At 35.8% G+C, this 123,108-nt stretch overlaps 2 protein-coding genes and 1 long non-coding RNA gene across 5 annotated transcripts; all 3 read right to left on the bottom strand.

Moving 5' to 3' along the window:
* Nucleotides 1-2,137: 2,137 nt before the first annotated feature.
* LOC139840467 (uncharacterized) lies at nt 2,138-53,438 on the bottom strand. Its single transcript, XM_071830732.1, has 7 exons — nt 53,120-53,438; nt 52,439-52,495; nt 52,272-52,353; nt 21,054-21,686; nt 3,997-4,137; nt 3,833-3,895; nt 2,138-2,278 (listed from the first exon to the last, which is right to left on the bottom strand). The coding sequence occupies exons 3-7, from the start codon at nt 52,320-52,322 to the stop codon at nt 2,138-2,140; spliced, it is 1,029 nt and encodes a 342-aa protein (XP_071686833.1). The 5' UTR covers nt 52,323-52,353; nt 52,439-52,495; nt 53,120-53,438.
* Nucleotides 53,439-58,663: 5,225 nt separating this feature from the next.
* LOC139904437 (uncharacterized) lies at nt 58,664-76,623 on the bottom strand. Of its 3 annotated transcripts, none has more exons than XR_011778798.1 (4): nt 76,307-76,623; nt 75,626-75,682; nt 75,459-75,540; nt 58,664-58,789 (listed from the first exon to the last, which is right to left on the bottom strand). It is a non-coding gene; the product is annotated as an uncharacterized lncRNA (long non-coding RNA). The 3 variants fall into 3 exon arrangements; XR_011778797.1 differs by lacking the exon at nt 58,664-58,789 and adding an exon at nt 72,431-72,568; XR_011778799.1 differs by lacking the exon at nt 58,664-58,789 and adding an exon at nt 75,195-75,284.
* A 9,494-nt stretch (nt 76,624-86,117) lies between these two features.
* On the bottom strand, nt 86,118-87,741 carry LOC139840466 (uncharacterized). The gene is made up of 3 exons (XM_071830731.1): nt 87,336-87,741; nt 86,557-87,029; nt 86,118-86,258 (listed from the first exon to the last, which is right to left on the bottom strand). The coding sequence occupies exons 1-3, from the start codon at nt 87,739-87,741 to the stop codon at nt 86,118-86,120; spliced, it is 1,020 nt and encodes a 339-aa protein (XP_071686832.1).
* Nucleotides 87,742-123,108: the final 35,367 nt, after the last annotated feature.

Below are 123,108 nucleotides of genomic sequence, written 5' to 3'. Positions count from 1 at the left end.
TAGGATTTAGAAATTTAGGGTTTAGGGTTTAGATATATGATTTAGATTGAGTTTTTAACACGAACAAGGTTGGAGAATTCGGATCTCGGGGAGATCTCGTTTGGACTTTTTTAGGGAGATCTCGACATCTCAGAATAATCTCGGGGAGGTCTCGGACGTTGACTTGCGTTGACTTTATAGTTTTTTTAATAAAAATTTACATAAAAACATAAATATATGTATATTTATATACGTTTTTACGAGATTTTAGAAAAATATCCAAGAAATAAGCGAGAAAATTTTAGAAATTACGAATTTTACAAGAAAATCTTACAAATTAGCAAGAAAATCCGAGAAATCGTGGCTTTGACTAAGTTTGACCCCGTTGACCAAGAAATCTCGGAAGATGAACATCTCGTCTCGTTTGCCTTTTAAAAACGAGATCTCGGGGGAGATCTCGGAGAGATCTCGGGGGAGATCTCGGAGAGATCTCGGGAGATTTACAACACTGAACACGAACGGTATAGAGTCCCTAAACCCAAAACACTAAACCCTAAACTCTAAATCGGGCTAAATTTTGACAAAAAGTACTTCACAAAACATGAAGAAAAAAAACGTTAACATTCTTCACGATCAATATTATCTTGAGTTTTAATTATTTTTTTCGATCGTTTTCCCGCCTAAATAATAACATTTATCACGAAGTGTCTTTTTTAAATGTTCATAATTTCGTGTGATTTTAATGCCTGGAAAAAAAATTCTAAAAAACAAAAAAAAAATTGCTTCCCCCGATTGGTTACTTCCCCATTGATCCTACCCCTATATATAATAATAACTAGTTAAAGACCCGCGAATTCGCGGGGTTTTTTGATGGTGAAATAATTATCCTAATTATCTTTCCTAAATCATTTATGCTTAACAAAAGCATCATCCAAAAAACAGCTGTTTTTTATAGTTGTTTGTTATTGTTAGTCTGAATGAATATAACAATGGTTAACAACTGAAACCAGTTTTGAAGTTTATTGATTTCGTTACGGCTATGCTTGATTGAATTCATTAAAAAAAAAAAATCGACCGTTCGAACAAAAAAGAAGTTATGGTTTTCCATTTGTATGAAGTTGATTTTCCATAACAATACTATTTGTAATATGTTTATATGTTTATTCAAACATAAGATCATACATTTTATTTTTTACACGACTATCATCAATCTAATAGTAGTTATGCACAAAATGAGTAAGCATATACAACAACAGCAGCAACAGCAGCAACAGCAGCAGCAGCAGCAGCAGCAGCAGCAGCAGCAACAACAACAACAACAACAACAACAACAACAACAACAACAACAACAACAACAACAGTAGATTTTAATAAACTTACACTACTAACATCAATCTAATATTAGTTATGCACAAAATGAGTAAGCATATACAAATAATAATAATAATAACAACAACAACAACAACAACAACAAATTATTCAATACATATATAAATAAATTTAAACAACAACAACTATTGAATACATACATAAATAGCCCTACTGTTTTTCACAAAATGTAAGCATATGTAGTTATAACACCAAATAATTAGGAACATATTATGAATATATTGAAAGAAAAATAAAGTAGAAGCAATCATACTAACATGCATTTTCGGGTTGAAGACCAAGGTGTGAAATAAGCAGCTACATAAACGAAATCCTATACATAAAAAAGCTTTGCAATAGGACTTGAAAACTTACATTTTTAAAACTAAGGATCATCACCCCTACAATCATCATGGACCGTATTTGTTACTCGTTTATACTCATAAGATCTTTAGAATATCAAAATTACCATCATTAATCAATTGGCGTATCATAAATTTCAATAACATGCCAAATTAGTCATTGGTTACAAGATTCTGTAAGTTATATGCAAAAGTTTCTAATAATTACATACTTAATTATCATAATAAGTAGAAACTAAATCCATATTCATAAACACTTATGGACAAACTAATGGACAACCTGCAGAATCAAAAGATTTTGATACCAAAACAAACTTTTACTCTGGGTGAGTTCCATCTAGGACAATGATGAATCTGCGTTCATCACACACGAACGCAATCAAAAACTTGTCGTCCGAAACATAACTATTTATAGTTAAGAACTTTAATCACCCTTTAGAAACAATCTTTTTCTTTGATCTTTTATCTTGCCTCACACCCCATATATGAGTTTTGTTGTTTAGATCCAAACACTCATAGTCACAATTAATTTGCAGCTCAGGTAGTTTTTGAAGCTCTTCCGGTAGCCGCTAAATCACATACATATTTTAATCATTAAACAGTCTATAAATATTTATGAACAACATGTTAAGAAAATAAAGATTGTCAAATGTACTTATGAATGTAGCCTTTAACTGGTTATATCATATTGGGTAAATTATTTTTAGTATGAAAATAAAATTAACTCACCCAAAGATTTGTTTTTCAGATCCTGCAGTAAACGTACGTTGTTTGACCGTTGGTCCAGGATTGGAGTCTTTCAGCTTCAGCGAGTTATTCTTTAATATTTAGACTTGTATGATTGGATGCATCGGGATTTGTGGTGACATTTAGAAATTCTGTTTTACTAATTTCAACCACATCCGAACTATGATCAGATAGTTCATTGTCTTCAAAACGTCTTTTGCATGAAACCAATGGACCATGAGAAGTTGATCATGTTTCTCATTTATTTTGATGAGAAGTTTCTACAGTAGATTTTGTACTTAAGGAAACAATGGTTACACGTGCAATATATGAAGTAATTATTGAAGTGAAATGAAATGTATAAAAATAATATTGTATGATACTAAATTGGACATTTATTGTTCAACATTAAATAGAATAAAAACTATCCTAACCTAACCCCTAAAAACTCTAAACCCTAACCCCAAACTCTAAGCCCTAAAATATAAACCCTAAGCCCTAGAATCTAAACCCTAAATCTAAACCCAAAACCCTACACCCTAGAATCTAAACCCTAAACCCTAACCTAAACCCTAAACCCTAAATTTAAACCCAAAATCCTAAACCTAAACTCTAAACCCTAAATCTAAACTCCAAACCATGAACCCTACACCCAAAATCTAAAACCTAAACCCTAAATCCTAAGCTAAACCCTAAAAACTCTAAACCCTAAGCCCTAAATATAAACCTTGAACCCTAAATCTAAACTTTTAACGTAAACCTTAACCTAAACCTTATACCCGAAATCTAAACCCAAAACCCTAAACCTAAACTCAAAACCTTATACCCTAAATCTAAACCCTAAACCCTAATCTAACCCCTAAAAAATCTAAATCCAAACCTTAAACCCAAACCCTAAGCCCTAAAATATAAACCCTAAACCCTAAATCTAAACACAAAACCCTACACCATAGAATCTAAACCATAAACCCTTACTTAAACCCTAAACCGTAAATGTAAACCCAAAACCTTAAACCTAACCTCTAAACCCTAAAATCTAAACCCTGAACCCTAAATCTAAACCCTAAGCTAACCCTAAATGCTAAATCTAAACCCTAAACCCTAAGCTAACTCTAAATGCTAAATCTAAACCCTAAACTTAAACTCTAAAACCGACACCCTAAATCTAAACCCTAAACCGTGAACTCTAACCTAAACCCTAAAGACTCTAAACCCTAATCCTAAACCCTAAGCCCTAAAATATAAATCCTAAACCCTAGAATCTGAACCCTAAACCTAAACCCTAACCCCCAAATTTAAACCCAAAACCCCACATATTGTATTAAAATACTTTCAATGATAACACAAATAAATAATATAACATTTCAAATGTTTAAAAATAGAAATAAAAAACCAACATTAGACATTGTAATAGCCTCGTCAATCAACATTTCCTTTTCACAAACAGATGATGCGGTGTCCTGATTATCAGATTCTTCAGTAGATTCGTATGATAGTTCATTGTCAACTTTTTTTTCTTTGGTGCAGGCGAAGGATCATACAACATCATGTAAGAGATAACCAGAGTTATTAACTCAGCCTTGTTTGACTTTCTAAAGTCAAACCTCTTATACACTAGTAAGTCGTATTCTTCTGCAAGGTCAACAACTGATGGTTTAAGTTTTGGTTTCATGGGCATCAGCATCACGATCTTCCATAAAGTCTACATGAATCCATTTCTGGAGTAGAATAAAAGATACTCAAGATTACATACGTTACATCAACTTAAAATACCCTGTATTAGCCGGGATTGCACATTTGTTATTTAAACGGCATAAAGTCATTCAAAAAAGATGGCTTTCTATAATAAGAAACAAAATCGAACCTAACCATCTTGAACAATAGATAACGACCCAATACCGGTTATTAATGTGCAACGAACTTTCAACAGTACCATTATAAAATTATGGAAGACTGACTCGTATATTAATATCTACTCTTTTATTTCCTTTTTCACCATCGGTATAATTTGTATTTGTCCAAATCATATGCAATACATATAAAACTATATAAGTAGGAATAGTTAGTGTTATTAAGGAAATTTTATACTTAGAAACCTGTTGTAACATTTAGTAGATACATGATCCAATACACATCAACAAAATATTTGTTACATCAGCATTCGGTTACATTCTGTCTAATTATTTGATGCATAAACGCATGTAGTTAGATATCCTAATAAACATACAAAAGTAGGATATCATATGTGATACATCATATGTGATATCATATGTGATACATGTTATCAACAAACTAATATTATACATGTATAATATAATCTGCTATTAGAGGGAAAATTGCATATTACCAATTTCAAGAGACCTAATAGTAATCAACGATTAATAGGTATCAATATTTAAATCAACTCAAAAGGTATCAATCGGAATAACTAATTACATTACTGTGAGCATCAAATACATTAAACATAGCCAACAATATCGAAAATTCAATTATGAAACTTGTATATGAAAATGTATTACATTTTGAAGAATGACAATAGTTGTAACCAAATGTACAAAAAGAGCATGAAAATCAAAATAAAATAAGAATGTTGCTATCAATCAATAGAAAGCATATAAGGATGCTTTCTTAGGGACAAATCAGTATAATCTAAAATCGAATTCGAAGAAGTTGTATAAATCTCTTTTTGGATCTTAGGTATTTGTTCCAATACCTACACAAACTGATTTTCTTCTAACGGGTTTCTGCTTCTACATTTATTCCAGTTCAGCATCAAGACTTCCACGGTTTTGAGCAGACTAAAAAGTAAATATTTTTGAATCAATCGCAAATAGATAGTCACCAATCCACAATTTCCTGAACATAAATAGTTCATCAATATCATTAATCAATTTGAAATTGCCTTTTCCCCCTATTTATCATCTTCCAACAATATAAATTAGTTAAGAGCATTAAAAATATGATACAATCAAACACTTTATTTGTACTTATATGATCCTAAAACATTTATAATTTGGGTTTTAGGAGATCGAATTTTTTTCATAACTAAACAGTACCGATATTACATTAACACGTTTTGAATACCCTATAAACCTACAAATTTTCAAACCCGTGTTGTTACACAACTAAACCTGTTGAATAATGAAATGTGTAATAAGTCAATAAACACATGGGAACTCAAGTATGGTTGGTGCCTACAATTTGAGATAGAAAAATTAGACTTTGCAATAAGTCACCAACCATCACCTACCATTTACCTTGACCTTTTCTTGTTGTGGGCTATTTACATTCATACGTATGAATGAATGGGTAGATGGCAGTTTACTTCAACTATAAAAGGAGAGCATGGGAGCTTCATTTCAAGCATCTCAAAATACATACATTCTCCATTGTACTAAAAGAGTTAATAGAGAGTTTGAGTATTTAGTCTCCTAATTACAAGAGATATAAAGATTAGTGTTTATCCTTGTAATTAGAGAGAAGTGTAATTCCTATTATTCTTATTAGTGAAACGTTTCTTTCCTTGCCCGTGGTTTTTACCCTTTTGGGGTTTTCCACGTTAAATCTCGGTGTCCTATTATTATCGTTATTTCAATTATTACTAGCGGTTTGCTATAATTCGGTGTCACTTTTCACAACAAGTGGTATCAGAGCTAAGGTTCTAATATCTAGTGTGTATTAATCTACTTATCGTATGCTCTGTGGTTGCCACGGGAGTGGATCGTCCACATCAGAAAATAAGTAAGATTAATTTCACTCGATAAGTTCTCGGGTACTATTTCTCAGAAAAAATAGTATTGTCGAAAAGAAGATTGTGATTATAGCAATGTCTACGAAATTCGAAATTGAAAAATTTAACGGGAGTAATTTCTCGTTATGGAAACTAAAGATGAAAGCTATCCTGAGAAAGGATAAGTGTTTGGCGGCCATCAGTGGACGTTCCGCCGAAGTCACTGATGAAAAATGGGAAGAGATGGACGGCCAGGCTATCGCAAATCTTCATCTGGCACTAGCAGATGGCGTTTTGTCTAGCATTGAAGAAAAGAAGACGGCGAAAGAGATTTGGGATCACCTCGTAAAATTGTACGAGACCAAATCACTCCACAACAAGATATTCCTTAAGAGGAAACTTTATGCGCTACGCATGAATGAATCTACTTCAGTTAATGAGCACATTAATTCTTTGAATACTTTATTTTCTCAACTCGCTTCATTAAGTTGCAATATAGAGCCAAAAGAACGTGCTGAACTTTTACTTCAGAGTCTACCTGATTCGTATGATCAACTCATTATTAACTTAACCAATAATGTTCTCTCGGAGTATCTAGTCTATGATGAAGTTGCGGCTGCTATTCTAGAAGAAGAAAATCGGCGCAATAACAAGGAGGACAAACAGACCGGTTCACGACAAGTGGAGGCCTTGGTGGTGTCAGGAGGGAGATCAACGGAACGTGGCCCAAGTGGGAGTCACAATCATGGTAAACCGAAGTCTAAAAAGAAGAAGACCTATACATGCTACAATTGTGGCAAGAAAGGTCACCTGAAGAAGGATTGTCGGAGTTTAAATAACTCAAATCCTCAAGGAAATATTGCAAGCACTTCAGATGATGGGACTGCTTTGGTTAGTGAGGCAGTGGTAGCAAATGAAGGCAGAAAGACATTTGTTGATGTCTGGTTATTTGACTCGGGAGCTACTTTTCACATGACCCCTAGAAGAGAATGGTTCAAACAATATGAACGTATCTCAGGAGGATCTGTATACAGTTGCAATGATCATGAACTAAAGATCATTGGAATTGGAGATATCATTCTGAAGATGCACGATGGTACAGTTCGTACTATTCAAGGTGTACGACACGTGGAGGGTTTGAAGAAGAACTTATTGTCTTTAGGACAATTGGATGATCTTGGTTGTAAGATGGTGATACATGAGAAGATCATGATAATCAAGAAAGGTGCAGTTGTACTTATGAAAGGAGAAAAGGTGGGTGCTAATTTATACATTCTGAAAGGCGAGACGGTACAGGAATCGGAAGCATCTGTTGCTTCGAATAGTTCAAGTGATAAAGTTGCTATGACATGGCATCAAAAGCTTGGACACATGTCTGAGCAAGGTATGAAGATTCTTGTTGAAAGAAATCTTATTCCTGGTCTTACAAAGTTATCGCTACCTTTCTGTGAGCATTGTGTAATCAGCAAGCAGCATCGCCTGAAGTTTAACACATCAAATTCTAGAAGTAAATTGATTCTAGAATTGGTTCACTCTGATGTGTGGCAAGCACCAGTTCAATCCCTAGGAGGAGCAAAGTATTTTGTATCATTTATTGACGATTACACTAGGAGATGTTGGGTGTACCCAATCAAGAGGAAGGCAGATGTGTTTGAAGTTTTCAAAGTTTACAAAGCGCGGGTTGAACTTGAATCTGGTAAAAAGATCAAGTGTTTAAGGACAGATAATGGAGGAGAATACACTGGTGATGAATTTGATAAGTTTTGCAAACAAGAAGGTATCAAAAGGCAGTTCACGACAGCATACACTCCTCAACAAAACGGAGTGGCAGAGCGGATGAACAGAACCTTGTTAGATAGAACAAGGGCGATGTTGGCAACTGCAAGCTTGGGAAAATCATTCTGGGCAGAAGCAGTAAGTACTGCCTGTTACGTGATAAATCGGTCACCATCAACTGCAATTGAGTTGAAATCGCCGATGGAAATGTGGACTGGAAAACCAGTTAATTATTCTGACCTTCATGTATTTGGAAGTCCTGTGTACGTAATGTACAATTCTCAAGTAACGACAAAGTTGGATCCGAAGTCCAGAAAGTGTTTGTTCTTGGGGTATGCTGATGGAGTTAAGGGGTATCGCTTGTGGGACCCCACTGCCCACAAAGTAGTCATCAGCAGAGATGTTGTCTTTACAGAAGACAAAGATATTGAAGATGCTAGCACTTCAAAAGAAACTATACCGATAAAGGTGGGTAATGAATTTCATAAAGATTCTTCTGAAGCAGTACCAGAGAACGATGAAAATCAAGTAGTCGTTGATGAAGCTCCAGCGACTCGTATTTCTAATCAGGAAAGGAAACGTCCAGGGTGGCACTCAGATTATATTATGGAAAGCAATGTTGCATATTGTCTTCTAACAGAGGAAGGAGAGCCAACAACTCTTCGCGAGGCACTGAATCATTCAGATGCATCTCAGTGGATGACGGCTATGCAGGAAGAAATTGAAGCTCTTCATAAAAATAAAACATGGGAACTTGTGCCATTGCCGAAAGGTAGAAAACCTATTGGAAATAAATGGGTGTATAAGATCAAGCGAAATGGCGATGATCAAGTGGAGCGGTATCGTGCAAGACTGGTGGTTAAAGGATATGCTCAGAAAGAAGGTACGGACTTTAATGAAATATTTTCTCCTATGGTTCGACTTAAAACAATTCGAGTAGTTATAGCGATGTGTGCTACATTTGATTTGCATCTAGAGCAGCTAGATGTGAAAACTGCATTTCTTCATGGAAATCTTGAAGAAGAAATTTATATGCTTCAACCAGAAGGTTTTGAACTACAAGGAAAAAAGAACTTGGTTTGCAGGTTAAAGAAATCTTTGTATGGTCTCAAACAGGCGCCGAGATGTTGGTACAAGAGATTTGATTCTTTCATAATGAGCCTTGAATATAACAGACTTTATGCAGACCCTTGTGCATATTTCAAGAGGTTTGGGGACAATGATTTTGTCATTTTGCTGTTATATGTAGACGACATGTTGGTTGCAGGCCCCAACAAAGATCGTATTAATAAGCTGAAGGCTCAATTGGCTAGGGAGTTTGAAATGAAAGACTTGGGTGCCGCAAACAAGATTCTAGGGATGCAAATTCACCGAGACAGAGATAATAGGAAGATTTGGCTTTCTCAAAAGAATTATTTGAAGAAAGTCTTGCAGCGCTTCAATATGCAAGATAGTAAGCCAATCTCAACCCCACTTCCTACTAATCTCAAGTTATCCTCCGTTATGTGTCCTAGCAGTGAAGACGAGAGGAAGGAAATGTCTCGAGTACCGTATGCATCAGCAGTGGGAAGTTTAATGTTCGCAATGATATGTACAAGACCAGACATTGCACATGCAGTGGGAGTAGTTAGTCGGTACATGGCGAATCCTGGTAAAGAGCATTGGAATGCGGTAAAGAGGATCCTTAAATACATCAAGGGAACCTTAGATGTTGCATTATGTTATGGGGAACCGAAATTTATTGTCAAAGGGTATGTTGATTCAGATTATGCAGGTGATATGGATAAAAGTAAATCCACCTCCGCATATGTTTTCACACTTTGTGGTGGAATAGTAAGCTGGGTTTCAAAACTGCAGTCAGTTGTGGCGACGTCAACAACAGAGGCAGAATATGTAGCAGCTACTCAAGCTACTAAAGAAGCAGTATGGTTAAAGATGTTGTTGGAGGAACTCGGACACAAACAAAAGAATATCACTCTATTTTGTGACAACCAGAGTGCCTTGCATCTTGCAAGGAATCCGGCATTTCTTTCAAAGACAAAGCATATACGAGTTCAATATCACTTCGTTCGTGAGAAAGTGGAAGAAGGAACCGTGGATGTGCAGAAAATTCATACTGACGACAATGTGGCCGATTTTCTAACAAAGTCAATCAACCGTGACAAGTTTATTTGGTGCCGTTCCTCATGCGGCCTAGCAGAGACGTAAGCAACATCATTGGCAAGGAAGGGTTATCGTGTGAAGATTGATTGAGCTTCAATCAAATCTTCAAGTGGGAGATTGTTGAATAATGAAATGTGTAATAAGTCAATAAACACATGGGAACTCAAGTATGGTTGGTGCCTACAATTTGAGATAGAAAAATTAGACTTTGCAATAAGTCACCAACCATCACCTACCATTTACCTTGACCTTTTCTTGTTGTGGGCTATTTACATTCATACGTATGAATGAATGGGTAGATGGCAGTTTACTTCAACTATAAAAGGAGAGCATGGGAGCTTCATTTCAAGCATCTCAAAATACATACATTCTCCATTGTACTAAAAGAGTTAATAGAGAGTTTGAGTATTTAGTCTCCTAATTACAAGAGATATAAAGATTAGTGTTTATCCTTGTAATTAGAGAGAAGTGTAATTCCTATTATTCTTATTAGTGAAACGTTTCTTTCCTTGCCCGTGGTTTTTACCCTTTTGGGGTTTTCCACGTTAAATCTCGGTGTCCTATTATTATCGTTATTTCAATTATTACTAGCGGTTTGCTATAATTCGGTGTCACTTTTCACAACAAAACCATGACATTAAGTTATACTCATTTGGAAGCTTATCTTCAAATTCTGATTAATTTCAATCTTCTAAAACCCAAATTATAAAGTAGACGGATCGAAGTTGCAACTTCTATTTTTGGAACATAAATTTGACTAAACATATAAGAGAATACCATCAAATGCCGTCTTTAGATTATGACACATAGGACTGTGAATGTGGTTGTAAGAGACATATAAGTCCATATATCAAATAAACCTGCAACAGCCAAATTCACGAACTATCAGTTAATGTGGATTATAAAGTGGTCAACTACAAAAATATAAAAATCAAAATATATATAATCACCTGAAATAATTGGATTAAGGGCTTCCTTGTCTGCTTGGGTCCGCTGAATGACGATTGGTACGCGACAAGAAATTGAAGTCCAAGAGTTGGAAGAATTTGAGAAAAACCATATGTCTAAACTGTTAGATGGATGGCTTATGGTGTAATGGTAAATTCGTCAAACCTGATACATAAAAGAAAAAAGAAAATAAAAAAATAATAATTGTTTCAAAGGAGAACAACGAAAGAGATTTAAAGCCAACGATGCTTTCAACTTTCAAAGAGAGTTTTGACTACTAACTTAGAAATTTTGTAAAGATTAACAATGAAGAAGAACTGCACTAACCCGATGAATGCATCAGCATACCGAAGGCCATTAAAAGCACACCTGCATACAATCGTAATAAATATTCATAGACACGAGATTGTGATCGTCACCTTCCACCATGTAAGGTGTTTCTATTGCTTAAAGGTGGCAAGATGGTCGGGTTAGCATGAATACGAGGTTAGGTTTACACCTTTTTAGTACTTTTCAAATGGATGTGTTGGGTTAATTGACACTTTTAGAAACAGTTAATGTGTTGGAAGTGATTACAAAAACTATGTTAATAATCTAATATTTGAAACTTCATTATTTTCGAAGGATATTGAAGCATAAGTACTTAAAATTTATCAAATACCTACATTGCCTCACAAGTTTCTTTATCTTATCAAAACAGGATCTGTCTAGATGAAAAAATCTCATTGCTCAAAGACATACAATCAACAATTTAAGTTGAAAGACCGAAGTATTTTATACCTTGTAAGTTTACATGACCTGTACATATCATGTTACATTGGAAGTTACATTGAAAAGTTAATAAGTCATTGAAGGTTCCTTAATGGTAATAGAAATTCATGATATTCTTTCCTGTTTATAGATATCAAAGTATAGTTAGCACATTATATACGATATATAAGCCAGTGCCTTACTAACTTAATATTAAACTTCAAAGAAATATAAGCCGGTTTTACTTGGAATTCAAAGAGACAATATAACCAAAATTAACACCACATGAACGTGTCAATAGTGCGTGTATAGATCGGATGCTCTTACCACCTAAGATATTTCAAATGATAAGCAATGGACAATTTGTGCATTAACCCATATCATCAAGTCAATAACAAAACAACATCTTGTCAAACCCTAAAATGACAATATGAAATCAAAACTTAAAGATTAAAATTGAAAATCAATATTTAAAACTACAATACATGTGGAGATTAGACCACCGTCAATTTGAACATTAAATCAATTGATGAAGTATAAAACAAAACCTAAAATAATATAAAACCAGTAAACAATTTTTAAAATTACAATACATTTTTTAGTAGTACAATGCTTCTCAACTATTATTTTATTGGACTTACAATTCATGATGATGTCTATAATTAACCTCCAATTCTCCAAATTATCCAAAATATACTTCTTAGCTATTTTTCTTGGACTTACAATTATGGAGCAATAATATAATCCCAATTCTAAAAATTTTGTTTTTATATTGGTCCATTAGGCTATATCCATCTCTATTAGTGATTAGGTAAGTATAAATAACCTTTATACTAACCAACCCATCTAGCCACCCCTGCTCATGATCTATATTCACAAATAAAAAGCTTCTGTAATATTGGACAAAAAAAGATTTTTGGTCCATCCCACCAGACCCATTTCAAACAATACAAAATTACACATTTTGACCCAAACCCAATTTGACATGTACCATATGCCCACTGCCCCATGTTTCCACTTCTAACAAACAAAATGGGCTAACTTGTAGTTTAAAATGCAAACTTGTAACCAGAGAGAGAGAGATAAAGAGAGAGAAATATGTTAGACCTCAAGTTCATGAAGCTTGGACACGCTTTTCACTTGGTTTTCAAGCCTCTTTTGCTTTATCTGACCTTCGACAACCATCCAATGGCGTTGGCTTTTAATTTCAGTTTGTATTTTGCTTATCAAATGTATTGTGTTAAGTACAACGCTCCCCCTCATCAGTCTTTATTGTTTTAGGTCCTGTTTACCCGTTTAGGATTATTAATATCCTAAATCGACCCAAAAATAAATGGGTCAAAAAGCCATCAGTGCGATGACTTAAGAACTGTAGGGACTTCTCATGCAAGATCTGCACAAATAAGGATGGTCAGAGATTGAAGTTTATAAACTGAGGAAAAAACCATAAACTTGGATTTAAAGCAAATGAGGATGAATCATCTTTTTCGTAGTCAGCAGATATTAAAAATAGACTAATAAGATCTATGACGCCCCGTACAAAACCATCGTGTACGGATCATCAACAACATGATCATCACAAGGTCAAACACTATATGCTGTTTGAAAACCGATTTGCATTCATTAAAAAGATAACGTTTTACAAAGATAACATGTCATAAGACTTATTACAAACCATTGTTCCAAAATAACATAAGTTTACGAATGCAAAACATAAGTTTCATAATTTGAGACATCTCTAGTAATGCAGCGGATAACTAGTACAGTAGGTCCATAACAGCAATTCAATAACAGCATGACAGCAAGTGTAACAGCGAAAGCAATAAACCTCTAGGCACCTGAGAAATACATGCTTAAAAAGTCAACACGAATGTTGGTGAGCTATAGTTTAAGTTGTAATAGTAACGTAAGACAGGCCACGAGATTTCAGTGCTGCAAACAGCGTATCAAACAGTATGAAAAGTATATGTATAACTGTGGGCACCCGGTAACTAGACTTAACGTTTATAACCCCCTGAAAGTACACTTGGCGAGTGCGTATGTTCACGAAGTATTAAACACTCGTTAAATGCTAGCGCGACTAGCCCGAGTGGGGATGTCAAACCCTATGGATCCATATCTAAGATTCGCGTTCACCGGTTCAAAGACCAATGACTAAACGTTACCGTGCTAAAGGGAATATTTATGCCGTTGTATAACCCACACACATATAAAGTTTAAGTCCTCGTGCCTAGTATGTAAAACGTAAAAAGCGCATGTATTCTCAGTCCCAAAAATAGTAACAGTGGTAAAAAGGGATGCTATAACTCACAGTGATAAAAGCGGTAAGTCGGTAATGAAAGTACGCAAGTAGTAAGTCGGTCCGAAAGGTCGTCAACCTAAATCAAAGGTTACTAGGTCAGTAGGTTGTCTTTATAAATTCTAATAGTGCATAAAATAAGTTTAAGTGTCATCATCATCATCATTCATCATCATAAAGGCTAAGTAAGTTCGACAAGAATAGAGATCGAAACAATAGGCTGACTTCGGTCAGCTGCTACGACCTCTACGTAAATCGAAAAGACGCATAGTCAGTGGATATGGCTCCGTATATGAGTCCCCTAACAGCTGACCAATTTTCAGAACCTAACTCGTCTTCGTTTGACCGTGGCGACGGTTTAAGTGCGAGTAGGTCAGAAATTTCAGCACAACGTTAATAGGGTGTAGTGACTCTCGGAAGGCCATAAATCCTAAACCGTAACTCGGATTAAGACGAGGCCTAAACGGAAAATCATCTACTCAAACCGAACTAACTGAAAATCAACTTTCCAGTAGCCCAGGTGGTCTGATCAGATACGAAAATCAGTGGACAAGTGCTCCGGTGGGGTTCTTGGTGCTTGATGCTCATCACGGTTCTCATCCTTGATGCTTGTAGCTTCAAGTGTACAACTCGTTGATGGTTTAGCATCACTTTTGATCAAGATTCACCATCAATACACAATATGTTAAGACCAAGTAAGAACACAACTCATTCATGAGTCTTAGATGGATGATGAACCAAGGTTACATCATATCCTTAGTCTTAACACAATTTCAATTCACAATAACAACTAAAGCTACAACCTTTACATCATTTCAACAAGTATAAGCACAATCCAAGTCAAATGTGGTGATGGAACCCTAAGTTAGAGAGCTTGGATCCATCTCACAAAAGTTACAAGGTTGCAAAGCTAGAAAGCTTGAACCTTTAAGTGTTCTTGAAGATCTTGAAGCATAAAGCTTGGATCTTTAAGGTATATGAAGATAACAAACACAAGTTTGAATCTTTTTCACAAAACAACATGATCAAAGCAAAAAGAACTTAGATCTAACAAAAAAATATGAAGATTCAAGCTAGAAAGCTTGCATCTTAATTGTTCTTGAAGAATTCATGCTTGAATCAACAAGATATAAGCAAGATCAAAGCTACAAGGAACTTGATCTCCTTAAGAATGATGATGAAGGTCACGAAAATGATGAAGAAAAGAGGAAGAAAAAGAAAACTTACAAGTAAGGAAAGAAAGAAAGAACAAGCGTGTGAAAAACCAAAATGATCAAGTGTAAAATGGGAGGTAAATGGCTAGTATTTATAGGCAAATGAAATAACAAGGATTGATGACATGGACAAGGCCATGGTGGCCTTGGTGGCCGTGGGTTTTGGGTAGGGGGAGGGAGACACCACTTTGCTTTTTAGATAATGGTTGTCTAAAGTGTGTCCTTATGCTAGAATCTCATGTGACAAAGTTGATAATCCTTATCCATTATGCTAGTATGACTCACTAATTATTTATTTATTTATTTATTTATTATTATGGGCTACTAGTAATAATACTTGGGCTAATTAATTGGGTCACTAGCTAGAGTAGGGTGGGCTTGAGCCCAACAAGGTAGAAAGTCCAACAAGACTAACTATTGGGCTTTAGCAATTAAATAAATAAAATTAAGCATCCAAAGGCCCAAGTAATTATTATTATAAAATAATAATTAATTTTTCGCAGTCCAAAAGTTCCGGTTCCGACAAAAGTTAAACGCGCGCGCAGTCCGCGATTTATTCGTAACGGCAAGTAACACTAATGGTTATAAAGCATCCAATGGACAAGTTAAGCATTCCACATACACCAAGGCATGTTTTAGGGTAAATATGAATATAAAACACGTGTGCCAAGGTTCCGGAGTAATAAAGTAACACAGTACGCACAAATACGCAGTTTTGCTAAAATACAAGGCATAAAAGCAAGTCGAAAAAGTCGGGTCGTTACATTACCCACCTGTTAATGGAAATTTCGTCTCGAAATTTAAGCTGAAGGTGATAGAGGAGCTGGGAAAAGGTGAGGATACTTCTATCTCATTTGATCCTCTCGCTCCCAGGTGAACTCAGGTCCTCGTTTGGCATTCCATCGGACTCGGACGATCGGAATCCTATTGCGCTTCAAAGTCTTAATTTCCCGGTCCATAATTTCGACAGGTTCTTCCACGAAGTGGAGTTGGTCATCAATGGTAAGTTCTTCCAATGGTATGACAAGTTCCGGTGGAGCAAGGCACTTCTTCAAATTTGATACATGGAAGGTAGGATGAACCGCACTCAACTGAGTCGGAAGATCCAGCTGATAAGCAACGGGTCCAACACGTTCCAAAATTTCAAAAGGACTAATATATCGCGGGTTTAACTTTCCGCGCTTTCCAAAACGAATTACACCTTTCCAAGGTGCGACCTTCAACATTACTCGGTCACCCACGTTGAATTCGAAGTCTTTACGTTTAAGATCAGCATAACTCTTTTGGTGATCGCGGGCCGTCTTAAGTCTTGCCTGAATCTGAGAAATCTTCTCCGTCGTTTCATGGACTATCTCGGGTCCAGTGATTTGCACTTCGCCTAACTCGGCCCAACAAATAGGAGAACGGCACTTGCGACCATACAACGCTTCAAAAGGCGCGGCTTTAATACTCGAATGATAACTGTTGTTGTAAGAGAATTCGGCTAGCGGCAGGTGCCTTTCCCAAGACTTTCCAAAGTCAATAACATAGGCACGCAACATGTCCTCCAATGTCTGAATCGTTCGTTCGCTCTGACCGTCGGTCTGGGGGTGATACGCGGTGCTCATGTCGAGACGAGTTCCCAAGGCTTCTTGCAAAGAACGCCAGAATCTGGAAACAAAACGGGGATCGCGATCTGAGATGATTGATAAGGGCACACCATGACGAGATACAACCTCTTTGATGTACAGTTGAGCAAGTCTCTCCATTGTATCTGTTTCTTTCATTGTTAGAAAATGGGCAGATTTGGTAAGACGGTCAACGATAACCCAGATTGTATCGTATCCGCCCACCGTCTTTGGTAGCTTCGTGATGAAATCCATTGTAATTGCTTCCCATTTCCATTGTGGGATTTCTGGTTGTTGGAGTAATCCAGATGGCCTCTGATGTTCAGCTTTAACCTTCGAACAAGTCAAACACCTCCCAACATAAGTTGCAACATCCTTCTTAAGATTTGGCCACCAATACTGTTCCTTAAGATCGTGGTACGTTTTTTCGGCTCCTGGATGAATTGAATATCTCGACTTGTGGGCTTCATCAAGTAAAAGGCTTCGTAAATCTCCATAACGGGGTACCCAAATTCTTCCGGCATAACATCGGAGTCCAGACTCCTTAACCTCGAATTTAGAGACGAGAATGTTCAAGTATTCATAACGTAAGTTCTTCTCGTAACGTAAGTTCTTCTCGATGAGAGCCTCTTCTTGAGCTACTCGGATCTGGCTATGGAGGTTCGAATGGATGGTGATGTTCAGAGCCCGAACACGAAGAGGTACTGTTCTCTCCTTTCGACTTAAAGCGTCGGCTACAACATTGGCCTTACCAGGATGGTAACGAAGTTCACAATTATAATCGTTCAGCGTCTCAATCCATCGTCATTGTCTCATGTTCAGCTGCTTCTGATCAAAGATGTGCTGGAGGCTTTTGTGATCGGTGAATATGGTACTCTTTGTTCCATAGAGATAGTGTCTCCACAGCTTCAATGCGAAGACAACGGCTCCAAGTTCGAGATCGTGAGTAGTGTAGTTTCGCTCATGAATCTTCAGCTGACGAGATGCATAAGCAATGACCTTCGTTCTTTGCATCAATACACAACTAAAACCATTCTTCGAAGCATCGCAGTACACAACAAAGTCGTCACTGCCTTCGGGAAGAGATAAGATGGGTGCGGTGGTTAACTTCTGCTTCAGGGTTTGAAATGCTGCTTCTTGTTCGGTTTCCCAAACGAACTTCTTTCCTTTGTGAGTCAGTGCGGTCAAAGGACGCGAAATCAACGAAAAACCTTCAATAAACCTTCTGTAGTAACCGGCAAGACCTAGAAATTGGCGGATGTGAGTCGGAGTAGTGGGTGTCTCCCACTTGCTGATAGCTTCAATCTTGGCGGGGTCAACTTTGATACCTTGATCACTCACAATATGACCCAGAAATTGGACTTCCTTCAGCCAAAATTCACACTTGGAGAATTTGGCATAAAGCTGCTCTCGTCTCAAGAGTTCAAGCACTAACCGAAGATGTTGCTCATGTTCTTCTTCGCTCTTAGAGTAGATGAGGATATCATCTATGAAGACGATAACGAATTTATCCAGATAAGGCTTGCAGACACGATTCATGAGGTCCATGAATACAGCGGGTGCGTTGGTTAAACCGAATGGCATCACGAGAAACTCATAATGACCATAACGGGTTCTAAACGTAGTCTTCATCACATCACTCTCCTTCACCCTCAATTGGTGATAACCTGATCGCAAATCGATCTTAGAATAAATGCTTGATCCTTGCAGCTGATCAAAAAGATCGTCAATTCGGGGAAGAGGATATCGATTCTTGATCGTCAATTTGTTGAGTTCGCGGTAGTCGATACACATGCGGAAAGATCCGTCCTTCTTCTTCATGAATAAAACAGGTGCGCCCCAAGGAGACGAGCTCGGTTGGATAAACCCTCGGTCGAGCAATTCCTGCAGTTGACTCTGCAATTCTTGCAGTTCTGAAGGTGCCAGACGATAAGGCGCACGAGCTACGAGTGCAACTCCCGGCACTAGATCGATTTGGAACTCCACTGCTCTGGGTGGCAGTAATCCATGCAGTTCTTCCGGAAAGACGTCGGGGAATTCATTCACGATTCGCACATCATTCACACTCTTCTCTTCTGTTTCTAAAGCCTTCACGTGTGCTAAAACAGCAAGACGTCCTTTCTTCATGATCATCTGCGCTTTCATACAACTAATGAGGTTCAGTTTCGAACTACATCTCTCTCCGTATATAACCAGTGGCTCACCATCTCCTTGTGGTATACGAAGAGCTTTATCTCCACAGATAACATCGGCCCTTACTTTAGTCAACCAGTCCATGCCGACAATCACGTCAAAACTCCCCAATTTGATAGGTATTAAGTCAATTGCGAAATCCACACCAGCTATGTTAATAATAGCTCATCGTCCAATTTTGTCAACTTTCTCAAGTTTCCCATTGGCTACTTCTACTAGCATATTCTCTTCTAAAGGCACTAATGACCAATCTATCTTAGAGCAAAAGTTTCTACAGACATAGCTTCTATCGGCACCAGTATCAAATAGGACAGAAGCTAAAAGATTGTTGATAGTGAATATACCTGTCATCAAGTTGGGGTTCTCGCGGGCATCCCTTGCATTAATATTAAAAGCTCTACCTCGCGGTGGTCCGCCGTCTTTTCGCTTGTCGGGACACTCATTCCTGAAGTGGCCCGTCTTTCCGCATCCGTAGCACTTCTTCGGCCCGGTGGAGTTTGCCCTTGCATTCAAAGTAGTGACCTTGCAATCCTTGCCTATATGCCCAGACCGTTGGCACTTCTCACAAATAACATTACAATACCCAGTGTGGTGTTTGTAACACCTCTTGCATTGCGGTAGGGTGCCTTTGTAGTTCGGGTTGGAGCTTGTGCCGGGGTTGGGGTTTCCACCGTTGTTGTGTCTCTTAGCGGGGGTTTGATCATAGGTCCTCCCCTTACTGTTATCCCACTTTCGCTTGTCACTACTACCCGCTTCAGACTTGGACTTCTCCGGTTCATCGATGAGAATCTGATTCATGAGTGTATGCGCCATGCGCATTGCTTCGGGAACATTCGGTGGCTTGGACGAGGTGACATTACCCTTGATGGACTTAGGGAGTCCCCAAAAGTATCTCTCCATACGCTTGAATTCCAGGGTGACCATGGTAGGACACATAAGAGCTAACTCAAGAAACCTCCGATTGTAACCATCGAGATCGTTGCCAACAGCTTTCAATTGCATAAACTCCATTTCCATCTTTTATATCTCGGTTCGCGGACAATACTCATCAATCATAGCCGCTTTGAACTCCTCCCATGGCGTAGCATACGCCTCAACAATACCTTGTGCCTGAGCCATGGTGTTCCACCACGTGAGGGCGCCATCAGATAGCGTGCAGGAAGCAAATTTGGTTTTGTTAGACTCGGAACAGTTGCTGACTCGGAATACAGATTCAAGCTTTTCAAACCATCTTGTGAGACCAACAGGCCCCTCAGTTCCGCTGAAGTTATGTGGTTTACAGCTCTGGAATTCCTTGTAGGTGCACCCGTTCGAACGGGTTGGATAACCGGCGGTGGTTCAGCTTGAGGGTTCATTTCCGCCAAGGCTGCGGTGACTCGTTCATTAATCATCTCTTCGATTTGAGCTGCTGTGGGTGTTGTTCGTGTGTTTGCCATTGCCCTTTGAAACAAAAGTTTTGACTTAAGTCAAAATCCAGCATACAACATACAATAATACAGTATATAGTAAACAGGGAAACAACACAACGCATGCCAATATAGTAACGCAACTAGGTACAATACAACAAAACCAACATACAGTAATGTAAATAGAACACTATGCAAGGATTAAACAACGCAAAGTTCCATTAATTAATAAAGAGTTGCATACATTCGCATAAGTTCGCAAATTACATAAGGAAAACATGGAACTACAAACGAGATTACAAAATGAAACCTACTACAAAGCTCTATGGTGACGGTGGGTAGAGGATGTCCAGCACGTGGGACATCTGCTCCTCGAGCTCAGTTACCCGAGCACGGAGGATCTCCACCTCCCTCGTCAGTTCCTCGACAGAGGGAGGGGCTGGCAGAGCAGGCAGAGCTGCTGGTGCAGGTGGTACTTATGGTGCAGATGGTCCGGCTCCAGAGGTAGATGCTGCACGGCGGTAAGGCTTACGCACGAACGGATCAGCCGGGTAAGGCACGGGTCGGTAACCCTACAACGCTGGCCATGTGCATCAGTGAATGCTCGTCCTCCGTTGATCCCCGGAATAACGGTGCCATCGAAACGGTACCGCTTCTTCGGCGGGGTGGAGGGTGGCAGTACAGGTGCATCATCAAGGTCCTCCTCGTCGGAGTCATCGTCACTAGTGTCGTCTGTGGATGAGCCGTCGGATGATGAATCAGCTGGGGGTGGCTGCACGGGTGGCTGAACAGGCTGTCCTCGGGCGGCCATCATCTGTCGGTATCTGCCGGGCGGAATCGGCACAAGACGTCCATCAGGAGCGCGTCGGCACCACATGCGTAAATGGTTACGGAATGGACCTTCCCCGAATTCCGCGGGAATCACAACACCACCGGGGCGGGGTTGTGGCTCCTGAGGTACCGGGGCAACTGGAGCTGGAATCTCCGGAGGGTCCTGGGCGCCGACTGCGGTAACCACTGGTACAGGTGTATGGCTGCTGGTTCCGGAGGATGAAGCGCCGGGGTCACTGGTTAACGGGATCTGTGTGTCGGTAGCATCAGTAGTTGAGGTGGCTGACGAGTCTGAATCGCTGTCCAAAATGATGACAGGTGGAATATCCGACATCTAAACAAGGAAAATAATTTTTCCATATCAGTAAGTCATAAGCAAGCATGTATTATGTAGTGACCCGAACTTTTCTATGTTTATATATATTAATTGAGATTGATATTTACATGATTAAATGTTTCCAACATGTTAAGCAATCAAACTTGTTAAGACTTGATTAATTGAAATAGGTTTCATATAGACAATTGACCACCCAAGTTGACCGGTGATTCACGAACGTTAAAACTTGTAAAAACTATATGATGACATATATATGGTTATATATATAGTTAACATGATATTATGATAAGTAAACATATCATTAAGTATATTAACAATGAACTACATATGTAAAAACAAGACTACTAACTTAATGATTTTGAAACGAGACATATATGTAACGATTATCGTTGTAACGACATTTAATGTATATATATCATATTAAGAGATATTCGTACATCATAATATCATGATAATATAATAATTTAAAATCTCTTTTGATATTATAAACATTGGGTTAACAACATTTAACAAGATCGTTAACCTAAAGGTTTCAAAACAACATTTACATGTAACGACTAACGATGACTTAACGACTCAGTTAAAATGTATATACATGTAGTGTTTTAATATGTATTCATACACTTTTGAAAGACTTCAAGACACTTATCAAAATACTTCTACTTAACAAAAATGCTTACAATTACATCCTCGTTCAGTTTCATCAACAATTCTACTCGTATGCACCCGTATTCGTACTCGTACAATACACAGCTTTTAGATGTATGTACTATTGGTATATACACTCCAATGATCAGCTCTTAGCAGCCCATGTGAGTCACCTAACACATGTGGGAACCATCATTTGGCAACTAGCATGAAATATCTCATAAAATTACAAAAATATGAGTAATCATTCATGACTTATTTACATGAAAACAAAATTACATATCCTTTATATCTAATCCATACACCAACGACCAAAAACACCTACAAACACTTTCATTCTTCAATTTTCTTCATCTAATTGATCTCTCTCAAGTTCTATCTTCAAGTTCTAAGTGTTCTTCATAAATTCCAAAAGTTCTAGTTTCATAAAATCAAGAATACTTTCAAGTTTGCTAGCTCACTTCCAATCTTGTAAGGTGATCATCCAACCTCAAGAAATATTTGTTTCTTACAGTAGGTTATCATTCTAATACAAGGTAATAATCATATTCAAACTTTGGTTCAATTTCTATAACTATAACAATCTTATTTCAAATGATGATCTTACTTGAACTTGTTTTCGTGTCATGATTCTGCTTCAAGAACTTCGAGCCATCCAAGGATCCGTTGAAGCTAGATCCATTTTTCTCTTTTCCAGTAGGTTTATCCAAGGAACTTAAGGTAGTAATGATGTTCATAACATCATTCGATTCATACATATAAAGCTATCTTATTCGAAGGTTTAAACTTGTAATCACTAGAACATAGTTTAGTTAATTCTAAACTTGTTCGCAAACAAAAGTTAATCCTTATAACTTGACTTTTAAAATCAACTAAACACATGTTCTATATCTATATGATATGCTAACTTAATGATTTAAAACCTGGAAACACGAAAAACACCGTAAAACCGGATTTACGCCGTTGTAGTAACACCGCGGGCTGTTTTGGGTTAATTAATTAAAAACTATGATAAACTTTGATTTAAAAGTTGTTATTCTGAGAAAATGATTTTTATTATGAACATGAAACTATATCCGAAAATTATGGTTAAACTCAAAGTGGAAGTATGTTTTCTAAAATGGTCATCTAGACGTCGTTCTTTCGACTGAAATGACTACCTTTACAAAAACGACTTGTAACTTATTTTTCCGACTATAAACCTATACTTTTCTGTTTAGATTCATAAAATAGAGTTCAATATGAAACCATAGCAATTTGATTCACTCAAAACGGATTTAAAATGAAGAAGTTATGGGTAAAACAAGATTGGATAATTTTTCTCATTTTAGCTACGTGAAAATTGGTAACAAATCTATTCCAACCATAACTTAATCAACTTGTATTGTATATTATGTAATCTTGAGATACCATAGACACGTATACAATGTTTCGACCTATCATGTCGACACATCTATATATATTTCGGAACAACCATAGACACTCTATATGTGAATGTTGGAGTTAGCTATACAGGGTTGAGGTTGATTCCAAAATATATATAGTTTGAGTTGTGATCAATACTGAGATACGTATACACTGGGTCGTGGATTGATTCAAGATAATATTTATCGATTTATTTCTGTACATCTAACTGTGGACAACTAGTTGTAGGTTACTAACGAGGACAGCTGACTTAATAAACTTAAAACATCAAAATATATTAAAAGTGTTGTAAATATATTTTGAACATACTTTGATATATATGTATATATTGTTATAGGTTCGTGAATCAACCAGTGGCCAAGTCTTACTTCCCGACGAAGTAAAAATCTGTGAAAGTGAGTTATAGTCCCACTTTTAAAATCTAATATTTTTGGGATGAGAATACATGCAGGTTTTATAAATGATTTACAAAATAGACACAAGTACGTGAAACTACATTCTATGGTTGAATTATCGAAATCGAATATGCCCCTTTGTATTAAGTCTGGTAATCTAAGAATTAGGGAACAGACACCCTAATTGACGCGAATCCTAAAGATAGATCTATTGGGCCTAACAAACCCCATCCAAAGTACCGGATGCTTTAGTACTTCGAAATTTATATCATATCCGAAGGGTGTCCCGGAATGATGGGGATATTCTTATATATGCATCTTGTTAATGTCGGTTACCAGGTGTTCACCATATGAATGATTTTTATCTCTATGTATGGGATGTGTATTGAAATATGAAATCTTGTGGTCTATTATTATGATTTGATATATATAGGTTAAACCTATAACTCACCAACATTTTTGTTGACGTTTTAAGCATGTTTATTCTCAGGTGATTATTAAGAGCTTCCGCTGTCGCATACTTAAATAAGGACGAGATTTGGAGTCCATGCTTGTATGATATTGTGTAAAAACTGCATTCAAGAAACTTATTTTGTTGTAACATATTTGTATTGTAGACCATTATGTAATGGTCGTGTGTAAACAGGATATTTTAGATTATCATTATTTGATAATCTACGTAAAGCTTTTTAAACCTTTATTGATGAAATAAAGGTTATGGTTTGTTTTAAAATGAATGCAGTCTTTGAAAAACGTCTCATATAGAGGTCAAAACCTCGCAACGAAATCAATTAATATGGAACGTTTTTAATCAATAAGAACGGGACATTTCAGTTGGTATCCGAGCGTTGGTCTTAGAGAACCAGAATTTTGCATTAGTGTGTCTTATCGAGTTTGTTAGGATGCATTAGTGAGTCTGGACTTCGACCATGTTTACTTGAAAAATGATTGCTTAACAAATTTTGTTGGAAACTATATATTTTTAACATGTGAATATTATGTGATATATTAATCTCTTAACGCGTTTGATATTATGTGATAGATGTCTACCTCTAGAACAAGTCCCATTGACTCACCTAATAATAATGAAGAGTCAAATGTAAATTGGAATGATTCGTGGACTGATTCACAAGTTCCCGAAGAGGAACCGGAAGAAGAGTCGGAACCGGAAGAAGAATCGGAACCGGAAGAAGAATCGGAACCAGATGAAGAAATAGAACCGGTGGGGGAAATAATAAAACGGTTAAGTAAAAGAAAATCCTCAACCAACCGACCAAGGTTAATTATGGTCAATGGTGTTTCCGCCAAGGAAGCAAAATATTGGGAGGATTACCAATTCTCCGATGAATCGGATTCCGACGAGAATTCCGATGATGTTATAGAAATTACCCCAACTGAATTTAAAAAGTCAAAAGAAAATAATAAGGGAAAGGGCATAAAAATAGAGAAATCTAATTCCAACCCCGATGAACTTTATATGTATCGTCAACCCCCGAAGTCCTTAAGTTGTAACAATGACCCGGGAACCTCTAAACCACCAGGTTTTTCTAAACCAATGTGGAAAATTACGGATCGTATTAGGGGAACATCATATATCCCTAGAAACTTGGCAAAACGAACCAAAACCGAAGAAGAAGAAACAAGCGAGTCGGAATAAGATAGTTGTATTCGTGTGGTGTAATATATGTAATATAGTGTGCTTATGCTTTATGATATATGTAAAAATTGCTTGTATTAATAAGTATTTTTTTTTATGAATCTAACTCTTGTCTATTTTACAGTATAAAAACACAAAATGGATAGACAACCCAATATTTTAAGAGTCCATGATTGATGAAATCTTGTCTAGAGTCGGTCAGAATTCCTCGGCACAACTATTTAAGGCGAGATCAGTTTGTAAGACATTCGAAGAACGTTCCAAGAATGTCTTGGTTTATAAGAGACTTTCGTTTGAAAGATGGGGGATATCACATTGGGAAACCCATAAGTTACGATGTGTTTACTTTGACGCATATATTGCGGGGAACCCAAATGCTATTTTACGCAACGGGTTAAGAAATTATTTTGACTCAATATATCCGAATATTGGACTTCGTGATTTAGAAAAAGTGGCTAACATGCAACATAAAGAAGCATGTTATGCTTACGGATTAGTAATGTTCGCTTCTCACCAAAGTGAGAACAAGAACATCGGGCTACAACTATTAAACAAAACGTTTCCACAAGTGACGGAGTCGGTAATTGGGGTAAGAAATGAGGTTTTTAGATTGTTACGGGACTGTTGGACATTACGTAACCCTCGTCCCTTTGACGACGTTACAACACGCTGTCTTATCAACGGCCATAACGGTTATGTTCCACAAGACCAAGGATGGGAAGTAATCCTAGTAAAACCAGAATGCATGACTTGTTTCTGGACGTATGAATTACGTGTCTTTATTGCCTTTGCTGAACGACTTGTGTACTAGCTAGAATTATCTTCACAACCATCTTGTATCAAATTTATTGTGTGCTATATTTCATGCTATATGTAAAATAAGCGGTATTGTAAGTTTGTAAAATATTGTGTAAAAGTTTGAACGCGAAATATTATTATAATCAGTTTTTCATATAGAATTGTAGTAGTTTAATTGTATATTAGCTACAAGTATGAACTTAACGGGTAGGTACTACCCGAATTTAAACTTATAAAACGCTAATATGAAGAAAAAGCTTTTATAAATGAGTTCATATTATGCTACGAAATACTATTAACTACTCTTAATATTCTGTATGATTAACTTGTTCCATTTGACTATTTTGAAGGAAATGGCACCGACTACTCGACACACAGTGAATATGAATGAAGAGGAATTCTGTACTTTTCTAGCTTCAAACATAGCCGCAGTACAGGCTGCGCTACATACCAACAATAACCTTGGATCTAGCAGTACAGGAAATCGTGTAGGATGCACCTACAAAGAATTCACTGCCTGCAAACCTTTGGAATTTGATGGAACCGAAGGACCGATCGGATTGAAACGGTGGACCGAGAAGGTCGAATCGGTGTTTGCCATAAGTAAGTGTACTGAAGAGGACAAAGTGAAGTACGCTACGCATACCTTCACAGGTTCTGCGTTAACATGGTGGAATACCTATCTAGAGCAGGTGGGACAAGACGATGCGTACGCACTACCGTGGTCAGCATTCAAGCACTTGATGAACGAGAAGTACCGTCCCAGAACCGAGGTCAATAAGCTCAAGACAGAACTTAGAGGGTTACGAACCCAAGGATTTGATATTACCACGTACGAAAGACGATTCACAGAATTGTGCCTATTGTGTCCGGGAGCATTCGAAGATGAGGAAGAGAAGATCGACGCGTTTGTGAAAGGATTACCGGAAAGAATCCAAGAAGATATAAGTTCACACGAGCCCGCCTCCATACAACAGGCATGTAGAATGGCTCACAAACTAGTGAACCAGATTGAAGAAAGAATTAAAGAACAGACTGCTGAAGAGGCCACTGTAAAGCAAGTCAAAAGAAAGTGGGAGGAAAACGGTGATAAGAATCACCAATACAACAACAGTAATTACAACAATAATCGCAACAATTATCCCAACAATCGCAACATCAATCGCAACTACAACAAACGGCCCAACAACAACAACAACAACAACAACAACAACAGCTACAACAATCATCCCAACAACAATAATAACCGCAACAACAACAATCAGAAACAGCTATGCCAAAGGTGTGAAAAGTATCACTCGGGGTTCTGCACCAAATTTTGCAACAAGTGTAAAAGAAATGGTCATAGCGCAGCGAAGTGTGAGGTCTACGGACCAGGGGTTAATAGAACGAAAGGAACAAATGGTGTCGGAACGAGTAATGGTGGAGCAAGTAGTGTCGGAGCAAGTTATGCCAATGTAGTTTGTTATAAATGTGGAAAACCGGGCCACATTATTAGAAATTGCCCGAACCAGGAGAACACGAATGAACAAGGCCGCGGAAGAGTTTTCAATATTAATGCGGCAGAGGCACAGGAAGACCCGGAGCTTGTTACGGGTACGTTTCTTATTGACAATAAATCCGCTTACGTTTTATTTGATTCGGGTGCGGATAGAAGCTATATGAGTAGAGATTTTTGTGCTAAATTAAGTTGTCCATTGACGCCTTTGGATAGTAAATTTTTACTCGAATTAGCAAATGGTAAATTAATTTCAGCAGATAATATATGTCGGAATCGAGAAATTAAACTGGTTAGCGAAACATTTAAGATTGATTTGATACCAGTAGAGTTAGGGAGTTTTGATGTGATAATCGGTATGGACTGGTTGAAAGAAGTGAAAGCAGAGATCGTTTGTTACAAAAATGCAATTCGCATTATACGAGAAAAAGGAAAACTCTTAATGGTGTACGGAGAAAAGGGCAACACGAAGCTACATCTTATTAGTAATTTGAAGGCACAAAAACTAATAAGAAAAGGTTGCTATGCTATTCTAGCACACGTCGAGAAAGTACAAACTGAAGAAAAGAGTGATATCGCGTACTTTATACACATTTTCATTGGCGATATCGGTTACATTTTGGTCCATTTGGATACGATTTGGCGGTTATCTTGGTAATTTTGAGAAGAAGTGAGTTTGAAGAGGCAATTATTGAAAAGTGGTGATTTACGATGTTTATGAGGCATTTTGTTAGTATGTTATTGATAATGGCGCACCGAGGATGAATATGTTCAGTAATTATCAGGTATTTTGGGTTATTAGATGATTCAAGTGAAGAAAGTGTGCAAAAAGTCGAAGTTTTCTGTTTCAGCTATATGTCGCGGCGCGACAAAGCCCTCCGCGGCGCGACATTGCACTATATTCCAGATCAGAAAGAGAGTTTACAAGGCCAGAATTTCCTTTGTATTGTCGCGGCGCGACAATTAAGGCCGCGGCGCGACAGATCTGGCGGTTCAGCAGATTTTTGCAAGTATTTAAGCCCGAATTTAACCCTAATTAATAATAATCGTATTGAGACGAATTCCAGCCACTTTTTGACGAACTTAGGTGATTTTTGGAGATCTTCAAGGTCATTCTAAGGTACCAATCATTCCGGAATCAAGTCTTGATTCGTGTGTTCTTCAGGATTCAATCTTTGATTAGGTTTATTCTTTTGTTATCAACAATGAATTTCTCTATGTTTTTGATTGTTATTTTGATTTCAGCCATGATTGTAGGCTAAACCTTTTATGTTTGTCTAGATTGAATATTTGCAAGTGTTTGGATGATACTTTAATGTTTTATTGATTGATGCATGATTAATTATGAGTTTTGATTAAAGAACCATTCTTGTGGGTGTTAATTATTGTTACTAGGCTGATTAGTGAAACTTGTTTGAACAAAGGGAACCCTGTTTCAATTTAGTGATCTAATTTCCAATTGATTTGTCTTAACCGATTGGGTGCTTACTGGACTAAGGGGGTAAACCGTGTAACGTAATTAACCAAAATAGGGGTGAATTGTGTGGAGCGAACGCGTAACCAATTGAATCTTAATCTTATAATTGGCTAGTTACTAAGTCACAAACGAAAGATGGTATTTGGTAAAAGGGAACCCTAAGCCAATTAATCCTAGTTTGACGTGTTTGCTAAAAGAGAACTCTGGGTAAACCGACTCTGTAATTGCGTGCATTGATTAATATAACTAGTGTTTAATAACAAATCATCCAACACTGCGAATAGGATATCTAGGCGAACATTCTTTTATCCATTGAATTCAAATATCTTTATTTTTCTGTCGAGTCTGTATTTCTTTTATCTAAACTTAAAAAATCCAAAAATATTGTCTTTTATTTTCAAAGCTATCTTGATTTGGCTAATCGTTAAATAGCCGCAAAACGAACTATCTCGTACTTTCAACTTTCATAGTTTAACTTAGTTTACTTTTCTTAGTTGCAAACTTAATTCTCACGTTAATACTGTCCTTGGAACGATACTTGGAATTACCATTTTTATACTATTGCACGATCGGGTACACTGCCCGTTAGTGTGTAGTAATCTTTAAACCAGGCATATTTCCAGAGATAATTTATATACTAGATTTCACACATCAAGTTTTTGGCGCCGCTGCCGGGGATAGTTGTGTTGAAAATTAAGTTTGATAATTAAGTTTGTTCTTAGTTAATTTTAACTGTTTAGTTTAATTTAATTCTAATTGAGTCGGTGCGTTTAATCGGTTTGTTAGCTGTGTTCTTGCAGTTATAGGTAGTGCATGCAACATACGCGTTCTTCCGATTCTCCAATTGTTAAACCATTTGACGAGCCTGAAAGAGAGTTGTTTAAAGCTTTAAGTCAGAAGCAAAAGTTAACAGTGGATTCATCAGTTTTATCGGGTGATACTTACGTTAATTTGGGTAGTACTTCTGAGACTGTGGTGCCCGAGACACCACCTGAAATTTTTAACGAAGAAGACTCTTACGCTTCGTCTGATACTACAGAAACTGAAGAAATGGCCGAAGGAGAAGCACCCCGTCCTCAGACTATGGCTGAAAAGTTAAAGGCCACCCGAGGAGGCCAAGGCAATTCGATTACTCAGCCGAATATTACTCAGCCTTTTCAAATTACAGGGCCGATCCTGAATTTGATTTCTTCTGATTGCCGATTCTATGGCAAAGATACCGAGGATGCTAACGAGCATCTTCGTAATTTTAATGATGTTTGTAACTTGTTTAAGCTACATGAGGTTGCCGACACTTCAATTAAGACAAGACTTTTCCCTTGGACTCTTAAGGGAGAAGCTAAGAGATGGTTAGATAAGCAACCTGAGGGTACGATTAGATCTTGGGAGACTTTGGAGGATAAGTTTTTGTCAAAGTTTTTCCCTGCATCTCGAGCTGCTCGACTTCAAGCAGATATTTCTCAATTTAGACAAAAGAGCAGTGAGACATTGTTTGATGCTTGGGACCGTTTTGCTACTTTGTTACGCTCGTGCCCGCAACACGGGTTGAATGATTTACAGAAGGTTCAGATTTTCTACAAAGGTTGTGATATTCCTACGCGTCAGAGTATTGATCAAGCTGCAGGTGGTACGTTAATGGATAAGACTGAAGAAGAGGCGTTAGAGATCATTGAAAAGCAAGCTGCTTATTCTCATGAGTGGCATCAGGATCATGAGTCTTTCCATTCTGCTTCAGTTAAGAGAACAGAGACTACAGGTACAGGTACTTATGATGATTTTGGGTCTATCAGTGCTAAGTTGGATTCGTTTGGTAGGAATTTGGAGAAGATGAACAAGGATATTCATGGTATGAAGGTTGGTTGTGAATACTGTGGAGGTTTGCATCTGGGCAAAGATTGTGATGCGGGTTTGACTATGAATCAGAAAGAAGAGGTCAACTATATTAGTCAGCAGAATAACAATCAGTTTCAGGGACGTGCTCAGTTTAATAGGAATTTCAATAATCCTTATAATCCGCAAGGTAATCAGGGTTCGAGGTTCCAACCGGGTTCTAGTGGAGGTTTTCAGCAGCAAGCTCCCGGTTATTTTCAGAAACCACAGGTCGAAGAGAAAAAGTCCAACCTTGAGGCTATGCTTGAGAAGTTAGTGATATCTCAGACTCAACTTGTCACTACCGTTACTCAGAATAATGAAAAGAATGACCAAATGTTTCGAAATCAACAAGCAGCTATTCATAATCTTGAACAGCAGATTGGTCAACTTGCTAATAAGAGTAGTGAGAGAAAACCGGGGGAGTTACCGAGCAAGACGGATACTAACCCGAAAAACGGGCATGTTAATGCTATCACCACCCGAAGTGGTTTAGCGTATCATCCACCGAGGAAGCCCGACGAGTATGAATTGAGGGTACCGTTAGTTAATGATAGTGAGCCGGTTGTTGAAAGTGAACCGGAAAGGGAAAAGGAGCCGGAACAGGTGGCTGAAAAAGTTGTTAAGGAACCGGTTACTGTTGCTGCTAAACCGGTAGTTAGAGAGTATCAACCACCGCTCCCATTCCCGAGGAAACAGCGATTGGAGAAGCTAGAGGCCGAAAAGTCCAAGTTCATGGACTTGATTAAAAAAGTTAACATAAATATGCCTTTTATTGATGTTATTGCAGGTATGCCTAAGTATGCGAGGTTTCTCAAAGATTTGCTGACTAACAGGCAGAAGCTGAAGAACGTGTCTTCAGTCAGGTTGAATGCCGCATGCTCAGCGGTTGTTGCAAACAAGCTTCCCGAGAAGCTTGAAGATCCTGGAAGTTTTACCATTCCTTGTTTACTTGGTAATCTAGACTGTATGAGTGCTTTGGCGGATTTGGGGGCTAGCATTAATTTAATGCCATATTCTATTTATTTACAGCTAGACCCCGGGGAGTTAAAACCCACGCGTATGGCTGTGCAGCTAGCCGACCGCTCTATTAAATTCCCTCGTGGAATCATAGAGAATATGCTAGTGAAGACCGGGTCGTTAGTTTTTCCGGCGGATTTTGTGGTTTTGGATATGGAAGTGGATGAAAGGATTCCACTAATTTTGGGTCGGCCATTCTTAAATACTGCTAGGTGTATGATTGATGTGTATGGCCAAAAGCTGACCCTTAGGATAGATGATTTGAGTGCAACATTCTCAATCGACCATGCTTTAAAATACCCTGGCTACACTGATGATACATGTTATTTTCTTAACACTGTGAATGTCCAGTCTGAGTTTTTGCAGGAATTCCCAGAGTTACAGGGTTCAGGAGAATGCTCATTGGTTGAGATTGATGAGGATGTGCAGGTTGAGGAGGTGGATCTTTTAACCACCTTGATGGAAAACGGCTATGAGCCGACTGAAGAGGAGTTCAAAGAACTCGAACGTGATTCAAATTACCGGAGCAAGTCTTCAATTGAAGAACCTCCCGAGCTTGAATTGAAGCCACTTCCAGATCATTTGGAATACGCTTACTTGCATGAGGAATCTAAGCTTCCGGTAATTATTTCTTCTTCTCTTTCAGCAGGTCAGAAAAATGAGCTTATTACCATGCTAAAGGCCCATAAACCGGCCATTGCATGGAAGATTCACGACATTAAGGGTATTAGTCCCTCCTATTGCACCCACAAAATCCTAATGGAGGATAACTCCAAACCTGTGGTGCAACGTCAAAGGAGGTTGAACCCGCACATGCAGGATGTCGTGAAGAAAGAAATCGTTAAGCTCCTTGATGCAGGTCTGATATACCCGATTTCTGATAGCCCGTGGATTAGCCCGGTACACTGTGTACCTAAGAAAGGTGGTATGACTGTTACCACCAATGATAAAAATGAGTTAATTTCCACGCGGACTGTCACGGGGTGGCGTGTTTGTATCGACTACCGAAAGTTGAACGACGCCACACGTAAAGACCACTTCCCGCTACCTTTCATGGATCAAATGCTAGAGAGGTTGGCGGGAAACAGTTTCTATTGCTTTCTCGATGGTTTCTCGGGCTATTTTCAAATTCCTATCTCGCCCGAGGACCAAGAGAAGACTACTTTCACGTGCCCGTATCGCACGTTCTCTTATCGACGCATGCCCTTTGGCCTTTGCAATGCTCCGGCCACTTTTCAAAGGTGCATGATGGCCATATTCCATGACATGATAGAAGATTGCATGGAGGTGTTCATGGATGACTTCTCGGTCTTCGGTGACACTTTCGATTCATGCCTTCTTAACTTAGAACGGATGTTGGTCAGGTGCGAAAAGTCCAATCTTGTGCTCAACTGGGAGAAGTGCCATTTCATGGTTCAAGGGGGCATAGTTCTCGGGCACAAGATTTCTAAGAACGGTATAGAGGTGGATCCCGCAAAGGTTACCGCTATTAAGAACCTTCCACCTCCTACCGATGTTAAGGGTGTTAGGAGTTTTCTCGGGCACGCCGGTTTTTACCGGCGATTCATTAAAGATTTTTCTAAGATTGCCAACTCGATGAATAAACTCCTTGAAAAGGACACCCCGTGGAACTTCTCCGACGAGTGCCAAAAGGCATTCGAGCTTTTGAAGGAGAAACTCATCAATGCACCAATCATAATTGCTCCGAATTGGTCCTTACCGTTCGAGCTTATGTGCGATGCATCTGATTTCGCTGTTGGCTCAGTTTTGGGTCAAAGGGTCGAGAAGCATTTCCGACCCATCTACTATGCAAGCAAGACCTTGCAAGGAGCGCAATTAAATTATACTACCACTGAAAAAGAGCTCCTTGCGGTGGTCTTTTCGTTTGATAAGTTCCGGTCCTACTTAGTCTTATCTAAGACTATTGTCTTTACGGACCATTCTGCTCTAAAGTACCTTTTTGCTAAACCGGATGCAAAACCACGACTTCTTAGATGGATCTTGCTTTTGCAAGAATTTGATGTGGAGATCCGGGATAAAAAGGGTGCTGAAAACTTGGCGGCCGATCACCTTTCACGTCTTGAGAACCCCTCCCGTGAGGTTCTCGATGAGACGACCATTCATGATGATTTTCCCGGCGAATATCTCATGAAGGTGGATAAGGTTGATGAGCCGTGGTACGTGGACATTGCTAATTATCTAGTTGGGATATTCTTGGAGAAAGGGTGGTCACATCAAAAGAGGAAGAAATTTTTCAGTGACCTTAAGTACTATTTCTGGGAGGATCCCTATCTTTTTCGTTGTTGTCCCGATGGAGTTATCCGCCGGTGTGTTTCCGGTGATGAGTGTATGCGAATTCTAACCGAGTGCCATAGTGGGCCTACCGGTGGGCATTTTGGACCCCAAATTACGGGGCGTAAAGTTTATGATGCCGGCTTTTATTGGCCGACAATCTTCAAAGATGCTCACCTGGTTTGTAAGTCTTGTGATTCGTGCCAAAGGGCCGGTAAAGTCACCAAACGTGATGAGATGCCTCAACAAAGCATCCAAGTTTGCGAAGTATTTGACGTTTGGGGAATTGACTTTATGGGGCCATTTCCGAAATCTCAGAATTATAGTTACATACTCGTTGCCATCGACTACGTGTCTAAATGGGCCGAAGCGCAAGCTTTACCCACAAATGATGCACGAGTTGTGATTTCGTTCCTTAAGCGTTTATTCTCTCGATTTGGAACTCCTAAAGCTTTAATTAGTGATAGGGGTACTCATTTTTGTAACGCTCAAATGGAGAAGGTATTGAAGCGATATGGAGTTGTCCATAAAGTTTCTACTTCATACCATCCCCAAACGAGGAAACAAGTTGAGAATACCAATCGAGCTCTTAAAAGTATTCTTGAGAAAACTGTGGGTTCGAATCCGAAGGAGTGGGCAAATAAGCTCGATGAAGCTTTGTGGGCGTTTAGAACCGCCTTCAAAACGCCACTTGGTACCACTCCTTATCGGTTGGTTTATGGGAAAGCGTGCCATCTCCCGTTGGAGATTGAGCATAAAGCTATGTGGGCACTTCAAAAGTGCAATTTAGACTTGAAGGAAGCCGGACGCCTAAGGGCGGGGCAATTGAACGAGCTTGGTGAATTACGCCTTGATGCGTATGAGAATTCGTTGATCTATAAAGAAAAGACCAAGCAATGGCATGATAAGAAGTTGAAGGGTCCGAAAGAGTTTAACGAAGGCGACCGAGTGCTTTTGTTTAACTCTAGATTAAAACTTTTACCGGGAAAACTTAAGTCCCGGTGGACGGGACCATTTGAGGTTGTTAAGGTGTACCCATACGGTACGATTGAGTTAATAAATGCAAATGGTATCACCTTTAAGGTTAACGGACATCGCGTGAAGAAGTATTTTGAGGGTCCGTTGGAGATTAATGATGAGGTTCGCGTTGAACCCGATCCCAACGCCACTTGAAGTTGGGGACGAGTCGCGTGAACGACTCGTTAAATAAGGTTCACATTGTTGTATAGTTTGTATAATTTGCTAAGATCACGGGTTCGCTGAGTCTAAAATGCTAAATGATTGGTTTTTACTGATTGCTAGTTGGTTTTGAGGTTTAAGGTTAATTAATGGTTGTTAATTAAGTAAAAAAACGAAGTGGCTGTTCCCTTTGTATTGCCGCGTCGCGGCAACGGCCTTCGCGGCGCGGAGAAGTGCGTAGGTTGGAAACAGAAAGGGACTTAAAGATGATATTTAAATATGTGTATTACCGCGTCGCGGCAATTTTGGTCGCGGCGCGAGGTATCATTGGTTTGGGGATTCACGTTTCTCAAAAGAATTAACCATCAGGGGTAGTGTACTGCCGCGGCGCGGCAGTTAACATCGCGGCGCGACGAATCACGCGACCAGATACTGAACCCCCGGTTTTGTTTAAAGTTAAATGGGCCAACCCGAATAATTACATGACCCGTCGCGAATTTGACCCTTTTTAGGGTATATGCATCAGTTTTACACCACATATTATCACACACTTATCTCAAGAACACCTAAGGCTTTTCAAACCCTAAATTCAATTACCCAAATCACTTCTTAATTTCTTCAATTAATTGCTACATCATGCCGGTTAAGGTCCGATTTTAACTAATCTCTTGCTTTTTCTTTCATTAATCTTGATTAATCTTGTTAATTTTAGGGTTCATGTTTGAAAATTTAAGGGGGTTATGTTTAATTGAATCTTTTATGCTTTAATATGAATTAATTGTTGAGGAATTTGATATTATTGTGTTTCTTCATGATTTATTGTGTTGATTATGCATGATATTGATTCTTGAAATTATGGTAGTGATTAAATTCGAATTTCATGTTAAATATTTGGGGATTTTGTTTGAAAGGGTGTTGATTGTTAATGATGGTATGTTTTAAGATAGTGTGGGGTAATTTGGGCGGGTTTCATGTGAGAATTTGGAATTGGTTAAGTTTGTTGAGTTTTTGTGATTAATGAGATGACTATTTGAATGTGGAGTTGTTTAATCTTGATGTAATTGGATGGTTGATATGATGAAGTTTGTTATATGGAGTTTAAAGTTAGTTGTTTAAAGAAACACATTTATGCTATAAGAGTTTTGGAATTAGTTTGAATGTGATACATGAAACACAAACATATGTTTTGGATACTTGCTATTGTTTAAATGTTTAATTGAAGTTGAAACGAGTTTGATGACAATTGATGCAAGTATGTGGAACATGTTGATTTCGCTTAACGCTAACTCTTCAATGTTTGTGTTTGGATTTGTTTTTGTTTAATTTGTGCAGAGAAGCAGAGCTAGTGCACCATCATCCTCCACGGCTCAGGCCCGTATGGAGGAAGAACGACGAACCGACCCGGAAGTGTGGTTGGAAACAGTTCAGGAAGAATTTCCTCAATACTATGCATTTATTTCGGTTCGAAACATCCAAGCTACTTGGTTCTTCAGCTGGGATGAGTTAGACAGAGCATCTGATGAGGTTAAAGAGGAGATTGCTTCCATGTTGTCGTTGTCTTATTGTGGGTTCGAACTAGATGCATGGGAACGCGCTATGTCCCTAAGAGAGGATCTTTATAGGGAATTAATTGTTGAATTTTTCTCCTCTCTTAGCTTTCGTACTAGACGAAATGGGGAAGATAAAGGGTTCTTAACTTTTCGATTGGGGGGCGAGAGAAGAGCGATGAGTCGATTCGATTTAGCGCGAGCGTTGAATTTGTTTGAAGGGTGGACCGATAATCTTTTGAAACGGTATTTACAGGAGACAGAGTTTATTGGTAATCAGGAAGGCTATCTTGAGCGTGATTTTTGGGAGGAAATATCGGGTTTGGTGCCTTTTGTGTCAAATGAATCCAAGGGCTCTGATATTCAACGAAAAGACTTACGGTTGTTTCAAAAGCTTTTATCAAGTACTTTTTGTGCCCGACGGAATGGGAATGATAAAGTAAATTCCACCGAGCTATGGATTTTGTTTAGGTATACGCGAGGTGCACATGTGGATTTGTGCAATCTTATTGGCACATATTTGTCAAATCATTCACGAGAGATTCGAGCCACACGGCCAATTCTTGGTGGCCATTATGTTATGCGAATTGCAAAGTTTTTCAATATAGATTTCAGCAGGTGTACCAGATTGACTGATCAGCTGCAGATTATGAAACCTTTTAATCTAAGGTTTTATTTTAATGCGAATTTCGTTATGTGGAATGAGAGTCGAGATGTTGTGGTGCCGTTTGTTGAGCCACAAGCACCCGAGGTTGGGGGTGCTAATCAGGGTGTAAATGAGCCGGAGCCGGTTGCTCCAAATGTGCAAGCTGGGGGTGAGCAGCAATGGGGAATTTCCCAAGAAATTTGGGATGGTTTGGTTTCATCAGTGGGTAATATACAGGTTGGTATGTCGAGTGGGTTTAGTGATTTCCGGAGTGATCAGCGGGAACATGATAACAGAATGTGGGCGAGCCAACAGAGAATAGAGATGAGTAATTCTAGGCAGGAGGAAAGGTTAAATGAGATAAACCATGATCAGCAGTGGATTGCATACGGTAATGACTGGCAACGCCACAACGATCGCCTCTATTACCACGATCCAGAGAATTATTTTGGTACCATCGCTCAGCAACCAGTATACTATCGGAGTGAGGTTAGGCCTCGAGTTGAGGCCCCGATTTATGATGAGAGGGAGAGATTTCAGGATGCCCAGCGCAGATATGAGCAGCAGTACCCGTACGGCAGCTGGCCGTATGACGGGTTTCAGTGATGAGGGCCTGCGTGCCCGTTGATCTTGTTGTATTGGTTTAAGACTATTTTCTTTTCGATTTGGTTGTACTTGATATTTTTATTTTTCGTATGATGTACTTGAGACTTATTCGGGGCAAGGCGTTTCGGTACCGGGTGGTACCACCTTGCCCATTTATGTAGTTTGCTTGCTTTTCTTTTTAATAGGTTGTTGATGAAACGGTTTTTCAAGTCTGGCATTAAGTTCAGCAAAACTACTTGAGTGATGATATTTGTGTGAGAATCGGGAATGGACGATGTTCTTTTGCTGGCAGTCAGTTCAGCGCCATCTGTCACTGTCATTCCACGATCTGTGGTTAAGCTCGATAAGTTTTTATTTTTCTTACCCTTTTGATTTTAATCCATTTTTGATCTCAAGTGATGGGGACATTACTTAATCTCAAGTGTGGGGTGGGGGATGTAAAATCTCTCGGGTTGGTTATTAATAGAATCATCATTATTTTGGTTTTGACATTTAAAAGACTTAACGTTTCACGGGGTTTTGGTCGTAAAAAAAAAATTTTTTGAAAAATTTAGTAAAAAAAAAAAAAATAAAATAAAAAAAATAAAAAAAAAAAAAAAAAAAAAAAATATAACGAAATTCTGGAAAAATAAAAAAAAAATGAAAAAAATTAGTTAGTTAAAAAAGAAAAAAAAAATATATAAAATGTAGTTAAAAATTCGACCAAAACCTTTGTTTAAGGTATGGCTTGGTATTTATTTCATTATGTTTAAAGAAGCCAAAGTTGTTCCACATGTTCATTACCTTTGAACATGAAATCCTACTAGTTCGGGGAACTAAATAGTAGGTCACCTGTCCCAAAACGGGTGTAAACCGTGAGAGAGCGGTGATTGCATAGCGTGATTGTGACCGAATCACGTGCCAGATCAAAAACTTTTGGTTACTTGGTATAGCATACTTCCGAAACTATATCATTTTATTATTACATCATTTAATGATGTGATACTGTGGGAAGAGGAGCCTTGAGCTTCACCAGTGCTGTCCTTTTTAGGAGCAATAGCTACGTGCTTGTGTTTGCTTAGACAACACAACCCATAGCCAAAAGCTATGGAACCCGAAGGTTTTCGGGAATTTTAAAACCGGTGTCAATTGAAACAGATTGGCACTTCCGAGTGACTCAAATCCACTCATAAGGAAGTAAAGTCTTCCGATAGTCCTACTTGGTACGTTTTCCTCTAAAGGCGTACCATTTCATTACCCATCATTTCACGATGAGGTACTTTAGAGGAAACACGTTCATTATTTTGAATGTGAAATCCTACATGAACAGACAGTTCATACGTAGGTCACTTGTACAAAAACGGGTGTCAACCGTATGAACGGTGATTGGATCGTGTGGTCGAAGCCGGGCCACACGCTAGATCGAAAACTTTTTAGGGCGGTCTTCATTGTTTCTCCTAACAAGGACAATGTATGCGCTCGACCACCTTTTATGACCACACAGGATGTATCTATTCCATCCTAAAGGGAGTCAAGTCTCCCGAACGACACACTTGCTGAGTTATTTCAGAAGTTGTAGTCCAGACCAGTTGTAGGGTGACGAAAAGTCTTGAAAAGTCATTGCTAAAATCGACTGGAAATCTACCAGGCCTCAACATCAAACAGGGAAACTGGTAGTCGAAGCTTATCTCAATGAGGGAGATTTGCTAGCTTAATGGGAAGCGCACCATGATACACAAAATGTCAGTGATTGATCAGATTCCCAGTGGATAACCTCCGGAAAGGTAAGATATCAGCTTTTAAGCCTGATGAACCTCAATCTTTATGGTTGACATAACGGATTAGATGGTTACCTCATAACCGTCGATGATATCCGGACGTAATGTGTATCCTCCTAAGCACATTATTTTCTACCGACATCTCGCGATGTTAGGTACTGTGGGAGGCTTGGCTTGACCAATTGCGGGGTAGCCCGTACGTTCTCTTGGCACATGTGTTCGATTGCTTATTCCTTGGTGCTAGGTTCCCACTTGATTCCCGATGCTATTGAAGACTTATGATTCGAGGTTCTCTGATTCATCATTATGGTACGTTATCGAGATTACTTTTGGTTATTATAATGATTCATTTTGATTGCGGTTTGGGAAGTTACATCGGGGGAATGCAAGTGGGAACCATGGTTGTTATTTTTGCCAAATCGTGCCCACGCTAGATGCTTGTTGGTTTCTTGATTCATTGGTTCTACATTCATATTGAAGACGTTATCGTATTGTAGAAGATAATTTTCGAGTTTAATTGCTTGAGGACAAGCAAAACTCTAGTGTGGGGTGGTTTGATATCGCGTACTTTATACACATTTTCATTGGCGATATCGGTTACATTTTGGTCCATTTGGATACGATTTGGCGGTTATCTTGGTAATTTTGAGAAGAAGTGAGTTTGAAGAGGCAATTATTGAAAAGTGGTGATTTACGATGTTTATGAGGCATTTTGTTAGTATGTTATTGATAATGGCGCACCGAGGATGAATATGTTCAGTAATTATCAGGTATTTTGGGTTATTAGATGATTCAAGTGAAGAAAGTGTGCAAAAAGTCGAAGTTTTCTGTTTCAGCTATATGTCGCGGCGCGACAAAGCCCTCCGCGGCGCGACATTGCACTATATTCCAGATCAGAAAGAGAGTTTACAAGGCCAGAATTTCCTTTGTATTGTCGCGGCGCGACAATTAAGGCCGCGGCGCGACAGATCTGGCGGTTCAGCAGATTTTTGCAAGTATTTAAGCCCGAATTTAACCCTAATTAATAATAATCGTATTGAGACGAATTCCAGCCACTTTTTGACGAACTTAGGTGATTTTTGGAGATCTTCAAGGTCATTCTAAGGTACCAATCATTCCGGAATCAAGTCTTGATTCGTGTGTTCTTCAGGATTCAATCTTTGATTAGGTTTATTCTTTTGTTATCAACAATGAATTTCTCTATGTTTTTGATTGTTATTTTGATTTCAGCCATGATTGTAGGCTAAACCTTTTATGTTTGTCTAGATTGAATATTTGCAAGTGTTTGGATGATACTTTAATGTTTTATTGATTGATGCATGATTAATTATGAGTTTTGATTAAAGAACCATTCTTGTGGGTGTTAATTATTGTTACTAGGCTGATTAGTGAAACTTGTTTGAACAAAGGGAACCCTGTTTCAATTTAGTGATCTAATTTCCAATTGATTTGTCTTAACCGATTGGGTGCTTACTGGACCAAGGGGGTAAACCGTGTAACGTAATTAACCAAAATAGGGGTGAATTGTGTGGAGCGAACGCGTAACCAATTGAATCTTAATCTTATAATTGGCTAGTTACTAAGTCACAAACGAAAGATGGTATTTGGTAAAAGGGAACCCTAAGCCAATTAATCCTAGTTTGACGTGTTTGCTAAAAGAGAACTCTGGGTAAACCGACTCTGTAATTGCGTGCATTGATTAATATAACTAGTGTTTAATAACAAATCATCCAACACTGCGAATAGGATATCTAGGCGAACATTCTTTTATCCATTGAATTCAAATATCTTTATTTTTCTGTCGAGTCTGTATTTCTTTTATCTAAACTTAAAAAATCCAAAAATATTGTCTTTTATTTTCAAAGCTATCTTGATTTGGCTAATCGTTAAATAGCCGCAAAACGAACTATCTCGTACTTTCAACTTTCATAGTTTAACTTAGTTTACTTTTCTTAGTTGCAAACTTAATTCTCACGTTAATACTGTCCTTGGAACGATACTTGGAATTACCATTTTTATACTATTGCACGATCGGGTACACTGCCCGTTAGTGTGTAGTAATCTTTAAACCAGGCATATTTCCAGAGATAATTTATATACTAGATTTCACACATCAAAGAGCATCAATGATGTTCCCATTGCAAAAGAATTTCCCGATTTATTTCCGAAAGAATTACCGGGATTACCCCCACATCGATCCGTTGAATTTCAAATAGATCTTGTACCAGGAGCTGCACCAATAGCTCGTGCTCCTTACAGACTCGCACCCAGCGAGATGAAAGAACTGCAAAGCCAATTACAAGAACTTTTAGAGCGTGGTTTCATTCGACCAAGCACATCACCGTGGGGAGCTCCTGTTTTGTTTGTCAAGAAGAAAGATGGTACATTCAGGTTGTGTATCGACTACCGAGAGTTGAACAAACTTACCATCAAGAACCGCTACCCACTACCGAGAATCGACGACTTATTTGATCAACTACAAGGCTCGTCTGTTTATTCAAAGATTGACTTACGTTCCGGGTATCATCAAATGCGGGTGAAAGAAGATGATATTCCAAAGACTGCTTTCAGAACACGTTACGGTCATTACGAGTTTATGGTCATGCCGTTTGGTTTAACTAATGCACCAGCTGTGTTCATGGACCTTATGAACCGAGTGTGTGGACCATACCTTGACAAGTTTGTCATTGTTTTCATTGATGACATACTTATTTACTCAAAGAATGACCAAGAACACGGTGAACATTTGAGAAAGGTGTTAGAAGTATTGAGGAAGGAAGAATTGTACGCTAAGTTTTCAAAGTGTGCATTTTGGTTGGAAGAAGTTCAATTCCTCGGTCACATAGTGAACAAAGAAGGTATTAAGGTGGATCCGGCAAAGATAGAAACTGTTGAAAAGTGGAAAACCCCGAAAACTCTGAAACACATACGCCAGTTTTTAGGACTAGCTGGTTACTACAGAAGGTTCATCCAAGACTTTTCCAGAATAGCAAAACCCTTGACTGCATTAACGCATAAAGGGAAGAAATTTGAATGGAATGATGAACAAGAGAAAGCGTTTCAGTTATTGAAGAAAAAGCTAACTACGGCACCTATATTGTCATTGCCTGAAGGGAATGATGATTTTGTGATTTATTGTGACGCATCAAAGCAAGGTCTCGGTTGTGTATTAATGCAACGAACGAAGGTGATTGCTTATGCGTCTAGACAATTGAAGATTCACGAACAAAATTATACGACGCATGATTTGGAATTAGGCGCGGTTGTTTTTGCATTAAAGACTTGGAGACACTACTTATATGGGGTCAAAAGTATTATATATACCGACCACAAAAGTCTTCAACACATATTTAATCAGAAACAACTGAATATGAGGCAGCATATGTGGATTGAATTGTTGAATGATTACGACTTTGAGATTCGTTACCACCCAGGGAAGGCAAATGTGGTAGCCGATGCCTTGAGCAGGAAGGACAGAGAACCCATTCGAGTAAAATCTATGAATATAATGATTCATAATAACCTTACTACTCAAATAAAGGAGGCGCAACAAGGAGTTTTAAAAGAGGAAAATTTAAAGGATGAAATACCCAAAGGATCGGAGAAGCATCTTAATATTCGGGAAGACGGAACCCGGTATAGGGCTGAAAGGATTTGGGTACCAAAATTTGGAGATATGAGAGAAATGGTACTTAGAGAAGCTCATAAAACCAGATACTCAATACATCCTGGAACGGGGAAGATGTACAAGGATCTCAAGAAACATTTTTGGTGGCCGGGTATGAAAGCCGATGTTGCTAAATACGTAGGAGAATGTTTGACGTGTTCTAAGGTCAAAGCTGAGCATCAGAAACCATCAGGTCTACTTCAACAACCCGAAATCCCGGAATGGAAATGGGAAAACATTACCATGGATTTCATCACTAAATTGCCAAGGACTACAAGTGGTTTTGATACTATTTGGGTAATAGTTGATCGTCTCACCAAATCAGCACACTTCCTGCCAATAAGAGAAGATGACAAGATGGAGAAGTTAGCACGACTGTATTTGAAGGAAGTCGTCTCCAGACATGGAATACCAATCTCTATTATCTCTGATAGGGATGGCAGATTTATTTCAAGATTCTGGCAGACATTACAGCAAGCATTAGGAACTCGTCTAGACATGAGTACTGCCTATCATCCACAAACTGATGGGCAGAGCGAAAGGACGATACAAACGCTTGAAGACATGCTACGAGCATGTGTTATTGATTTCGGAAACAGTTGGGATCGACATCTACCGTTAGCAGAATTTTCCTACAACAACAGCTACCATTCAAGCATTGAGATGGCGCCGTTTGAAGCACTTTATGGTAGAAAGTGCAGGTCTCCAATTTGTTGGAGTGAAGTGGGGGATAGACAGATTACGGGTCCGGAGATTATACAAGAAACTACCGAGAAGATCATCCAAATTCAACAACGGTTGAAAACCGCCCAAAGTCGACAAAAGAGCTACGCTGACATTAAAAGAAAAGATATAGAATTTGAAATTGGAGAGATGGTCATGCTTAAAGTTGCACCTTGGAAAGGCGTTGTTCGATTTGGTAAACGAGGGAAATTAAATCCAAGGTATATTGGACCATTCAAGATTATTGATCGTGTCGGACCAGTAGCTTACCGAATTGAGTTACCTCAACAACTCGCGGCTGTACATAACACTTTCCACGTCTCGAATTTGAAGAAATGTTTTGCTAAAGAAGATCTCACTATTCCGTTAGATGAAATCCAAATCAACGAAAAACTTCAATTCATCGAAGAACCCGTCGAAATAATGGATCGTGAGGTTAAAAGACTTAAGCAAAACAAGATACCAATTGTTAAGGTTCGATGGAATGCTCGTAGAGGACCCGAGTTCACCTGGGAGCGTGAAGATCAGATGAAGAAGAAATACCCGCATCTATTTCCAGAAGATTCGTCAACACCTTCAACAGCTTAAAATTTCGGGACGAAATTTATTTAACGGGTAGGTACTGTAGTGACCCGAACTTTTCCATGTTTATATATATTAATTGAGATTGATATTTACATGATTAAATGTTTCCAACATGTTAAGCAATCAAACTTGTTAAGACTTGATTAATTGAAATAGGTTTCATATAGACAATTGACCACCCAAGTTGACCGGTGATTCACGAATGTTAAAACTTGTAAAAACTATATGATGACATATATATGGTTATATATATAGTTAACATGATATTATGATAAGTAAATATATCATTAAGTATATTAACAATGAACTACATATGTAAAAGCAAGACTACTAACTTAATGATTTTGAAACGAGACATATATGTAACGATTATCGTTGTAACGACATTTAATGTATATATATCATATTAATATCATATTAAGAGATATTCGTACATTATAATATCATGATAATATAATAATTTAAAATCTCTTTTGATATTATAAACATTGGGTTAACAACATTTAACAAGATCGTTAACCTAAAGGTTTCAAAACAACATTTACATGTAACGACTAACGATGACTTAACGACTCAGTTAAAATGTATATACATGTAGTGTTTTAATATGTATTCATACACTTTTGAAAGACTGCAAGACACTTATCAAAATACTTCTACTTAACAAAAATGCTTACAATTACATCCTCGTTCAGTTTCATCAACAATTCTACTCGTATGCACCCGTATTCGTACTCGTACAATACACAGCTTTTAGATGTATGTACTATTGGTATATACACTCCAATGATCAGCTCTTAGCAGCCCATGTGAGTCACCTAACACATGTGGGAACCATCATTTGGCAACTAGCATGAAATATCTCATAAAATTACAAAAATATGAGTAATCATTCATGACTTATTTACATGAAAACAAAATTACATATCCTTTATATCTAATCCATACACCAACGACCAAAAACACCTACAAACACTTTCATTCTTCAATTTTCTTCATCTAATTGATCTCTCTCAAGTTCTATCTTCAAGTTCTAAGTGTTCTTCATAAATTCCAAAAGTTCTAGTTTCATAAAATCAAGAATACTTTCAAGTTTGCTAGCTCACTTCCAATCTTGTAAGGTGATCATCCAACCTCAAGAAATATTTGTTTCTTACAGTAGGTTATCATTCTAATACAAGGTAATAATCATATTCAAACTTTGGTTCAATTTCTATAACTATAACAATCTTATTTCAAGTGATGATCTTACTTGAACTTGTTTTCGTGTCATGATTCTGCTTCAAGAACTTCGAGCCATCCAAGGATCCGTTGAAGCTAGATCCATTTTTCTCTTTTCCAGTAGGTTTATCCAAGGAACTTAAGGTAGTAATGATGTTCATAACATCATTCGATTCATACATATAAAGCTATCTTATTCGAAGGTTAAAACTTGTAATCACTAGAACATAGTTTAGTTAATTCTAAACTTGTTCGCAAACAAAAGTTAATCCTTCTAAATTGACTTTTAAAATCAACTAAACACATGTTCTATATCTATATGATATGCTAACTTAATGATTTAAAACCTGGAAACACGAAAAACACCGTAAAACCGGATTTACGCCGTTGTAGTAACACCTCGAGCTGTTTTGGGTTAATTAATTAAAAACTATGATAAACTTTGATTTAAAAGTTGTTATTCTGAGAAAATGATTTTTATTATGAACATGAAACTATATCCAAAAATTATGGTTAAACTCAAAGTGGAAGTATGTTTTCTAAAATGGTCATCTAGACGTCGTTCTTTCGACTGAAATGACTACCTTTACAAAAACGACTTGTAACTTATTTTTCCGACTATAAAAGTATACTTTTCTGTTTATATTCATAAAATAGAGTTCAATATGAAACCATAGCAATTTGATTCACTCAAAACGGATTTAAAATAAAGAAGTTATGGGTAAAACAAGATTGGATAATTTTTCTCATTTTAGCTACGTGAAAATTGGTAACAAATCTATTCCAACCATAACTTAATCAACTTGTATTGTATATTATGTAATCTTGAGATACCATAGACACGTATACAATGTTTCGACCTATCATGTCGACACATCTATATATATTTCGGAACAACCATAGACACTCTATATGTGAATGTTGGAGTTAGCTATACAGGGTTGAGGTTGATTCCAAAATATATATAGTTTGAGTTGTGATCAATACTGAGATACGTATACACTGGGTCGTGGATTGATTCAAGATAATATTTATCGATTTATTTCTGTACATCTAACTGTGGACAACTAGTTGTAGGTTACTAACGAGGACAGCTGACTTAATAAACTTAAAACATCAAAATATATTAAAAGTGTTGTAAATATATTTTGAACATACTTTGATATATATGTATATATTGTTATAGGTTCGTGAATTAACCAGTGGCCAAGTCTTACTTCCCGACGAAGTAAAAATCTGTGAAAGTGAGTTATAGTCCCACTTTTAAAATCTAATATTTTTGGGATGAGAATACATGCAGGTTTTATAAATGATTTACAAAATAGACACAAGTACGTGAAACTACATTCTATGGTTGAATTATCGAAATCGAATATGCCCCTTTGTATTAAGTCTGGTAATCTAAGAATTAGGGAACAGACACCCTAATTGACGCGAATCCTAAAGATAGATCTATTGGGCCTAACAAACCCCATCCAAAGGTACCGGATGCTTTAGTACTTCGAAATTTATATCATATCCGAAGAGTGTCCCGGAATGATGGGGATATTCTTATATATGCATCTTGTTAATGTCGGTTACCAGGTGTTCACCATATGAATGATTTTTATCTCTATGTATGGGATGTGTATTGAAATATGAAATCTTGTGGTCTATTATTATGATTTGATATATATAGGTTAAACTTATAACTCACCAACATTTTTGTTGACGTTTTAAGCATGTTTATTCTCAGGTGATTATTAAGAGCTTCCGCTGTCGCATACTTAAATAAGGACGAGATTTGGAGTCCATGCTTGTATGATATTGTGTAAAAACTGCATTCAAGAAACTTATTTTGTTGTAACATATTTGTATTGTAAATCATTATGTAATGGTCGTGTGTAAACAGGATATTTTAGATTATCATTATTTGATAATCTACGTAAAGCTTTTTAAACCTTTATTGATGAAATAAAGGTTATGGTTTGTTTTAAAATGAATGCAGTCTTTGAAAAACGTCTCATATAGAGGTCAAAACCTCGCAACGAAATCAATTAATATGGAACGTTTTTAATCAATAAGAACGGGACATTTCATATTAGGCACTATAGCAACCTAGCATGGCAATCAGTACTAATCAGAGATAACATGTGGAAGCAGATAGTAATCATGCAAAGGCAGAAATAGGCATACAGCAAGTTCGCATGGCAGTAAAGATAAGCAATAGCATGCAGTAAGATCATACAGCAGAAAGTAGGCAAAGCATGCAGTGAGTCTCGCAGAAACAAGTAAACAAGCTAGTTGTAGATTAGTCCTATTAGTGAATCCTACTCGGGTCGGTCTAGACTCACTAATGCAACCTAATTCCCTACAACCAATGCTCTGATACCAACTGTGATGCCCCGTAAAAAACCATCGTGTACGGATCATCAACAACAGGATCATCACAAGGTCAAACACTATATGCTGTTTGAAAACCGATTTGTATTCATTAAAAAGATAACGTTTTACAAAGATAACATGTCATAAGACTTATTACAAACCATTATTCCAAAATAACACAAGTTTACGAATGCAAAACATAAGTTTCATAATTTGAGACATCTCTAGTAATGCAGCGGATAACTAGTACAGTAGGGGTCCATAACAACAATTCAATAACAGCATGACAGCAAGTGTAACAGCGGAAGCAATAAACCTCTAGGCACCTGAGAAATACATGCTTAAAAAGTCAACACGAATGTTGGTGAGCTATAGTTTAAGTTGTAATAGTAACGTAAGATAGGCCACGAGATTTCAGTGCTGCAAACAGCGTATCAAACAGTATGAAAAGTATATGTATAACCGTGGGCACCCGGTAACTAGACTTAACGTTTATAACCCCTTGAAAGTACACTTGGCGAGTGCGTATGTTCACGAAGTATTAAACACTCATTAAATGCTAGCGCGACTAGCCCGAGTGGGGATGTCAAACCCTATGGGTCCATATCTAAGATTCGCGTTCACCGGTTCAAAGACCAATGACTAAACGTTACCGTGCTAAAGGGAATATTTATGCCGTTGTATAACCCACACACATATAAAGTTTAAGTACTCGTGCCTAGTATGTAAAACATAAAAAGCGCATGTATTCTCAGTCCCAAAAATAGTAACATTGGTAAAAAGGGATGCTATAACTCACAGTGATAAAAGCGGTAAAGTCGGTAATGAAAGTACGCAAGTAGTAAGTCGGTCCGAAAGGTCGTCAACCTAAATCAAAGGTTACTAGGTCAGTAGGTTGTCTTTATAAATTCTAATAGTGCATAAAATAAGTTTAAGTGTCATCATCATCATCATTCATCATCATAAAGGCTAAGTAAGTTCGACAAGAATAGAGATCGAAACAATAGGCTGACTTCGGTCAGCTGCTACGACCTCTACGTAAATCGAAAAGACGCATAGTCAGTGGATATGGCTCCGTATATGAGTCCACTAACAGCTGACCAATTTTCAGAACCTAACTCGTCTTCGTTTGACCGTGGCGACGGTTTAAGTGCGAGTAGGTCAGAAATTTCAGCACAACGTTAATAGGGTGTAGTGACTCTCGGAGGGCCATAAATCCTAAACCGTAACTCGGATTAAGACGAGGCCTAAACGGAAAATCATCTACTCGAACCGAACTAACTGAAAATCAACTTTCCAGTAGCCCAGGTGGTCTGATCAGATACGAAAATCAGTGGACAAGTGCTCCGATGGGGTTCTTGGTGCTTGATGCTCATCACGGTTCTCATCCTTGATGCTTGTAGCTTCAAGTGTACAACTCGTTGATGGTTTAGCATCACTTTTGACCAAGATTCACCATCAATACACAATATGTTAAGACCAATTAAGAACACAACTCATTCATGAGTCTTAGATGGATGATGAACCAAGGTTACATCATATCCTTAGTCTTAACACAATTTCAATTCACAATAACAACTAAAGCTACAAACTTTACATCATTTCAACAAGTATAAGCACAATCCAAGTCAAATGTGGTGATGGAACCCTAAGCTAGAGAGCTTGGATCCATCTCACACAAGTTACAAGGTTGCAAAGCTAGAAAGCTTGAACCTTTAAGTGTTCTTGAAGATCTTGAAGCATAAAGCTTGGATCTTTAAGGTATATGAAGATAACAAACACAAGTTTGAATCTTTTTCACAAAACAACATGATCAAAGCAAAAAGAACTTAGATCTAACAAAAAGATATGAAGATTCAAGCTAGAAAGCTTGCATCTTAATTGTTCTTGAAGAATTCATGCTTGAATCAACAAGATATAAGCAAGATCAAAGCTACAAGGAACTTGATCTCCTTAAGAATGATGATGAAGGTCACGAAAATGATGAAGAAAAGAGGAAGAAAAAGAAAACTTACAAGTAAGGAAAGAAAGAAAGATCAAGCGGTGTGAAAAACCAAAATGATCAAGTGTAAAATGGGAGGTAAATGGCTAGTATTTATAGGCAAATGAAATAACAAGGATTGATGACATGGACAAGGCCATGGTGGCCTTGGTGGTCGTGGGTTTTGGGTAGGGGGGAGGGAGACACCACTTTGCTTTTTGGATAATGGTTGTCTAAAGTGTGTCCTTATGCTAGAATCTCATGTTACAAAGTTGATAATCCTTATCCATTATGCTAGTATGACTCACTAATTATTTATTTATTTATTTATTATTATGGGCTACTAGTAATAATACTTGGGCTAATTAATTGGGTCACTAGCTAGAGTAGGGTGGGCTTGAGCCCAACAAGGTAGAAAGTCCAACAAGACTAACTATTGGGCTTTAGCAATTAAATAAATAAAATTAAGCATCCAAAGGCCCAAGTAATTATTATTATAAAATAATAATTAATATTTCGCAGTCCAAAAGTTCCGGTTCCGACAAAAGTCAAACGCGCGCGCAGTCCGCGGTTTATTCGTAATGGCAAGTAACACTAACGGTTATAAAGCATCCAATGGACAAGTTAAGCATTCCACATACACCAAGGCATGTTTTAGGGTAAATATGAATATAAAACATGTGTGCCAAGGTTCCGGAGTAATAAAGTAACACAGTACGCACAAATACGCAGTTTCGCTAAAATACAAAGCATAAAAGCAAGTCGAAAAAGTCGGGTCGTTACAAGATCTATGTCTAACCATATTGTTGCATCAAATGTTTCATGAATTTCTCTCAGTTAAATATCTAAGCTGTTTTCTAGCTTGATTAAACATGAACTACAAAAGCGTAATTAGATCAGCCTTATCAAATACATTAATCTGTGACGTATTTTAGAAGGTGTCTTTACTCACTTACATTTGAAGTCTGTAAAGATGGATGATGATTACTCAAGATCTTATCTCACATAACACTTAGAATTTAAAACCTTTTGTCATATATCAATGGATGCAGTCTGCATATACAATTGATTAATCATAATTATATATAATTGCATATTGAAATTATTATTTATAATAATCAGTAATATTGGCACATTGTCATATATCACTGGATGGAGTATGCAGACACATAAATTATGGTTCTCTGATTAATATTATAATCAAACAATGGGGGGAAAGATGTATACCAAGTGACACCAGTCATTTAACCTTAGATGCTGTCTTTCACCATCTAACATAGCGTATGTGTGTAGGTGCAGTTCATGCAGTCTGCATAATGATATAGTAGTGATTGATTAATCGAATATAAATTTGGGGACAAAAGTTCTAAAGTAATTGACACCATCCATCTTACCAGGAAGACTGTAGCTCAACATCTGATGGTTTGTGCATAATCAACCACACCTTCATTCTGCAACATCACACAATATAAATTTAGAATTCACAAAATATAGCATTGATACAACTGAATTCAAGATTTGTTGCATATACAACTTATATTTTCAGAGCATCATAATTACAGGACTAATTATATATTCAGAGGTTTTATATTCAGAGTAGCACAACTTTCATTCACAAAGATACAATTTATTTCATATTTCATACTGCCATTTTTTAATAGGTTGATTGAAAGCTTTGTTTTTAGAACCATGATAGATGTAACATATCCAATAATCAAAAAGTTGATGATCACTACAATAAGAACACATTGTTCATATATCACTAAACATCCGCATAGAAGTATCCCAAACATGACATTTCAAGTTTCTGTAAATCAATGTTCGAATTCAAAATATGACATTTACGAAGATACAATTTATTACAGAGATTTAACTCAATGTTCAAATCTCAATTACAGAAGTGATTGAAGGAACACTAGAATGAGAAAACATCATCATATATAAAAAAACACAAACTTGACATCTCAATGTTCAAATTCTAATTAAAAGCAATTGAGGGCTAGAATATAAGTATACAGAGTAATAATGGAAGTCGAAAACCAATAATTAAATCCCTAAATCAAATGAATACTTACCATCCTTATTTCCGGAATAACATTGTGTTAAGGAATTGAAAGAGGAAGGCAGAAAAGGCAGGAGAGGATGATAGGGTTCGAGAATACACCGCAATACCATCGACGATCCTCGAAGTTATTTATTCTAATTGATTAGTAACAAGTTGAAAATCATCATCTTAAATCACTCTTCATACTGTATTAGATAATTTTTTGATGATCCGATTGAAGAAGAGAAGATTTATTGATGAATTTATGATAGGGATTTAATATGAATTGGAGAAAAAGAAAAAGTAATCTGATTTGGATGAATCTTGATTAATTGTACGCTAGGAAGAAAAGTTAGGGTTGCTCTAATTCTAAATTTCTGAATGAGCTCCTAATTTATACCGTGTATTTTAATTTGCTGAAGGGGTTTAGGGGTAATTTAGTGAGATTAATGTTAAGAATGTATTTATTAGCTAATAGTTTTAGAGAATGATTTTTAGTCATTGGATCAAAGGGTATTATGAGGTAATTTTTTGATCTAAGGGTGTTGAAGGGGGTTTTAGAAATATTTATTAGTTAATTAAAACTCTCTTTTAATGTATAGAATGATGATGATGATAATGATAATGATAATAATAATAATAATAATAATAATAATAATAATGGGAGTGGAAATGGGCTAGTTAGAAGTTCTCTTATCAAGCATCTTAGTGATCGTCATTGTGGTATCGATGCGCGGGATATCACTCGACACTCTCTTACTTCTAATTTGGGTGTTTATACTGAGGCTGATGTTACTTTTAGGCGTATGGGAATTTGGTTATGTGGTGTTTGCTACAAAACACACACGGTACGTGCTAAGTGCCGTCATGGTAGGGGCCCGGATGTGCCGCCCCCCGATGAGGGAAATGGTGTTGTTCGTTTTGTGCTTCATAATTTTTCCAAGCCACTAGCTCCCTCTTCTCCTGCTCGACTTTGTATTGAGGATGGTTCAGTGCGTGATCATTACGATGGTTTTGACGTGGCTCTCCTTGATCGGTTGTTCTCTAAGGGGTTTCGCACGGTTAATTCTATCCCTCCCAAGTGTCGTTTGGGGTTTTCTCAGGTTTTGAAAGGTGCTCTTGATAAGGTGATCTCTAAGCCTGATGACATTTCTAGTTGGGTCTCTTTGTTGGTGTTACCCCTTTGTACCCTTAAAACCTTTCGGCCACGGAGTAGTCGCGAGTCTAGGTCTTCGATAAAGCGTCGGCATCAGGAAGAGAATATTTCCCGTGCTATTTGCTCTTGGGGGACAGCGGGTGGAAGTTTACAGCTTGTGAGGGAGTATTTGGCTGAGGATTCTCCTATGTTGTCAGTGGTTGATGATGAGGTCCTTGATTTGGAAGAGCGTAATATTAAGCAGTGTCGTAGGAAGATTTGTGATGGCCATTACACTGCTGCAGCTCGTGTTCTTTCTTCATCAGGCGTTGCTCCTTATAATGACGCCACACTGGCGGACTTGCTGTCTAAGCACCCTTCTTCTATAGCTCCATCCTTGCCTGATATGACGGTTGATCACCTTCACCTCGTTACGACTTCTGCTGTTATTTTAGGCCAGATTAAAAGTTTTCCTCGGGGCACTTCATGTGGTAGGGATGGTTTACGTGCACAACACCTTATGGATTGCTTGAGTGGTGCTGCTGTGGCAGTCTCGGATGAGTTGGTTGGCTCTATTACCGGGGTCGTTAATCTCTTTCTAGCTGGAAGGTGCCCTATGGAATTAGGAGAGTATATAGCTAGTGCTCCCCTCACACCTCTTGTCAAGCCCGGCGGTGGTCTTCGTCCTATAGCTGTGGGTACTGTTTTGCGACGTCTTGTTTCGAAGGTTGGCGCTGCTATGGTTGGCCAGTCTTTGGGAAGTTACTTCGATGGTCTTCAATTTGGTGTTGGTGTTTCTTCAGGTGGTGAGGCAATTCTTCATGCTGTGAATCGGTTGATTGAGGATCGTGGCTCTGATGTTGGCCTCTCTATGTTATTAGTTGATTTTCAAAATGCCTTCAATCTAGTTGATCGTACGGTCATGTTACGTGAAGTTCGCCGCCTTTGTCCGAGCATTTCTCGGTGGGTTGAATTTTGCTACTCTAATCCAGCCAGATTGTATTATGGGAACCACACCTTATGGTCTTCTCAGGGGGTGCAACAGGGTAATCCCCTTGGTCCGCTGCTTTTTGCTTTGGTCTTACAACCCTTGGTTTCTAAAATCAGAGATAATTTTGAGGTTTGTCTTCAGGCGTGGTATTTGGATGATGGCACTATTATTGGGGACACTTTGGTGGTGGGGAAGGTTTTGCATTTGATTATGGAGGATGGGCCTCGTTTTGGGCTACATCTCAACGTTGAAAAAACAGAAATTTTCTGGCCTACGGAGGACCCTCGCAGCAGGCAAGTAGGTGTCTTTCCTCCTAATATTGCTCGGCCTTTAAATGGTGTTAAGTTGCTAGGGGCCCCCGCAACTTCCGATCTTGGTTTTAGTAGTGAACTGGTGATGCAAAGGGTGACCAAGTCCATTGCGCTTATGGATAAGGATGCTAAGCTTGATGATCCTCAGTGTGAGTTGTTGTTGCTTAGGGCATGTACGGGAGTTTCTAAACTCTACTTTACCTTGCGTACTTGTCCTCCTAGTATATTTAAGGCGGCTCAACGCGCTTTCGATGAAGCCCTTCGATCTTCTTTGGAGCGTATTGTTACTGCTTCAGGGCCTGGGTTTGGTGATTGGCAGTGGCGGCTTGCCACCTTGCCATTTGCATTTGGAGGGCTTGGTGTTTATTCTGCGGGAGATGTTCGTCATTATGCTTTTCTGGCTTCTCGATTACAGTCTGCTGGGTTGCAGACCAAGCTCTTACGTCATACGGGTATTGTGGGTCTTGGTCCTGATTTTGAAGATGCATTGGGTCTGTTTAATAATACGGTTGGGTTTGATATTTTAGGTAATCCGAGTGAGGTCGCTGCCCCAATACTCATGAAGAAATTGGCAGATGTTTATTTCACAAAGGTTACCGCTTCTGCAGAATCCACTTTTTCGTTATCTCCCCGACAATCGGCCTTATGGAAATCACAGCAGGGTGATCACACATCTGCTTGGCTAAGGGCAGTCCCTATTTTGGGGTTGGGTCAGACGATGAACGCAAAGACTTACCGATGTGTGTTGTGCTACCGGTTAGGTGTTCCTTTGTTCTCTATCTCGACGGCATGCTCTGCCTGTTCAAGGGTTTTTACTGGGGATATTAAGTCAATTGCGAAATCCACACCAGCTATGTTAATAATAGCTCATCGTCCAATTTGGTCAACTTTCTCAAGTTTCCCATTGGCTACTTCTACTAGCATATTCTCTTCTAAAGGCACTAATGACCAATCTATCTTAGAGCAAAAGTTTCTACAGACATAGCTTCTATCGGCACCAGTATCAAATAGGACAGAAGCTAAAAGATTGTTGATAGTGAATATACCTGTCACCAAGTTGGGGTTCTCGCGGGCATCCCTTGCATTAATATTAAAAGCTCTACCTCGCGGTGGTCCGCCGTCTTTTCGCTTGTCGGGACACTCATTCCTGAAGTGGCCCGTCTTTCCGCATCCGTAGCACTTCTTCGGCCCGGTGGAGTTTGCCCTTGCATTCAAAGTAGTGACCTTGCAATCCTTGCCTATATGCCCAGACCGTTGGCACTTCTCACAAATAACATTACAATACCCAGTGTGGTGTTTGTAACACCTCTTGCATTGCGGTAGGGTGCCTTTGTAGTTCGGGTTGGAGCTTGTGCCGGGGTTGGGGTTTCCACCGTTGTTGTGTCTCTTAGCGGGGGTTTGATCATAGGTCCTCCCCTTACTGTTATCCCACTTTCGCTTGTCACTACTACCCGCTTCAGACTTGGACTTCTCCGGTTCATCGATGAGAATCTGATTCATGAGTGTATGCGCCATGCGCATTGCTTCGGGAACATTCGGTGGCTTGGACGAGGTGACATTACCCTTGATGGACTTAGGGAGTCCCCAAAAGTATCTCTCCATACGCTTGAATTCCGGGGTGACCATGGTAGGACACATAAGAGCTAACTCAAGAAACCTCCGATTGTAACCATCGAGATCGTTGCCAACAGCTTTCAATTGCATAAACTCCATTTCCATCTTTTATATCTCGGTTCGCGGACAATACTCATCAATCATAGCCGCTTTGAACTCCTCCCATGGCGTAGCATACGCCTCATCAATACCTTGTGCCTGAGCCATGGTGTTCCACCACGTGAGGGCGCCATCAGATAGCGTGCAGGAAGCAAATTTGGTTTTGTTAGACTCGGAACAGTTGCTGACTCGGAATACAGATTCAAGCTTTTCAAACCATCTTGTGAGACCAACAGGCCCCTCAGTTCCGCTGAAGTTATGTGGTTTACAGCTCTGAAATTCCTTGTAGGTGCAGCCGTTCGAACGGGTTGGATAACCGGCGGTGGTTCAGCTTGAGGGTTCATTTCCGCCAAGGCTGCGGCGACTCGTTCATTAATCATCTCTTCGATTTGAGCTGCTGTGGGTGTTGTTCGTGTGTTTGCCATTGCCCTTTGAAACAAAAGTTTTGACTTAAGTCAAAATCCAGCATACAACATACAATAATACAGTATATAGTAAACAGGAAAACAACACAACGCATGCCAATATAGTAACGCAACTAGGTACAATACAACAAAACCAACATACAGTAACGTAAATAGAACACTATGCAAGGATTAAACAACGCAAAGTTCCATTAATTAATAAAGAGTTGCATACATTCGCATAAGTTCGCAAATTACATAAGGAAAACATGGAACTACAAACGAGATTACAAAATGAAACCTACTACAAAGCTCTATGGTGACGGTGGGTAGAGGATGTCCAGCACGTGGGACATCTGCTCCTCGAGCTCAGTTACCCGAGCACGGAGGATCTCCACCTCCCTCGTCAGTTCCTCGACAGAGGGAGGGGCTGGCAGAGCAGGCAGAGCTGCTGGTGCAGGTGGTGCAGATGGTCCGGCTCCAGAGGTAGATGCTGCACGGCGGTAAGGCTTACGCACGAACGGATCAGCCGGGTAAGGCACGGGTCGGTAACCCTACAACGCTGGCCATGTGCATCAGTGAATGCTCGTCCTCCGTTGATCCCCGGAATAACGGTGCCATCGAAACGGTACCGCTTCTTCGGCGGGGTGGAGGGTGGCTGTACAGGTGCATCATCAAGGTCCTCCTCGTCGGAGTCATCGTCACTAGTGTCGTCTGTGGATGAGCCGTCGGATGATGAATCAGCTGGGGGTGGCTGCACGGGTGGCTGAACAGGCTGTCCTCGGGCGGCCATCATCTGTCGGTATCTGCCGGGCGGAATCAGCACAAGACGTCCATCAGGAGCGCGTCGGCACCACATGCGTAAATGGTTACGGAATGGACCTTCCCCGAATTCCGCGGGAATCACAACACCACCGGGGCGGGGTTGTGGCTCCTGAGGTACCGGGGCAACTGGAGCTGGAATCTCCGGAGGGTTCTGGGCGCCGACTGCGGTAACCACTGGTACAGGTGTATGGCTGCTGGTTCCGGAGGATGAAGCGCCGGGGTCACTGGTTAACGGGATCTGTGTGTCGGTAGCAACAGTAGTTGAGGTGGCTGACGAGTCTGAATCGCTGTCCAAAATGATGACAGGTGGAATATCCGACATCTAAACAAGGAAAATAATTTTTCCATATCAGTAAGTCATAAGCAAGCATGTATTATGTAGTGACCCGAACTTTTCCATGTTTATATATATTAATTGAGATTGATATTTACATGATTAAATGTTTCCAACATGTTAAGCAATCAAACTTGTTAAGACTTGATTAATTGAAATAGGTTTCATATAGACAATTGACCACCCAAGTTGACCGGTGATTCACGAACGTTAAAACTTGTAAAAACTATATGATGACATATATATGGTTATATATATAGTTAACATGATATTATGATAAGTAAACATATCATTAAGTATATTAACAATGAACTACATATGTAAAAACAAGACTACTAACTTAATGATTTTGAAACGAGACATATATGTAACGATTATCGTTGTAACGACATTTAATGTATATATATCATATTAAGAGATATTCGTACATCATAATATCATGATAATATAATAATTTAAAATCTCTTTTGATATTATAAACATTGGGTTAACAACATTTAACAAGATCGTTAACCTAAAGGTTTTAAAACAACATTTACATGTAACGACTAACGATGACTTAACGACTCAGTTAAAATGTATATACATGTAGTGTTTTAATATGTATTCATACACTTTTGAAAGACTTCAAGACACTTATCAAAATACTTCTACTTAACAAAAATGCTTACAATTACATCCTCGTTCAGTTTCATCAACAATTCTACTCGTATGCACCCGTATTCGTACTCGTACAATACACAGCTTTTAGATGTATGTACTATTGGTATATACACTCCAATGATCAGCTCTTAGCAGCCCATGTGAGTCACCTAACACATGTGGGAACCATCATTTGGCAACTAGCATAAAATATCTCATAAAATTACAAAAATATGAGTAATCATTCATGACTTATTTACATGAAAACAAAATTACATATCCTTTATATCTAATCCATACACCAACGACCAAAAACACCTACAAACACTTTCATTCTTCAATTTTCTTCATCTAATTGATCTCTCTCAAGTTCTATCTTCAAGTTCTAAGTGTTCTTCATAAATTCCAAAAGTTCTAGTTTCATAAAATCAAGAATACTTTCAAGTTTGCTAGCTCACTTCCAATCTTGTAAGGTGATCATCCAACCTCAAGAAATCTTTGTTTCTTACAGTAGGTTATCATTCTAATACAAGGTAATAATCATATTCAAACTTTGGTTCAATTTCTATAACTATAACAATCTTATTTCAAGTGATGATCTTACTTGAACTTGTTTTCGTGTCATGATTCTGCTTCAAGAACTTCGAGCCATCCAAGGATCCGTTGAAGCTAGATCCATTTTTCTCTTTTCCAGTAGGTTTATCCAAGGAACTTAAGGTAGTAATGATGTTCATAACATCATTCAATTCATACATATAAAGCTATCTTATTCGAAGGTTTAAACTTGTAATCACTAGAACATAGTTTAGTTAATTCTAAACTTGTTCGCAAACAAAAGTTAATCCTTCTAACTTGACTTTTAAAATCAACTAAACACATGTTCTATATCTATATGATATGCTAACTTAATGATTTAAAACCTGGAAACACGAAAAACACCGTAAAATCGGATTTACGCCGTTGTAGTAACACCGCGGGCTGTTTTGGGTTAATTAATTAAAAACTATGATAAACTTTGATTTAAAAGTTGTTATTCTGAGAAAATGATTTTTATTATGAACATGAAACTATATCCAAAAATTATGGTTAAACTCAAAGTGGAAGTATGTTTTCTAAAATGGTCATCTAGACGTCGTTCTTTCGACTGAAATGACTACCTTTACAAAAACGACTTGTAACTTATTTTTCCGACTATAAACCTATACTTTTCTGTTTAGATTCATAAAATAGAGTTCAATATGAAACCATAGCAATTTGATTCACTCAAAACGGATTTAAAATGAAGAAGTTATGGGTAAAACAAGATTGGATAATTTTTCTCATTTTAGCTACGTGAAAATTGGTAACAAATCTATTCCAACCATAACTTAATCAACTTGTATTGTATATTATGTAATCTTGAGATACCATAGACACGTATACAATGTTTCGACCTATCATGTCGACACATCTATATATATTTCGGAACAACCATAGACACTCTATATGTGAATGTTGGAGTTAGCTATACAGGGTTGAGGTTGATTCCAAAATATATATAGTTTGAGTTGTGATCAATACTGAGATACGTATACACTGGGTCGTGGATTGATTCAAGATAATATTTATCGATTTATTTCTGTACATCTAACTGTGGACAACTAGTTGTAGGTTACTAACAAGGACAGCTGACTTAATAAACTTAAAACATCAAAATATATTAAAAGTGTTGTAAATATATTTTGAACATACTTTGATATATATGTATATATTGTTATAGGTTCGTGAATCAACCAGTGGCCAAGTCTTACTTCCCGACGAAGTAAAAATCTGTGAAAGTGAGTTATAGTCCCACTTTTAAAATCTAATATTTTTGGGATGAGAATACATGCAGGTTTTATAAATGATTTACAAAATAGACACAAGTACGTGAAACTACATTCTATGGTTGAATTATTCAAATCGAATATGCCCCTTTGTATTAAGTCTGGTAATCTAAGAATTAGGGAACAGACACCCTAATTGACGCGAATCCTAAAGATAGATCTATTGGACCTAACAAACCCCATCCAAAGTACCGGATGCTTTAGTACTTCGAAATTTATATCATATCCGAAGGGTGTCCCGGAATGATGGGGATATTCTTATATATGCATCTTGTTAATGTCGGTTACCAGGTGTTCACTATATGAATGATTTTTATCTCTATGTATGGGATGTGTATTGAAATATGAAATCTTGTGGTCTATTATTATGATTTGATATATATAGGTTAAACCTATAACTCACCAACATTTTTGTTGACGTTTTAAGCATGTTTATTCTCAGGTGATTATTAAGAGCTTCCGCTGTCGCATACTTAAATAAGGACGAGATTTGGAGTCCATGCTTGTATGATATTGTGTAAAAACTGCATTCAAGAAACTTATTTTGTTGTAACATATTTGTATTGTAAACCATTATGTAATGGTCGTGTGTAAACAGGATATTTTAGATTATCATTATTTGATAATCTACGTAAAGCTTTTTAAACCTTTATTGATGAAATAAAGGTTATGGTTTGTTTTAAAATGAATGCAGTCTTTGAAAAACGTCTCATATAGAGGTCAAAACCTCGCAACGAAATCAATTAATATGGAACGTTTTTAATCAATAAGAACGGGACATTTCAGTTGGTATCCGAGCGTTGGTCTTAGAGAACCAGAATTTTGCATTAGTGTGTCTTATCGAGTTTGTTAGGATGCATTAGTGAGTCTGGACTTCGACCATGTTTACTTGAAAAATGATTGCTTAATAAATTTTGTTGGAAACTATATATTTTTAACATGTGAATATTATGTGATATATTAATTTCTTAACGCGTTTGATATTATGTGATAGATGTCTACCTCTAGAACAAGTCCCATTGACTCACCTAATAATAATGAAGAGTCAAATGTAAATTGGAATGATTCGTGGACTGATTCACAAGTTCCCGAAGAGGAACCGGAAGAAGAGTCGGAACCGGAAGAAGAATCGGAACCGGAAGAAGAATCGGAACCAGATGAAGAAATAGAACCGGTGGGGGAAATAATAAAACGGTTAAGTAAAAGAAAATCCTCAACCAACCGACCAAGGTTAATTATGGTCAATGGTATTTCCGCCAAGGAAGCAAAATATTGGGAGGATTACCAATTCTCCGATGAATCGGATTCCGACGAGAATTCCGATGATGTTATAGAAATTACCCCAACTGAATTTAAAAAGTCAAAAGAAAATAATAAGGGAAAGGGCATAAAAATAGAGAAATCTAATTCCAACCCCGATGAACTTTATATGTATCGTCAACCCTCGAAGTCCTTAAGTTGTAACAATGACCCGGGAACCTCTAAACCACCAGGTTTTTCTAAACCAATGTGGAAAATTACGGCTCGTATTAGGGGAACATCATATATCCCTAGAAACTTGGCAAAACGAACCAAAACCGAAGAAGAAGAAACAAGCGAGTCGGAATAAGATAGTTGTATTCGTGTGGTGTAATATATGTAATATAGTGTGCTTATGCTTTATGATATATGTAAAAATTGCATGTATTAATAAGTATTTTTTTTATGAATCTAACTCTTGTCTATTTTACAGTATAAAAACACAAAATGGATAGACAACCCAATATTTTAAGAGTCCTACCCGGAGACATGATTGATGAAATCTTGTCTAGAGTCGGTCAGAATTCCTCGGCACAACTATTTAAGGCGAGATCAGTTTGTAAGACATTCGAAGAACGTTCCAAGAATGTCTTGATTTATAAGAGACTTTCGTTTGAAAGATGGGGGATATCACATTGGGAAACCCATAAGTTACGATGTGTTTACTTTGACGCATATATTGCGGGGAACCCAAATGCTATTTTACGCAACGGGTTAAGAAATTATTTTGACTCAATATATCCGAATATTGGACTTCGTGATTTAGAAAAAGCGGCTAACATGCAACATAAAGAAGCATGTTATGCTTACGGATTAGTAATGTTCGCTTCTCACCAAAGTGAGAACAAGAACATCGGGCTACAACTATTAAACAAAACGTTTCCACAAGTGACGGAGTCGGTAATTGGGGTAAGAAATGAGGTTTTTAGATTGTTACGGGACTGTTGGACATTACGTAACCCTCGTCCCTTTGACGACGTTACAACACGCTGTCTTATCAACGGCCATAACGGTTATGTTCCACAAGACCAAGGATGGGAAGTAATCCTAGTAAAACCAGAATGCATGACTTGTTTCTGGACGTATGAATTACGTGTCTTTATTGCCTTTGCTGAACGACTTGTGTACTAGCTAGAATTATCTTCACAACCATCTTGTATCAAATTTATTGTGTGCTATATTTCATGCTATATGTAAAATAAGCGGTATTGTAAGTTTGTAAAATATTGTGTAAAAGTTTGAACGCGAAATATTATTATAATCAGTTTTTCATATAGAATTGTAGTAGTTTAATTGTATATTAGCTACAAGTATGAACTTAACGGGTAGGTACTACCCGAATTTAAACTTATAAAACGCTAATATGAAGAAAAAACTTTTATAAATGAGTTCATATTATGCTACGAAATACTATTAACTACTCTTAATATTCTGTATGATTAACTTGTTCCATTTGACTATTTTGAAGGAAATGGCACCGACTACTCGACACACAGTGAATATGAATGAAGAGGAATTCCGTACTTTTCTAGCTTCAAACATAGCCGCAGTACAGGCTGCGCTACATACCAACAATAACCTTGGATCTAGCAGTACAGGAAATCGTGTAGGATGCACCTACAAAGAATTCACTGCCTGCAAACCTTTGGAATTTGATGGAACCGAAGGACCGATCGGATTGAAACGGTGGACCGAGAAGGTCGAATCGGTGTTTGCCATAAGTAAGTGTACTGAAGAGGACAAAGTGAAGTACGCTACGCATACCTTCACAGGTTCTGCGTTAACATGGTGGAATACCTATCTAGAGCAGGTGGGACAAGACGATGCGTACGCACTACCGTGGTCAGCATTCAAGCACTTGATGAACGAGAAGTACCGTCCCAGAACCGAGGTCAATAAGCTCAAGACAGAACTTAGAGGGTTACGAACCCAAGGATTTGATATTACCACGTACGAAAGACGATTCACAGAATTGTGCCTATTGTGTCCGGGAGCATTCGAAGATGAGGAAGAGAAGATCGACGCGTTTGTGAAAGGATTACCGGAAATAATCCAAGAAGATATAAGTTCACACGAGCCCGCCTCCATACAACAGGCATGTAGAATGGCTCACAAACTAGTGAACCAGATTGAAGAAAGAATTAAAGAACAGACTGCTGAAGAGGCCACTGTAAAGCAAGTCAAAAGAAAGTGGGAGGAAAACGGTGATAAGAATCACCAATACAACAACAACAGTAATTACAACAATAATCGCAACAATTATCCCAACAATCGCAACATCAATCGAAACTACAACAAACGGCCCAACAACAACAACAACAACAACAACAACAACAACAACAGCTACAACAATCATCCCAACAACAATAATAACCGCAACAACAACAATCAGAAGCAGCTATGCCAAAGGTGTGAAAAGTATCACTCGGGGTTCTGCACCAAATTTTGCAACAAGTGTAAAAGAAATGGTCATAGCGCAGCGAAGTGTGAGGTCTACGGACCAGGGGTTAATAGAACGAAAGGAACAAATGGTGTCGGAACGAGTAATGGCGGAGCAAGTAGTGTCGGAGCAAGTTATGCCAATGTAGTTTGTTATAAATGTGGAAAACCGGGCCACATTATTAGAAATTGCCCGAACCAGGAGAACACGAATGGACAAGGCCGCGGAAGAGTTTTCAATATTAATGCGGCAGAGGCACAGGAAGACCCGGAGCTTGTTACGGGTACGTTTCTTATTGACAATAAATCCGCTTACGTTTTATTTGATTCGGGTGCGGATAGAAGCTATATGAGTAGAGATTTTTGTGCTAAATTAAGTTGTCCATTGACGCCTTTGGATAGTAAATTTTTACTCGAATTAGCAAATGGTAAATTAATTTCAGCAGATAATATATGTCGGAATCGAGAAATTAAACTGGTTAGCGAAACATTTAAGATTGATTTGATACCAGTAGAGTTAGGGAGTTTTGATGTGATAATCGGTATGGACTGGTTGAAAGAAGTGAAAGCAGAGATCGTTTGTTACAAAAATGCAATTCGCATTATACGAGAAAAAGGAAAACCCTTAATGGTGTACGGAGAAAAGGGCAACACGAAGCTACATCTTATTAGTAATTTGAAGGCACAAAAACTAATAAGAAAAGGTTGCTATGCTATTCTAGCACACGTCGAGAAAGTACAAACTGAAGAAAAGAGCATCAATGATGTTCCCATTGCAAAAGAATTTCCCGATGTATTTTCGAAAGAATTACCGGGATTACCCCCACATCGATCCGTTGAATTTCAAATAGATCTTGTACCAGGAGCTGCACCAATAGCTCGTGCTCCTTACAGACTCGCACCCAGCGAGATGAAAGAACTGCAAAGCCAATTACAAGAACTTTTAGAGCGTGGTTTCATTCGACCAAGCACATCACCGTGGGGAGCTCCTGTTTTGTTTGTCAAGAAGAAAGATGGTACATTCAGGTTGTGTATCGACTACCGAGAGTTGAACAAACTTACCATCAAGAACCGCTACCCACTACCGAGAATCGACGACTTATTTGATCAACTACAAGGCTCGTCTGTTTATTCAAAGATTGACTTACGTTCCGGGTATCATCAAATGCGGGTGAAAGAAGATGATATTCCAAAGACTGCTTTCAGAACACGTTACGGTCATTACGAGTTTATGGTCATGCCGTTTGGTTTAACTAATGCACCAGTTGTGTTCATGGACCTTATGAACCGAGTGTGTGGACCATACCTTGACAAGTTTGTCATTGTTTTCATTGATGACATACTTATTTACTCAAAGAATGACCAAGAACACGGTGAACATTTGAGAAAGGTGTTAGAAGTATTGAGGAAGGAAGAATTGTACGCTAAGTTTTCAAAGTGTGCATTTTGGTTGGAAGAAGTTCAATTCCTCGGTCACATAGTGAACAAAGAAGGTATTAAGGTGGATCCGGCAAAGATAGAAACTGTTGAAAAGTGGGAAACCCCGAAAACTTCGAAACACATACGCCAGTTTTTAGGACTAGCTGGTTACTACAGAAGGTTCATCCAAGACTTTTCCAGAATAGCAAAACCCTTGACTGCATTAACGCATAAAGGGAAGAAATTTGAATGGAATGATGAACAAGAGAAAGCGTTTCAGTTATTGAAGAAAAAGCTAACTACGGCACCTATATTGTCATTGCCTGAAGGGAATGATGATTTTGTGATTTATTGTGACACATCAAAGCAAGGTCTCGGTTGTGTATTAATGCAACGAACGAAGGTGATTGCTTATGCGTCTAGACAATTGAAGATTCACGAACAAAATTATACGACGCATGATTTGGAATTAGGCGCGGTTGTTTTTGCATTAAAGACTTGGAGACACTACTTATATGGGGTCAAAAGTATTATATATACTGACCACAAAAGTCTTCAACACATATTTAATCAGAAACAACTGAATATGAGGCAGCGTAGGTGGATTGAATTGTTGAATGATTACGACTTTGAGATTCGTTACCACTCGGGGAAGGCAAATGTGGTAGCCGATGCCTTGAGCAGGAAGGACAGAGAACCCATTCGAGTAAAATCTATGAATATAATGATTCATGATAACCTTACTACTCAAATAAAGGAGGCGCAACAAGGAGTTTTAAAAGAGGGAAATTTAAAGGATGAAATACCCAAAGGATCGGAGAAGCATCTTAATATTCGGGAAGACGGAACCCGGTATAGGGCTGAAAGGATTTGGGTACCAAAATTTGGAGATATGAGAGAAATGGTACTTAGAGAAGCTCATAAAACCAGATACTCAATACATCCTGGAACGGGGAAGATGTACAAGGATCTCAAGAAACATTTTTGGTGGCCGGGTATGAAAGCCGATGTTGCTAAATACGTAGGAGAATATTTGACGTGTTCTAAGGTCAAAGCTGAGCATCAGAAACCATCAGGTCTACTTCAACAACCCGAAATCCCGGAATGGAAATGGGAAAACATTACCATGGATTTCATCACTAAATTGCCAAGGACTACAAGTGGTTTTGATACTATTTGGGTAATAGTTGATCGTCTCACCAAATCAGCACACTTCCTGCCAATAAGAGAAGATGACAAGATGGAGAAGTTAGCACGACTGTATTTGAAGGAAGTCGTCTCCAGACATGGAATACCAATCTCTATTATCTCTGATAGGGATGGCAGATTTATTTCAAGATTCTGGCAGACATTACAGCAAGCATTAGGAACTCGTCTAGACATGAGTACTGCCTATCATCCACAAACTGATGGGCAGAGCGAAAGGACGATACAAACGCTTGAAGACATGCTACGAGCATGTGTTATTGATTTCGGAAACAGTTGGGATCGACATCTACCGTTAGCAGAATTTTCCTACAACAACAGCTACCATTCAAGCATTGAGATGGCGCCGTTTGAAGCACTTTATGGTAGAAAGTGCAGGTCTCCGATTTGTTGGAGTGAAGTGGGGGATAGACAGATTACGGGTCCGGAGATTATACAAGAAACTACCGAGAAGATCATCCAAATTCAAAAACGATTGAAAACCGCCCAAAGTCGACAAAAGAGCTACGCTGACATTAAAAGAAAAGATATAGAATTTGAAATTGGAGAGATGGTCATGCTTAAAGTTGCACCTTGGAAAGGCGTTGTTCGATTTGGTAAACGAGGGAAATTAAATCCAAGGTATATTGGACCATTCAAGATTATTGATCGTGTCGGACCAGTAGCTTACCGACTTGAGTTACCTCAACAACTCGCGGCTGTACATAACACTTTCCACGTCTCGAATTTGAAGAAATGTTTTGCTAAAGAAGATCTCACTATTCCGTTAGATGAAATCCAAATCAACGAAAAACTTCAATTCATCGAAGAACCCGTCGAAATAATGGATCGTGAGGTTAAAAGACTTAAGCAAAACAAGATACCAATTGTTAAGGTTCGATGGAATGCTCGTAGAGGACCCGAGTTCACCTGGGAGCGTGAAGATCAGATGAAGAAGAAATACCCGCATCTATTTCCAGAAGATTCGTCAACACCTTCAACAGCTTAAAATTTCGAGACGAAATTTATTTAACGGGTAGGTACTGTAGTGACCCAAACTTTTCCATGTTTATATATATTAATTGAGATTGATATTTACATGATTAAATGTTTCCAACATGTTAAGCAATCAAACTTGTTAAGACTTGATTAATTGAAATTGGTTTCATATAGACAATTGACCACCCAAGTTGACCGGTGATTCACGAACGTTAAAACTTGTAAAAACTATATGATGACATATATATGGTTATATATATAGTTAACATGATATTATGATAAGTAAACATATCATTAAGTATATTAACAATGAACTACATATGTAAAAACAAGACTACTAACATAATGATTTTGAAACGAGACATATATGTAACGATTATCGTTGTAACGATATTTAATGTATATATATCATATTAATATCATATTAAGAGATATTCGTACATTATAATATCATGATAATATAATAATTTAAAATCTCTTTTGATATTATAAACATTGGGTTAACAACATTTAACAAGATCGTTAACCTAAAGGTTTCAAAACAACATTTACATGTAACGACTAACGATGACTTAACGACTCAGTTAAAATGTATATACATGTAGTGTTTTAATATGTATTCATACACTTTTGAAAGACTGCAAGACACTTATCAAAATACTTCTACTTAACAAAAATGCTTACAATTACATCCTCGTTCAGTTTCATCAACAATTCTACTCGTATGCACCCGTATTCGTACTCGTACAATACACAGCTTTTAGATGTATGTACTATTGGTATATACACTCCAATGATCAGCTCTTAGCAGCCCATGTGAGTCACCTAACACATGTGGGAACCATCATTTGGCAACTAGCATGAAATATCTCATAAAATTACAAAAATATGAGTAATCATTCATGACTTATTTACATGAAAACAAAATTACATATCCTTTATATCTAATCCATACACCAACGACCAAAAACACCTACAAACACTTTCATTCTTCAATTTTCTTCATCTAATTGATCTCTCTCAAGTTCTATCTTCAAGTTCTAAGTGTTCTTCATAAATTCCAAAAGTTCTAGTTTCATAAAATCAAGAATACTTTCAAGTTTGCTAGCTCACTTCCAATCTTGTAAGGTGATCATCCAACCTCAAGAAATATTTGTTTCTTACAGTAGGTTATCATTCTAATACAAGGTAATAATCATATTCAAACTTTGGTTCAATTTCTATAACTATAACAATCTTATTTCAAGTGATGATCTTACTTGAACTTGTTTTCGTGTCATGATTCTGCTTCAAGAACTTCGAGCCATCCAAGGATCCGTTGAAGCTAGATCCATTTTTCTCTTTTCCAGTAGGTTTATCCAAGGAACTTAAGGTAGTAATGATGTTCATAACATCATTCGATTCATACATATAAAGCTATCTTATTCGAAGGTTTAAACTTGTAATCACTAGAACATAGTTTAGTTAATTCTAAACTTGTTCGCAAAAAAAAGTTAATCCTTCTAACTTGACTTTTAAAATCAACTAAACACATGTTCTATATCTATATGATATGCTAACTTAATGATTTAAAACCTGGAAACACGAAAAACACCGTAAAACCGGATTTACGCCGTTGTAGTAACACCGCGAGCTGTTTTGGGTTAATTAATTAAAAACTATGATAAACTTTGATTTAAAAGTTGTTATTCTGAGAAAATGATTTTTATTATGAACATGAAACTATATCCAAAAATTATGGTTAAACTCAAAGTGGAAGTATGTTTTCTAAAATGGTCATCTAGACGTCGTTCTTTCGACTGAAATGACTACCTTTACAAAAACAACTTGTAACTTATTTTTCCGACTATAAACCTATACTTTTCTATTTATATTCATAAAATAGAGTTCAATATGAAACCATAGCAATTTGATTCACTCAAAACGGATTTAAAATAAAGAAGTTATGGGTAAAACAAGATTGGATAATTTTTCTCATTTTAGCTACGTGAAAATTGGTAACAAATCTATTCCAACCATAACTTAATCAACTTGTATTGTATATTATGTAATCTTGAGATACCATAGACACGTATACAATGTTTCGACCTATCATGTCGACACATCTATATATATTTCGGAACAACCATAGACACTCTATATGTGAATGTTGGAGTTAGCTATACAGGGTTGAGGTTGATTCCAAAATATATATAGTTTGAGTTGTGATCAATACTGAGATACGTATACACTGGGTCGTGGATTGATTCAAGATAATATTTATCGATTTATTTCTGTACATCTAACTGTGGACAACTAGTTGTAGGTTACTAACGAGGACAGCTGACTTAATAAACTTAAAACATCAAAATATATTAAAAGTGTTGTAAATATATTTTGAACATACTTTGATATATATGTATATATTGTTATAGGTTCGTGAATCAACCAGTGGCCAAGTCTTACTTCCCGACGAAGTAAAAATCTGTGAAAGTGAGTTATAGTCCCACTTTTAAAATCTAATATTTTTGGGATGAGAATACATGCAGGTTTTATAAATGATTTACAAAATAGACACAAGTACGTGAAACTACATTCTATGGTTGAATTATCGAAATCGAATATGCCCCTTTGTATTAAGTCTGATAATCTAAGAATTAGGGAACAGACACCCTAATTGACGCGAATCCTAAAGATAGATCTATTGGGCCTAACAAACCCCATCCAAAGGTACCGGATGCTTTAGTACTTCGAAATTTATATCATATCCGAAGGGTGTCCCGGAATGATGGGGATATTCTTATATATGCATCTTGTTAATGTCGGTTACCAGGTGTTCACCATATGAATGATTTTTATCTCTATGTATGGGATGTGTATTGAAATATGAAATCTTGTGGTCTATTATTATGATTTGATATATATAGGTTAAACCTATAACTCACCAACATTTTTGTTGACGTTTTAAGCATGTTTATTCTCAGGTGATTATTAAGAGCTTCCGATGTAACATACTTAAATAAGGACGAGATTTGGAGTCCATGCTTGTATGATATTGTGTAAAAACTGCATTCAAGAAACTTATTTTGTTGTAACATATTTGTATTGTAAACCATTATGTAATGGTCGTGTGTAAACAGGATATTTTAGATTATCATTATTTGATAATCTACGTAAAGCTTTTTAAAACCTTTATTGATGAAATAAAGGTTATGGTTTGTTTTAAAATGAATGCAGTCTTTGAAAAACGTCTCATATAGAGGTCAAAACCTCGCAACGAAATCAATTAATATGGAACGTTTTTAATCAATAAGAACGGGACATTTCATATTAGGCACTATAGCAACCTAGCATGGCAATCAGTACTAATCAGAGATAACATGTGAAAGCAGATAGTAATCATGCAAAGGCAGAAATAGGCATACAGCAAGTTCGCATGGCAGTAAAGATAAGCAATAGCATGCAGTAAGATCATACAGCAGAAAGTAGGCAAAGCATGCAGTGAGTCTCGCAGAAACAAGTAAACAAGCTAGTTGTAGATTAGTCCTATTAGTGAATCATACTCGGGTCGGTCTAGACTCACTAATGCAACCTAATTCCCTACAACCAATGCTCTGATACCAACTGTGACGCCCCGTAAAAAACCATCGTGTACGGATCATCAACAACAGGATCATCACAAGGTCAAACACTATATGCTGTTTGAAAACCGATTTGTATTCATTAAAAAGATAACGTTTTACAAAGATAACATGTCATAAGACTTATTACAAACCATTGTTCCAAAATAACATAAGTTTACGAATGCAAAACATAAGTTTCATAATTTGAGACATCTCTAGTAATGCAGCGGATAACTAGTACAGTAGGGGTCCATAACAACAATTCAATAACAGCATGACAGCAAGTGTAACAGCGGAAGCAATAAACCTCTAGGCACCTGAGAAATACATGCTTAAAAAGTCAACACGAATGTTGGTGAGCTATAGTTTAAGTTGTAATAGTAACGTAAGACAGGCCACGAGATTTTAGTGCTGTAAACAGCGTATCAAACAGTATGAAAAGTATATGTATAACCGTGGGCACCCGGTAACTAGACTTAACGTTTATAACCCCTTGAAAGTACACTTGGCGAGTGCGTATGTTCACGAAGTATTAAACACTCATTAAATGCTAGCGCGACTAGCCCGAGTGGGGATGTCAAACCCTATGGGTCCATATCTAAGATTCGCGTTCACCGGTTCAAAGACCAATGACTAAACGTTACCGTGCTAAAGGGAATATTTATGCCGTTGTATAACCCACACACAAATAAAGTTTAAGTACTCGTGCCTAGTATGTAAAACGTAAAAAGCGCATGTATTCTCAGTCCCAAAAATAGTAACATTGGTAAAAAGGGATGCTATAACTCACAGTGATAAAAGCGGTAAAGTCGGTAATGAAAGTACGCAAGTAGTAAGTCGGTCCGAAAGGTCGTCAACCTAAATCAAAGGTTACTAGGTCAGTAGGTTGTCTTTATAAATTCTAATAGTGCATAAAATAAGTTTAAGTGTCATCATCATCATCATTCATCATCATAAAGGCTAAGTAAGTTCGACAAGAATAGAGATCGAAACAATAGGCTGACTTCGTTCAGCTGCTACGACCTCTACGTAAATCGAAAAGACGCATAGTCAGTGGATATGGCTCCGTATATGAGTCCCCTAATAGCTGACCAATTTTCAGAACCTAACTCGTCTTCGTTTGACCGTGGCGACGGTTTAAGTGCGAGTAGGTCAGAAATTTCAGCACAACGTTAATAGGGTGTAGTGACTCTCGGAGGGCCATAAATCCTAAACCGTAACTCGGATTAAGACGAGGCCTAAACGGAAAATCATCTACTCGAACCGAACTAACTGAAAATAAACTTTCCAGTAGCCCAGGTGGTCTGATCAGATACGAAAATCAGTGGACAAGTGCTCCGGTGGGGTTCTTGGTGCTTGATGCTCATCACGGTTCTCATCCTTGATGCTTGTAGTTTCAAGTGTACAACTCGTTGATGGTTTAGCATCACTTTTGACCAAGATTCACCATCAATACACAATATGTTAAGACCAATTAAGAACACAACTCATTCATGAGTCTTAGATGGATGATGAACCAAGGTTACATCATATCCTTAGTCTTAACACAATTTCAATTCACAATAACAACTAAAGCTACAAACTTTACATCATTTCAACAAGTATAAGCACAATCCAAGTCAAATGTGGTGATGGAACCCTAAGCTAGAGAGCTTGGATCCATCTCACACAAGTTACAAGGTTGCAAAGCTAGAAAGCTTGAACCTTTAAGTGTTCTTGAAGATCTTGAAGCATAAAGCTTGGATCTTTAAGGTATATGAAGATAACAAACACAAGTTTGAATCTTTTTCACAAAACAACATGATCAAAGCAAAAAGAACTTAGATCTAACAAAAAGATATGAAGATTCAAGCTAGAAAGCTTGCATCTTAATTGTTCTTGAAGAATTCATGCTTGAATCAACAAGATATAAGCAAGATCAAAGCTACAAGGAACTTGATCTCCTTAAGAATGATGATGAAGGTCACAAAAATGATGAAGAAAAGAGGAAGAAAAAGAAAACTTACAAGTAAGGAAAGAAAGAAAGAACAAGCGGTGTGAAAAACCAAAATGATCAAGTGTAAAATGGGAGGTAAATGGCTAGTATTTATAGGCAAATGAAATAACAAGGATTGATGACATGGACAAGGCCATGGTGGCCTTGGTGGCCGTGGGTTTTGGGTAGGGGGGAGGGAGACACCACTTTGCTTTTTGGATAATGGTTGTCTAAAGTGTGTCCTTATGCTAGAATCTCATGTTACAAAGTTGATAATCCTTATCCATTATGCTAGTATGACTCACTAATTATTTATTTATTTATTTATTTATTTATTATTATGGGCTACTAGTAATAATACTTGGGCTAATTAATTGGGTCACTAGCTAGAGTAGGGTGGGCTTGAGCCCAACAAGGTAGAAAGTCCAACAAGACTAACTATTGGGCTTTAGCAATTAAATAAATAAAATTAAGCATCCAAAGGCCCAAGTAATTATTATTATAAAATAATAATTAATATTTCGCAGTCCAAAAGTTCCAGTTCCGACAAAAGTCAAACGCGCGCGCAGTCCGCGGTTTATTCGTAACGGCAAGTAACACTAACGGTTATAAAGCATCCAATGGACAAGTTAAGCATTCCACATACACCAAGGCATGTTTTAGGGTAAATATGAATATAAAACATGTGTGCCAAGGTTCCGGAGTAATAAAGTAACACAGTACGCACAAATACGCAGTTTCGCTAAAATACAAAGCATAAAAGCAAGTCGAAAAAGTCGGGTCGTTACAAGATCTATGTCTAACCATATTGTTGCATCAAATGTTTCATGAATTTCTCTCAGTTAAATATCTAAGCTGTTTTCTAGCTTGATTAAACATGAACTACAAAAGCGTAATTAGATCAGCCTTATCAAATACATTAATCTGTGACGTATTTTAGAAGGTGTCTTTACTCACTTACATTTGAAGTCTGTAAAGATGGATGATGATTACTCAAGATCTTATCTCACATAACACTTAGAATTTAAAACCTTTTGTCATATATCAATGGATGCAGTCTGCATATACAATTGATTAATCATAATTATATATAATTGCATATTGAAATTATTATTTATAATAATCAGTAATATTGGCACATTGTCATATATCACTGGATGGAGTATGCAGACACGTAAATTATGGTTCTCTGATTAATATTATAATCAAAAAATGGGGGGAAAGATGTATACCAAGTGACACCAGTCATTTAACCTTAGATGCTGTCTTTCACCATCTAACATAGCGTATGTGTGTAGGTGCAGTTCATGCAGTCTGCATAATGATATAGTAGTGATTGATTAATCGAATATAAATTTGGGGACAAAAGTTCTAAAGTAATTGAGACCATCCATCTTACCAGGAAGACTGTAGCTCAACATCTGATGGTTTGTGCATAATCAACCACACCTTCATTCTGCAACATCACACAATATAAATTTAGAATTCACAAAATATAGCATTGATACAACTGAATTCAAGATTTGTTGCATATACAACTTATATTTTCAGAGCATCATAATTACAGGACTAATTATATATTCAGAGGTTTTATATTCAGAGTAGCACAACTTTCATTCACAAAGATACAATTTATTTCATATTTCATACTGCCATTTTTTAATAGGTTGATTGAAAGCTTTGTTTTTAGAACCATGATAGATGTAACATATCCAATAATCAAAAAGTTGATGATCACTACAATAAGAACACATTGTTCATATATCACTAAACATCCGCATAGAAGTATCCCAAACATGACATTTCAAGTTTCTGCAAATCAATGTTCGAATTCAAAATATGACATTTACGAAGATACAATTTATTACAGAGATTTAACTCAATGTTCAAATCTCAATTACAGAAGTGATTGAAGGAACACTAGAATGAGAAAACATCATCATATATAAAAAAACACAAACTTGACATCTCAATGTTCAAATTCTAATTCAAAGCAATTGAGGGCTAGAATATAAGTATACAGAGTAATAATGGAAGTCGAAAACCAATAATTAAATCCCTAAATCAAATGAATACTTACCATCCTTATTTCCGGAATAAAATTGTGTTAAGGAATTGAAAGAGGAAGGCAGAAAAGGCAGGAGAGGATGATAGGGTTCGAGAATACACCGCAATACCATCGACGATCCTCGAAGTTATTTATTCTAATTGATTAGTAACAAGTTGAAAATCATCATCTTAAATCACTCTTCATACTGTATTAGATAATTTTTTGATGATCCGATTGAAGAAGAGAAGATTTATTGATGAATTTATGATAGGGATTTTATATGAATTGGAGAAAAAGAAAAAGTAATCTGATTTGGATGAATCTTGATTAATTGTACGCTAGGAAGAAAAGTTAGGGTTGCTCTAATTCTAAATTTCTGAATGAGCTCCTAATTTATACCGTGTATTTTAATTTGCTGAAGGGGTTTAGGGGTAATTTAGGGGGATTAATGTTAAGAATGTATTTATTAGCTAATAGTTTTAGAGAATGATTTTTAGTCATTGGATCAAAGGGTATTATGAGGTAATTTTTTGATCTAGGGGTGTTGAAGGGGGTTTTAGAAATATTTATTAGTTAATTAAAACTCTCTTTTAATGTATAGAATGATAATAATAATAATAATAATAATAATAATAATAATAATAATAATAATATAATAATAATAATAATAATAATAATAATAATAATAATAATAATAATAATAATAACAGGGTGATCCCCTTGGTCCGCTGCTTTTTGCTTTGGTCTTACAACCCTTGGTTTCTAAAATCAGAGATAATTTTGAAGTTTGTCTTCAGGCATGGTATTTGGATGATGGCACTATTATTGGGGACACTTTGGTGGTGGGGAAGGTTTTGCATTTGATTATGGGGGATGGGCCTCGTTTTGGGCTTCATCTCAACGTTGAAAAAACAGAAATTTTCTGGCCTACGGAGGACCCTCGCAGCAGGCAAGTAGGTGTCTTTCCTCCTAATATTGCTCGACCTTTAAATGGTGTTAAGTTGCTTGGGGCCCCCGCAAGTTCCGATCTTGGTTTTAGTAGTGAACTGGTGATGCAAAGGGTGACCAAGTCCATTGCGCTTATGGATAAGGTTGCTAAGCTTGATGATCCTCAGTGTGAGTTGTTGTTGCTTAGGGCATGTACGGGAGTTTCTAAACTCTACTTTACCTTGCGTACTTGTCCTCCTAGTATATTTGAGGCGGCTCAACGCGCTTTTGATGGAGCCCTTCGATCTTCCTTGAAGCGTATTGTTACTGCTTCAGGGCCTGGGTTTGGTGATTGGCAGTGGAGGCTTGCCACCTTGCCATTTGCATTTGGAGGGCTTGGTGTTTATTCTGCGGGAGATGTTCGTCATTATGCTTTTCTGGCTTCTCGATTACAGTCTGCTGGGTTGCAGACCAAGCTCCTACGTCATGCGGGTATTGTTGGTCTTGGTCGTGCTTTTGAAGATGCTTTGGGTCTGTTTAATAAAACGGTTGGGTTTGATATTTTAGGTAATCAGAGTGAGGTCGCTGCCCCCATACTCATGAAGAAATTGGCAGATGTTTATTTCACAAAGGTTACCGCTTCTGCAGAATCCACTTTTTCATTATCTCCCCGACAATCGGCCTTATGGAAATCGCAGCAGGGTGATCACACCTCTGCTTGGCTAAGGGCAGTCCCTATTTTGGGGTTGGGTCAGACGATGAACGCAAAGACTTACCGATGTGTGTTGTGCTACCGGTTGGGTGTTCCATTGTTCTCTATCTCGACGGCATGCTCTGCCTGTTCAAGGGTTTTTACTGGGGATATTTTCGGGGATCACGCGGTGTCTTGTGCTGGTATGGTGGGTATTAAGCATCGACATAATGTTGTTCGGGATTCCCTTGTTGATGTTTGTTATCGATCTGGGATTTCAGCGAGAAAGGAGGTTGACATTGGGTTGTCTGGAGGGAACGACAGGGCCCTCAGACCTGCAGATGTGTTACTTTATTCCTGGGATTGTGGTCGCGATGTTTGTGTTGACTTGATAGGGTCTTCTCCTTTGACACAGTCTGGGCTTTCTGACTTTGTCCCTGGACGTGCTGTGGTTGATGCGGCTCGTCGGAAGCGGGTCAAGTACGAATCTAGCTGTCAGGCGATTGGTTATGGTTTCATTCCTTTCTCATTTTCTTCCCTTGGGGAATTAGAAAAGGATGCTGTTTCTTTGCTAAAGCGGGTTCAGAAGAGTTCGATGGCGCAAGATATTGGTGCCGGTGCTGCTGCTCATATTTTTACTAGGATAGGTTTTGCTATTGCTAGAGGTGTGGGGGCCCAGATTGTCTCTAGGCTTCCCACTAATTTTTTGTAAGTTTTAATACTTTTAAGTTTATTATTATTATTATAATAATAATAATAATAATAATAATAATAATAATAATAATAATAATAATAATAATAATAATAATAATAATATAATTTTACCAAAATTCCAATTAGAGTATCCCATGTGTTATTGGGTGTTTCTTGACAACATATTCAATGAACAAATGCTCTACATAATACAAAAGTTAATAATTGAGCGAAGAAAAGTTGGTGCTTGTTATAATTCAGTAGGCTTATAACTACCTTTAATGGTTATAAGAACAAAGAGAGAAAAAGAGAGAAGAGGGAGAGAAGAAATATTGATATTGATATTTCAAGAGAAATGGTGCACCTTAAATGGTTACCATACATGTCTATTTATAGTATAAAATATTACTATGCAAGAAATATAATAATAATAAAATTAACATCCAATCTAGATATTTTATAACACAATCTAGATATTTTATAACACTCCCCCTTGGATGACAATTTTATTAGAGAATAACTAGTACTGCCTCGTTAAAAACCTTGCTAAAGAAAACTCATTGGGATAAAACTTTAGCTAAGGGAAAAAGAGTGCAGCATAAAGTTGACTCCCCCTCAAGTAGGCAACGCCTGAGTTGTTACATCTTCTGAACATGCCTCATGCCAATATTATGAACGTGTGTTCTGAAAATAGCAGTTAGCAGTGCTTTGGTATAAAGATCAGCAGAGTTGTTGATTGAACGTATCTCATTTTAATCTGGTTGTCTTTTACGATATCTTGAGTATATGAGAAAAATCTGAGGTTTTCATCTGAAACTGTATCATCTAAATCTTTTATGTACAAGTTTGGCCCTCGTGATTTGTCTACAGTCTCCTTCATGGTTTGTTCAAACCGTTGTTTCAGTTCCTATTCCCTTTCAGTCTTTTTCTGAGCCTTACCAATATACCATTCTTTTCCATCAAACTTATGACCGTTAAGACCGTTTATAGCTTTAGCGCCTCGTCAGCATTTATGTTTTGTTCTGTCATTTTTGATACTCTTCTTTTATTTGTATTATGTAAGCTGTATTATCTTCATAGATAGTTGTTACGCTTTTATAGCGTTCTAGTCCACAAGAATCAATAATGATTTGTATCATTGATCTTTACTAAAATCATTCCCGAGTAGCTTCATGTAATGCAATCACTTCGGCATGATTTGATGATGTTGCAACAAGTGTTTGTTTTGAGAACGTCATGATATTGCGGTGCCTCCATTTAGGAATACATATCCAGTTTGAGATTTAGCTTTATGTAGATCGGATAAATAATCTGCATCTGTATAACCAAACAAATCTTGTTTCGAGTTGTTAGAATAAAATAATTATAAATCAGTAGTTCCCCGAAGGTATCAAACTATTTGTTTGATCCCATTCCAATGTCTTTTGGTAGGGGCTGAGCTGAACCTTGTCAACAAATTAACTGCAAAAGAAATGTCAGATCTTGTATAATCTATAAGATACATAAGAACCTCAATTGCACTAAAATATAGAACTTCCGATCTGTTAAAATTTTCATGATCTTCGCAGGGATGAAATAGATCAGTGTCAATATTAAGTGATCTAACAACAATGAGTTTGTCTTTAAAAAAAAAATGTTTTAAAATCTTTTCGGTATAAGTTGTTTGATGTACAAGTAAACCATTAGGCATATGCTCAATTTGCAATCCAAGGTAATACTTGGTTTTTTCAAGATCTTTCATTTCAAAATAATTCTTTAGAAGTTGAATGATTTCATAGATCTCTTTATTTGTTCATATGATGTTAAGAACATTGACATAAACAACTACGATCTCATATCCGAACATTGTTTTTATAAAACATACGTGCAAAATAAGTTTATATTTATACCCTTTTTTTTTATCAAGTAGTCATTTAATCGGTTATACCACATACGTCCCGTTTGTATAAACCCACTTAGAAATCTTTGTGATTTAATGGAATATATTCCCTTGGGTTTTACATTAGATGCTTATGATACCTTAACCCTTTAGGTATATTCATATATATCACTATTAAGTGATCCATACAGATAAGTAGTAACAACATTCATGAGATGCATTTAAATAACTACCAGGTTGATTAAGTATCTAATAAGTAATTGTATCCATTACAGGAGGATAATTTTTCCTCCTAATTCATTTCTGGTCTTTGTGGGAAATATTGAGTTACAAGTCTAGTTTTGCCTTGTAACTTCATTTGCACATTTCTTTTCGGATAAAAATTCATTTGTATCCCATACGTTTCACATCTTTAAAAGTGATAACGATTGATCTGAAAACTTTTCTTTTATCGAGCGATTCTAATTCAGCTCTTATTGCTCCTTTCCATTGAGCTCAATCATGTCCATTTTGTATATTCAATGACAGATTTTAGTTCCAGATCATCATCTTTATTCATGATGTCATTGTAACATTATATGAAAATATCTCATAGAGATTTTAGTTTCATTTCGGTTCCATAATATTGCATAATTTATCGCAATTTTAGTATTTACATTTATCAATATCCTCTGCAGAAGGAATATTGATTTGTGGTTCTTCTTGAACACTTTCTCTTACCTCATTATCAGCTGATTTTCTTTTTCGAGGATTTTTATCTTCGGAACCAATTGATCTTCCACGTTTGATGCGTGGCAAAGACTCAACAGTGACATTATTGCCAGCTTTTGGAATTTCAGTTCGAGCTGGAGCATTTATCGCTGGTATATATGATTTAGTCACTTTTTTATATCTGTAAATGCATAAAGTAATTAATTTGCAAGTTCTTGCATATGCATTATTTTTGAACTTTCGTTTCACATTCTTTTGTGCGAGTTCAATATACCTTAATTGATGTTCACATCATGAAGCATCATTTTATTTTTTATTTTTATTTCTCCCCCTAATCTAGGGAACAATGTTTTATTAAAATGACAATCAGCAAAACGTGCTGTAAAAACATCACCCATCACGGGTTCAATATATCTTATGATTGAAGATGTTTTATATCCAAAATATATTATCATCTTTCTTTGAAGAACCATTTTATTGTGTTGTGGTGATACAATTGGAACATACACTGCACAACCAATGTTTTAAGGTAGAAAATATTTGGCTCTTGGCCAAAATCAAGTATTAAGTGAAAATATTTTACGACTTCCACATGGTATAATGCGAATTAATGTCGCAGCATGTAAATTTACATGTCCACATATAAATATTGAGAGATTTGTACTCATTATCAATTGTCTAGTTATTAGCTGTAAGCGTTTATCTATTGATTCAGCTAAACCAATTTTGTGTATGCACATGAGCAACTGGATGTTCAACAACAATCCCTGTAGATATATAATGATCATTAAATGCTTGAGATGTTAACTCACCAGCATTATCAAGTCTCATCCTTTTAATGGTGTAATCAGAATAATGTGTTCTCAATTTAATAATTTGTGCAAGAAACTTTGCAAATGCCATATTACGGCTTGATAACATACAAATATGAGACCATCCGCTAGATGCGTCTATTAGAACCATGAAATATCAAAATGGTTCACATGATGGATGAATTGGTTCATATATCTTACCTTGAATTCTTTCCAGAAACATTTGTGATTCTTTTTCACAATATACTTTTCATTAATCACCATATGTGCTTTCCATTAATCATCATATGTGTTTTTTTTTTTTTTTTATAAATCACCATATGTGTTTTTTTTATCATATATCCTTTTCACCATATACGCTTTTAATCATATGCGCTGTGTTTTTCACCATATGCGCTTTTAATCATATGCGATTTTCATCATATGCGTTGTGCTTTTCATCATATTCGCTTTTTATCATATGCGCTTATCATATGCGATGCGCTTTTTATCATATGCGCTTTTTTATGTGAATAGTAAATTAATTAATTTCGTTTTATTATTCATATGAATTAATTTAGATTTACTATTTTGTTAATTGAGTAATATATATATACATCATATACTTGTGACTCCGAAGGCTCAAATGAATTTGACCATATAGTTATACGTTGTACCTTGCACATTAATTTTCAGTAGAAGCTTTAGATGCATATTATTTTCAGTAGAAGCTTTAGATGCACTTTTTTTTTAATCACCAAATACCACAAACACTTTGTTTGCGTTTGTTCATAGTCATCAATGAAAACCATTTTCTTTAATTTTATTTTATACAATAAAATTAACGCATCATTATTCTTTTCAAAAACAATAATCTATTGTTATTGTTCACTTGTGCCATGTTTAACAACAAAAGTCAACAACCTCTGTCTTGTTTGTTGTGGCAACCAAAAACAACCTTTGCTTTTGTTACCGAGAATCCAAGACCAAAAAACAATTAATTTTTAATTAATCTTTTATCAAAACCATAAATGATTTTATTGATCTACGTTGATATGTCCATAAAGAATTGACGGCTGACCTACTTTTGTAAGTGTATTTCGGCTATCATCCCGAAAACGCACAACGACCTTTTTTTTTTTTAATGAACTATTTGTTTCATATCTAGCTTAGGCAATTATTGTGAACATTTGGTCCCTATAAGAGCATTTATTTTTTAGACTTTTAGTTGATTTGTACTTGTCACAATTAGGGATAGCACCCGCGGGTCGTGGATGCGGATCCATTGGATCCATCACCCGTACCCGCGGATTTTTTTTAAGAGACATCCAATTGAACCATTGTTCGTTGAAACAATTTGACTATATTTTTACTCCCCATTATTAAACGGGCCATTTTGATGCACACTCTTAAAAAAATAATTTGTTTTTTAAGTTTTATTATTCAACCTCCTTTTTTCAACGGTCACATTTTTAACAAAACATTTGACAAGTTTGGAAAAAAGTTTTTTATTGATTATCATCAAAAGTTTTCTATTGTCACTCTACTGGATGGAATTATGGCATACAACCAAAATTGCAACCCAACACTACATAAGAACAAAAAGGTTGTTTTTAATTAACATATGTATATGTGTTAAACTCGGAATAATAATAACTTATTTTAGAAAATTAACATAAGACATGTTGAAACATTTTTGTCACATTTAGCTCATCAAGTCTAATACTTATCATTGATAGATTTTATCACGTCTAGGAGATGTTTACTTTTTTCTTGTATTAAGTCCTACTTTCATTTACCTTTGTTTGGAAAAAAGTTTTTTTTCTTTGCTTTCCCCCTTTCTGTAAAACTCATTTAAACACTTTCTTTGTTTTTTTTTTAAAAAAAAAAACTTCCTTTTTTTTACGTTACCCGTAAATTATAAATATATAAAAAAAACTTTTTGTTTAAATTTTTTTTTCTAGTTTTTAAAAGGCCACTTGACCAATTTTTTAATTCTTTCACAACACCTGATATCGTGATCGTGACCTTTCACCAAAGCAAGAGATATTCTTGATAAACTAAACACGGACTCGTGTTTGAAATTGTCGGCCACAAAAAAATTCATTTGATAAAAGTATATATATTTTTTTTAGTTATAGAAGGAGACCACTTCATTTTCAATACTTCATTTTTGACAAAAAACTATTCCATTTTACCATCCCCTTTTTTTTCTTACTTTAACTTTTAAGATATACTTTTAATAAAAATACAAACTACTTTTTCTTATTTTAACTTTTAAGATTTACTAATAAAAATACAAACTACTTTTTGTATTTTAACTTTTAAGATTTACTTTTAATAAAAGTACAAACTACTTTTTCTTATTTTAACTTTTAAGATTTACTTTTAATAAAAATACAAACTATTTTTTTATTTTAACTTTTAAAATTATAAATTTAAGAATAAACATTAGTATGCATGAAATAAATAATGATTAATTGCATAAGTAATCATAAATGTTAGATAACATATAAAGACCCCGTCGTATTCGTATTGATCGGAATTAATCTCGACCCATGGTACCGTGTTGTCAAATGACGTGTTGCGTACATAAAGTACCGTGTTATCAAATGACGTGTTGCGTACAATCATGAGGTCTTATTAACATAAATATAAATGTTAGTGAAGTTAATAAGAGTTAGATTACAGAAAATATAATTCAGGTGGTATAACCGACCATATATAACTTAAATAACATAAATATAAATGTTAGTGAAGTTAGTAAAAGTTAGATTACAGAAATATAATTCAGGTGGTATAACCGACCATATATAACTTAAATAACATAAATATAAATGTTAGTGAAGTTAGTAAAAGTTAGATTACAGAAATATAATTCAGGTGGTATAACCGACCATATATAACTTAAATAAAATAAATATAAATGTTAGTAGTCCAAAATTTGATATATTCGAGTCTGAAAATTATTAATAATTTCATACCTTGATTAGTGATTCGTGATCGTTTGAGATATCTTTTAATTACACTAAGCTTTTCGTGCTGATAACGTGTTATAATTCAGTAGGCTTATAACTACCTTTAATGGTTATAAGAACAAAGAGAGAAAAAGAGAGAAGAAGGAGAGAAGAAATATTGATATTGATATTTCAAGAGAAATGGTGCACCTTAAATGGTTACCATACATGTCTATTTATAGTATAAAATATTACTATGCAAGAAATATAATAATAATAAAATTAACATCCAATCTAGATATTTTATAACACAATCTAGATATTTTATAACAGTGCTAAATATTCTTCGATACCGTCTAAATTCATCAATCATCAATAGCTAAGGTTTAAACTGAGGCCTTAAGAATGTCTTTATACAGTCCTCATGGTATTATGTTAATGCCCATATGGCTTGGCCTTATCCAAAATAATGTAACCAACAAACTTTTGTACACACTTTTTTTTTTTGGAAAAAACTTGAAATTAAATTAATATCTTTTTTCACGAAAAAGTGAAAAAAGAGGATAGAACATCAATGGTTCATAATGGGTTTACATACTCCCAGTAGCGAAACTTGAACTCAAAGACAGATGGGGCGGATGCGAAAATTTAATAAATTTTTTTATTTTCAGCGGGAGTAAACACTAATAAAAACCTTATTTTTTAGTAAAAAAAATTTAGCGGAAAGTTTTTTTATCCGTTAAATTCAGGTGGGGCGGATACCCCTCTGGGTTACTCTAAGCTCTCCCTACATATTTGAAGCTTACATAACATTACAGTAGCAACAAGCATCCCATCTCAGTAGCCTACATACATACTTGAAGAAATTAAAGAAATACTCTACACAAACAACCATGGTTAAGAGTTCCACATATAAAATTGGTGACGTAGTGGTTTTCAAGATCCTGCTGCAATTTTTTTTTTCCGAACAACTTCAATATTATTAATCACACCTTTCTAGCAAGAAGCTAGAAAAGGTCAAAAACTTACAAAAGCTTTATAAGCCAAGAATTTCAATTTACATCGCGCTTATTTCTACTACTATACCAAATAAATGACATAAAACAAATAGAATCAAATAATAAATTCTTCTTCATTGGGGGTGTGAAAATCACACTATTTCGATACCTCCATAGGTGTCAAACCAAAGAAGCTATGATCGTGAATAACCGTTCCTTAATTTCCATCTTTTCTCGCCAATTGTCATACCATGTAGTTCATTCTTCCCATTCTTTAAGTTCCGGTAAAGAAATGCCGATCCAGCTACGAGTCCTTCTCCAACGATCTTTCGCAACTTGACATTCAAAAAACATGTGACTGATGGATTATATGCACTCTCCGCACATAGCACACGAATATTAGCTATCTCTAGACATCTTCTAGATAGATTTTGCCGTGTCGGTAACCGGTCTCTCAAAATTCTACAAATCAGAATGTTGATTTTGCGCGGGATGCTTCTATGCCATCTTATGAATGGCTCGCTAAAAGGCAACTGGACGTCATCTATATAGCCACTAAGTACTGGCAACAGAAAAGGACATATTGTCTCCCACCGTCCACTGCTATGAATCTAAACCTTGTGTTAGTGTAACCTGACCAATTTTTGAAATCATATCATGTATAGCCTCAATATTCTTGTCACCGATATAAGCACGATTCCATGACCAAACCCAAGAATTATTCTCCACTCTATCCGCAAGGCTACAATCCTTACTCAACTCTAAGTGGTAAAGCCGGCGATATTTGTCCATTAAAAGATCATCTCCCAACCAATTATCATGCCGAAAACGTATACTTCGACCATTACCAATTTTTGCTCGTAAGATATCATGAGGAATTGTACCTTGTCGAATTAGACTATGAAAAGTATCAACAGTATTGGACCATATTCCTTTAAATTTGAGGATCGAGCCATCCATTCCAGCATGTTCTCCATGTATAGCTTTGATAACATTTGCCCAAATCGTATTAGGTGTCACCTTTAATCGCCATATCCATTTAAAAAGAAGAGCATAATTAAATGCTCGTAAACTCTCGATGTCGAGACCAACTTTTTCAAATGACACTAAAGAATGATCACAACTGATCCAATGAATATTTTGTTTGCTTTAAGTGTCACCCAAAAAAAAACTCGTCCTTAAACTTTCGAGGTTCGATAAAATGGTTTCCGGACAACGAAATAAAGAAAGGAAGTATATTCCCAAACTCCCCAACATTGCCTTCACAAGTGTTAACCAACCACCTACCGAGAGAAGACTTGCTTTCCAACCCGAAAGTTTCTTCATAAAACGATCTTCCAATGTTTTCTAAATCGAAACCAAACCCATGTTGACACATATTGAGAGTCCCAAATAAGAAAAAGGTAATTCACCTTTCGAACATCCAAACTCGTGAACGTATGTATCAACCATATCATCTAGAACTCCAATACCAAAAAGATGTGATTTAGCTACGTTGATCTTTAAACCCGAAAATCGATAAAATTCATTAAGAACTATAATAGTATTCGCAAGATTATCCCTATTCCATTCAGATAAAATAATCGTGTCATCTCCGTAAAATAAGTGAAAAATATTAATATGAGGCTTACCTACTTTAACCCCACTAATTGCACTTGAATCCACCTTGTTATTAATGCATAGGTGAAGGCCTTCCATAACTACTAAAAATATAAACGGACTTAACGGATCGCCTTGTCTCAATCCCCGAAATAATGTAAATTCACCGGTAGGGCTCCCATTAACAAGGATTGATGTACGTGCGTTCACAAGACACATACGTATCTGCGCCCTCCTAGTGTCACCAAATCCGAGATTGTAACGACCCGACTTTTTCGACTTATAACTATATTTATTACTTTCACGAAACTGCGTATTTGTGCGTATTGAGCTATATTATATTCTGGAATATTTATTCATAATTAATTACTTTCGTTAATATCTTAGTCTTAATGGACTCTTTACGAAACTGCGTAATCACTTAACTTGATCCTCGAATACTTTTACGACTGTTAGTGTCACTTGTCGTTTAAAACGAGCTATGTACTTTGTACACGTTAAACTTTTGACATAATTGGAATATTATGACTACGTAATACTGATTGTTATTTTCTAATGACAATTACTTGGCTTATTGGTTGCTTAATTACGCTTAATGTTTTACTAGTGCACACTAGTTAGTCTTAATGGACTCTTTACCTTAGTGGGCTTAAGCCCACCCTACTCTAGCTAATGGACTTTTAAGTTAACCCAATTTTAATGCAATTATGACCCATTAAAATGTAAGACAAAAATCCATTAAGATGAGCCAACATACTAGCATAATTGTGTGCCATTACTACAACATGTTGCATAGGATCCCAACATACAAGCACCACCTTTGTACCACCACCATGCAAAAAGCAAAACTTGTCCCCCCTTGTCCCCCATAACCGTCGCCACCATGCACCAATACCACCACTATAAATTCAAGCCTCATTCTTCATTTCACACTTCATTTCATTTCTCATTTCACACATACTTACTCTCTAATTTTTTCTCTAGTCTTTCTCACACTAAAATTGTAAGTTCTTGAATTTTCTTCTTCTTCTCTTTTTCTTCTTAATCACGACATCATCATCATCATCATAAGATCAAGCTTTTTAGCTTTTTGATCTTGTTATATCTTTTAGATTCAAACTTTGATTTGAATCCTTCAAGAACATGAAAGATTCAAGCTTTTTAGCTTTGAATCTTCATTACTTTGTTAGATCTAAGTTTTAAGACTTAAGATCACTTTATTTTGTTAAAAGATCAAAACTTGTTTTTATGATCTTCATGTTGAAAGGACCCGTTCATATACATTATAAACGATTCACAATAGTTGATTACATTGCGAGGTATTTGACCTCTATATGATACATTTTATAAACATTGCATTCGTTTTTAAAAGACAAACTTTCTTTACATCGAAAATTGATAGGCATGCATACCATTTCATAATATCCACTATCCAACTATAAATTGATTTAATAATAATCTTTGATGAACTCAATGACTCGAATGCAACGTTCTTCGAAATATGCTATGAAAGACTCCAAGTAATATCTTTAAAATGAGCAAATGCACAGCGGAAGATTTCTTTAACACCTGAGAATAAACATGCTTTAAAGTGTCAGCCAAAAGGTTGGTGAGTTCATTAGTTTATCATAATCATTTATTTCCATCATTTTAATAGACCACAAGAATTTCATTTCCAGTTCTCATAAATATGCGTTCCATGCATAGAGACAAAAATAATCATTCATATGGTGAACACCTGGTAACCGACATTAACTAGATACATATAAGAATATCCCCTATCATTCCAGGATCCTCCTTCGGACATGATATAAATTTCGAAGTACTAAAGCATCCGGTACTTTGGATGGGGTTTGTTAGGCCCAATAGATCTATCTTTAGGATTCCCGTCAATTAGGGTGTCTGTTCCCTAATTCTTAGATTACCAGACTTTAATAAAAAGGGGAATATTCGATTTCGATAATTCAACCATAGAATGCAGTTTCAATTACTTGTGTCTATTTCGTCAAACATTTATAAAAGCGCATGTATTCTCAGTCCCAAAAATATAAAGGGTAAAAAGGCAAATGAAACTCACCATACTGTATTTCGTAGTAAAAATACATATAACGTCATTGAACAAGTGCAAGGTTGGCCTCGGATTCACGAACCTAAATTAATTATATATATTTATGTGTTGGTCAATATTTGTCTAACAAATTAGGTCAAGTCATAGTGTACCACAATCCTAATGCTCGAGACTAATATGCAAAAGTCAACAAAAGTAAATTTGACTCAAAATAATTTCTAAAAATCTATACATGATTAATATATAGTTTAAATATCGTCGTTTTATATTTTTAAATATTTTTTAAAAGATTTATTAGAGTAAATAATATAATTTATTTATTAATAAATAAAATTTTATATTAAATTTATATAATAAAATATACTTTTATATATATTAAGTAATAAAATTTATAGGGTTCATTTAATATCATAAAAATAATATGATAGGTATTATTAAAGTAAGTTATTACACGTAGTAAAATATATTTGTATCACATATTTATTTGATAAAATAATATCTATAATGATAGTAAGTAAAAGTTGTATTATTTTGTAATAATAATTATTATTATAAAAATATCAATATTTATAATTACTAAGATGACATTATGATAAAACGATAATTCTAATTATGATAACTTTAATATTTAAAATAATTTTTAATATTATCTTTAAAATAATAATTCTATTTAAAATAATAATAATAATGATATTTTATAGTAACAATGACATTTCTATTAAAATGATAATTTTTGTTAAAATGATAGTTTTAATACTAACGATACTTTTAATAATAATAGTAATGATAAAAATAATAAGAACGATAATTTTATCTAAATCAATATCTTATAATATTTTAATTTCATCATGATACTCTTACTCATTATTTCCTAATCGTTTCATTTAATAGCTTTTAATCGTCTTTTATATCGTGTTCATAATAATGATAATAATAGTAATCAAAATAATTAGGTGTTACAAATATTTGTTTTAATTACACTAATATTAATAATGATAGTTACTATAACATTATTAACGATAATACTAATAATTATCTTAATGATAATATAGTAATAATAATAATAACAATAATAATAACCATTTTTAAATAATGATATACATATTAATAATGATAATAATAATAATAATAATACTAATACTAATAATAATAATAATAATAATAATTGGATAATAATAATAATACTAATTATAACTTTAATGATAATAACGATAGTAATAATAAAAAAATAACAATTTTTAATGATAAATTCCTTTTATTGATAAAGATAATAATAATCATAATAATAAGATAAAACTAGAAAGACGATAAAAACGACGATAATAATAATCATTTTTAATAAAAATATCGAAAATTCAATTGATTATAACTTCTAATCCGTTCATCGAAACCATTCGATATCTAAAGGAAAAGTTCTTAATTTTTCGCTAGCTTTCCAAGGACATGCATATCTTATACCTTATCTCAACCGCAAGTGTAACTAATTCAAGATTCTACCTAACCTGTCTAAGGGCAATATCAAAAGTACAAGCATGCATAATCCTAAATACTCGAGCACTAGTCAGGGATACACTATTAGTATGTAAAAGTTAAATTATGAGTACTCACGTATCAATATTGAGATTCAATATTGCAGGAAAGGTACGTAAACGCAACAGAAATGATAAACACTATATCGACCTCACGAGCATACCCATGAACCATACTCAATCACCTTCATAGCTATAACCCATAATTTCCTTAATCCTATCCTACTCGAAAAACAATTTTGAAACCACTCGGACAGTACTCCGTCGTAATATTTTATGTATACTAATAATATCTTGAAATAATACGGAGTAAATATATATATGTAAATCAATTGAGAGAGTTTAGAGAAAAATATTTTCAAGTTTCTATGAAATAATAAAACCTATTGAATTCTATTTATAATAGATTTTTGAATTATTAAAGTGAATTATTAAAGTATGAATTATTAAAGTGAATTATTAAAGTATGAATTATTAAAGTGAATTATTAAAGTATGAATTATTAAAGTGAATTATTAAAGTATGAATTATTAAAGTATGAATTATTAAAGTGAATTATTAAAGTTAAAGTAAACTAAAAATAAAGTAAAGGTAAAGTTTAAGTATAGTAAAAGTATAAAACTATGTACGTATAATACGCGTATAAATATATATAATATTAATTTAAATCGTTATATATATTTAATAAAATATAAATATCGTTATCTTTATCATACTAGTTAAGTAATGAGTTGTCAAAAGTGGTTCTAGATATTTATAAAAGTTATATACGTTTTAATAATAAAGTTCTTTTTAAACTGAAAACGTTTTTGTACGTTTGAAACTAAATAGATCAATCGAGTCTTTATGAGATTCAATCTTCCACTATCCTTTGTCTAGTTCTCAATGATTGACAATTTGTTCTTATTTATAAATCACTTTACCATTTTCCGAATATTGTTAAAATGGAAAGATTTCTCAAATCAACGTGGACCTTTCAACAGAGACTTGTAATCATAATTCAATATATCTCATAATTCAATCATTTGATCTTATCTTCTAATTCCATTGATAAACATTTTGAAACAGACACAATCATATAAAGTATTTAATCTAATATTTTGTTTACGTTTCAAGTTATAATATATATACACATATACATATATAATCATATTCGTTTAATGGTTCGTGAATCGTTGGAACTTGGTCGAGGTTGAATGAATGTATGAACATAGTTTAAAATTCTTGGAATTCAACTTAACAAATATTGCTTATCGTGTCGGAAACATATAAAGATTAAAGTTTAAATTTGGTTGGAAATTTCCGGGTTGTCACAGTACCTACCCGTTAAAGAAATTTCGTCCCGAAATTTGAGTGGAAAGGTCGTGAATGATAATAAGTATGTTTTCATGATGCATACGGGCTGAAAATTAGAGTTTTATCATCAGCGAATAATTTGGATAAACAATCCATTTATATGAAGAGTACGAATGAAGCTAACATAGAAGAGTGAAATGAGTAAGTGTAGATTCATCTTATCATTTGACGTAGATATGATTGATTCCCAGATTTCAAGGGATTTGAAGAAAATCTTCTTAATAAGATTTGACTCTCCAGTAATCAAGGGAATTAGGATCCGCTTTAAATGCGATCGTCCATTTTAATTGTTCTGTCGGAGATTTTCTTATAAATTCACCTCCTTCGTTTCCTTACAACTCACACCTTCTGTTGATGCATTTTATGCAAGTCCCTAGACATCTACCCACGTCCATTGTAGGTACAACAATTTACAGGCCACCATGATTGCTCGTTATTATCCTATCCGTGTTTGTATGTGGTTACAGGAACTGCAGGAATGAGATTTAGATGTTTGACTATGTTAGACTTAGTCAGACGTACGAGTGAAGCCTCACTAGTACGGCTGACAGGCTCATACGCACGGTTGATGCTGAGCTAAGTCACAATTACAACCTAAATGAGAAGACATGAGTGAGTGATCACCCGTAAGCTGATGAAGCCAACTCGTACGTGTGATGAATGAATCGTATGGGTGAGTCAACAGCAGGGGTATATAAAGTCTTATGTTCTTCATTTTAGGTTAAGCCTCTCATTTGTTACACACACTCAGATCTAGTGAGCTCATCCGATTCTCTCTCAGTCCAAATCACCCAGGTGGTGAATAATAGCTCTAGGTGTTGATCTAATCACACTTGATTTAGTTGTGGTTTGACTAAATTAATCAAAAAAAAAAAACTTAACCTATTCACTAGAGGGTTTGATTCACTTATTCCGCCATTGTGTGAGTTAAATCTGTTGATTTCTAAGTTCCTAGTCATGTTTCATCACCTTCTATTCTTTCCCTCTCAACTCATATTTTAAAGTATTCATCAATATGCTCCATCCAGTTCTGATTCTCGATATACTTCTAACTTTCATATCGGTCATTCTTCTTTTTCATCTACCGCCGGAAGAATCTATTTACTTATACTATACTCTTGGGTTTATAGTGTTTCTAGTTCTCCCGTGTCTTTATATTGCTATATGCATAGATATATATGATTTATAATTTTTGGTTTGTCGTTGGGCTTTATATGTTCCCTTATATTTCAAAGTCTCTGCTTCTGTCTTCTATAATCATTATCATTCACAGTTAATGCTCTCTTTTATTTGCTGCAATTTATACCTCAATTTCTGTTTCGGAGTTTTGTCCTTTTGTTTCTTCTTCTTGCGATTAAGCACCGCTTGTAATGGTCCAGAATTCACAGATATGAATTTCGGAATGAACATTGTTAATGTTCTAGGAAGGAAATTGTGATGGCACGATCTTGACTTGTCAAATTACTAGAATACCTTGGAAAAGGCCGAATCATCAAGAAATATTTTCTTGATATTTTAGAGGTTAAATAGAATACAAGAGTCGTATAACATGGCACATGATGATGTTATGATCTGTGAATCATCACGTTCCATTTAGAAACTCAGCATGACTTACTGTAATATAATCACATTGATCAAGTGTCATTATATTATACTAATTCATGCTTCAGTTCCCAACACTACTTCAAAATATTCCTATTTTAAACTTGAATGTTTCAGAATTTAGAAACTAAAATAGTTTCTTTTATGATGTAATACAGATAGCGCGAAGAGGTAAATGATTTCAAATAAGAAAAATTAAGAAAATATCTTCAGAAATATGGAGGATATTTATAATGAAAGATATGATGATATTTTAGAATTTCTAATATCAGAGGATGATGAAGAATATTGTCCGCAGGGGTTTAGAGTCAGGAGCAAGGTATTCGTTAATGACTTCAGCAGGTACTGAATCATTTAGATCCTTTGAAGTCGGGTTCAGTCTTTGTAATTTGTCCACAGCCTCCTTCCTACTTTGCTCAATCCGTTTTCCAGTTCCAAAACTTCTCTTTTTCTGCGCTTTGCCAGCACACTTCATCATTATCATCCAGATTTTACCGTTTAAAGTCGTTTATAGTTTTTACTGCTTCATCAGCATTTTTTTTTCGGAGAACCAATTCGTAATTCGGAGTGTTTTTCAGAAACTTCACATTCAAATTAAGTCCAGAAGATAGACGTTATATATACACATATAACTGTTGGTGTAGACATGCTGCGAGATTTCAAAATACTGATTGCTAATTCCCAATGATTCGTATGGCAATTCTCATTACAAGATGCGAATGAGTAAATGATGGGGTTTCAATGAATAATTATAATGACTTTTTGGAGAGGCTAAAGTCAAAGGGTAATGAAGTTGTTGGTACATCTGCTAATAATATGGTGGAATGTAAAAGGTTCCCTGATAACGATGGTGTATATCTCAAGGTTATAATAAGGTTAGTCTGACTGAAAAGTCGAAGTTGACTTGCGGGAGCTGTGACAAAACTGGCTACTTTGAATAGGAGTCGCAAAGTTATTTTTGCTAATAAATGCCAAAGAATCTGACGCGGATACGTTGTTTAAACTTTTACTTTGGTTTCAAGAGTTTTTCGGGTACATAACTGTGGGTAACATGTGGTTGGATCATCATCTCGATTGCTCATCATTCGAAGTGTCTTCAGAAATTTTCGAAGGGTTTGAACACAGATTGTAATCGTTAACATACATTTGAAGTTCTAACACAGTTTTGAAGTCAAAATATAGCTTGTGAAAGATGTAAGGATCTAAGAGTGATGATTTTGGTCATATCTCAAGTTGAATTTTGAGATTTCAAAATCAGAATATGTAATTAAATTTTGAATGAGTATGGTTGTTTTGATTTCTATAAAAGAATGTATATTATTGTGAAAGTAGGGAGTATAATGGATGATTTGCTGAATCAGATTCGAAGAATGTAACATATTAATTGTGAATTTATATATCTCTCGGGTATTACCTACCCGTTAAAAAAAATTTCACAATTAATATTTTGTACAAAAGAATTTTATTACAGTCTTTATGAAAATATATATATGTATATTTTCTTCAGATGTAACATTGATTTAATGAGTTAATGTTAAATTAAACTCATTTGATTTACGGTTGAAACTAGAATTGAATAATCCCTAAAGGCTTTAAAAAGTACATAACTTTTACGCAGTATTTCTTTAATGACATTGAAATTATGAATCAATACTTCGTTATTTGTTGATGTATGATGTTCGGTTCGTGGAATTCTTGTGAATTTCGCAAAGTACGAATGATGTTATCTGAAAAATTTCGGGTACATCGATGATGAAAGTGTAAAATCAAATATATACTTGATTTATTATGAATTAGAATTTGTTGAATTGCGACAGAGATTGTAGTTAACGCTGGTTAAGTTGCGGCCGAAGGACGTACATTATTGCATATTTGTAATATGAATTAACCGAGTAGTTAAGATTCACACACAATAGCTTAGCACGGAAAGATTTATTTCAATATATATATATATATATATATATATATATATATATATATATATATATATATATATATATATATATATATATATATATATATATATATATATATATATATATATATATATATATATATATATAATATACATATAATTTCTTCAGAGGGAATGAGTTAATTCTTCATAACTCGTTGATACAATATACACGTTATTGATTCGTAATGATGTCCACAGTGATTCTTGAACTGACAGAGTTTGTGATGTTATCTGTGTTGTTGATTCGGATGTTGACTGTACTGACGATGCTGGTAACGCTGACGGTACTGTTGATGCTGTTGGTAAAGCAAGTTTAGCTTGTTAATCACACACCATTTTTGTCAGGGTTTCTACTCTTCCTTCTATCATTTTGGTTAGCTTAACTGATTTATGGTTAGGGCTAGATTAGATAATCTCTAAGACTTTAGAGATTACATAATCGCCGCGGAATGTTTTTCCAATGAAGTTATGAATTAATACTTCGTCAGTTATTGTTGTTGGTACTCCTTGGTATCTATGGTGCGTATGACGTTGATGCTCGTGCGACAGATTGTGAAGTTGAGGTTTACGACGCGGTTGTGGTTGGAGGTGGTAATGGTACTGTTGGCGTTGATGATGGTGGTACTGGTTATGCTGCTGCTGCTGCTGGTGTTTGTAATCTCTGCACCATATTCTCCAAAGCCACTACCCGAGCGCGAAGCTCGTTGACTTCTTCTATTACACCGGGGTGATTGTCGGTTCGGACGAGCGGATAAATAAAATCTAAAATTTGATGTAATATATAATCGTGATGAGATACTCTGGAAATGAGCGAGAAAATGGTGTTTCGGACAGGTTCGCCGGTAAGTGCTTCAGGTTCTTCGTCAAGAGGGCAATGTGGTGAATGGAAGGGATCACCTTCTTCTTGTCTCCAATGATTGAGGAGGCTACGAACCCATCCCCAATTCATCCAGAATAGGTGATGACTGATTAGTTGATCTATTCCGGTCACACTGCTTTCGGAGCTAGAATGGGATTCTATTTCGGAATCTGAGTGACTTAAACTGATGACGAATTCCATCTCGTACGATTGGATAAAGGATTTTTTTTCCGATATGAAATGATTTTGGCTAACGGATGGTATTCTAATTACATAGAATATATATATATATATATATATATATATATATATATATATATATATATATATATATATATATATATATATATATATATATATATATATATATATATATATATATATATATATATATATATATATATATATATATATATATATATATATATATATATATATATATATATATAGATCCAAAGATTTCGTAGATTACGGAGGACTTTGCGGGATATGTCAGGCAAAGTTTAAAGTAACAGATACGATAAGATATGATTTAGCAGATATGCTAAGATATGAATTTTTGTCTATACACTATTCATGCAATCAATGCAGCAAGACGTGTCTAAGACTAAAAATGATAAGCAGGTAATTTCCTGAGGATGATAAGTAGTAAATTTTAGACACAAAATGATAAGCAAAACTTTTGACATGCAGACACGGTCGAAGTCCAGACTCACTAATGCATCCTATCGACTTATCAGTTAGATACACTAATGCAGACCTGGTTCGCTAAGACCACCGCTCTGATACCAACTGAAAGGACCCGTTCATATACATTATAAACGATTCACAATAGTTGATTACATTGCGAGGTATTTGACCTCTATATGATACATTTTACAAACATTGCATTCGTTTTTAAAAGACAAACTTTCTTTACATCGAAAATTGACAGGCATGCATACCATTTCATAATATCCACTATCCAACTATAAATTGATTTAATAATAATCTTTGATGAACTCAATGACTCGAATGCAACGTTCTTCGAAATATGCTATGAAAGACTCCAAGTAATATCTTTAAAATGAGCAAATGCACAGCGGAAGATTTCTTTAACACCTGAGAATAAACATGCTTTAAAGTGTCAACCAAAAGGTTGGTGAGTTCATTAGTTTATCATAATCATTTATTTCCATCATTTTAATAGACCACAAGAATTTCATTTCCAGTTCTCATAAATATACGTCCCATGCATAGAGACAAAAATAATCATTCATATGGTGAACACCTGGTAACCGACATTAACTAGATACATATAAGAATATCCCCTATCATTCCGGGATTCTCCTTCGGACAAGATATAAATTTCGAAGTACTAAAGCATCCGGTACTTTGGATGGGGTTTGTTAGGCCCAATAGATCTATCTTTAGGATTCGCGTCAATTAGGGTGTCTGTTCCCTAATTCTTAGATTACCAGACTTTAATAAAAAGGGGAATATTCGATTTCGATAATTCAACCATAGAATGTAGTTTCAATTACTTGTGTCTATTTCGTCAAACATTTATAAAAGCGCATGTATTCTCAGTCCCAAAAATATAAAGGGTAAAAAGGCAAATGAAACTCACCATACTGTATTTCGTAGTAAAAATACATATAACGTCATTGAACAAGTGCAAGGTTGGCCTCGGATTCACGAACCTAAATTAATTATATATATTTATGTGTTGGTCAATATTTGTCTAACAAATTAGGTCAAGTCATAGTGTACCACAATCCTAATGCTCGAGACTAATATGCAAAAGTCAACAAAAGTAAATTTGACTCAAAATAATTTCCAAAAATCTGTACATGATTAATATATAGTTTAAATATCATCGTTTTATATTTTTAAATATTTTTTAAAAGATTTATTAGAGTAAATAATATAATTTATTTATTAATAAATAAAATTTTATATTAAATTTATATAATAAAATATACTTTTATATATATTAAGTAATAAAATTTATAGGGTTCATTTAATATCATAAAGATAATATGATAGGTATTATTAAAGTAAGTTATTACACGTAGTAAAATATATTTGTATCACATATTTATTTGATAAAATAATATCTATAATGATAGTAAGTAAAAGTTGTATTATTTTGTAATAATAATTATTATTATAAAAATATCAATATTTATAATTACTAAGATGACATTATGATAAAACGATAATTCTAATTATGATAACTTTAATATTTACGATAATTTTTAATATTATATTTAAAATAATAATTCTATTTAAAATAATAATAATAATTATATTTTATAGTAACAATGACATTTCTATTAAAATGATAATTTTTGTTAAAATGATAGTTTTAATACTAACGATGCTTTTAATAATAATAGTAATGATAAAAATAATAAGAACGATAATTTTATCTAAATCAATATCTTATAATATTTTAATTTCATCATGATACTCTTACTCATTATTTCCTAATCGTTTCGTTTAATAGCTTTTAATCGTCTTTTATATCGTGTTCATAATAATGATAATAATAGTAATCAAAATAATTAGGTGTTACAAATATTTGTTTTAATTACACTAATATTAATAATGATAGTTACTATAACATTATTAATGATAATACTAATAATTATCTTAATGATAATATAGTAATAATAATAATAATAATAACAATAACAGTAACCATTTTTAAATAATGATATACATATTAATAATGATAATAATAATAATAATACTAATACTAATAATAATAATAATAATTGGATAATAATAATAATAATAATTATAACTTTAACGATAATAACGATAGTAATAATAAAAAAATAACAATTTTTAATGATAAATCCCTTTTATTGATAAAAATAATAATAATCATAATAATAAGATAAAACTAGAACGACGATAAAAATGACGATAATAATAATCATTTTTAATAAAAATATCGAAAATTCAATTGATTATAACTTCTAATCCGTTCATCGAAACCATTCGATATCTAAAGGAAAAGTTCTTAATTTTTCGCTAGCTTTCCAAGGACATGCATATCTTATACCTTATCTCAACCGCAAGTGTAACTAATTCAAGATTCTACCTAACCTGTCTAAGGGAAATATCAAAAGTACAAGCATGCATAATCCTAAATACTCGAGCACTAGTCAGGGATACACTATTAGTATGTAAAAGTTAAATTATGAGTACTCACGTATCAATATTGAGATTCAATATTGCAGGAAAGGTACGTAGACGCAACAGAAATGATAAACACTATATCGACCTCACGAGCATACCCATGAACCATACTCAATCACCTCCATAGCTATAACCCATAATTTCCTTAATCCTATCCTACTCGAAAAACAATTTTGAAACCACTCGGACAGCACTCCGTCGTAATATTTTATGTATACTAATAATATCTTGAAATAATACGGAGTAAATATATATATGTAAATCAATTGAGAGAGTTTAGAGAAAAATATTTTCAAGTTTCTATGAAATAATAAAACCTATTGAATTCTATTTATAATAGATTTTTGAATTATTAAAGTATGAATTATTAAAGTGAATTATTAAAGTATGAATTATTAAAGTGAATTATTAAAGTATGAATTATTAAAGTGAATTATTAAAGTATGAATTATTAAAGTGAATTATTAAAGTATGAATTATTAAAGTGAATTATTAAAGTATGAATTATTAAAGTGAATTATTAAAGTTAAAGTAAACTAAAAATAAAGTAAAGGTAAAGTTTAAGTATAGTAAAAGTATAAAACTATGTACGTATAATACGCGTATAAATATATATAATATTAATTTAAATCGTTATATATATTTAATAAAATAAAATATAAATATCGTTATCTTTATCATACTAGTTAAGTAATGAGTTGTCAAAAGTGGTTCTAGATATTTATAAAAGTTATATACGTTTTAATAATAAAGTTCTTTTTAAACTGAAAACGTTTTTGTACGTTTGAAACTAAATAGATCAATCGAGTCTTTATGAGATTCAATCTTCCACTATCCTTTGTCTAGTTCTCAATGATTGACAATTTGTTCTTATTTATAAATCACTTTACCATTTTCCGAATATTGTTAAAATGGAAAGATTTCTCAAATCAACGTGGACCTTTCAACAGAGACTTGTAATCATAATTCAATATATCTCATAATTCAATCATTTGATCTTATCTTTTAATTCCATTGATAAACATTTTGAAACAGACACAATTATATAAAGTATTTAATCTAATATTTTGTTTACGTTTCAAGTTATAATATATATACACATATACATATATAATCATATTCGTTTAATAGTTCGTGAATCGTTGGAACTTGGTCGAGGTTGAATGAATGTATGAACATAGTTTAAAATTCTTGAAATTCAACTTAACAAATATTTCTTATCGTGTCGGAAACATATAAAGATTAAAGTTTAAATTTGGTTGGAAATTTTCGGGTTGTCACACATGTAACTTGTAGATCTAGCTTTTTGCTTTAAGGATCTTCAAGAACATTAAAAAAACCAAGCTTTCTAGCTTAGAGTTTCATTATTTTGTTTAGATCTAAGCTTTTTAGCTTATGATCTCATTACTTGTACTAGATCTTAGCTTTCTAGCTTATGGTCTCATTAATCTTGTAAAAATCCAAGCTTTCTAGCTTAGGGTTTCTTAACACTTGAGATCTAAGTCATTATTGTAGATCTCACTTAATTGGAACATTTCTATGATTTTTATGGTGATAAAAATCAAGCCTTCGTCATCTCATATGATGAAGATGCATAAACTTGTGTCAAAGGGACAAAGGTTGAAGCTTTATTGTGTTTATATAATAAAGAGACAACTTTGATGTTCAAAACTTATAGAAAGTTAGCTTTTATTTTTAGTTGTTCGTTTATGGTTAAAAATTGGTTATAATGATGCTAAAACATCAAAGTGTTGTACACTTGAGGCTTATACGCATCAAGGATGAGAACCGTGATGAGCATCAAACACCAAGAAACCCACCGGAGCACTTGTTTCTGTTTTTCAGAGTCTGATCAGACTCCTTGGGCTTCTGTAAAGTTGATTTCTAGATAGTTCGGTTTGAGTAGATGACTTTTCGTTTAAGACTCGCCTAAATCCGATATACGGTTTAGGATTTATAGCCTTCCGAAAATCACTACGCCTTCGTAATGACGTGCTAAAATTTCTGACCTACTCGCGCTTGAACCGTCGCCACGGTCAAACGACGTCGAGTTAGGATCTGAAAATTGGACAGCGGTAAGAGGACTCACAAAATGAGCCTTGGCCACTGGCCGCGCATCATTTCAGTTTGTATAGAGGTCGTAGCAGCTGTCCGAATTCAGCCCTATGTTTCGATCTCTATTCTTGTTGAAAACTTACTTTATCTTTTACGTATGATGATAATGATGATGCTTAAGACTTAACTTACGTACTTTTAAACCTTTTGGGATGATTTACTGACTTAGTAACCATTGACTTAGGTTGAGGACCTTTTGGATCGACCAACTTACTTGTTTGGACCGACTTACTACTTGCTTACGTTTTCGTATCGATTTTACCGCACATTCACTACTAGTTATAGCTCCCTTTTTACTTTAACTATTTTTTTGGGACTGAGAATACATGCATTTTTTATGTTTTACTTACGAGACACTAGTACTTAAACTTTATATATGTGTGGGTGACATAACGGCACAAATTTTACCCTTAGCTCAATAACGTTTAGTCATTGGTTTATGAACTGGTGAACGCGAATCTTAGATATGGATCCATAGGGTTTGACATCCCCACTCGGGCTAGTCACACTAGCATTTAACGGGTGTTTAATACTTCGTCTGTTTTAACGCACTCGCCAAGTGTACTTTTAGGGGGTGATATATTATTTTACGTTAAGTTAGTTACCAAGTGCCCATGGTTAAGTATATACTTTTTCATACTGTTTTGAATACTAAATCTCGTGGTCTACATTACATTATTGTTTACAATAAAACTATAGCTCACCTACATCCGTGTTTACGTTTTTAAGCATGTTATTTCTCAGGTGCTTAGACGAATTGGCTTCCGATGTATTAGACTGGTTGTGTTAGACCTCCACTGCATTATTAGAGATGTCTCAATCATGGACTTTTTACTTTGCATTCGTTACTTATGAACTATGGTTTTGTAATGACCTTGGTGTCACGTACTTGTGTTAATGCTTTCTATTCGTAGAAGCACGTTATCTTTTGTAAAACATTTGACGTTCGTAAAAACGTTATCTTTTCATGAATGCAAAACTTGTTTTAAAACAGCATGTAGTATTATACCGTATAATGGACTTGTTGTTGATGATTCGTACATGATGGTTTTGGATGGGTCATCACAGAGATGTAATCTAGAAACTCTCAACTAACGGTGTCATATACTTTCTCGAAATCCACCTTAAAAAGCATAAGTTTTTTCTTCTTTTTTGCACCAACCCATCACTTCACTTACCATCATTGGTCCATCCAAAATTTTTCTCCCCTTTACAAACCCAAATTGTTCATTATTTATCACCTTATCAATCACCGTCGCCATCATGTTTGATAAAATCTTGGTGATAACTTTATATTGAATCCCAATCAAAGCAATGGGGCGATACTCCTTAATCGTATTTGGATTAGACACCTTTGGGATCAAAGTAATAAACACTGATACTGATCCCTTTGGCATACGTCTCGCATTAAAAGCATTAATAATTGATGCCACCAAACCGACTTTCAAATGATCCCAATATTTTTTCACAAACATAAACGTGAAACCGTCTGGACCTGGAGACTTATCATTACCACACTCCCATACCGCATTTCTAACCTCCTCTTTTGTAACCTCCCGTTGAATAACCGGATTATCCATTTTAGACAAAATGTTGCTCGACATCAGATTGGCTTGACATCAGATTGGGTTGCTGTCCACAATTTTTGTCTTTTGAAAACTTAACTACATAAAACTCCTTAAAAGCATTCTTAGTGATTATTGGATCTGTCACCCACACCCCATTCAATGAGATACCCTTGATGGTTTGTTTGTGTCTTTTATTTTTAGGTAACCCGTGAAAGAATTTTGAATTTTCATCTCCTTCAACACACCACTTTACTTTTGCTTTTTGAATCGCATCTACATCTTCCTGGTTATCGATCACAAAAGTCCATTCAACATTTATTATGTTATGCGAGGTGTATACAAAATAGTTATATTTTTACTACAAAATACTATTAAATACGATACAATTTTACACAAGTTATTTATTTATTTATAGAGTGAATATACCTAAACCTTGCTACAACACTTATAGGCAGTGTACCTAATCGTACAGTAGTGTAGTTTTTAGTAAGTCCGGTTCGTCCACAGGGAACTCGCCAAGTTTAACGCTATATTTTTAAAACTATATTTGTAAATATATAAATATATATAAGTAGTATTATTATTATAAAAGGGGGGTTTTACCGTTTAATGACCGGTTTGTCGATTTAAAAACTTAAGTCGCAGTTAAAACCTAATATAAAATATTAAATATATAAAAGACTCAATTTAAAGCGTAAAGTAAATAACAATAATTAAAGTATGATAAATTAAAGTGCGATAAATAAAATGACAATAAATAAAATTACGATAATTAAAAAGTGCAATAATTAAAATGACAATAAATTAAAGTGCGATAATTAAAAGTGCAATTAAATATGAAATAAAGGAATTATGCTTATTTAAACTTCCGTAATCGTGATGTTTGACGTGTTGATTTTAGTTTATTACCATGGGTTAATTGTCCTTTGGCCTGGATTATTTGATATGTCCTTACGGTTTTGTCCATAATAGTCCATCAGTCATAAATATAAAGTGCGAGAGTCTTCGTCAAATTATCCTTATACCCGAAGTTAAATATTCCAACTAATTGGAGATTCGAATTGTAACAAGGTCTTAATACTTTGTTTAATGAATACACCAGGTTATCGACTGTATGTAGTCCAAGGTTTTACTACTTTGTTAACAATTACACCAATTACCCTTGAATGTAATCCACCCCTATTTCAACTAATCCATTAACTATTAATCCAGTTCCGTGTCCGGTAAAATGAACAATTATTGGTATTTATAGATATCCCGCCCACCGTACAAGATTAAGCGTATGTGGTTATTTATAGATACGTCAAATTATAACCTTTATATTAAATTAACGAGGTATCGTTAAGTTAATATAAAACCCATTAATAGCCCATAGTCTAATTTCCACAAGTGTCGTTCTTTTGTCCAAATCCCAATTATGGTACAAAGCCCAATTACCCAATCTTTAATATTTTAGCCCAACATCAAGATTACTTCGGCTTAAATAAGCATAATAATAACTTAGCTACGAGATATTAATTTAAAAAGGTTGAACATAACTTACAATGATTAAAAATAGTGTAGCGTTACACGGACAGAATTTCGACTTACACCCTTACAACATTCGCTAACATACCCTTATTATTAAAATTAAAATTAAAATTAAAATTAAAATTAAAATTATAATATAATATATATATATATATATATATATATATATATATATATATATATATATATATATATATATATATATATTACGTGAGATGAAGAGAAGAAAAAGATGTCTACATTCGACCGAATTCGTTGCTTTTTATAGGATGTGGCCTGATACTGTTCACCATACGATCGCATGAATTTTGTACTTCTAGGCCATGCGATAGCATGGCCTGCTTTTCCAGCTCACATGAGTTTGTTTGCTTCTTGCCGACGGTTTTATAAATATAATATAATATATATATATATATAATTTTAAGAATTAATTATATATTATATTATATTCATGTGCATAGTTGACTTGTAATTTTTAGTCCGTTGCGTCGAGCATTGAGAGTTGACTCTGGTCCCGGTTCCGGATTTTCGAACGTCCTTGCGTACAATTTAATATCTTGTACTTTGCGTTTTGCGTCTTGTACTCTTGTAATTTTGAGACGTTTCTCATCAATAATTTGAACCACTTTGATTGTACTTTGTACTTTTGAGCTTTTTGGTCATTTGCATCTTCAATTCGTAGAATCTGTCTTTTGTCTTCACCTTTTATTATTTAAACGAATATCACTTGTAAATAGAACAATTGTAACTAAAAGATTGTCTTTCTTGAGGGATAATGTTATGAAATATATGTTCGTTTTTAGCATTATCAAATATTCCCACACTTGAGCGTTGCTTGTCCTCAAGCAATATAGTCTTGAAATAAAAATACTAGAATCACTTCTTTATTCTTCACACTTTGTACATCAGTGATTTCTATACGGCGGTATGAACAATGGTAGTAATGATGTGGTTTACAGTCCCACATGACTATGAAAATTTAGATCCTTAAGGAAATTGGATCTTTATGAAAACATTTGATCTTTTGAAAATTAAATCTAGCTTTTACCCTAGATAAGTTTTCGGAATAACCCTTCACCGGTGTTTGCAAAATATTTTTTTGGGTTTTGTGGGTTTCAGATTTGAAAATTTTGCCTCAAAACTTATGGTTTTGTGTCACCCACTTGCTAACCTTGTATTGGGAAAGCAACACGTCCAGTATACTTGCTCCGTATATTACCTTTCGGTAAACTACCGTCTGGTTTTAAAGGAAAGTGTTGAACAAACAACTGTTGAGGCAATGTCCCGTGACATGCTTTTAATTATGGTCTATAACGTGTCGGATGCAATTACTATCCTTTGTAGGAGCAATAGTAAAGCTCACCCTATAGTTTTTCGGTCTGGCACAAGGTCCTATCATTGACCATGCTATACAACCATCGTTCTTACGGTTGACACCCGATTTGATTCAGGTGACCTAATGAATTCCAGGTGAATTCTTAGGATTTTACGTTCAATGAACGCATTGAAAATGGGTTTTTAGAAAATAAATCGGTTTTAATTTGATCAAAATATTTTCTCGTTCAAGCTCGAGTTTAGATATCATCGAATTCCATGAGTTTGTAATTCTCAATCTTTTAAAATCAATCTCAAGGATTGAGTAATATCAGTCTTAAAAGCTGATTTTTGATCTTTAAGGAGATTATCCTTTCTGGGGGTCTGATTCATTAGTCTTATCAAGCTAATTTGTACGGCGCCCTCCCCATTTTACGAGACAGATCATCTCATGGTTAGGATAAGTCTGACCACTTGGCGACCCTGTTTGATGCTGAGGTCCGTGGATTTCCAGCTGATTTTCGAGAAAACTTTTCAAGATTTTTCGTAGACTCTACAACTGGTCTGGACGACAACTTCCTGACCTAAATCAAGAAGCGCGTTTCTTTTTCGGAAGACTTTACTTCCTTTTAATGATGGAATTGATTCATCGTGTAGATCCATCTTTCTTTCAAATATCTTACAATTTACCGGGTAAAACGGTTAATTTTGTCCAAAACAAAAGTATCTTCAATTATTTGTATAAAAATATGTGATATATGTTTTAAATAACTTGGTAAATTTTTCCCACACTTGGCTTTTATTTTCCTTTCTTTGTCTTTTTATTGTCCTCTATTCCATTTTAAATGAATTCTAACATTTTGGGTTGTTTCTCAATTTATGTCCTTTCCGAGGTAACAATAATTTCGGTGTTAACACCTAGTTTTATTGTTCATAAATATGTATAAACATGATTTTGAATTCATTTATTTGAAAATTTTGAAAAATTTTACTAGAATTGGGTAGTCAGTATATAAGACTAGGGTTGTTCTTTATTATCAGAGAGCACTAGATTCTAATACAACTACTGCGTTACTAGTATTTTTAATGGTAACCAAGTGTATAAGTTTAAAATTTTAAAAATCTGAAAGAATTTAACCCCTTCCCACACTTAAGATCTTGCAATGCCCTCATTTGCAAGAAATCAGTAACAATTTAAATTATTGAGGGTGATTAGCGTAGAAAAATGATTAAATTTTACCAAAGTTTCCAAACATATTGGCGTTTATTTGTTGAATGATAAATGGTGCACATCATTTGTTCATTCCGTCTTGTTGTTACATCACATTTGTTTTTCGTTTTGTTGTCAAAATTAGTAGCTTTTGCTGAACTTAATGCCAGTCTTTGAAAGTGCGATGTTTTACCCTGTTGTGTATATGAAATAAAATACATACAATACAAATATAAACATGCATGGTAATTTGAAATGAGACTTAAAATCTCACTTTTAAATCAAATATGAAATATTAGTACAACATAATAAAAATATTAAAAATTACAATAAAAGTATCACAATATTATATGTTTAAACATAAATAAATAGAAATAATAAATAATAAAAGGATAAAAATCATAGAAATCACCAACGGGAACTATATCAATCTGGATAGGGGTTCCAGTTCATGTCGTCGGTTGGGTTCCATGGTGGGTGATAGGTGTACTGGTAGGCCTGGTTAGGATCGTAGAGAGTATATAGTGGTCTCATCTCGGGCTGGTGTGGAGGATAGTAAGCGGGTCGGGTCGGTACGTAGTGATCCTGAGGTGATAGTCGGCTCATGATTTGACACTGATGATAGTCCCATCTATCATGCTGTCGTTGCCTGGCATGCTCGTACTGATTCCGGGCTTGCCACTGCTCGTATCGATTATGTCTATCCTGGTTTGTCATTTCTACCTCATCTATACGCTGGTAGACGTCAGTCATAGCCTCCCTAATGACATCCCTAATGTCATCTGCTTCCTCCATCTCCTCATCTGAACCTCTCTCTACCTGTGGATGACGACCAACATAGGGTACTGCCTGATTGCGTCTGCTCTTCAATACCTTAGCACCCTGATAGACCTTCAATCCTAAAGTATCATCATGTTCCCTATAAACCAATAGTGGACCCCCTTGATCCCTATCTACACCCAAATACTCTCCAATGAGAGTAACAAAAATACCTCCTCCTATTATTCTCCCTTCCTGTATTCCTTCCACTATCTTAGACAAATAAAAACCAAAACAGTAGGGGATATTAACAAAGCCTCTTGGGTCTCGAATACACTTAAGGTAGAATAAATCATGTAAGGTCATTTTCTCCTTGTTGTGACCTCTCTGTGTAATCGAGTTAGCCAGAAATCTATGAATTATAAGAAGCTCGGCTCTGTGAATATGTAAGTAGGTATGTGTTCCTGCCCGCCCAAAAACATTATAATCTGACATACGCCTCCAGACGGCGTTAGCATCAAAATTCCTAACTACCCTTTCACCATGATAAATCAAATTCATACAATCGGATAGTAGTAATTCAGCAGGCGTATATATCTGTAAAGCCCTAGCCATGTCCAGCATGGACATCCTGTACATCCTACGGCCAAGTATAAATCTAAGAAAACTTCTATCATCTAATCTAACTACATCCACATTTAACGATATAGTACTCATAAGCTCAACGTGTAGTGACCCGAACTTTTCCATGTTTATATATATTAAATGAAATTGTTATTTACATGATTAAGTGTTTCCAATATGTTAAGCAATCAAACTTGTTAAGACTTGATTAATTGAAATAGGTTTCATATAGACAATTGACCACCCAAGTTGACCGGTGATTCACGAACGTTAAAACTTGTAAAAACTATATGATGAAATATTTATGGATATATATATATATATAGTTAACATGATATTATGATAAGTAAACATATCATTAAGTATATTAACAATGAACTACATATGCAAAAGCAAGACTACTAACTTAATGATTTTGAAACGAGACATATATGTAACGATTATCGTTGTAACGACATTTAATGTATATATATATCATATTAAGAGATATTCATACATTATATTATCATGATAATATAATAATTTAAAATCTCATTTGATATTATAAACATTGGGTTAACAACATTTAATAAGATCGTTAACCTAAAGGTTTCAAAACAACACTTACATGTAACGACTAACGATGACTTAACGACTCCCGTAAAATGTATATACATGTAGTGTTTTAATATGTATTCATACACTTTTGAAAGACTTCAAGACACTTATCAAAATACTTCTACTTAACAAAAATGCTTACAATTACATCCTCGTTCAGTTTCATCAACAATTCTACTCGTATGCACCCTTATTCGTACTCGTACAATACACAGCTTTTAGATGTATGTACTATTGGTATATACACTCCAATGATCAGCTCTTAGCAGCCCATGTGAGTCACCTAACACATGTGAGAACCATCATTTGGCAACTAGCATGAAATATCTCATAAAATTACAAAAATATGAGTAATCATTCATGACTTATTTACATGAAAACAAAATTACACATCCTTTATATCTAATCCATACACCAACGACCAAAAACACCTACAAACACTTTCAATCTTAAATTTTCTTCATCTAATTGATCTCTCTCAAGTTCTATCTTCAAGTTCTAAGTGTTCTTCATAAATTCTACAAGTTCTAGTTTCATAAAATCAAGAATACTTCCAAGTTTGCTAACTTACTTCCAATATTGTAGAGTGATCATACAACCTTAAGAAATCTCTCTTATTTACAGTAAGATATCTTTCTAATACAAGGTAATACTCATATTCAAACTTTGATTCAATTTCTATAACTATAACAATCTTATTTCGAGTGGAAATCTTACTTGAACTTGTTTTTCGTGTCATGATTCTGCTTCAAGAACTTTCAAGCCATCCAAGGATCCTTTGAAGCTAGATCCATTTTTCTCATTTCCAGTAGCTTTATCCAGAAAACTTGAGGTAGTAATGATGTTTATAACATCATTCGATTCATACATATAAAGCTATCTTATTTGAAGGTTTAAACTTGTAATCACTAGAACATAGTTTAGTTAATTCTAAACTTGTTCGCAAACAAAAGTTAATCCTTCTAACTTGACTTTTAAAATCAACTAAACACATGTTATATATCTATATAATATGCTAACTTAATGATTTAAAACCTGGAAACACGAAGAACACTGTAAAACCGGACATACGCCGTCATAGTAACACCGCGGGCTGTTTTGGGTTAGTTAATTAAAAACTATGATAAACTTTGATTTAAAAGTTGTTCTTCTGGAAAAATGATTTTTCTTATGAACATGAAACTATATCCAAAAATCATGGTTAAACTCAAAGTGGAAGTATGTTTTCTAAAATGGTCATCTAGACGTCGTTCTTTCGACTGAAATTACTACCTTTATAAAAATGACTTGTAACTTATATTTCTGACTATAAACCTATACTTTTTCTGTTTAGATTCATAAAATAGAGTTCAATATGAAACCATAGCAATTTGATTCACTCAAAAAAGATTTAAAATGAAGAAGTTATGGGTAAAACAAGATTGAATAATTTTTCTTGTTGTAGCAACGTGAAAATTGGTAACAAATCTATATTAATCATATCCTAGCTAACTTATATTGTATTATACATGTATTCTAATATATTATGTAATCTTGGGATACCATAGACACGTATGCAAATGTTTTGACATATCATATCGACCCATGTGTATATATTATTTGGAACAACTATAGACACTCTATATGCAGTAATGAGGGAGTTAGTTATACAGGGTTGAGGTTGATTCCAAAAATATATATACTTTGAGTTGTGATCTAGCCTGAGATGTGTATACACTGGGTCGTGGATGTAGTGACCCGAACTTTTCCATGTTTATATATATTAATTGAGATTGATATTTACATGATTAAATGTTTCCAACATGTTAAGCAATCAAACTTGTTAAGACTTGATTAATTGAAATATGTTTCATATATACAATTGACCACCCAAGTTGACCGGTGATTCACGAACGTTAAAACTTGTAAAAACTATATGATGACATATATATGGATATATATATATAGTTAACATGATACTATGATAAGTAAACATATCATTAAGTATATTAACAATGAACTACATATGTAAAAAACAAGACTACTAACTTAATGATTTTTAAACGAGACATATATGTAACGATTATCGTTGTAAAGACATTTAATGTATATATATCATATTAAGAGATATTCATACATGATAATATCATGATAATATAATAATTTAAAATCTCATTTGATATTATAAACATTGGGTTAACAACATTTAACAAGATCGTTAACCTAAAGGTTTCAAAACAACACTTACATGTAACGACTAACGATGACTTAACGACTCAGTTAAAATGTATATACATGTAGTGTTTTAATATGTATTTATACACTTTTGAAAGACTTCAATACACTTATCAAAATACTTCTACTTAACAAAAATTCTTACAATTATATCCTCGTTTAGTTTCATCAACAATTCTACTCGTATGCACCCGTATTCGTACTCGTACAATACACAGCTTTTAGATGTATGTACTATTGGTATATACACTCCAATGATCAGCTCTTAGCAGCCCATGTGAGTCACCTAACACATGTGGGAACCATCATTTGGCAACTAGCATGAAATATCTCATAAAATTACAAAAATATGAGTAATCATTCATGACTTATTTACATGAAAACAAAATTACATATCCTTTATATCTAATCCATACACCAACGACCAAAAACACCTAAAAATACTTTCATTCTTCAATTTTCTTCATCTAATTGATCTCTCTCAAGTTCTATCTTCAAGTTCTAAGTGTTCTTCATAAATTCTACAAGTTCTAGTTACATAAAATCAAGAATACTTTCAAGTTTGCTAGCTCACTTCCAATCTTGTAAGGTGATCATCCAACCTCAAGAAATCTTTGTTTCTTACAGTAGGTTATCATTCTAATACAAGGTAATAATCATATTCAAACTTTGGTTCAATTTCTATAACTATAACAATCTTATTTCAAGTGATGATCTTACTTGAACTTGTTTTCGTGTCATGATTCTGCTTCAAGAACTTCGAGCCATCCAAGGATCCGTTGAAGCTAGATCCATTTTTCTCTTTTCCAGTAGGTTTATCCAAGGAACTTAAGGTAGTAATGATGTTCATAACATCATTCGATTCATACATATAAAGCTATCTTATTCGAAGGTTTAAACTTGTAATCACTAGAACATAGTTTAGTTAATTCTAAACTTGTTCGCAAACAAAAGTTAATCCTTCTAACTTGACATTTAAAATCAACTAAACACATGTTCTATATCTATATGATATGCTAACTTAATGATTTAAAACCTGGAAACACGAAAAACACCGTAAAACCGGATTTACGCCGTCGTAGTAACACCGCGGGCTGTTTTGGGTTAGTTAATTAAAAATATGATAAACTTTGATTTAAAAGTTGTTATTCTGAGAAAATGATTTTTATTATGAACATGAAACTATATCCAAAAATTATGGTTAAACTCAAAGTGGAAGTATGTTTTCTAAAATGGTCATCTAGACGTCGTTCTTTCGACTGAAATGACTACCTTTACAAAAACGACTTGTAACTTATTTTTCCGACTATAAACCTATACTTTTTCTATTTAGATTCATAAAATAGAGTTCAATATGAAACCATAGCAATTTGATTCACTCAAAACGGATTTAAAATGAAGAAGTTATGGGTAAAACAAGATTGGATAATTTTTCTCATTTTAGCTACGTGAAAATTGGTAACAAATCTATTCCAACCATAACTTAATCAACTTGTATTGTATATTATGTAATCTTGAGATACCATAGACACGTATACAATGTTTCGACCTATCATGTCGACACATCTATATATATTTCGGAACAACCATAGACACTCTATATGTGAATGTTGGAGTTAGCTATACAGGGTTGAGGTTGATTCCAAAATATATATAGTTTGAGTTGTGATCAATACTGAGATACGTATACACTGGGTCGTGGATTGATTCAAGATAATATTTATCGATTTATTTCTGTACATCTAACTGTGGACAACTAGTTGTAGGTTACTAACGAGGACAGCTGACTTAATAAACTTAAAACATCAAAATATATTAAAAGTGTTGTAAATATATTTTGAACATACTTTGATATATATGTATATATTGTTATAGGTTCGTGAATCAACCAGTAGCCAAGTCTTACTTCCCGACGAAGTAAAAATCTGTGAAAGTGAGTTATAGTCCCACTTTTAAAATCTAATATTTTTGGGATGAGAATACATGCAGGTTTTATAAATGATTTACAAAATAGACACAAGTACGTGAAACTACATTCTATGGTTGAATTATCGAAATTGAATATGCCCCTTTTTATTAAGTCTGGTAATCTAAGAATTAGGGAACAGACACCCTAATTGACGCGAATCCTAAAGATAGATCTATTGGGCCTAACAAACCCCATCCAAAGTACCGGATGCTTTAGTACTTCGAAATTTATATCATATCCGAAGGGTGTCCCGGAATGATGGGGATATTCTTATATATGCATCTTGTTAATGTCGGTTACCAGGTGTTCACCATATGAATGATTTTTATCTCTATGTATGGGATGTGTATTGAAATATGAAATCTTGTGGTCTATTATTATGATTTGATATATATAGGTTAAACCTATAACTCACCAATATTTTTGTTGACGTTTTAAGCATGTTTATTCTCAGGTGATTATTAAGAGCTTCCGTTGTTGCATACTTAAATAAGGATGAGATTTGGAGTCCATGCTTGTATGATATTGTGTAAAAACTGCATTCAAGAAACTTATTTTGTTGTAACATATTTGTATTGTAAACCATTATGTAATGGTCGTGTGTAAACAGGATACTTTAGATTATCATTATTTGATAATCTACGTAAAGTTTTTTAAAACCTTTATCTATGAAATAAAGGTTATGGTTTGTTGTAAAAATGAATGCAGTCTTTGAAAAATGTCTCATATAGAGGTCAAAACCTAGCAACGAAATCAATTAATATGGAACGTTTTTAATCAATAAGAACGGGACATTTCAGTTGGTATCCGAGCGTTGGTCTTAGAGAACCAGAATTTTGCATTAGTGTGTCTTATCGAGTTTGTAAGGATGCATTAGTGAGTCTGGACTTCGACCGTGTTTACTTGAAAAATGATTGCTTAACAAATTTTGTTGGAAACTATATATTTTTAACATGTGAATATTATGTGATATATTAATCTCTTAACGCGTTTGATATTATGTGATAGATGTCTACCTCTAGAACAAGTCCCATTGACTCACCTAATAATAATAAAGAGTCAAATGTAAATTGGAATGATTCGTGGACTGATTCACAAGTTCCCGAAGAGGAACCGGAAGAAGAGTCGGAACCGGAAGAAGAATCGGAACCGGAAGAAGAATCGGAACCGGATGAAGAAATAGAACCGGTGGGGGAAATAATAAAACGGTTAAGTAAAATAAAATCCTCAACCAACCGACCAAGGTTAATTATGGTCAATGGTGTTTCCGCCAAGAAAGCAAAATATTGGGAGGATTACCAATTCTCCGATGAATCGGATTCCGACGAGAATTCCGATGATGTTATAGAAATTACCCCAACTGAATTTAAAAAGGCAAAAGAAAATAATAAGGGAAAGGGCATAAAAATAGAGAAATCTAATTCCAACCCCGATGAACTTTATATGTATCGTCAACCCCCGAAGTCCTTAAGTTGTAACAATGAACCGGGAACCTCTAAACCACCAGGTTTTTCTAAACCAATGTGGAAAACGACTGCTCGTATTAGGGGAACATCATATATCCCTAGAAACTTGGAAAAATGAACCAAAACCGAAGAAGAAGAAACAAGCGAGTCGGAATAAGATAGTTGTATTCGTGTGGTGTAATATATGTAATATAGTGTGCTTATGCTTTATAATATATGCAAAAATTGCTTGTATTAATAAGTATTTTTTTATGAATCTAACTCTTGTCTATTTTACAGTATAAAAACACAAAATGGATAGACAACCCAATATTTTAAGAGACCTACCCGGAGACATGATTGATGAAATCTTGTCTAGAGTCGGTCAGAATTCTTCGGCACAACTATTTAAGGCAAGATCAGTTTGTAAGACATTCGAAGAACGTTCCAAGAATGTCTTGGTTTATAAAAGGCTTTCGTTCGAAAGATGGGGGATATCACATTGGGAAATCCATAAGTTACGATGTGTTTACTTTGACGCATATATTGCGGGGAACCCAAATGCTATTTTACGCAATGGGTTAAAAAATTATTTTGACTCAATATATCCGAATATTGGACTTCGTGATTTAGAAAAAGCGGCTAACATGCAACATAAAGAAGCATGCTATGCTTACGGGTTAGTAATGTTCGCTTCTCACCAAAGTGAGAAAAAGAACATCGGGCTACAGCTATTAAACAAAACGTTCCCACAAGTGACGGAGTCGGTAATTGGGGTAAGAAAGGAGGTTTTTAGATTGTTACGGGACTGTTGGACATTACGTAACCCTCGTACCTTTGACGACGTTACAACACGCTGTCTTATCAACGGCCATAACGGTTATGTTCCACAAGACCAAGGATGGGAAGTAGTCCTAGTAAAACCAGAATGCATGACTTGTTTCTGGACGTATGAATTACGTGTCTTTATTACCTTTGCTGAACGACTTGTGTACTAGCTAGAATTATCTTCACAACTATCTTGTATCAAAGTTATTGTGTGCTATATTTCATGCTTTATGTAAAATAAGCGGTATTTTAAGTTTGTAAAATATTGTATAAAAGTTTGAACGCGAAATATTATTATAATCAGTTTTTCATATAGAATTGTAGTAGTTGAATTGTATATTAGCTACTAAGTATGAACTTAACGGGTAGGTACTACCCGAATTTAAACTTATAAAACGCTAATATGAAGAAAAAGCTTTTATAAATGAGTTCATATTATGCTACGAAATACTATTAACTACTCTTAATATTCTGTATGATTAACTTGTTCCATTTGACTATTTTGAAGGAAATGGCACCGACTACTCGACACACCGTGAATATGAATGAAGAGGAATTCCGTACTTTTCTAGCTTCAAACATAGCCGCAGTACAGGCTGCGCTACATACCAACAATAACCTTGGATCTAGCAGTACAGGAAATCGTGTAGGATGCACCTACAAAGAATTCACTGCCTGCAAACCTTTGGAATTTGATGGAACCGAAGGACTGATCGGATTGAAACGGTGGACCGAGAAGGTTGAATCGGAGTTTGCCATAAGTAAGTGTACTGAAGAGGACAAAGTGAAGTACGCTACGCATACCTTCACAGGTTCTGCGTTAACATGGTGGAATACCTATCTAGAGCAAGTGGGACAAGATGATGCGTACGCACTGTAACATCCCGCGTTTTTCCGTTAAATTTAATTTTAACACCGTCTTTTTTTTAAAACATAATCTTTCGTATTTAAAGTAATAGTTTCCGTGAGTAACGTTCATTATATTTCCGCTATTTAATTATAACATCACTCGGTTACTCGAGCGTTTTTAAAATATTTCGTTGGTTAATTCCCGCACCCGCTTTGAAACTTGAGGGACCGAAGTTGTCAAGTGGGCAAACTAGTTGACTAGGTCAACTAGTCAACCCACCATTCTCATCCATTCAATCCCTCCATCTCTCTCCCTTTTCTCTCTAGCTCAAGAACCCCATTTCTCCCAACTTCACTAAATCATCATCTAAATTCGATCTAGGAGGCTTACAACAAAACAAATTACATTTTCGTGATCCTCTCTTCATCCTCTACGATTTGATACTAACTACACCGATTTTGGGTAACATTTCTAAAACTATAGATTTCTTTAAATTCGTGTTTTTGACTTGAAATGTTGTTAGTTAGTGTCTATGGCTCGTGTCTAGCATGATTATATGATTTGTATGCTCGATCTTGATGTTTTGGTGTAACTAGCTTGAAAATGAAAAGTGGATGCTTAATCCTTGATTTTGGATGAGTTAATGTTGTTAGATTGTTAAAGTGCATGTTTTAATTGTGTTACTAGTATCATTAGCCACATTTGGATGTGTAGGTTGATTAAGGAAACTTCAAAAACCCGATTAATGATTTTGTGATGTTTGACTAGGGTTTGATAGTTCTTGACATGAACTTTTGGAAGCTTAAATGCCATGGAATGTTAATTGTTAGTGTCTAGTAGTAATGTATGCTTCATTACCTTCAAAACGGCATATCGTATGTGTAAATTGGATTCCCGAATCATAAAATACGTTTTACGAACTTGAAACTTGAAAACAAACCTTTCTCGATCAATTGACGAGTTTTCGTTTATTGTAAATGATGTTGTTGATTGATGATATGTGGTTAGTTGTATTCCTTGTCGAAATGGCTTTCCGATGATATAAAATACATGTTCTAATTGTTTGCGGATCATAAAATGTGATTGTTTGTGTTTTGGTTCGTGCATACTTTGAAAACTGACCAGAAATCCCTGCACAGAGGGTGGCGCGGCGCGCCCCTTCCCCGCGCGGCGCGCCGATGTGCCTGGTCAGATTCTGACCTCCTCGTCCCGTTTCACGTGAAATGTTTGACTAGCTATCGACCTCCGATTCACATGAAACTTGTTCTAATATGCTTATATATGAGTAAAAACCTCAGAAAAATAGTTCGGGACCGAACCCGAACGCGTTGACTTTTTTCGTTGACTTTGACCAAGTTTGACTTTTAGTCAAACTTAACCAAACTTTTAATGCAATCTTCCTAACATGTTTTTATACTTGTATCTTGCATGAAACTTGACAATTTGCTTCACATGCTACATAATCGAGTCGTGTCGAGCCATAGGACTAATTGAACACATTTCACCCGACCTTGTGTCGTAACCGGTTAATTGATATAACTTACTTGTTTAGGTCAAGGCTAAGCAACTTTCATGCACACGTTTACTTGTTGAAGTACTTTTATACTCGTGCACTCGAGGTGAGATCATAGTCCCACTTTTACTCTTTTTGAACTTACATTTGGGATGAGAAAACATAAACATTTCTTTTACTAAGTGAACACAAGTACAGGAAAACAAACATTCTACATACGAGTTTAGAACAAAATCCTCAATTCGATTATCATTAGTTACACTTGCCGGGTGTAAGCGAGAACTTATGTTGTATGGATCCATATGGGTTTGACAAACCCTCATTCAAACGGTTCGCTACCGTTTACGAATGAAATATATTTTCGAGAAATAGTGTATGTTCTAGCACTAAGTGATGGGGTTCAATGGAAGGAAATGTTAAGCATTGATAATTGGGTGCTCGTGAAACAAAACTTTTGGAATGTATTACTATTATTTCATTGATGCAAATCTTGTGGTTCACTTGTACTTACTTACTTAAACCTATGATTTCACCAACGTTTTCGTTGACAGATTTCTATGTTTTTCTCAGGTCATGCACGATATGTGAAACATGCTTCCGCTTACTATTTGATACTTGCATCCGATGTCGAGTATACATGCATTTCAAGGAGCGTCTTTTGACTTTACTTTAAACCGTGTCGCCTAGATTTCATTCGTATTATAACGTTGTAACTTAACTATTGGATGAACAATCCTTGTAAACTTTGAAACAATCTTTATTTTGAAATGAAGGCGACATATTTTGGTCAAACGTTATCTTAAAGACTTATAATCAGGTAATGGGACCCACGTAGCCGACGCCGTCACTTGACGATTTGTCGGGGTCGCTACAGTTGGTATCAGAGCCTTGGTTGTAGGGATTTAGAGTTCATTTGTGTCCACCCCGAGTCATAGGGTACATAGGTGAATCTAGACTACAACCGGCATATAGACTGAAGTAGGAATTATTTGACAAATTGTGCATTTATACTCGAACTCTTCTATCATATCTAACTCGTATTCGATCTTGATCTTACGTTGATAAATTTTGTTGATGCGCCACCTTGACTTTATGAAGTAATGTTAAATGCACATGAGAATCAGGGTAATATAATTTCCGGGATTATATTACGGTGATTCACATGGACGTTCCGACATTATGACGTAAAGAATTTAAGGCGAGTCAAGGAAAAATTTCCTCTCTATCCTATTTCCATACTCCGGTTAGTATTGTTGAAAATACTAACCAACGATATTCTTGTCTCATGAAGGAACAATGGCTCACCAAGGTCAACACAATACTCCTCTCGAAACTCTGGAACAAGCTCTTCAACAAATGATAACCACCGCCGTGGGTACGGCCGTGGCCGATCACTTTTCTAACAACAACAATCATGGGGCCGGTAATTCAATCGAGGTTTGCTCCTACAAGAACTTCATGAAGTACAATCCTCCCACTTTCAATGGAACCGAAGGACCGGTTGCTCTCACCCGATGGTTCGAACAAACAGAAGCCGTTTTTAGCATAAGCGGTTGTCGGGACCAAGATAAGGTCAAGTTTTCCACCCTCACTCTCACCGGTATTGCTCTCTCACGGTGGAACACGTATGTACAATCGGTGGGTATCGATGAAGCCCTTACACTCTCTTGGACCGAATTAAGAGAAAGAATGACCACCGAATACTTCCCGCGCGAAGAGACTCGAAGGCTCGAACAGGGGCCAAGAAATTTAAAAATAGCCCGAGATGACCTCGAAGCTTATAATCAACGGTTTGCCGAACTAACCTCAATTTGTCCAAACCTCCGGGCTCCCGGGCCCCAAGGAGTTGAGTTTTACATGGATGGCCTCCCTAAGAGCATTCCACACGGGGTAATGCCATTAAGACCCGCCGACCTACAAGAGGCTGTGATGATAGCCCGCCGATTTATAAAAACGGTGGATGAAATTGAAGCGCTGGCACCAACGGCCGAGGCCCAACCAGTTAACAACAAAAGAAAACAGGAAGCCTCTCCATCAAGCAACCACAACCACAACGACTCCACCAAGAAGCCTTTCACCCCCGGCGGCAGGAAAAATTATGCTGGAACACGACCTTTTTGCAACACGTGCCACAAACATCATTATGGAAAATGTGGCGGACCATTTTGCATCAAGTGTCAAAGAAGTGGCTATGTGGCCCATAGTTGTAAGGGTGCCGCCCCCGTCGCTAAAAAGGTGCCCAGTGCACGCAGAAGGGGTGCTTGTTTTGAATGTGGACAACTGGGTCATTTTAAGAATGCATGTCCCAAGAAGAACGCCCACCCTAATGTACGCGAATGAGCTTTCAACCTTAACACATAGGATTCCCGGAACGACAATTAGTTACGGGTACGTTTCTTCTCAACGACTCTTATGTTTCATGTTTATCCGATTCGGGTATCGATAAATGTTTTGTATCCAGGGCTTTGGAGCCTACTCTTTGCACTCCACCCCTCCCCCCTAGATATTACTTACGCCATTCAAGTGACCAACGGAAAACCATTGCGTATCGATAAATTTTATCGGAGGGAGTACGTTAAACTTATTGGGTAGGTAATTTGAACTTCGATTTGACACCTATAGAACTAGGGAGCTCGGAACCTATTCGAAAAAAAAAAAAAAAAAAAAAAAAAAAAAAAAAAAAAAATGTGTTTCCCTATCATCTTGTATAGATTATTGTGAACTGAGTAATTTTCGGTTGGAAACCGATACCCTCTCCCTCGCATCCATGACCTCATGATTATTTGCACGAATCCCGTATGTTCCAAATCGACCCCCGTTCCGGTTATCATCAATTGGGGGTTAAGTGAGACGATGTCTCCTAAGCCACTTTCCGAACTCGCAACGTTAGTTGTAAATCTTTCTTAGTACCATTCGATTTATTTAGGACTCTGTCCGTATTCATGAACCTCCTAAACCACGTATGCGAACTTATCTAGACAAATCGGTTATCGTATTTATAGATGACATCTTGAGTTATTCAAGTAAAGAAGGAAAACGAACAACATCACCATCTTACGCTCGAACTTTTGAGAAAAGAGCAACTCTATACCAAATTCTCCGAGTGAGAATTTCTGTTGAACGAAGTACAATTTTCTAAACCATGATGTGAATGGTCTAGGCATTTCAATCAATCTCGAAATCAAGCCACATGTAATCAGGAAACTCCCCCGGCTCAGACTTGTATTCGTAAAATCTTAGATCTCGCCGGTTATTACCGAAAATTCATTTCTGCCTTTTCTCGTGTTACACGACTTTTAACCTCGTTAACTCACTGAGGGAAAAATTTAAACCCCCCCCATGTCCGAACCTTGAGCGTGATACTTCACACCAACATTTCTAGTTAAAAATCGTATAGCACCAGATGGAACTCAATTATGAAAATATTTCTACATGAACGCCGGAAGGCATGCTCTCTCGACTCAAAATCAGTGTAACTGAAATTCGTTATGTTGCGCGAAGAATTCTAATACTAAATTGTGGATCCGATCAATTTTCTCGTCATCACATACCACGCTACATATCTCTGTTATTTCACCGTTACCGTCTGATATTACTGGAGCTTAAGATAACACACGATCCAATGATACTTCACTCTTCTTTGACTTAATGTCATTGTGTTTCTAATAATCGGCCAACTATTATTCAACCCCGAACTAAACAACTACGTGTACGATCTCGTTTCTCTTTCAGACTTCAACTTTTGACAACTAGAGGCACGTTATGGCAACCTCGAGATGTAAACTCATCCTATTCTAAGTCCTCATTTCACTACTATCTTTACCGTTCGCATTTCCGTTTAAAGAAACTCCTTGTAACATTTCTCCATGGATAGAGAAACTCCTCATATTACATAAGTATTCGCCACGAGGGTGAATAGTCCTAACGAACATTTTTTTTCGAACCCTAACTGACTCGTTCAAACATATCTTAAGAGATTCTATTCCAACACGGTGTATCTTTGTTAATTATCCCGTATCGAAATACTCGTTTCACTTCTAGTTTTACAAGAAGCCTCGGGACCGCGTTTAGACATGAGTACCGCGTACCATCCACAACCCGACGGACCGAACAAACGTGCGATTTAAACCTTGGAAACCATAATACGAATTTGTATTACCAACTTCAAATTTACTTGAGAAAAATATTTTCCTTTAACCGAATCCTCGTACTACAATGATTTTCATTCGAGTTTTAACGTCACTCCTTTTGAAACCACGTGTGACCGGAAACGTCACTCTCCTTTGTCGAACCAAGTAAACGATGATCAATTCACCGGGGCCGAGGTTATTCATGAGCAACCGAGAAAATTTATTCATATTCAGGCAAAACCCTACGCGACTCGTAATCACCAAGAGCTGCGCCGATGTTAGACGTAAACATTTCAAATTCCACGTGGGAAACCGCGTCACGTTAAGAGTCGCACCTTGGAAGGGTGCAATCCGTTT

This window comes from Rutidosis leptorrhynchoides, chromosome 4 (genome assembly GCF_046630445.1).
Source record: "Rutidosis leptorrhynchoides isolate AG116_Rl617_1_P2 chromosome 4, CSIRO_AGI_Rlap_v1, whole genome shotgun sequence".
Classification (NCBI taxonomy): domain Eukaryota; kingdom Viridiplantae; phylum Streptophyta; class Magnoliopsida; order Asterales; family Asteraceae; genus Rutidosis; species Rutidosis leptorrhynchoides.
Note: the sequence above shows the minus strand (reverse complement) of the source record. Positions and strands in the feature narration are given on the sequence as shown.

Excerpts from the sequence above, each read along its gene's own strand:
- LOC139840467 (XM_071830732.1), bottom strand. The coding sequence starts at position 52,322 with ATGTTAGATGGTGAAAGACAGCATCTAAGGTTAAATGACTGGTGTCAC. Across the intron at positions 21,687-52,271 it reads TAAATGACTGGTGTCACTTG|ATGTCGGATATTCCACCTGT; the intron begins GTATACATCTTT and ends TTCCTTGTTTAG. Across the intron at positions 3,896-3,996 it reads AGGCTGAGTTAATAACTCTG|GACACCGCATCATCTGTTTG; the intron begins GTTATCTCTTAC and ends TCTGATAATCAG.
- LOC139840466 (XM_071830731.1), bottom strand. The coding sequence starts at position 87,741 with ATGTGTCTTGTGAACGCACGTACATCAATCCTTGTTAATGGGAGCCCT. Across the intron at positions 87,030-87,335 it reads CGAGTTTGGATGTTCGAAAG|TGTCATTTGAAAAAGTTGGT; the intron begins GTGAATTACCTT and ends ATCATTCTTTAG. Across the intron at positions 86,259-86,556 it reads TGATTTCAAAAATTGGTCAG|TTGCGAAAGATCGTTGGAGA; the intron begins GTTACACTAACA and ends TTGAATGTCAAG.